This window comes from Malus sylvestris, chromosome 2 (genome assembly GCF_916048215.2).
Source record: "Malus sylvestris chromosome 2, drMalSylv7.2, whole genome shotgun sequence".
In the NCBI taxonomy this organism is placed as follows: domain Eukaryota; kingdom Viridiplantae; phylum Streptophyta; class Magnoliopsida; order Rosales; family Rosaceae; genus Malus; species Malus sylvestris.
The window spans coordinates 19,427,850-19,554,287 of NC_062261.1; the positions used below are offsets into that span (position 1 = coordinate 19,427,850).

At 36.5% G+C, this 126,438-nt stretch overlaps 9 protein-coding genes, 1 long non-coding RNA gene and 1 pseudogene across 21 annotated transcripts; 5 read left to right on the top strand and 6 right to left on the bottom strand.

The window, feature by feature from the left end:
* Nucleotides 1-8,609: 8,609 nt before the first annotated feature.
* LOC126586708 (uncharacterized) lies at nt 8,610-11,883 on the bottom strand. 6 transcript variants are annotated; one of them, XR_007610882.1, is made up of 8 exons: nt 11,684-11,876; nt 11,492-11,592; nt 11,272-11,354; nt 11,021-11,071; nt 10,699-10,776; nt 9,856-10,012; nt 9,179-9,293; nt 8,610-8,823 (listed from the first exon to the last, which is right to left on the bottom strand). XR_007610882.1 is itself a non-coding variant. In XM_050251647.1 (7 exons), exons 3-7 carry the CDS (start codon nt 11,067-11,069, stop codon nt 8,814-8,816), a joined length of 402 nt encoding a protein of 133 aa, XP_050107604.1. In that variant the 5' UTR covers nt 11,070-11,071; nt 11,272-11,354; nt 11,684-11,883; the 3' UTR covers nt 8,610-8,813. The 6 variants fall into 6 exon arrangements, 2 of the variants coding, with proteins under 2 accessions (XP_050107604.1, XP_050107612.1); XR_007610886.1 differs by lacking the exon at nt 10,699-10,776 and having other exon boundaries at nt 11,684-11,878; XM_050251647.1 differs by lacking the exon at nt 11,492-11,592 and having other exon boundaries at nt 10,699-10,769; nt 11,684-11,883.
* Nucleotides 11,884-15,579: 3,696 nt separating this feature from the next.
* On the top strand, nt 15,580-16,879 carry LOC126612023 (uncharacterized). Of its 2 annotated transcripts, none has more exons than XM_050280328.1 (4): nt 15,580-15,652; nt 16,231-16,340; nt 16,432-16,543; nt 16,629-16,879. In XM_050280328.1, the coding sequence occupies exons 2-4, from the start codon at nt 16,250-16,252 to the stop codon at nt 16,726-16,728; spliced, it is 303 nt and encodes a 100-aa protein (XP_050136285.1). In that variant the 5' UTR covers nt 15,580-15,652; nt 16,231-16,249; the 3' UTR covers nt 16,729-16,879. The 2 variants fall into 2 exon arrangements, with proteins under 2 accessions (XP_050136285.1, XP_050136277.1); XM_050280320.1 differs by having other exon boundaries at nt 15,580-15,648.
* A 2,406-nt stretch (nt 16,880-19,285) lies between these two features.
* Nucleotides 19,286-19,837, top strand: LOC126602021 (uncharacterized). The gene has a single exon (XM_050268838.1). The coding sequence runs from the start codon at nt 19,286-19,288 to the stop codon at nt 19,835-19,837; it is 552 nt and encodes a 183-aa protein (XP_050124795.1).
* A 26,042-nt stretch (nt 19,838-45,879) lies between these two features.
* Nucleotides 45,880-50,733, bottom strand: LOC126613854 (uncharacterized). Its single transcript, XR_007620204.1, has 2 exons — nt 46,612-50,733; nt 45,880-46,504 (listed from the first exon to the last, which is right to left on the bottom strand). It is a non-coding gene; the product is annotated as an uncharacterized LOC126613854 (long non-coding RNA).
* A 5,209-nt stretch (nt 50,734-55,942) lies between these two features.
* Nucleotides 55,943-67,688, bottom strand: LOC126613852 (protein cornichon homolog 4-like). 3 transcript variants are annotated; one of them, XM_050281459.1, is made up of 5 exons: nt 67,434-67,688; nt 66,434-66,615; nt 65,079-65,362; nt 64,670-64,721; nt 55,943-56,461 (listed from the first exon to the last, which is right to left on the bottom strand). In XM_050281459.1, exons 1-3 carry the CDS (start codon nt 67,503-67,505, stop codon nt 65,218-65,220), a joined length of 399 nt encoding a protein of 132 aa, XP_050137416.1. In that variant the 5' UTR covers nt 67,506-67,688; the 3' UTR covers nt 55,943-56,461; nt 64,670-64,721; nt 65,079-65,217. The 3 variants fall into 3 exon arrangements, with proteins under 3 accessions (XP_050137416.1, XP_050137418.1, XP_050137417.1); XM_050281461.1 differs by lacking the exon at nt 64,670-64,721 and adding an exon at nt 64,769-64,859; XM_050281460.1 differs by lacking the exon at nt 55,943-56,461 and adding an exon at nt 56,944-57,290 and having other exon boundaries at nt 64,551-64,721.
* LOC126613847 (uncharacterized) lies at nt 56,944-117,774 on the bottom strand. Of its 2 annotated transcripts, none has more exons than XM_050281455.1 (2): nt 117,723-117,774; nt 56,944-60,654 (listed from the first exon to the last, which is right to left on the bottom strand). In XM_050281455.1, the coding sequence occupies exon 2, from the start codon at nt 58,029-58,031 to the stop codon at nt 57,351-57,353; it is 681 nt and encodes a 226-aa protein (XP_050137412.1). In that variant the 5' UTR covers nt 58,032-60,654; nt 117,723-117,774; the 3' UTR covers nt 56,944-57,350. The 2 variants fall into 2 exon arrangements, with proteins under 2 accessions (XP_050137412.1, XP_050137413.1); XM_050281456.1 differs by lacking the exon at nt 117,723-117,774 and adding an exon at nt 117,460-117,567 and having other exon boundaries at nt 56,944-60,391.
* Nucleotides 76,046-79,167, top strand: LOC126613848 (proteasome subunit beta type-1). Its single transcript, XM_050281457.1, has 7 exons — nt 76,046-76,213; nt 76,307-76,414; nt 77,975-78,056; nt 78,241-78,370; nt 78,451-78,593; nt 78,703-78,789; nt 78,885-79,167. The coding sequence occupies exons 1-7, from the start codon at nt 76,167-76,169 to the stop codon at nt 78,957-78,959; spliced, it is 672 nt and encodes a 223-aa protein (XP_050137414.1). The 5' UTR covers nt 76,046-76,166; the 3' UTR covers nt 78,960-79,167.
* LOC126613846 (uncharacterized) lies at nt 79,048-82,313 on the bottom strand. The gene is made up of 7 exons (XM_050281454.1): nt 82,064-82,313; nt 81,902-81,958; nt 81,650-81,775; nt 79,979-80,045; nt 79,610-79,702; nt 79,356-79,469; nt 79,048-79,257 (listed from the first exon to the last, which is right to left on the bottom strand). Exons 1-7 carry the CDS (start codon nt 82,237-82,239, stop codon nt 79,204-79,206), a joined length of 687 nt encoding a protein of 228 aa, XP_050137411.1. The 5' UTR covers nt 82,240-82,313; the 3' UTR covers nt 79,048-79,203.
* On the top strand, nt 89,369-93,397 carry LOC126613845 (glutathione S-transferase zeta class-like). Of its 3 annotated transcripts, XM_050281452.1 has the most exons (10): nt 89,372-89,562; nt 89,778-89,834; nt 89,984-90,069; nt 90,184-90,255; nt 90,768-90,821; nt 90,939-91,014; nt 91,686-91,747; nt 92,047-92,106; nt 92,553-92,693; nt 93,201-93,397. In XM_050281452.1, the coding sequence occupies exons 1-9, from the start codon at nt 89,439-89,441 to the stop codon at nt 92,649-92,651; spliced, it is 690 nt and encodes a 229-aa protein (XP_050137409.1). In that variant the 5' UTR covers nt 89,372-89,438; the 3' UTR covers nt 92,652-92,693; nt 93,201-93,397. The 3 variants fall into 3 exon arrangements, 2 of the variants coding, with proteins under 2 accessions (XP_050137410.1, XP_050137409.1); XR_007620203.1 differs by lacking the exon at nt 93,201-93,397 and having other exon boundaries at nt 89,369-89,562; nt 92,047-92,326; nt 92,455-93,187; XM_050281453.1 differs by lacking the exon at nt 93,201-93,397 and having other exon boundaries at nt 89,370-89,562; nt 89,778-89,828; nt 89,978-90,069; nt 92,553-93,187.
* Nucleotides 93,332-94,321, bottom strand: LOC126613851 (zinc finger A20 and AN1 domain-containing stress-associated protein 5-like). Its single transcript, XM_050281458.1, has one exon. It carries the CDS (start codon nt 93,913-93,915, stop codon nt 93,427-93,429), a length of 489 nt encoding a protein of 162 aa, XP_050137415.1. The 5' UTR covers nt 93,916-94,321; the 3' UTR covers nt 93,332-93,426.
* On the top strand, nt 111,916-112,619 carry LOC126613850 (uncharacterized; annotated as a pseudogene).
* Nucleotides 117,775-126,438: the final 8,664 nt, after the last annotated feature.

A 126,438-nucleotide genomic window follows, 5' to 3' on the forward strand; every position in this document is an offset into this window, starting at 1 on the left:
GCTAACCCAAGAAAATAATTGGTGGGCCCAGTTAGTAAAGAATAAATACCTTAGACAGGATGAATTTCTTCATTGTGCGATAAAGCAAAATCTCTCGTTGGCTTGGAAGGGGATTTTTTGAAGTAGAGATGTGATCCAAAAAGGCATGAGATGGGTTGTGAGTAACGGTCAATACATGTTTTTGGACCCATCATTGGGGTTTTCCAGTACTTTGGATTGGAGTTTGAAGGTTAGTCATTTTATCGAAAATAATTGTTGAAAATCATTATAAACTTAATTAAATGTAAAATGTGGACATAGTTATAATAAAATTTGTAATGTGACGATCCCTTATCGCAATGTGAAGGATAGATTAGTGTGGGGAGCTTCCCTAATGGTGAGTTATCGATTAAAACAGCACTTGGTTGCAGCAAAATGAAAGAGGGCAATATTTAATCAGAAAGAGTTTGTAGAGAAAAGTTAACCTTCTCTCAGAAGGTTAAAGTGTTTTCTTGGTTACTGCTTTATGGACGTCTTCACACAAGGAAAAGAATGAGTAGATTTGTGAAGGATATTCCAACAATTTGTACCATGTGTAACAGAGTCAGTTGATGAACACCAAAATTACTTATTTCTTAAATACCAGTATGCTTCCCTTGTTTGGAATTTGTTTCCTGGTATCTCCACAAATATAACTAGTAACAATTTATCGGATATGCTTGATTGGTTGGACAATCTGCCTTATTCTGATAAAAATGAGCTAAGTGACCTTAGTATAGTTCTTACAAGAAAATATGCCCACGCTTCGCTACGGGGATTGAATGTATTAGTCGAAACATGCATGAATAGTTTATACACAAAGTAACTAAAATGATGGTACAATACTGAAGAACCAATGAAGTGATGCTTTGCTTGCTATATATGGATATGCATGCCATAAGAAAAGGATTGAATGTATTAGTCATGACATGTATGAATAATTTCCACACAAAATAAGACTATAGCACCTAAGAACCAATGAAGTGAAATTTTGCCTGCTATATATGGACATGCATGCTATAAGAAAGCATTCACTTGTAGATCGTATTGTGCCATCAGTATTATAATCATAGTTTTAGCTATATGGGGAAAAACACTGAAAAGACAAAGCAGAAAAGTAGAAGATATAATATTTGAGCATCTTGCAGGAATAGCAAGTTTCTCAAAAACTTGCTAATAGTCTTACAAATTGAATCATTTAACTTTACATTGTGTGACCCAAGATAAAGAAAAAAGTGTATAGAAAAAAGTGTAGAGTTCGTGTTGAACAAAAATTGTACATAATATGTAAACAAATAATTCACTTGACACAATTTCACCCTTGTTCATTTTTTGAAGAGGGTTTTATTAGCTTGAGTTCGACCCATTCTAGGCTACGCGTCTATTAATTACAACCTTTCTTTTGGGAAAGGAATACCCTTTGATTCTAATATGAATAAATCGTAACTTGAGGATTTGGGTGTTTATTTGATTTTGTGACTGCATCTAGGTAGAGCCCTAGATTGCCTACGTACCCTCGTTGAGGAATCAAGTCACTCCTAGTTCCTTATGTGTTTTGTTGGGGTTTGATGCCTTGTGCAATTTCAGCTCGTGCAGGCAAGGAGCAACTGATGCCTTGTGCAGTTTTTAGCTCATGCAGGTGAGGACTTTAAACCGTTGGAGCGATTGATGCCTTGTGCAGTTTTAGCTCGTGCGGGCAAGGACTTTGAGCCATTGGAGCCATTAATGCCTTGTGTAGTTTTAGCTCATGCTGGCGAGGAGCAAGGACGTGGCTTCATGCCATTTGAGTCTTGTTACGGCTTTGTGCCCTTTCATACTTGATAAAGCTTCATGCCATTTGATACTTGATACGGCTTCGTGCCATTTGAGTCTTGTCACTGCTTCATGCCCTTTGTAATTTGAACTAGCTTTATGCCATTTGAAGCGGCTTCGTGCCATTTGAGGCTTTTCTTCAGCTTCGTTGCATGAGCAACATATATTAATTGTAAATCTAGGAATTTGTGCTTCCAAACTTCTTTTTACCCATCATAGAATTTTTAATTACTTGGTCAAACTAGCAGAAGTGAATTTAGTTTATATAAACCAGGGATTCGTCTTGATTTCTTGGTTGCGTCTAAAATTTGATATCAGACTGCCTACGTATCCTTAACGGAATCAAACATGCGTAGTTCGTAAAATTTGTTTATATTTGATTTGGATTTGTGTTAAGACTTTGGCTAAATGAAAAGCCAATTGGATTTATTTTAAAACCCACATATGACCTTAATCATCGCCTAATAGGCTTTGTGAAATAGGGGTTTTATCTTTGTCTTTTCCTTAAGTAGCTTTGAGGATATAAAATGAGACTCCCAGCCCCACGTGAGATGCACCAAAACTTTTCCTTATGTGGCTGAACTTTGAATACAAAGTGGGACTTCCAAAAAGGATAAAACCACCCCCCTTTTATATTTTTCTTCCTTTGAACTTTCTACTCTTTTGACATAGGGTTTTTTTTAACCCTTTGTTTCTTTTCAATCTGACAACAAGTTTTACTATCTTCTGCCTTTTTTTATGTGACTCTTCCAAGCCTAATATCTTCTCTTCTTTTCCACATAAGCAAGTTCCCACGTGAGGTGCAGCTTTATTCATTCCCCCTCTTGCAAAATAGCTTCAGAAGTCCTCCTTTTCAAATTCCGGTTGTCCTCCTCCAAAAGCAAAAGGCAGTTCCGCAATACTCGGGCTCCTAATGATTTCTTAATGTTTTGAAATTCCTTCTTGGGTTTGTGCCGATGAATTCCAAAATGAATATGGGTAAGATTGGTGAAGTTTGAACTCTTTTGAATTGCTCCAATTTATCCTATTTTCCTCCTAAATTGCAGAGGCTTCTTATGCAAGTCACGAGTATTTTCCTTTCTGCTGCCTCGGCTCTTCACCACCTTGCTTGTGCTCTTTTTGTGGCTTGAATTCAGAGCAAAAGAGGAAAAAGATAATTAGCAGGTGACCCTGTTTTCATTTTTCTGTGTTTTGAAATTGATTCGGAGTGGGTTTGAAGCTTTGAACCGCGACTGATTGGTTTAATCAATTCATGCTGAAGTAACAGAATCTCTTCGATTGCTTGTTGGACAAACTATTTTGCAGTACTTTGAAAAACAAGTGTCGATTCATGGCTCCAAAGGTGGGCATTTGCACTTTTAAATTTGTAGTAATGCATCCCTCGTATCTGCTGCATTTTGAATGAGTTTTGATGTATTAGAGTGTAATTACTCTCTGGCATTTCTGTTTCCTCAGGGGAAATTATTTGCCTGGTCTTGACAATGGGAATTTGGACACCCCTTTTGTGTTCCCATTCATGTTTTGTTGTCTTCAATACTTGCCATTCTTTTCTCATTAACACTTGTATAAAGTGATGCTTTTCCAAAATCTTTTGTAGTCTTGATTTGTCTTCTAGTTCTTTGGGTGTTAATGTAAAGGCTGCCATGTGAGTGAGTTTCCTGATTAATTTGGAAGTTTGACAGTAAGCTTTTCCTTTTCTCTAGAACTTGAGACAGCTTGAACCCCTTTTTTTAATCCAACTTTTCCTTGGTATAGAAGCAAGTGAAATTTTTTTGACATAATGAAAATCTTTGTCCCATCTTCACGTGGCAAAGAAGGCATTGAACCTTCTTTTAGTTGTTATTTTAAAGATTGGGAAATTTTCCTTTCTTTCCTTGTCTTTATCAAAGCTGTATTGAGGACTTCTTTTGTCTTTGTTCATTTGTCAACATATGCACTTTTTCTTTGTTCCTGTGGCTGCTTTCTTTAACTTTGGCCTTTAAAATGATCCTTTATTTCTTTATCCAACATGATGACCACGTGAGTGGCTATCATTTTATCTAAAAAAAAACTTTTCTTCTTTCTCCTCTTCACGTGAATGACTTTCAGATGGCCTCTTGATTTTCCAATTCCTCATTTTCCTTGGACTCTTATCCCCAATAGGTGTTCATAGAATTTTTAGCCAAAGGCCTCCTCCATATCTTGTACCCGTGAGCCAAAAGGCTTCCTTGCTGTCTTTCATTACAGAAACTAAGCTTGGAATTTTGAAACTGCACCTTTACCAAACTGGCGGGGGGGGGGGGGGGGGGGGGGTATGGACCATTTAGATTTAGTTTGGAACTTCACATGGTCATTTAGACCACCCCGAAAAAATTCATGGGATTTTGGCAACGACGGGGAGCGGAGCTCTTGTGCTTTTTTTTGTTCTTTTCAGATTTAGGTGGAAAGACAACATGTGGCTGCTGCTATCATTTTTGGACTGCTTTGTGTTGTTGTTGCAGGTATAGAGGAACACAGGGCCACCCTTTAAGAAACCCTCCTTGTACATAAATCCTTTCTAGTGGCTTGTGGGCCATTTTCTTGTGTAAACTGAAGGTTACAGGTTCTTTTTTAACCGCATTTTTGTTTGCAACACAACATCCAAACAAGAGAAATAAGTAATTTTAAAAGGACTTGTTTCATACCTGGTGATGAATATTCTTCTTTGGATCTTGACTCGAAAGCACGAATGGTCGGACTCCTTGTTCTCTTTTATGGCAGCACTTCGTTGCTCTCTCAAAGTTTCTCTATTTTTCTGCAGAGTCTCCCCTCTCTTTTTTCTGTGTCTTCTCTTGCTGTAGCTGATGCCTATTTATAAGCATCCCAAGAAAGCTCTAGAATTTGTTACGTGGGGGAGATGGAGGCCATGACCTCCTATCACTTTCCCTTAACTTCTCCCACTAACTATGCAGTTTTTTCCATGCCTTGCAAAAAAATAGGAGACCCTATTTTGCACAGTTTCTTCCCCCTTTTGTGGGAAGAAATTCATTTTTTATTTTTTATTTTATTTATTTATGGATGTTAATTTGTATGTAAAGCCCATCCTCTTTTTTTTTTCTTTGGGGCTGGATTACATTTTTGTTTTGCCTTGTAATTTGACCCAATTTGTATAGACTCTATTTTTTTGTTATACATTTTTGTTGTTCAATAGTTCATTTACAAAACAAAGTGTCATCAAAGGAAAATGATTAAAACGTTGAAAATACAAAACTAGATTGGCAACCACATCTTTTAGGGGTAACTAAACGAATAATTTAGAATTATACAAACCCGATTCTAACTCATCTGGCTCCTCTCATCCTTAGCTCTGTATTTCAAGTGTTGAGTAGCCAAGTTTGTAGAAGTCGTCAAACAATCACCATCTAAAGATTGAGAATAACCTACATTCACATTGCACAAAATTATATAAAAAATGGGATAAATTAACATATTTAAATGAAACGAATCCAATGAAAATACAAAAGGAAAAGGATTTAAAGAAAAGTTACACTTTAAATATATCAAATTAGTTATTAATCAACCAGATAGTTAGTCTCAATGATCTCGCAATACCAAGGACATCATACAGAAATTCAAGTATACCCGGTTAACTCTCAACTCCTAAACTCCATCACTCTTCCCCCCCATTGTTTCTAATTCACCTCTCCTTCAAACTCTTCGACTACAAATTTCTATATAGCAAATTGAACTGTCCATTTCAAATCATATATCTATAGGCAAAAAAGCAAAAACTAAACTCTCGCCACATAAATTAACCGGTAACCAAACAAAGAAAAATTCTTGAAAACCAGAACAAATCCAATTGAACTTTCATGCTGAGTGATTGTAATTGGAAAAAAAATAATATATATTTAAGTGCCCAAAATTTGATCTTTACATCATATTCTGTTCTTCTAACACAAATAGTTTCTTGGCTGTTAGGTGATTTATGTGGTTTTCGATCAATAGTTGTACTTATATACCAAAAAAGTAAAATAGTTGAACACAAATGAAAGAAATTAATAAGAAATTTAAGTTAGAGTTGTTAAAATTCACTTTCATCTGTACAATTCAAACTTCCACACATTTATTCATACACTTCACCAGTTGTCAGACACTGCTAATTGCCAGGATAGCAAGATAATGAATTCCGTGAACGAAAAAAAAATGATATGCAACTTCAACTTACCATGCCAAAGAAGATCCATAAGAGTAGTAGCATCCTCCTCATTGCATGCATCAAAAGCATTACAACCGTAAATCCTGGAAATTATAAAAATTCATCCAGTCAAGAGACAATGTAATAGTTATGCGAAGGTGACTATGCAACCAATAATCTAAGATACTCCTCACAAATTTGTGATTCCATCATAATTTCACACAAAAAAAAATCAAATTTTGATTCAAACATCAAACAAAACAATCCCATCTGTTACAGATCGGACCAACCAAATAAAGAATCTATTAATATGATTTTCAACCTAACTATAAAAATGAGCTTTATAACAGCACAATCAGTATCATTTCAACCCAATTGTATGTCATAAATTCCATGGGTTATTTGATTTTGCAGATTAAAAAGAAGGGAGCTTTAATGAAAATGGTTTGGGCCAACAAATATTTAACCAAAAACCATCCCAAAATGTTATTTAACCAAAATGACTCAAAGTTTAATAAAATATCATCCAAAACTATTGTCCACGGGTCAAACTTACAAGCCCAACCCGCTACAAATCTACACTTCCGTAAATATCTCTAAATGATTCGATATTGTCTTGATTCTTCATCAATCTTAACCCAACACGAAACCACCATAATAACTCACTGTCTTCATATCAAATCAAATTCCCCCATTTTAAAAACAACCAAATCAAAGTTCAAATCAAAGTTGAAAAAGGAAGCATTCATCGAAACAAAATCGCCGAAACAAGTTCACAGAAGTTTAATGGCAGGAATCGGAAAAAAAGTGTTTGGAAAAAAAAAAACCAAAAAATAGCACTATTTTCGAAAATAAAAAATAAAAAATCAGATATAGTGTTTGTTTTGTCTGTGCACAAACAAACACTGTATCTGGAAAGAAAAGAACCAAAATCTAGAAACAGTGACTTAGATTCCAGAAACAGTAACTTAGATTTCAGAAACAGTGAATTAGATTCCAGAAACAGTTTATGTTTTAACCTTTGACTGTTTCTTTTCTTTCATGCATCAGTTGAAAAAGAAGAAGGTCTACAAAACAACAATGAACTCCATTAACGACGAAAATCTGGAACTCAACCTAAAAAAGTTAGAGGTAAAATCGACAAATCATAATTTATTATAGTTGGGCCATTTTTATTTGGATTTCTTTAATATGGGTCTTGTACTGATCATTAACAAAACTTATAACCTGGGTTTTTTTTATTAAAAACTGAAACTTTTCAATAGTTTTCCTTAAAAAAAATTGAAGAATACTGAAAATTACTAAACCCCATCACAACATACCATCAGTGAAGAATTAAATCCAAACGAAAACTGCTGTTTCTTCTAAAGCATATCGAAAAGTAAATTGCAGTTTCCTATCTCTCTGAGCATCTAAACAGAAACTGTAATTCAATATTCTGATTTCAATAACCCAAAAAAGTTTAAATTGCTTACCTTGAGTACAAAACTGTATTTTGTAGTTTTAACCGTGGTTCTTTTCTGTCAAATTTCAATCATTTAAGGAATTTCCTTAAGAAAATTACAAAACTTTCTAAGTGAACGAACAAAGAAAGAAGCAAAATTTCTATGAACGAATTGCATCCTAATCAAAATTAGCTAAATCGTTTTAAACACAAAATTAGCCAAAAGCGGTAAAGGATTACATCCTAATCAATACTTATCAATGATTGCACCTGCTTGCTTTACGTTCCAACCAAAATTTGCATTGAACAACAATAAAAAACAAAAGAAAACAGAGAGAATATCATATTGATTGATTATGCCAATATCAAAGCCAAACAATCAAGCAGTGAGAAAGTGAGAAAATATAAAGATAAAATCCAAAATTGGATTTAGAAATTTAAGTCCTCTTCTCTCTTCATGTGTTTGTAACTCTTCAGCCCTTTTTTTGTATTATTGTGCGGTGGATGAATGTGAGGAGGGGTTAAGGGTTGCAACCTTTGGAAAAAAAAAACCAATCAGTTGGAAATAAATCCAAACTGATGCAATTTTGCTTTGCAAAGGGAAAACTTTGTAGAACGTGGAGGTTACTTTTTTAACATATGAATTGCAACTTTTGCTTGCAAAGGGAAAATAAATCCGGAACAAAATTACAAAAATATCATAGAATGCTAACCTGCAGTCTTGACTTGAGTATGAAAAACCCTCTTATGTTGAATTGAGTGACAACATACAAAATATTTTAAAATAATGACGTGAAAAAGTATGATAAAAAAGACGAAAAATACAAACAAAAATACCACTCAAGCACCCAATGACATTGGGATTCTTCTCTTGAAATGAAATGGGTTGAGAGCCAATTGCTAACATGCACATCACATACTATAAAGAGTCAGATGACATATCTAGTGTTTTTAACAAATTCCAATTAAACTATTGGCACTCCAACTATAGTGTAGAAATTAAAATATGAATGAAACACACTACAAATTGTATCTTTTGTGCCTTTAAAATGCAATTCAAATCCGAAAGTAATAAAGATGGTAAACTGTAGTCATGGGCGGCTGCATCTATCGCTTGATAATCCACATTCTTCATTATAATGTTTGTAAGTATATATCAACAATAAAAAAAATAAAAAATTCAGGCCAGAACATATTCTTTACATTATATATAACAAACGTACATACGCATTCAGGACACTATTACATAGGAAGCTTAGAGAGATCCTAACCCTTCTTGGGTCACTTCCAAATATTTAAAATTGGGGAGAAGACAACTTAATATATGCACAACACAATTCACAAAGGCACGCGACGATATATGACGATATACAAAGAATCCAATCATTTTTCCCTGCATAAGAATAAAAGAGAAAGAAAACACTTGCATAAGAATGGTCCTTCAAAAATCCAATTCCAATGTAGTAGCAAAATAGTTACTCCTGATGCCAAACGCAATAAAAAGAGAAAGAGAAAACATTGACTTTCTAATTTATTCCTTTATATTTCTTGTCAATCGAAAATAAACAAAAGTTGTACATAAGTAGAAGGAAATTGAAGATTTTTCAAGCCAGGAAGACATTCACAAACCCAACTCAAACGCACCAAATCTGACATCAAGAATAAATTATATAAGTGACATATTGAAAGAAACTCAATAAAGATTAGAAAGAAACTCAATAAAGATTAGAAAGAAAAAGAGATTGCACCAGAGGAAGTGGGAAAGCGAAGAGAGACACAGGTGTAGATGTCGATGGTGAAAGCCACTGCCAAGGAAACCCAAGCTTACAGAAACCCTCTTCGATGTGACAGAACAACAACATGCTAGGCACCACGGAACACAGAAAACAAATACTTGGAGATTTGAGTACTATAAAATGGAACGAAACTTTAACCAAACAAAAGGAATAAGCAATAATTAAAATATTAGATACATTAGATGAAACAATTTAATAAAACTCCAGGAATTATTTGTTAAGACACATGAAATTCCCTATTTAAGATTCTAGATAGAATGGCAGAAAACGTAATCGTACTAAGGATTAAGAATTGAAGTTACTTTTGTGAACAAAATAATATTTATTTGCAAGGGGATTGATATCGTTTATATTTTTTTGCATCAATGTGTATAGGGCTTGTCACTTTATCATGAGGTACACTACAGTCTCCTTCGATTTTACATGTATATATTTTGTTGAGATAAATTCAAATAAGGATAACTTAGTATGAAAACACAATACGACATCTTTTAACATAAAAAATTAAAAGCAAAAACAAAAATGGCAAAGATAAAAATCAAAATCCAACTGAATAATCGAAGAAAACAAAAGATATATCCATCAAGAATTTCAAAAAAAAAAAATTAATTAAAAAGGGGGAATTATACCAAATCCTTGGACGAAGGCGCAAATATATGGCCCTGAAATCCCAGAAGTAGATGACTCCTTTGACCCAAAAAGCTCATAAGTGAAGAAAGAAGATGACGACCCAGTTAGAAGATGATATGTGCCTCTCAATTGCTTCCCACCAATCCGACTCTTCAACTTCAAATAGGGAAACAACATATCAATGTGGTTCAATCGAGTGAATCGCATTATTCTGGAAATGATAAAGTCATTCATGTAAGAAATATTCACATATTCCCTTCATACCCACAATGGACTTGTTTGCACAACGACAAATTATTTAAGCAATTGCATTGTCTCTCTTCTTAGAAAATATAAAAAGTTTCAAATTCATGCAAAGAGAGTACTTTAAATTTTTTTATATAACATGAACGTGGATAATATTATATGTACAATTTTCTCTGTTAAGTTCTTCGATTTAAAAATCTCAATTTCACAAATGATCCATATATACAAAAAAAAGTACTAGCCCAACATAGATTACACCAGAAGAAACTATAAAAAGGTATCTAGCATTACATCTTAGGTATATTTACAGAACACAGATTTGATGTGTCTCTAAGTAAATCTTTTAGGCTTGTCGATTGTCTAAAATATACTGGAAAATAATCAAAAGAAAACACTTTAGTTGGTTACTAAGGTCTGTTCAGCAATAAAGCTTAGTTCATGTGGAATTGGGGGGGGTGAAGGTTCAAAACCCTAATCATCCAAATAGAACCTATTATGTTAAAATGGTTATTGAATATGGTCAGCAGCGGTAATTGCAAAGAAACAATGATGTTAACTCTCATGTATACGTTCACCAATTAGATTCGATTGAATACCATTTTCTTGGGATGTAGAGCTCCGTGATGATTCCCTCCTCGTTTTGCATCTTGTCGATTAAGATTATAACCTAGAAACTAAAATCAAACAAATATAGAGACATTTACGAGAATATACACGAATCGGCAAGGATTTTAAAGAATCGGAATGTAATGAAGATAGGAAAACATGCTTATATGGCTAACATGATCAAGGAAATTGCAAAAAAAAAAAAAACAAATAGGGAAAATTCCAGAACATTTCCTAAAACTCCATGTTTTCAATTCAAATTCTTCTGGGCATACAAAATGAAGCTTATGGAATGAAGAGTAAGATTATTACCTTTGCCAGAACCAAAGTAGTTGCAAAAGTTTGAAAAACCACATGCCATTCCTAACAAAATCAAATCGACAAATGAAAGGAAACCCATTAAAACCACATTCTAATTCAACCAAAATTCAAACTTTACCTCAAATTAGATCAACAGAAAGAGAAATTGGGGAAAACCCAAATGCAACAGGATAGAAAAACAGGAGAGAGGGAGGGGGAGAGAGGGAGAGAGAGAGAGAGAGAGAGAGAGAGAGAGAGATTACAATGAGTGGGCGGGGAAAATTTGAAAGCTTCGGTGAACGCACAGCTCCCCTTCGACTCGTTGCATCAATAGGATTAGAAGATTCTGGAAATAAAAAAATTACTGAACGACCATAAGCTCAATTAAATAAAATTTTCAAAATTTCATAAAATATCCTGGAATGAATGCTCACAAAAGATGAATAATATATAAATATAAACATAAATAAATAAATAAAATACCTCAACAGAACAAATGGGCAATAGTTATAAGCTATTGCCCTGGAAATAGCTGACAAACCACAACCCCATGTCCATGATGTCGACACTAGCGATGTCATCACCTGAAAATCAAAATCAATACCAACATACTTAATCATGTGTTATGTTTTGTGAAAATTCAAATGAAAATGTATAAAAAAAACATAATTATACAGTAGCAACTCTTCATAGAATTTTTCCTCTATCTCCAGCACTTTTTGACCAAGATGTCTGCTTCCATATATTGAGCTCAATTCTTCAGAGCTTGATGAGAGACTAAACCTTTGATGTGGAGGCAGTCCAGCAACAGCTGCAGCAGCCTCAGCTTCCACGGGAACCTGTTCGAGAAGGTAAACAACACATGAATACATTTAGGAAGAAAATAAACGTTTTCATTCCCTACTTAACAGCGAATTAACTACGATTGCCATAAACGTTTTCATTCCCTACTTAACAGCGAATTAACTACGATTGCCAGATTAATAAGCATTGCTCTTAAAATGATACTTATTAAACTTAACCTGCTTCTTAATTAACACGAAACTGCAGATAATTACCCAAACCAAACTGTTATTCAGTATATAAAGCAAAGTACACACACTTGGAACAAACATTTCAAATTATATGATCTAATTACACAATCTCAACTCTCTTTTACTCTGAAACAATCGACTTTCACACAACTAAAAAGGCAAGGGAATCCCACTTTACTATAATTACTAATTATCAAAAGCAACTACAACCAAGAGGTACTTCTCCTCCTTTTTAAAAGTGGGTATATATATCCACTTGTCATGGGACAGGAATAAATAGTAACTAAGAAAATGTAAAGAAGAAAATGAATACATGCATACCTCAATTCTGATACTATAAGAAAATAATTGTACAAAACTTGGAAGCTTTCCAAAGAGATGCATAGGATAGTGTGTAAAAATGCTAAAATGGCAAGGTCCTGAATGCACCTTAAATTTTAAATCCTTCAATAAGATGTTATTTTTTATTTCATTCGCACTGGAAATTATAACCGATATTTCCAGGTTTCTCGACAATACACTCTGCGGAGAGAGGAACAGCTAAAGATTAGGCCAAAAGACAAATAACTTGAAAAAATTAGTCCAACCTGACACCAAATATTTGTTCACAAAACCACCCAGGAACATTTAGCTTTGCATCCATCCTTACTGCAGCAATTTCATGACGACTGGCATTGTCTTGGTACTGAAAATGAATTATTATAAACTCAAGCTTTGATAGTTAAATGTTAAGGATCAGTAATGATAATATTGACCCTTTTTAAATTTTATAATACCTTAGCTATAAACTGGGACACCTTGTGCTTAAACAGATCCGGTTCTGTAAACCAGACTTCTTGAAGAATTTAGCGGATCAGCAATAACATTAAATGAATGCATTAAAACCTTTATCCATTATCTGCCAAACCACTCGTTGAGCACCCAAGAAAAACAATGGTGATACTAATATAGAAGATAAGGATAAAAAAAAATTAGTGGGTAATGACACGCCCACTGTTCTAAAAATCGCCGCCTAGGTGGCTGACAACCATCCCGATTAATGCCTAGGCGTTTAAAAATTAAGAAATAGTACCTTAACTTGTTGAGGCGCCCGCCTAGCCCTTTCAGACCCGCCTAGGCACCTATCTAGGTTGCGACTCACTTAAACAGAAAACATATAACTTTCATTTTGCATTTTATTTTTTTCAATAAATTGTAAGAGACTTGTTGAATACTTAAATGAACACACATTATACACTTGTTCCCCATATTTTCATTATGTTCCAATACTTCATAATATATATATATATATGTCATTCTATTTTGTAATTTATGATACAATTATATATATTTTAAGTATAAATAGACATTTATTTACACAAAATATAATAGATTTACTTAAATCCACCTAATCCGCTAAGGCGGCGTCTCATTACAAGAAAAAGGCCCTTTAACGATACTTTATTTGCGACAGAACACACGACCATGGTAAATTCTCAATAATATAGCGCGCATGGTGTTTGGGATGAAACTTTTGCGACTGTAGTTTAAGTAACGTCGCAAATTATGTATTTGATACGATACCCTTCCAAAAAAATTCATTTAGCGCCTGATTTTTCATTTAGTGTGCCCCATTTTTAGAAGAAAGATATTTCACCGTTTTTAATCTTTAGGTAAAGTTAGTGGCTGCTTCTCAGATCTACAATCAAGTTGCCCCAAATCAAATCCCTCTCTCTCTCTCCGATTCGCAGTTTAGCGCCGATTTCCAGCGAAGCTATGTTCTGATCACTTGTCATATGCTCTCTCTGCGTTTGTTTCCCAAGAAAAGTTTTGATGAATGAAAAATCCGATTCCGTTTCTTGCGTTTTCTCACTAACCAAACAAAAATATCGCTCAGTGTTTTATAATTACGGAATGGTCTTTGAGTTCTCTTTGTAAATGAAGTTTTGATTTCTCTTTTTGGTGCCAATGCGTCTTATTATGATTTACTATGTGAAGGAGTTTTTAGAAGATGGGGTTTTATATACCCACTGATGTGAAGGTGAAGCAGATGAAGAGGGCGAAGTCAGACTGCATGACGGTGCAGAAGAAGTTTAGCAAGGATAGGGATCCGGTGGTGATTGCTTATGAGGTTAGGGAGAAACCCTTGGCGTTGAAGGCGGAGGATTGGGACTGGGTTGTGGTGGTGTTTGTGGTGAAGATTTCTCCGGAGAGGGATCCTCGGACCTCTACACATCTCCCCAAGGGATTGGCACTTTGGATGTGTAGTCGAGCTCTTACTTGCTGATGTGCTACAAGAAGAGGACAAAGTTAGTTCTAAAAGGTGTCTTTGTGGGGCCTTAGGTGTAGGCCTTAAGGCTCGCAATCAAAACTAACTGAGTGTTAGGCGTGCCACTGCTATCTCAATATAGCAGATGTAGAACAAGTGTGTTTAGTCGATTACCTGCGCCCCAAGTTACTCGGACTTCTTGTTATCAAAGGATTGTCGTGGATGGGTTAAGTTCACATTAAGTTCTTTTTCTTGCCTTGTAAACAAGGACTTTTAGTTCATAGTCTTGTATGTTCGAATGAAGGGAGTCCATATCCCCTTTAAGTCATTTGTTTGGTCCTAGATTGCTTTTAATGGAGACATATTCATTTAAACTAACCAGATCCATATACAAATAAGACTCTTAAAGTAGGAAAGCAGGTGGATATGACTTGAATACAGACTGGAGAATGCATTAAATAATAGATCTATTAACTTAGAAAGCAAACAAAGAGCTTCGGGCAAGATTTCACCTTGTTTGGCAAGGTTGAACTTCTTGCAGCCACTTCTCTTTGAGATTACAGGGTTTATATGCTAAAAAAAGGGATGGATGGTAAACAAGTTTACACAAAGAAATTGATACTACACCACTAAGGGAGATAGCAGAGCTTTAAACTGGACAAGAGATAGCTTGTCGCTAAAAAGATATGAGATCTGGGCTGATTATAGCTTTTGGATGCAAATCTGGCTTGAGAACAGAGTTTGTATGTTTGTTTGTTTAATTGGTTGAGTGTCCTTGTCTCTGGGGCCTCTTCTTCCTTTTATAGACCAATTAGTCCGACTGCTGTGACTTTGCTCTTGCCCGAAAGCATGTGAAAGGTAGTGAGTCATCAATATTTTACTTGGAATGCCACTAAAAAGTGTTCTTTGGCTGGAAGAAGGTTAGTCTCTATCACTTGTCACTTCAATGGTAAGTAAGTGGCTTTTATCTTGGCTGAGAAACCTCCGCTTTGCTCTTGGGCTTAATGTTGGGCTTCGGGCAAGTCTCCTTTAATTCGGCACCCTTGGGCTTTTCTTCATCTAAGTACAATGTTCAAATATTAACCCAAACAGGTGGTTTTCGTCTTGTTGAGATTTTCAATAAGAGTAAGTGGAAACTTTCAGTTCTAAGGTTTTAATTGCATTGAGAAATTGTTATCCTAGTCATTGAGATTGTAGCTTCCTGAATTTGTTTTATGTGACTTTTGAAAGCGCATTATAGCTGATATGGATTGTGTTGTTTGTGTATGTTGTCTTGTGATGCAGTTATGGCGATTCGAAGATGATAGTGTGGAGTCAGAGCAAAGATTGTGAACCCGTGGAATGTGAAGATCATCTCGGTTGGTTGGTAGAATTTATTTGATTTAATGTGTTACCAGTAAAAGTTCCACTAAGTTATGCTCGTAGGAAAAATCAAATTAATTGTCTTAATGTGATAAAATGGTTCCCTTTCATTTATGCTTGTAGGAAAATCAGAATGATTCAGCTTTCAAGGTCAATGGTTTGTTAGACCCCTGGAACCATTATGCCCACAAGTAGTTAATTAGTTACCCCTTCCTTTGTGCTTTAATTATCTTGATTTGTATCGCTACAATGAAATAAGAATGCTGTTATTTATCTGTAAGAATTTCACTGCATCGAATACGTATATTTACCAAAATAAAAAGTACATGGGAGGGGAGATTGCTCGTGAATTTCTACGATTGGTTCTGATTGTATAATGGTTTGCACAAATTGGTGACCTATGTTGTGAAGCCTACGTACCAAATAATTTTCACACACCGTATCATTATTTAAGATTTGCATAGAAAAAGGAGGACACACTTGTTCTTGCAAAGGGAAACTCGTTTTTGTTAATAGCTTGTCTTATATGGAAGTGTTCTCTCATGGTTTTGTCTCTTATCTTGTGATTCTAACTGCAGATTCCTTGTCCGCAATGATATGCCTCTCAGAGTGCTTCCCAAGTTTATTGGGGTTCAACTTGTTAACTTTCATATTCCATTGTATCTCAAGAACACTGCACCTCCCATTGGTAAGCAGAGCTGCAGTTTTTTCTTTTTGTTATTCCCAAATTATTTGCCTACCTTGTGTTTGTAATAACTTCAATTCTTGCACTGTCGCAGAGGCTTTGATGTCTGAATTTGTTGCGGAGAATAAGGGTGACGATGGAGATCTTCACACAACCTATACTGGCAAAGGGAAAGGAGACGACTCTGAATCATTAATGTGTTACCAGTAAGAGTTTGATTGAATTAGATACTTTTAATTCCCAGTCAATAGGTGGACATACCTCTATTTTATTTTGAGCCTTTATGCAAAGGACTAAGAGTAGAGCTGCTGCAAGGAGTGACATAATTACTCGCAGGGTCAAGGGGAGGAAGTTAGTTGTCGAACTAACAAGCCAATTTGGAGTGACATAATTCCTATAGGATTATAGATGGTATAAATGTTTTAGATAATGTATATATGTTTAAATACTAGAAGTGAAATACATTCTTCATTCTCAAAGAAACCAAATAAATGTTTTTGGATTTGTGAATAATGAATAGTATCAGTGAGGTTGGATTGTTATTTTAGTTTGGAACCTATAGTAAATTTCAAATGAAATAATTTTGGTGAAGCTATTAAAAATAATGTCGTTGTGGCGTCCCATTTGATGCCCTTTGTTTTTTAAACCTGAGACCACTTATTTGCAACGCGTAACCCACTGTCGCAAACCCGTAGTAAATAGTATTTGTGATGCACTCAAAGCATCACATATAATGGACCAAACATTTACGACACCACTTTGTTGTGACGCATTATTGACCATCGCAAGGCCGTCGTTAAAGGGCTATTGCAACGCGTTTTAAGTGTCCCATAAGACCCATTTTTTTGTAGTGGGCCCCACCTAGGCTCTAAGCCTCAACCCGCCGCCCGACTAGCACCTAACATCTTTTATAACCTTGGACACGCCAATTACATGCCTAGACACCTCCCGCAGTGCGAAAGCAAGTAAAAGTGAAACTATAATATAAGTTTCTTTGTGAAAAGAACTTGTATAAAGAAAGGTAATCACTTCAAAACTTGTTTCCATTGATAAACATCAACGTTAATTTTGCATGAGACATATCTATTTAGAATGACACCAAGAGATTTACTCCATACGATTTACAGCCAAACATATAGCATAAGATAAAGAAAACATCTGTGTTTCTCATTCTGACTTGGCCAAATGGCCTAAACTATGAGAAATTATCAAAGTTTTTCTTCTCTATAAAAAAAATTTAAATTTAAATTAAAAAAAAAAAAGCGCCACCCAGACCTTCTAGTTAATTAATATGATAAATGATAGATTATGACCCAAAATAAAAAGAAAGAGAAAAGATAATATAATAAATTATAAACAGTTGGATAGTTGTTTTTAAGAAATTATAAACTGTTGGGTAGTTGTTTTCTATGAATCTTCTATGAATTTTCATTCAGATGTATCTTTCTTGATTCTATGGTTCTGGTCTCCTCTCCTCTTTAAGGCCCTACATAGAATTCTTTGCGCAAATTAAGCAAGCTGCTTTCTGAAATAAAAAATTAACGGAAAAAATGCTAGTAGATCACATAATCATTCAATAAGATAAATTCATTAATTGACATAACATATATACATCATTTATCACATCAAATAATGAACGAATGTGATTAAAAAACGCAATCATCCTAGAATTACTCGTCCAAAGAAAAGACAAGAAAACATTTATCTTATAGATTTTCCGAGTAATTTTGGGTCATGGTTTTCCGCGGATTCAAATTTTATTGTTTAACCAATAAAAAGAAAATTCTAAATATACTTCTCATAGAGCTGTATGTGTTTGGCCTGCAGCAAGCCTAGCTTAATTGCATAAAAATTAAGGAACTTTAACGAAAAGCTCAAGGTACTGTTTACTTTAACGAAAAACCACATTTTTACATTAAAAAGTTAATCATTGTATTATTCACTTTACCTTTTATTTTGTCCTTATCGTTGAAAATCAAAGTTTTCAAACACTTTTTATTAGTTTTCCTTAAAATTAAATGTTATGCTGCAAGAGCTAGAGTCGCTTGATTTTGTTTACGATTCATGCTTCCAAAGCCCCACATACCCTTCAAATAACAGGAGTAAATAATAAAACTGCGACTCCCGAGAGTAAATCTTATATACCAATTAATATAAACAAAGACCTTAGCTAAACCGATTAGGTATACTCCTAAGTAATCCATAATTATTTATGAAATAAATAATGATATCTTTGCTCCAAATTTCTACTCTTTTACATTGCATGTCGTGGACGGGGGACCACTCTTGATCATCCATCTTCTTTTATATACCACCAAACACCCAACGGAGAGCATTGCTTTATCTGAATATTCTACCATCATAATTTATTTAGTTATATTATTCTTAGAATACTTTTCTTAATTTGCTTCTTGAAAAGCAAGCAAGCTGGGAAATTTCTCAGTAATATAATATATCTTAGCGTTATTGACAAATTAACGCCTAGTTTTATATTGAGAAGAAATCTTCTTCAGATCTCTTCCATCAAGATCATCGGATCAAATAATCTGGGCTTTTCAAATTTTATCCAACTGTCCACCTGTTTTGATTCCTTAAAAGCTGTAATAATTTTTTGCCATTGAATGAAATTTGAAAAACCCGGATCACTTGATCCGGTGGTCTTAGTGAAAGAGATGCGGAAAAGTTCTCTTCTCTTTTATATTTACAGAATGCCATGTGGACATGCATAACATATTCATAGACTTTCTAGACAGTAATCAATATCAGTACGTAATGCACTGTAACTTCCAGATGTAGACTTTTGGCATGGTTTCTTAGAAAACTTCTTCACCGTTATTTAACGGTATCCTCCTCAACAGGGTTATAAAAAGAACCAGAAATAATACTTTTCTACAAGAAAATTTAGAGCGAACAAAGAACACCATTAATCTTGGTTATAGAAGAGCAATATGAAGGCAGTTTCAGCACCAGCACTATTTGTTTTCTTTCTCTTGTGTCTAGCAATCCCTCTTATCCTTTTCATTTCCTTCTCGTTGTCTCTCTCGGTTTCACAACACCACAACTTTCTTCTTTCCACCTACGAATTCATCGTGGTGGCAAAATCGAATCGTGTGGCCGTGTTCTTCATGTTTAATGTCATCTTTATCACAATTGTGTTCGGGAGTTTCAGGCCATCCAAAGAAGAGTTTGAACGGTATGAAGTGAAAAATGATACAAAAGAAGAAGAAAGAAAGGTTGAAGATTATTATTGTGACTATAGTAGTGATTATGAGGAGGGCAGTGAGTATTATGGTTCCGATGGTTATGATGAAGACGAAGATGATGATGGTAGTTATGATGATGATATTGATAGTGAAGACTTTTTTGGTGAAGAAAAAGATAGTGACTTAGAGAGGAGAACCGAGGATTTCATAGCCAAAGTCACAACGAAATGGAGAGAGGAGTTGCGTTATGATATGTTCATGGCTTCAATAGAGTCACAATCATCCGTCTCTGGCTAGCTCTGGTATATATTTCTTCAGTGCTAGTTCAATGTGAAAAACTTTCATTTTGTTGTAATTGGGGTTTTTACTCTTTCAATTTTCTCCCCTTCATCAAATTTTTAGTGTTAGATGATGAAGTTGGGGTTGATTAGTCTCTTCAAAGTTCTGTTTTTTAAAGGACACTGTTGGGACTTAAATATGGTGATGTAATATGTGATATGAATGTAAACATAGTTGCTGTGTAATATTATAATGTTTTTTTATCAAGGAAAAGAATTTTATTAGATTCGAATTGAAATGTTTACATCAGAAGCTAAAGTGTTAAACAATCATTCTAGCTCAAAATAGTCCCATCCATAAGAGTCTCTCTCCCGTAAGACGAAAGCGGCCACTAGATGTGCTGCCGAATTACAAATTCGAGGAGCAAAAATGACATCCACTGCCCTCAGCCACTGCTTGACATATTTATTGAATACCAAGAAGGAGTGCTTCAATTGCAACATTTGGTTGAGCCTTGCCGTTAATCATATCCACAAGTTCTTTAGAATTTGATTCAATCTGAACCTCATCAAACCCCATATCAATACAAGCCAACAATAAATTGTTAGACCATCCAAGTTTTCTTTCTTTATTTTGGAATATAAAGATATATTGAGAAAAAAATTCTAATACAGCTGCTCATATTTTGTTCAATATATATTGGGAAATGGATTCTCTCCTAAGTATCAACTCAGGATCCTACCAACCCGCACACAAGGATCCGAATCCATTTCCTATTGAGCTGTGAACGTCACAATTGCTCCTAATTAATCAAGTCATCATGTCATCAAGGTGTCAGCAGATCATGATCTCAGCATCAATTAACTGGGAGAAAAAAGAAGACGAGTACCGTTAAATGTCCAAAGTCCTAAACCAAGGCATTTACTTTATTTATAATTATTATTTTAATAAAAATTTAATTAATAATGAATCAAATCTTTGAAGTCTTGAAATAATCAGCATTAAGGATATGATTTGGCACCTTATACATAGTTCATGTAGGAAGATACGCAGGAAATGCCATTTTCTCTCCTATTGTATGTGATTGTCATAAAATAAAATATATAAGGGAACTTTAACGAAAAGCTTCTGGTACTGTTCACTTTAACGAAAAATCACACTTTTACACTAAAAAGTCAATCCTGGTACTATTCACTTTACTCTTTATTTTGACCATATCGTTAAAACTCAAAGTTTTCAAGTCATTTTCATTAGTTTTCCTAATATATAAAGACAAAAACACCCTTAAAACAAAAAAATCTACAACCAAATGTAAATAGAAGACAAGAGTTCTTTGACCAAAAAAATAAATAAATAGAAGATAAGAGTTAGCAAGGGTTTTACAGTAAACAAATTATAAAACAGCGACTATCAAAATCAGAATAAAAATCGAACGTGAAGAACCCATTGTAGAGGAAAAGAAACCACCTGTACTCTACGTTCTGCAGGTAACTGTAAAACTACTAGCCACCCTCATCTTACATAATTGAAAAATTAGTGCATGGTTTTTCATTCCACACCATGGATACAAGTGAATCACAACAAAATCTAAACGGACGGTGAAGACGAGGCAGGGTCATGCATGGGTCTTCTGTCACCATTTTCAGAGGTATATTACTCTCTTTCGTCACCATTTTCAGAGGTATATTACTCTCCTTCTTTTCTCCCTCTCACACTTACACTTTCTGATATATTTTCCTCCTATTAAAATTGGTGCCTTTTTCACCTTTCATTGAATACTTTATGATGATGTTTCATTGGTCATTTCTTAATTGCTTCAATTAAACTAGTATTAGTTATTTTGTGCTCGCGGGGTTTGTGCTAGGGGAGGCTGGATGAGGCGGAGCAGGTTGGGCTGTTTCGTGTGACTATGAGGCGATGGAGAGACTGGCCATGAGACGGGGGTTGTATAGTGTGAAAAAGGCACGAGAGAGAGAGAGAGAGAGAGAGAGAGAGAGAGAGAGAGAGAGAGAGAGAGAGTTAATGACTGTTTGGTAGAAATTAATCTATAAAAGAGTTAATGACTGCATTGATCGCATTTGAAAGGACCTTGAAGACAATTTGAGTACCAAACAGATAACTATGACCATGGTAAGTGATTTTTGTCATCGCTTCTATGTTCCATTTAATTGTGGATTACGCATTCTTCTTAAATATCTATAGTTTTGGCTCAGCATTCTACTTTGTTCCACCTTCTTTCTAGCCTAATGAGTAGCCTATTTGATTGTATTAACTCTTACATTGACATTTTTTATTTGTCATTGCTGATAATTTATATAACATGGTTTATCTTCCTAACATTGTCTCGATTATTCAAAGAGTAAATTCCTTGCTCTCTCTTTCTTTAATCTGGCAAGTGGGTTTTTCAATTTGATTCTCGACCCAAGAGAGAGAGTGTGTGTGTGTGTAGAAAGAGAAGGCAAAGATGGTTTGGCATTTGGGTGACGACGGTTTACTTGCGTATGGCTTAAACAAAATGCCCAAATGCTGATTATCATATTCTGCTTATTTAGCTTAGCTTTTATGTAGTTGAGTTGTTGCTTGAGTATGATTAGAGTAAGAAAAGTAGTAGTGCTACAGCGGAAGAAGAGGGAAGAGAAATAGTTGAATCATCTTTTTTTTGTTTTGGGTAACATAGTTTCATCGCTTTTGGTTTATCCTTATCTCCATGATTTTGTTATTAATTTAATTATAAATGTTCAATTTTGGTTCATGGTAATTACAGTGGATAGAATGGAAGGTTAAAAAAAAACTCTCTATGCCGCATGCCATGATATAAAAAAGGTCTTTGCCCGTGCAAGGTGCGTGCAGAAATGCTAGTATATATGTGTAAGGTAAATCGTCAAAATTGTCTCTGAGATTTGCATAACTCATTTCTTTGGTCCCTGAGATTCCAAATCAATAAAAGTGGTCCTTGAGATTGTCCACCATCCATCATTTTGGTCCTTCCGTTAAAAACTCCGTTAAGTGTCCCGGAGCTCTTCACCGGAAGTTTGGGCAATTTTCAAAGCTTCATAACTCAATCGTTTCTTAACCAAATTCGACCCATAATATATCAAAATGAAGATAGGAAAGTGTAGAATACGATTATACCTATTTCGAAGCCCAATGGTTGCCAGAGATTGCCGGAAAATAGCCTCAAAGTTGACTGGTCCGAGTGAAAACTTGAAAACTCGCCAGAAACTGGGTAAATTTTAAACGTTCATAACTTCTTAAATACTCAACTAAATGAAGTGATTCAAAAACAAAAATCATACTTCTCAATGAGACAAAGAGAATGGTACCTTTTTTTATGGCTACCTCGCCATGGTTTGGCCAAAAAACGATTCGAAAGTGGCTGTCTTGGTCTCAAGTCAGCCACTTTTGAGCCGTTTTTCCGGCCAAACCATGGAGAGTTAGCTGTCTAAAAATGTCCCATTCTCTTCATCTCATCGAGAAGTATGATTTTCATTTTTTAATCACTTGATTTTGTTAAGTATTGAAAAAGTTATGAACGTTTAAAGTTTACCCAAGTTCTGGCAAGTTTTCAAGTTTTCACTCGGACCAGTCAACTTTGAGGCTATTTTCCGGCAATCTCCGGCAACCATTGGGCTTCGAAATAGGTATAATCTTATTCTACACTTTCCTATCTTCATTTTGATATATTATGGGTTGAATTTGATTAAGAAACGATTGAGTTACGAAGCTTTGAAAATTGCCCAAACTTTCGGCCAAGAGCTCCAGAACACTTAACAAAGTTTTTAACGGAATGACCAAAATGATGGATGATGGACAATCTCAGGGACCACTTTTATCGATTTGGAATCTCAGGGACCAAAGTGATGAGTTATGCAAATCTCAGGGACCATTTTGGCGATTTACCTATATATGTATGTATATAAACATGGGTACATTCGTCAAAATTAACAAATAATTAGTTTACCAAAATATGGGTATATTCTTCAAAACCACACAAAAATAATAGATATTTGGCTTAATAACACTAGTAAATTTCTTTGATTAAACTTGACACGGATACATTCTCAAATCAAGAAAAAGAATGTACCCATATAAGTTTAAAAATGGATTAGAAGAAAAAATTGAATAGATTTTATATAAAAAAAAAAAGGGGGTAAATTTTACAACAACAAATTGGTATATTTAAGAAAGGAAAACTAATGAAATAGGCTTCAAATCTTTACATTTTAATCAAAAACCACCCACTAACTTTATTTTAATAATAAGGACAAAAGACTTAAAAAAAAAAAAAAAAAACTTGACAAACCCACTCTCTCTAGGAGCTGTTGCAGAAGCACGGCCCCAGGAACTGGTCGCTGATCAGCAAGTCAATTCCGGGTCGGTCCGGGAAGTCGTGCCGGCTGCAGTGGTGTAACCAGCTGTCACCGCAGGTGGAGCACTGCGTTTTCACTCCCGAGGAGGACGACACGATTATCTGGGCCCATGCCCGGTTCTGGAACAAGTGGGCCACCATCGCCCGCCTCCTCAACGGCCGGACATTTTCTCAATTTGGATAACGGAATGGAGCTCAATGCAAAAGGTTTTGAGCTTTATGGACAGAAGAAGTAGCTAGGTACTGAAAACCCTGATCATAAAATCTATGGAGGGTCTGTGGAGGGGGACGGAAGGAAGAAGAGGGGTGGTGGCATTGTCTTTTATTTTTATTAATTTTTTCTTTTTTTCAAGTTAGGGAAAATAATAATTTTGGTCAATGTACAGAGAGAGACTGAGAGAGAGAGAGGTAGAAAGGTCAGAGTGGAATCCAGTTCAAAGAGGCCACTTGCTTCATTAAATTCAGATAAAAAGTTAGAAAATGATGGGTTATGGTACCAAATGAGGCGACTTGCTTAATTAATTTTGGTAGACATAGATGCTTGTGCCATCTTCTTCTTGAGTAGTCTAACGCCAATGTCAGCATCTAAAACTCTAACAAATTCTGCTAAAGTTGTTCTTGTGACTCTCTCAAACTCGCATCTCGGTGGGTTTACAAGGGGTGGGCTAGGTTCAATTTGGTCCGGGTTGTGGGCGACCAAAACTGATGTGGGTATTTTTGTATGCGTAAATGGAGAGAGAAGGTTGAAGAAGGTGAACAGGAAAAATGAGGGGAAGAGATGACTCAGTTTGTGTGGAAAAAACAATTAAAGGAAAGTCAAATAAATTGATTGAGAGAAATGTCAAATAACAAACATGAATGTGATAGTACTAGTTACGAAATAGTGATAATACTAGTGTTTCGTTTAAGAAATAGTCAGTGTTTAGTTTGCAAAACAGTGACAGTACTAGTGTTTCGTTTGATAAATAGTCAGTGTTTAGTTTACGAAACAGTGATAGTACTAGTGTTTAGTTTACGAAACAGTGATAGTACTAGTGTTCCGTTTAAGAAATAGTAGTTTATGAAACAGTGATAGTACTAGTGTTCCGTTTAAGAAATAGTCAATGTTTAGTTTACGAAACAGTGTTAGTACAATGTTTAGTTTACGAAATAGTGATAGTACTAGTGTTCCGTTTAAGAAATAGTCATTGTTTAGTTTACGAAATAGTGATAGTACTAGTGTTCTGTTTAAGAAATAGTCAGTGTTTAGTTTACGAAATAGTGATAGTACTAGTGTTCGTTTGATAAATAGTCAATGTTTAGTTTACGAAATAGCGATAGTACTAGTGTTCCGTTTAAGAAATAGTCAGTGTTTAGTTTACGAAACAGTGTTAGTACAGTGTTTAGTTTACGAAACAGTGTTAGTACAGTGTTTAGTTTACGAAATAGTGATAGTACTAGTGTTTAGTTTAAGAAATAGTCAGTGTTTAGTTTACAAAACAGTGATAATACTAGTGTTCCGTTTAAGAAATAGTCAGTGTTTAGTTTACGAAGAAATAGTCAGTGTTTAGTTTACGAAATAGTGATAATACTAGTGTTCGTTTGATAAATAGTCAGTGTTTAGTTTAGGAAATAGTAATAGTACTCGTGTTCAATTTAAGAAATAGTGATAGTACTAATGTTCGGTTTAAGATATAGTCAGTGTTTAATTTAACAAATAGTGTTCATTTTAAGAAGTAGTCAATGTTCAGTTAAGAAATAATAATAGTACTAGTGTTTGTAAAACTGAAAAATTACGAATTTTCTTTATTTTTGGTCTTGTAGTATTATTACTTAATTTGTTCTAAAAAAATTACAATTTTATATTATTTTTAATCTTGTAATATTATTACTTAATTTGTTTTAAAAAAATTACGAAACAATGATCAAATAAACAAAGGAAAACTAATGAAAAGGACTTGAAAACTTTGAGTTTTAATGATAAGGACAAAATAAAGGGTAAAGTGAATAGTATCAGGATTGACTTTTTAGTGTAAAAATATGGTTTTTCGTTAAAGTGAACAGTACCGGGAGCTTTTCGTTAAAGTTCCCAATAAACAAACAATAAATAAAAAATAAAAAAGTATATTGTTTATTGAGTGAGAGTAGAAGAAGAGTGGGGAGTGGTGAAATGAGAGAGGAGAAAGAAGAGAAAAAGTTGACGTGGAAGGTTGATTTGAGAGAGAAAATTATTAGAATATGTGAAAGAGGAGAGAGAGAGAGAGAGAGAAGGAGGTTAAGGACGATGGGGGTAGTGAGTTGGTGTGGGTGATGTGAAAGAGGGAGAGAAAGAAAGAGGTTGAACGGAGAGTATGTGAATGTGTGTGATGTGACGCGTGATCCTGCGCGTCAGTATGTGTTGGTTTTTTTTTTTTTTATTTAGTTATTATGTAAAACTTTTGTCCTTTTTCATTAAAATTTGAATCATTTTTATTAAAATTTAAGTCATTTTTATTAAATAAAGTTTGTAGATGGTTTTTGGTTAATTAAAAGTTTTGAGAAGTCATTTTCATTAAAGCTCCCATTTAAGAATGGGTACATTTAAATTAAAAAATTGAAAAATTACATGAATGGGTACATATAAGATTAAAAAATTGGAAACCTTTTTATACCATTTCCAATGGTTGGGCTAAAAGCCAAATATTTTAGCCCGGAAAATTTAGCTTTTAGCCCAGAAACAACTTTTCTGCTCCAATTGTTCGAGCCTAAAATTTTAGCCCGAGATTATTAAAGAATGAACTTAGGCTATTTTTTTTGTTAAATTATTTTTTTTTAAAATAAATATGTAGACTATCGTAAATTAATTTTATGAACATTTTAATCTAAAAAAATTTAAATTCCAATAAGTATTGAAAAATTTAAATTCCAATTTCTGGGCTAAATTTTGGGGGGAATCTGGCCTTGGTTTAGCATTTAGAATTTAGCCCAAATTTTCCCCTTGGGTTGGATTGGGTATGGGGGAAATTTTGGAGGGTAATTTGGCTTTTAACCCACTATTGGAGTTGGTCTTATAAAAAATTAAGGGGTACAAACTTATTCTAATTTTTTTTATTTTTTTATTTTGCAAATGTTTTGAATTAAAAATTATTTAGGAGTTTAATAAAGGTGTGAGTATTAAAATCCTAAATCAATTATTAATTTTTATTTTAAAAATTATGTAACTGACATGTAAATTCATTATTGCATTAATGCTAGGAACCTTGATCAAAATCTGAAAACTACTAAGGTTTCAATCAAAGAACATTAGTAACTAAGGACCATATACTAATTTTTCCTCTTTCAAATCCATTCAGTCTAATTAATGCTTTCTAATTTTTGCAGCTGAAGAGTTATCCAAATTGGGTTTAAAAAGAGGGAGGAGGATTATCTACCCTCCTATTCTCATCCCCTTCCCTCCCCTCCTCTCACACATTGTTTTTTGTCTTATTATCTCTATAAAAAATTCAATATAAAATGTTGACGTGGCTTAACCGTGACGGTTCAAATAGGAGGGGATGGAAGGGTAGAGAGATAAGGAGGGTAGAGAATCCTACTCCTAAAAAGAGATGGAGTTTCAAGAGTTTGCAGAGCCTCCTCCTTGTTTAGTTCAAACTCTTCCGGAAGATTGCTTGAATCGCTACAACTATATTAGTTGTTCCTTGGTGTTTTCTTTTTCTTCTTCCATGTTACCCAAAAAAAAAAACCAACCAACAACAACAACTTACTCCTTTATCTGAAATTCCCTCCTCTATATGAAGCCATGTTTTACATACTTCCAGCATTTGGTGGGTTTTGGCTATATATAACATTTTGAAGTTTGATAGCTAGGGTTGTAGTTCATACAATTCAAAAGGAACCCATCTCCACTAGCTCATAAACGTTTTGGTTTACTAGTCTATAACTTATCTTTCTTTGGGTGACTATTCATTTCAGGTCTTTTTCACAATGAGAGGTTTTCTTTTCACCAATTCATCATGTGAGTACAACGCGGACGGAACCATAGACAAATAGACTTCTCGTACCAACCAAACCACATCATCGTCGAGATATTACCTTGAGCCTGAAAAGTCAGATATAATGGTTGGATTTCCCTTCCTATCTTTGTCAAATCCATTTTTTGAGTGTATTAGGTCTTAAATGTAGCAACTTAGAAATTACTAAGAGGGTTGAAATAAACTGCTTGCCCCCAAATTCCTCCAACGAACATGTACAATACAATGTTGATGATGTAAGAAACCTAATTGGACTAAACTAAATTGTATAAGAAAAAAAAATGCAGTTGGCAATTGTACAAACTGGTGGGAGTTGTAAACGTGTAAAATTGCTTCCTATAATCAAGGAAGGGGTGTGATATCCACACACCCCATTTTACTTCTCACACACCATTCTAATTTTCGACCGTCGGATCGGATGAATTGAAGAAGATCAACGGATATAAATTAATAAGGGTGTGTGAGAAGTAATTTGGGGTGTGTGGATAGCACACCCCTCAAGGAATATGTGATGATTTGATCAGGAACAGCTTGCAATCTGAAACTGCAAATAACTATAAAGAACCAATACTCCACGGTAGATGGAAGATGGCAAATGTTATACTTCAATAAAAAAAGGACCCCCTACTCACAAATAACACATTCTGAAAACTCACCATTGGAACATACGGTCTTGAGCGAGTAGAAGAGTTCTTGTGTATGATTAACAACCACCATGGTTGCACCAGGTAAGTTTTTCTCATTACATTTTATCGTGACCTAGCAAAGCATGCTAATATGATTTGGGTTGTTCTTTCATTTGGTATCAAAGTCATGTTAGTAAGCCCTAGGTTCGATGAATTAATAAGAAATCCTAATTCTTTAAGCATGTATTAAATTCGTATGATGATTGCTGCAGTTTTTCTATAGCATGATTAATTGTTCTAATGCCATATGCTGTTGCCAAAGTTTTATTCATTGCAGGAAAATGAATATATGGTTTGGAGATTTGACCACTGTAAGCATTGCACTTTTGTCATTCTAGAATTGGTAGTCATGGTTGCTTCAGTTTCACAAACGATGATCAGTATCTAATTGAAATCTGGTATTTGATTGAAATCAGTGTCTTGATATCTATTTGATATTCATGTTGCAACCAATATGCATAAACTTGTAATAGGACCTTACAATTTTTCTCCGAAAAGAACTTTTCTTCGAATAACATACCATGATATCAAACGTATCCTCAACCTTGAGATTTATCACTACTAATATATGTAATATATGGCTGAGAACATACCTACATGTATGCTATCTGCCCCATTGTTTAAGACTTAGACAGGTACTCATTTTAAATTATGAACAAAGACTTGATTCATGCTGTAACTTGATTTATTATGCAATTAGCCTACCTGAGATTCGTAAAGAGTATTGATCAGAAGTCATTTGAATTACCCAATAAATAAACCATGGGTTTATAGTCTTCGATTTTAACAATTCATGCCGATGCCCATGGTTATCACGAATGGTTTTTGCTCCGAATCATGATTGTTGGGTGCATTCTGAAATTGTTGGGTTTCAAGAACTTGGGGATTAATTACTCTTATATATACAAGAATGGTCTAGGCTTCTAGCATCTACTGTTACATGAAATTGTGGCTTTATTTCCAAATAGTCATGCAATCTCAAGTTATGGTTGTTTAACTGCCAATATATTATTTTATATACTTGGTCAGTTTCTTGCCATACATTTAACTTTCGGTTTGGAAAGTAAAGAATATTTGTGTATTTCTTGTTCAACTAACCCAGAATATACATGATTATGGATTTACGGTTTTTGAAATGATGTCTTTTTCCAGAAAGATTGACATCTAAGTGGTTGTCATCATAATTGTGGAACGATTGCATGTGTTGCTTTGTGTCCTTGCGAATTCCAAATACAATGCAGAAAACAATGGATGATTCACTGAACAGGGATTTGATTGATTTAATATTCCTGGAGAGTCATACATTGCTGGTTGGCCTTTATACAATTGCTTGTGATTATACTTGTTTGCATTAATGCTTTTATTTGTAAGTCTTATTTAGGAATGATGCTAACGTAAAACAACTAAGGCTACAACATCTGGAACAAATAATCATGTTATTTTAACCATTGGACAAATGTTTATTAAATCTTCACCAAAGTGGGATTTTATGAAAATTTTGGTCTGTGTGATGTTCTCTGTTTGGTAGCATATTGGATGGTGGAAGAGATTATATTGCTTGCTAGTGCCGAAACCATTCAGGAAGTAAGTGATGCCTTTATTAGATTATCTTCTTGACGTGGCTTTGATTATTAACTTCAGTTTGAACTCGATGTTGTGTGTGTATGTTAAAGCAAGGTAAAAAGGTTATTGGTACAAACTTTAATATATATATATATATATATATATATATATATATATTGTGTCAAGATTATTGAAACTAAAGTTTTATGCAAGATAACAACACTAATAATCTCTATACCTGAACAAATGTTTGAATAAATCTTCACCAAAGTGGGAATTATTAGGAAATTTTGTTCAAGGGATTCTTAATTGAATTTTGTGAGTGACAGTTTACTGCATGAGACCAATCTTTCAAAGGAGAGAAATAATGAATGGCTTGAACCGTGATACAATGTATTGTATTTTATAAAAGTTTTAAGCCAACTTTGTTCCCTTGTCCAAAGACATGATTTGAGTTGTAACTTGAAATTTTGTGAAATAGCTATGCAAATAAGGATGCATGATTAAGATTGCATAACCGATATTTTATGTCTCTTGCCCAAAGGTGTTACATAAAATTGCATCTCATGGTTATTCACTGAATAACTAGTTCATTTGCATAACGTAGAATTGAGGCTTTGTTGGAAGCATTAGGCAAACTCATTGGAGTTTGATAAAGGATCGAATATGATTGTATCATATTTTGATGTTGTTTCACGTGAAAGGAACGTATGAATGGTTTGAAATGTTTTCAGGGTATAACATTTTTAAGAGAATTAAGTTGACTATTTTCTTGTCCAAATACTTGAAATCTTGGTTGTTTTCTTAATTTTTTACATGGTTGTTATATAGTAAGGTTACATATCAAATAGTGGTTATTTATGTTTCTTGCCCAAAGGTGGAACATAAACATGCATGAACGATGGACATGAAAGATTTGCCTATGAAAGAAGAAGTGAGAAAATGGTTGATAATGATTGAACACATTGATACAAAATCAATGGTTACTGATCCACTCATGAAACCATTGCCTTTAGAGTGCTCAAAGAACATGTCACAAGTATGGGGCTCGAATCCTTGGAGTCTGCTGAAATGTGGGAGTAAGAAATGCGCGTTTACATATATATGTTTGTATGCATGTCATTTTGATTAAGTTATAGTTTCTATAATCTGTCAATTTATATGGAACCTATTGGATTGTATGCATAATTTAATCTTAGTGATTAATCATATTGCAAAACTTATGTCAGTACAATTTGATGTGAGCAATTGATAGGTTGAAATCCAGTAATTGAGTCGTGGTTGTCCAAAGACAATCAATAAAGAGAACTGGATCGATATATAGGAATGAAAGGATGATAAATCCGTTAAAGTTTAACATGACATCATACAGATTAGTTTTGAATGTTTGTAATTTCAGAGTGCATATGCCAATCAGCTGCATATGATTTTCTGGAGTTCAATGTTTGAACTGATCCTGGTAGATGTGAGGATGCTGGTAGCGTAAAGACTCAATGTGATCACTAAGGAATCGGTGTTGTAATCGGCATATTATTTCAATACAATGATTAGTTTACGTCCAAGTGGGAGAATGTAGAAACCTAATTGGACTAAACTAAATTGTATAAGAAAAAAAAATGCAGTTGCCAATTGTACAAACTGGTGGGAGTTGTAAACGTGTAAAACTGCTTCCTATAATCAAGGAATATGTGGTGATTGTGATAAGGAACAACTTGCAATCTAAAACTGCAAATAACTGTAAAGAACCAACACTCCGCGATAGATGGAAGTTGGCAAAGGTTATACTTATATAAAAAAGGACTCCCTGCTCACAAAGAACACATTCTGAAAACTAGGGTTCTATCACCATTAGAACATAAGGTCTTGAGCGAGTAGAAGAGTTCTTGTGTATGATTAACAACCATCATGGCTGCACCAGGTAAGTTTTTCTCATTACATTTGATCGTTACCTAGCAAAGCATGCTAATATGATTTGGGTTGTTCTTACAGATTAAACTTCGCACCCACCAGACAATTCATTTGCCAATATTTGGCAACCATATAGAGGGATATATAATTATGACCTCAACTATGAATACCAGAAAATAGCATTTACCCGAAGAAATTTTGCGTCTGTTGGGCAACGCTGGTCAACATTTAGGTTTTGCCAAAGGGTGTGCGCGATGAAACTTTCACAGGGTAAGATTATATTTGTCCAGCAAACATTTGGTGCTAAGAAAAAAATTAGCACATAATGTGTAAAGGTTTGTCAAAAATTAAACTCATTGGCTGTAAAGGTTTGTCCGACGACACATTTCGTCGGGTCAAGGGTATACAATTTTGAGCAAAGGTCCACAATGACCTATAAAAAAACCACCAACAAACATTTTGCTCGACAGTTTATATATTTGCGCTTGACGTCCCGCAAACCTATTCATTCCCTCCCTCCCTCGCTCCCTCTCCCCTTCCATTTTCCCTCTCCCATTGGCGAATTTAATTTGTGCAATATTAGCCTTAGAAATTGTAGTGTGAAATTTTTAAAATTTTATAATTGTTTATACAAAGTTAATTATGTTTAACTTCCTATAATAAATTCGAAACAACCTTAGACCTGTTTGAGAGTCTGTTGGATGTGAGTGTAGATGCAATATACGTCTCCGCGATATAACTGATTCTTGAATTGTCCAGTTTAGACAGTTTGGGAGTGCATTAGTATGTGTTTAGGGTTTGCAGTGAACGTAGCTAGGTTTCGATCATAAAAAATTCTGTCTATTTTCGCTCTATTTACGGCCATGCCATTGCTTTAATGAGTGGGCTTTGTGGAAGGTTTGGGTTTGAGCTAGGGTTTATTTTTTTATTTTTTTTTGGGTTTGGGCGGATGGGCTTTTGCCTGTTTGGGCTGTAGCTGGGTTTGTTTTGGTTGGTTTCGGTATGGGGTGAGGTGGATGCGGTGACTCACCCACAAGGGCTCACCTGCAGCCTGCAGAATGGCAGAGAGGAGGAGAGAGGGAAGAATCGTGCGTTGCAAAAGGGATGGGAGGAAAAACGGGAGGAGAAAGGGAGGGGTAGGATGAGCGAAGCAAGGGTAGGGGTGCCCGAAAGTTTGTTTTTTTTTTTTTTTGTCGACAATGGGTGCGCAGGGAGACGGCAAGGCAGGAAGGGAGGGCTAGGGGTAGGGTTGCTTTCAGACTTTCGGTTCCATCTGGAAGCCATTTCCGCAAGCATTGATGGGGAAGGCATGGTTGTGTGCAGTTTGTGGGGCTGGCCGGTCAGGAAGGGGTTATTGAGGGAGGTATGGGAGAGTTTGATTTCTCTGTTTCCTCCCTTGATTCAACAGGTAATGCACTGTTTTCAGTTGGTGCGTCCTCTTGACTCAAATTTAAAAATGGTTTCTTGACTGTTTAGTTTGTTGAACAACACCCCTTCCTACTTTCTAAAGCTCATTTTCTTTAGTTTTCCTCAGACCGGCTCACTCCATTCTCTCTCTGTCTTTGTGATTCTGGGTTCCGTTCTGCCATTTTTGCTTCTGAAGAAACCTAATTGCAGGTTCTTTTCCATTTCCAAGCTTCTGTTATGCTTTTGTGCTGCTGTATTTTCTGTTGTTAATGAGGCTCGATTGAAATATGCATCATATTTTTGAAACTCTTTATCTCATAGGTTTTTTGAGTAATATTCTGGAAGTAAGGTTGAATACCAATTGGTGGTCTCTGTCTGAGATTTAATTCTTTTTAAACACTCCTCATAGGCCATTATGATTGATACTTTAATATGATAGGGGAAATGCAAATTAGTGCTCCTTTAGTTTATGTCTATTAAGTCACATTTGGAATTAACAATTACCATGCATCCGATTCTAGGACTTTATATTTACATGTAGGGAGTCGGGTTTTTTGATACAGAATGTAAGTGATCCCACTTCACGTACTCTGAAAATATCTAAGCTTGGTAATGACTTTGACGGGCATGTCTGATGTCTTCTCAAACATGAATAGCCTGTGGGGTTTAAGATTGATATCAATTCCAAATTGTGGAATTGATATCAAAGGCAGATTGTAAAACTGATATCAAAGCCAATGGTAAGTGTTTGGGGGCTTCTTGGTATGATAGTTATGTCTGTTCTGTGTTTGTTTTCTTTCCGTCTGTTCTTAGAGCGTACTCCTTATCCTTTGATGTGTAATTTGTGTTAGCTTAAATGAAAGGATTGTCTCTTCTAAAAAATGATGAATCCAACATGTTACTCTGTGGTCTTCTGATTGCTCTTCTATTCAATATCTTTTAAATCTCACGGTGTGTTCAAAGTTAGAACTAGTACGTTTGTTGCACATTCTTTGTCTGAAGATATTCTAAAGAGCCAGAATTCTATTATGGGGGGGGGGGTGAAGCAAAACATGTGATGAATTTGGATTTTGCAGTCTCTAGATGGTGTTTTCGTTAGGTTTTCTTGGGAGTCAACCCTCTCATCCTTCCCGAAGTGCTTCAATGAGTGTTGTTGATAATTGTGCTCTCTCAACGAACCAAAAAAATTTAGGGAAAAATCACAGCTTCCTTCTTAAATACTGCCCTTTTAACAATGCATGAATGCAGCTTACATGCTCAGAAAAATTTAGGAATGTTAACATTTAACCTGCACGAATTATTAACGCATAAAACTTTAATTTATGTATCTTCTTAGTCAGCTATCACTTTCGAATTTGATCTAGGAACACTGTCAAAATGGTTTTTGGCTGCGTTTTCTTTATTCATCTAACTTGCGCAAAATTTTATATATTTTCTTTTGTTAATTTGACTATTTACTGAAAATGTTTTCCAGCGTCTAGGGTTCAAAGTCTTTGATGAGTTAGTTAATCCTGTTAACCTTTTAGATCAATTAAAAGTGAGGTATACCTTTGTTGCCTCTCACTTCGTCTCTTTGTTCATGGTGCTATAATCTGCCTTCCCCCGCCCTTTCGTTCGTGAAATGTTTGAATGCAATCATCTTGGGAGTCTTAATATGATCGTTCTGTCACAGATTAAGCTCATGTCACAGTCTCAATAGATTTTATGGGTGGGCATGAGTGCTAGAGATTTTTGGTTTTAGCACCTTTTTATGTTCATTCGCACATCTCAATTCAATATTTTTTTTTAGATTATTTATCGCCTCAGATGGAAGAGTGGAATACAAAAAAGGTCATAATGAGAAATGAGACCTTCCCGTTATTAGCTGCTTGGATGGGAAGTGCCATGTTCTTTGTTCAAACGTAGGGGACGAAGTGAAAATTGATGTTTTGAAACTTACCCTTTGTTTGGTGCACTGGCATAGATTGAGTCTATTGGAGCATCACAGTTTTAGTTACTTTATTGAGTCCCTTTGTTTGCCCTTTGAATTCTTACTCTGAATCTCACTGATTTTTTGCAGTTTAGATCGGATTCTCATCACAGCATCGTAATCTACTCTTGCTACTGCCATTAATCTAGGGATTCTGAGGCATTTCATTTGAATCAAGACTTTGGTATGTCACCTGAACGTCAATGCGTTCTTTTCCCGTGCTTTTCGTTTGAGATAGCACGACTTTATGATTTTTTTTTATTGATTGTTTGGTTTTCTCGGCTTATATTATTCGTTTGCTTTCTGCTTTGTTTCTCATTCTTGGTTGTCTCTGTGATCCTCTGATTGTCCAGAGGTTGGATGGTTTCTTTTTTTTTTTCTTCTTTTTTTTGGGTTTTAATTTTGTCTGTATGATTCTGTTATTGTTTGAAGGTCCCTTGCTATCTCTGTGATTCTGGCTTAACCCAGTGTTCTTAATTCTTTATCGAATGTTGTTAGGCATTTTATCTCTGTGATTATGTTATTGGTTGGTTGGTGTTTTCGTTAGGTTTTTCTGATAGTGAACTGTCTCATCCTCCCCGAAGTGCTTTAACATGTGCTGTTGATAACTGCGCTCTCTCAACGAACCAGAATTTTTTTTAGAAAACTCATAACTTCCATACTTCAAGAAAATGAGTGGCCTTTTAACAATGCATGAATGTAGCTTAGATGTTTAGAAAAATTCATGGATATTTACATTCAAATCGCAAGTATCATTAACTCATAAAAAATTAAGTTATGTATTTTCTTTATCTGCTATCACATCAAAATTTGATCTAAAACACTGTCGAAATGCTTTTTGGTTGCGTTTTCTTTAATCATTATCTAACTTTCGCAAACTCTTATATATTTTCTTTTTTAATTTGAGTTTTAAAGATTTTTGACAGTGTTATTCTTCAACCTAGAAGCGAAAAGATTTTTCTACAAAACATAAATATTGACGCTATTTTTAATTTCTGATTCAGGGTAAATAAAATGGTGAAAGAGATTGATTGAAGAGAACAACAAATTCTAGGAGGAGTTTTGGTAAAAAATTTAAGGGAACTTGTTAAGGCTCAAAACGATGAACGAAATCAAGGGACAGCATTGAGATATTCAAACACTGCCTCGGGACCCGGTACAAAGAGAGCAATGAGAATAGAAAAAACAAGGATGGGTTTGCGTGTTCATTGCAGGTTCTTATTCTTTTATTTAGTTCACAATTCATGCTTTTAAAGATAAGAAGTGCAATGCTCTCTCAGATGTTAGTTTTGGGAGGCAAAGTTTTAAGCTTTCTGCATTAAACATCCTATTTTCGGGACGAAATTTGGTGTTTTAAGATGTCATGAACAAATTGTTGCTGGTTGGGTTTTGTGTTATTGTGAATTTACTTGAGATCCTCACTTGATATCCCATTTATGCTTCCTATGCTTCCTTCTGCATAAGGGCCAAACCTGGACATTCATTTTGAGTAGACTCATGCACTTCCTCTACTTTATAGCAAGCTGTGCTGCTGGATTTAAGTTAATTTCTGTAACTTTTTTGTTAATTGTTAAACTGGCTTCTAATTATATATTTTTGCCTTTTATGTTTACTAAGAAATTGATGAAATTAGAATGGAAAGCTATTTATTTGGTCAAAATAGTTGAAAATTCACATTTGCTTAATGATATTTTATTGGTGGAGGTTGAATTTGGTACTTTTTCTTGGGATGCAAAATCTGTGTTGTAATATTAACCGGATATACTCATACTGAATATGTTCATACTTTGATTCTACCTGTTTATTGGGCAATAATCTTCTCCTAAACTAACAATCTGACTATTTGCTGAGTTAGAATTAGTCAAATAGGTTCTTAATCAACTGATTGGCTTAATAGGGTTTTGGTGGCATTTTTTATGAAGGTAATTTTTTGGTGGGTTTTGTGTTTACTGTAGTGAATATTGGGTGATTATGTTAGTGGTATTTGTATTTGGGTTTGGGCTTGATGGGGTTTCTTCTTGATGATTGGTTGTTGGTTATGAACTTAGATTCTTGGGATTTTTTATATTTATTTTGTTAATTAAATGGGATTTTGTGTAATGTACTACTAAGATCGGTGCTTTGCTTTTGGGCGGTGAGAAAATGGGAGGAAAAGAAGCTGTTTTCATTGTTGGTGCTTTGTTTTTGGGCAGTGAGAAAATGGGAGGAAAAGAGGCTTTTTCATTGTTGTGTTCTTTGAAATTAGAAGAGATAAAGATGAAAGAAGAGGCAAAAGAACGTAGGAGAAGAATAAGAAAATGCAGTTGAGTTTTTTTTTTTTTTTTTTCCAACTCATTCAGTTTCCAATATTTTATTACTTCCTGTTTGGCAAAATTCATTCCAATCGTATGTTTCACCACCACTACGTTCTTTTCTTTTACTTTTCCATTGGTTCGTGTCATGTTTGTTTATTTTTTATCAATCAATCTGTTTGGTGGAATTCAAATATTCAATTATTTTTCCTTTCCCCTTTGATGCTGGAGTGTTGATTGGAGGAGTTTAGTGGGAAGAGTTCCCAAGCTCATTCTGCAGATTAAAGGATTGACAGACGCTACCTGCAGAAAAAGTTAATTGAATCGCTCACTGTTTGTTTAATCTTTTGCTCCCTTTTTCGTTTGTTTGATCTCTTGCTCCCTTTTTCGTTTTAATTTCTTTCTATTTTGGTTGTAACAATTCAGTCAATCAAATCTTTGAATTCATTTAAAATTATTCGTGTCATTTAAAATGTTCTACAAAGATGTCCATAATTGTTTTAACTTTTTTAGTTTTTATTAGGCACTTATATGGTTATGCCTATGTTCTCTACCTCCTCCGCTGACTCTTTTTTCTTTTTCTTATTCTTCTCTTTGTGTAACTTCCAAATATGGTGGAATCGGTGGAGCTTCCCACTCGCTTAGGCATCTTTCCGTTCTGAAACAAGGTCCTTCTACCCTGCGCCATCTTCGAATTCACTGCACTTCACCCTGCAGGTACCTTTGAGCCTTAAAATTTGTCTTTTGATTGATTATTTTTTTTGTTTGAATCCTGAGAAAACTTTATATGTACTTTAATCAGTAGCTGTTTTAGCTTTGCAATTACTCTGCTTGCTTGGAAATTAGGTTCCTTTTTATGCTCTTTGTTGCCCAAACTGTGTTTACTTTTAGGGTTTAGGGTTTAGGGTTTAGGGTGCCAACTTTCCTTTTCCCCTTATTTTTTAGGTAATTGATCGTTATGCGGTTTGTAAGTTGGATTTTTCTAACTGGTGGATTATCGAATTGATAAAATTGGAGAATTTGATCAATGTAGTGTCAAAGTGGTGGAGCATGAGTTATGGCAGCAGGAAGAGAAGGGGTTAATTGGTATTCTTTCCGTTCAAGATGCCGCAGAGGCAGCAACAGTGGACTCTATGTTGTCTCAATGTGATTTCTGCTTATTTCTCCATTTTTTACAGATGTGTGGATGCCTATGATTTAGTAAAAGTGAAATCTAAGAGGTTTGTTGTTGTTATTGTTGGGAATTTGCCTAATTTTAGGAATGGGAAGTGATTCTGGTGAACAAAGCTCTAGAGTTCAAGTTTGTACATCTGATTCTCACAGGCTAGATTGATGGAGAAAATCAGCAGGAACTTATTCACTGTCATACAAGGTATACTTGAATCAAAATCTATTTTGTTATGCATTGGATTGTGTTTCTGTTTTATGGCGCCCTAACTTAACTTATAGATAACATAGTGGTCCATCTAATCATGTCATGTGCTGTGACTATTTTTATTTCAATCATTTTAAGTGCCCTTTTAACCGTTGAATAAGTCATGCTTAGTTGAATGTATATAAAAGCCAAGCTGCTTATCTTATCAACCTCATTCACTTATGTGTCCCTTTATTCATTCATGATTGTGTTGAATTTATTCAGGTTAAATGCGTCTAATTCATGCAGTTACGCCTGAAATAGTTGCTTTCTGCCGCAACGCGCGGGCTTATTTTCTATATTATCTATTCTAAAGTTGAGGAGGGATTTGACTGAAACTCAGCTACAGTCAAATTGTTGACACTCGGTTTTGCTTTATTTACACCATTGCCATCATATATGTGGCTGGGTTGGAGGGTAATTATCAAAACTTAGGAGGGTAATTTTGTCTCTGATCAGATTTCGAAATATGTACGGTTTTGCCAGTCTATTCTAAAATGGCCCCTCGACTCTGCATTATTTACATATCTGTCATTGTGTGTGTGGCTGTGCTTCGGCCAAAACTGACGGATTGTGCTGAGAGAGATATGGGAAGATTTGTGGAGGGCTTTCAGGGATTTCCATACAGAGGAAGATGACACAAAGACAGGGATTTCAGCGATTTGCAAATCCTTCCCCTTCACACAGAAACTCTGCAAATCAGTCTTCCTTTCTTTTCTAACCCATCGCCGTTTCATTTCATCTTCGTTCTGGAGCCCTCCCTGTTTTCCACATCTCCTCTCGCACTACCTAAAGCCAAAACCAAACCCAGCTATGCATGAATCAAATCGCAGGTCTCCGACAACCACAAAGGTAAAAACGCTGAAAAAAATATTCCCCTCTGTCCTGTCATTCTCATTTTCAGCAGATATGCAGACGGTTCCTTGTCTAATGCCTTTGTGGGTTTTCAGTGGTGCAGATCTCGATTGACAAGGATGAACATAAATGGATATAACAACACTGAGACCAAATATGAGTGGAGAAGCTGAACCCTTTAGAATAAACGGAAAAAAAAAAAATAGCAGTGGATAAAGTCTCTGCACCAATAGTGACTTGAATTAGATGAATTTTCCAGTCTTTGCATCCGTGAATAAAGTCTCTGATCTCTGTGTGATCTCATTCACGGATCCCTAGATCTTGAATTTGTCTAATATGCTCATGGATGTGCTCTGTTTGTTTTCATGTACAAATTGGTGAATGTTGAACAGAATGCCTGCATGTTGGATCTGTGATTTGGGCTTGAACAAAAGTACCTTTGTGCTGCCTGGATCCTCCACCCCCAAACTTAGAATGAAAGGTTAGCAATAGCATTTTTTTTTACTTACTTTCAAAATTATTTTATAAGTAATTTTTTTATCTGTGAATCGCTTGATTCATTGTTGTAATTTTATATATTACATGATCGCAAGGCTCTTGATATCATTAATTGTTGGTTTTGGTACTTGGCAATGGAAACCCCATCAGATTTTGTTTGCATTGATTTGGGTATTTTTACCAATGTTTTAAAAGGCTTGCCTCAGGGTGCGCCTAGGCGCCTGTGAGGCTGGGCTTGAGGGTTGCCGTCTCTGTTTTGAGGGAGTGGGCGGAAGGCAGCAGAAGGCGTCGCCGAAGCCGCCTAGGCGCGCCTTAGGAGTTTTTTTTATTTTTTTATTTTTTTACTCCCAAACCCAAATTTTGGGTAAGGTTTTAACTGTCTCATACCTCTTCCTTGCACTATATCATCTCTCTGCCTTTTTTTCTGATTTTTATTTTTTTATATAATGGATGTGTGTTGTCTGCGTACATTGTTATTTGTTATATGTGTCTGCTCAAGGTGATTATTGATTAATAATCTTCTTCTTTTTTTAATATAATATATGTGTACGCTCAATGTATATATTAAAAAATTTAGGTCCCGTGAGGCGAATCCCTCGGACGCCTCGCCCACGCCTCACGCTTTTAATACATTGATTTTTACAGAACAAATGTTTATTTTTGGTTGTATTTAGATCAGAATTATTAATTTATTTATAACATTCAAATTTTCCGAGATTTCAATCTATATTTGGTGGTTTTGTGATTCATGGTTGTATTTCGATTTTTGGATTGTAGGTATGTAAATCCTAAGTTTAGCAATCAGTACAATATAGATTAGGCATTGAAACAAATAAAACTAGAGTCATGTTTTTTTACATACTGTTGCCTGTATTTTTTGGTTCTTTTGAGAAGTGCACAGAAAATGCAGTATTTAACGAAAAGACGTATGAATATGATACATGTATAACAAAGGTGTGCATAATGGATAGTATAGACATTGCATAGCTTTAAAATGTGTTTGCACTTTCATGGTGTAGTTAGATTTCTGTTCCGTATTAATTTCGTATTTCATATCATATTATGCTTAAAGAATGTTGTGTTAATTAAAATAGGAGAAAACATTTAGAGCTCTAGCGGTTCTGATGATGGTGTTCTGGATGTTCCAGTGGATGTTGAGGAGTTTTAAGTAAAAGAAAAGCCTTATGTGGAAGAGTTAGAATATAATTGCTATATATGGAAGAGTTGGAATATAATTACTAGGACAGAATTACAAACAATTTTGTAGTACACCTGGAAGACGAGTTTTCATTCCTTTTTGGCTGTTCGTTATTGGTAATAAATTTTAACTACTATTTTTTCCCTCACCCAATATATTATGTTCAGTTCTGGCATTCCCCTCAAAACATCGTTTATGTATCATTTTTCTCTTTTTTCTGTGTTCAGCTCACACACCCTACGTAAGTATTGGAGATTACGATACAGTCAGAGAATCACAGCCTGCATCGCTTGCTTCCTCAGGTGCGTACTTCCATTTTGAGAGTAAAATCAAAACTCTTATTTGCTTTCACAATGTAATAGTTATCACTAACTTTTATTTTTTCTGTCTTATTGTATTTCCCATGTAGAGAGCTAGAACTAGAAGGACAGTAAAATGCTTGAATAATGGAACAGAATTGAGATTATGCCCGAGATATTTGGTCATCTTTCTGCTTTACCAAAGCCAAATCACAATTTGTCTTAACACAGAAAGATGCTCTGTTAATCCAGGGATATGGCACCCCCATTGTTTTTTGGATTAGATTTCGTGCATTATTGAAAAAGTGCTTATGTATGTTGTCTGCAGATGTTACAGTAACAACTGCAAATACAAGTTGAGATGAAGATCATATTCCTTTTGTTAAGCAGCTGGAGTTCATTATCGTCTGCAGTAATCTTCAACTCAAGTTGTATGAAAATGCTTGGGTGCTTTTAAAGTGTTGACAATAGAATCCTTTCCTTCTTTTAACTTAATTAATCTAATTTTCTTTCTATTAAATGATGGAGTAGCCGATCCTAGCCCAATTGAAACTCAAGAAGAGATTGAAATTGGGGAATGCTCACTGAGGCTGGTAAGGAATTGAAATTGGAAATTAGGAAGTGACAACTTTTGTTTGATCTGAGTGCAGAGTCATTGATGGAACTTTTGTTGCAGTATATAATTATAAGATCAAGTGCTCATTGAGGCTTTATTTTTACTGTAGGTAAGTCAAAGAAAGCTAAGAAATAGCAAGGGAAGGATGGTAATTCATTTGAAACTCGAGAAGAGATTGAAATTGGTGAAATGCTCACTGAGGCTGGTAAGGAATTGAAATTGGAAATTGTGAAGCGACAGCTTTTGTTTGATCCGAGTGTTGAGTCATTGGATTGCAAGTCCTCATTGAGGCTTTCTTTTTACTGTAGGTAAGTCAAAGAATGCTAGGACAAAGAAAAAGAAGGATGGTAATTCATTAGAGTTTGTAAGAGTTACTTTTCACTAACAGATTGTCTCGCATGACCTCTTTTTATACTTATGCTACAAGATTCAGGACTCAATTTTAGATATATGTGCAAGTGCATTTCAGCCACATCACCATCGTTCTCAAATTCATATGAAAAACTCATGCAAATTGGACAATGCAAATTCAAAGACTTATTTTACCACGTGGATTCAACTGTTTTGATTGGTTTATGAATTATTTAGATATGGGTGTGCTGAACTGTGGTTACGATTTCAAAACCCGCAGCGGAGAGCGGGTATTTTTGCTAGTATATATCTATATCTAATTAAATAGGGTTGGGAATATAGTTTTAAATGGAAATGGATCCTCTCCTCCTAATCCACCAAGTCCGGGGATTCGGGCCATTAAAATTTGATCACATGGCTACAAACAAGGGTTCATTTTAAAAGTTATAATAACTTTAGCCGTTGGATCAAATTTCAATGGCCCGGATCTTCGGACTTGATGGATTAGGAAGAAAGGTTCTAGAGATGATCCCTTTCCGTTTTAAATAAGTACGTGTAAGTGTAAATAGAGTTGTCAACCCCACCCCTGAACACTTATTTTGTTTCTTATTGTAAATAGGGTTATAAATCGATTTTTATACGTAAGTAAATAATTTGGCATATCATACATATATTTAAAAAATTTGCATGTTTTATACGCTTTTAAAATCTACAACATCGTGAGCACCTTTGCTAGTATCCTTCAATTACATATTTCTCACATATTGAACAACCAATGAGAGACTTCACACAAATAAATACACCATTCCAATGGAATCAAACTTATCCGGCTCATCCGATATAAATGCATTCGTATTATCTTGCAATACTGCTAAAAAAAACAACAAAAATTAACATGGACTCCTTGCTTTATATCTTTATCTTTGCTAGGTAAGCAAATCACATTTTATAAAATCTCAAGACTTATAATACATATCTCCAAAATAACTACTACGATAGTTAAAATCATTAGTAATATCTAGAAAATTTATCAAAAGTCTTGTTTTAAACCATTCAACGGCCTCAATTGCACAGGATAATGTTACAAAATCGAGTCCAAACTAGTCTATTATAAAATAATTAATTAAAGAAAATCTTTCTTCCCTAGGGGAGATTCCAGCATACTACCAGGAACCCCCTCTTCTTATATCTCTGATATGTGACAAGGATATATTCTCTGAGACGAGAGTTTTCAGTGTATCATGAATACAATCTAATATACCAAATGTCATATTATAAGTGGGTTGAAGTTTTTAACCTACCCAAGCACTTGTACCAAAAAAACCTATGCCCATAAAACCGGTTATTAGTAGTTTTAATCAATTATAAGTAGAAAGTCGTTTAATTTTCATCAATAGCGAGTTCGAACTGAATGTATCATTGTATTAAAAAAAGACACACAAGTGCTTCTTCCCCTTTTCCCTTGAACTAATCCTATTGCTAACCTTCGGTTACATTTTTTATTTGATTTTATGTAGTGTTTGTTTTATTTTGTAACTCTGGACCCAAAGTCTTATCATCAACCGAAATTCTTCCGTGTGCTTGCGGTGTCCTGCTGCACGGGACTGATCTGGTCCTCTGCAATCCCAAAATCACAGATTTATATGAGTAATTTCAACACTCTTCAAAACATTTTAAAAAATCTACATAATGCTTTTAAAATTGGGCGTCTATCAGGTCACTAACTTTAAGTGATAACGTTACTAACATTAAGTAATGAAGCTGGTTTTCATCGACACATCATCTATTAAATTGGACGTTTCTTAGGTTAGTAACTTTAAGCGATAACATCACTAGCACCAAAGTGATGACGTGAAGCTGATTTTCATTGAAACGTCAGTGAATCCCAAATAGATACTTTTTAGCCATGTTAACCCTAACTTTGATTGGCCAAAAAGAGCTCCATTGTAAACTTCGACACCAAGTTCACACCTTCACGGATGCAAAGCAAAACCTTGTGATTTTTGTGAGTGTTTATTCGAATTTAAGCATGCGTGAGACCTTTACGCGATAAACCACATTAACCACATTAATGGTGGTGGAAAATGGGGCTGAGTGCTGCAAAACTCAACCATAAATGAATACATAAGATACTAGGCCCTTTAAGGGAAGAGATCCCCATTTTTTTTCGAAAAATAGATTAGTTACGAGACTCCTCCACATCGAACTTCAAATATTCGAACAGTCTATTTGGGGATTAGTTGTGAGACCCCTCCACATCGAACTTCAACGATCCGAACAGTCTATTTTGTAAGTCTCGATTTATAGGTCATCCTTGCAAAAATTAAATTCAATCCGAAGCTCTTTGCCTATTTAATTATCATGATAAAATTTCAATGTTTCTTAGAGAACAAAATGTTCGTCAATTTCTTAAAGCCTCCAAAGATTCTAGTTCGGCCATGATCCGAGAATACTCGTCGTCAAGTTCTTTTATTGCACTTCTAAGGTGTGTCGCCTGCACAAAATAGCAAAATAGAGCCCTTTGTGACAGAAAACTTTGTTCTCCCACCAGCAGTAAGCTATATTATACGTGTAGTGACAATACAAATGACCAACTAGAAACATTCAAGGAGAGAGAGAGAGAGAGAGAGAGAGAGAGAGAGAGAGAGGCATATGTGTATGTGTGTGTGGAAGTAAAGATAGCGGGAATTTATATAAATTTAAAATAGCTACTCAAAATTACATTGATAGCCAACACCGCCAGCAAAAAAGTATAATTCCAGAAATTAACTGTATAAGATGGTTTTGTGATACACATAATCCTTCAGTGTATGCATTCATTTCTCTGCATGTGTGCCTGTATGAATATTCTTGTACTGGTCCAAAACTCAAATGTAGAGTGTAGAAGAGACAGCGGTATCATCCACCGGAGACTGCCCTTTGGTCATTATAGCTCCCAGCTTTCCAAAACTGCCGACAAAGCGGGGCCGGACAGAAAGGTGATGTAGAAGAGACAGCGGTATCATCCACCGGAGACTGCCCTTGGTCTAATATACGAGAGCTACTATGACCGGTACTTAAAGCATTTGAGCTTCTATTTTCTTCAGATTCTCGAATTGCTTGTGGCTTTTCGATAGTTTTTGCTTCGCTATTCGAGCATTAGACTTGCCATTCTGCTGCAATTGTATTCCAATGAGACCTGGCTCCAACTTAACAGGTTTTCACATCCAGCTCCTCTCCAACTTCATTATCACTAGATAAATCCACAACATCTATAACTGGCATCATGCACGCTAACAAAAATTAAACATGCATCCACACAGTAAGAATTTTGAAGAAATAGCAAAAAATGCACCATAACATCAACAAGAAAGCAAGATATAAAAGATCAAAGACAAACCATTGACAATCAACGAACCGACTACCGACGATTATCAAATGGCGATGAACAGATCATCAAATTCGCAGTTATCGACGGCAATGTTGCTGCTCATATCAAAGAGGACAATGTTGATCGATGATGTCGAAGGAGGTGATTGAAGAGGGGGAATGAGACGCTCTGGGTTAGATTAGATTTTTTCTTAAACCCAGTGGCCAAAATGGCACTTGCAGATGAAATTTGCAGAGAGATAGAGGATGAATATTTTGAAAGAGAGAGGCAGAGGAGGATGAAGATGGGATCAAACTATGGCTAGGGTTTTGTTAATTTTAGATTTTTTTTTTTTTTTTTTTTATGCAAATTATAGATTTGTTAAATTAGATATTAGATTCAGAGATGACAGGATTTTAAGGTACGACGTGGTGTAAGGACAACATTCCTCTCCACCACTGTGGTAAGAGTAGCCGAAATTGAAGGAAAGATGAAAGAAAATCGGTTACAGTGGTTTGGGCATGTGAAACGAAGGCATACAGACGCTCTGGTTAGAAGATGCGACTACGAGACAGAGGTTCGGTGCCAAAGGGGTAGAGGAAGACCTAGGAAGACTTTATAAGAGACTCTAAAAAAAGACTTGCAGTACTTGAATCTCACAGAAAACGTGGCACAAAATCGAATGCAATGACATTCTAGGATTCATAAAGCCGACCCCAATTAGTGGGAAAAGGTTTTGTTGTTGTTATATTAAGAAGGAAATACTAATGAAAACCCTAATATGTTGTAAATAGAGGTGTGAACGCCCATTGTAATAAACAATTAAGTATGACCACACCTTTACAACATTGTCAAAGAGAATAGATTTGGTAGATTTGGTAGGTTTGTTCAACATTTTGCCTATAAAAGATTGAAGAACAAAAGAAAGAAGAGAAGTGAGAAACATACATAGAAAAGGGAAAGAGAAAGAAAGAAGAGGTATGCAAGAGAAAATAGCAGTGAGTCAAGCTAGAGAGAAGAGAGAAAATAGTGAGAGTTATTTTGTACTCCTATTTTCAGATAATGAAATAAAGTACTACTGCTGCTCCGAGAACGGAGGCAAACATGCCGAACCTCGTTGATATTGTGTCTTATTTACTTTATATTTCATTGCACACATATCCTCGATTTCATAACTTGTTATCAACCCGAGAAGCTCTCTTTTTGGTGGAAATCACAACGTTATAAATCCAGTGAAGCACTACCTACCTTTTACCTCTATCGGCAAAGTTAAAAAAAATCATTTTACTTTACCTTCATAGTTTTGTACGACTGATTTTCTTAAAGCAAATATACATCTGATTATATAACTATTATTATTATTGGTAGAAAATCTGACAGCTATGTAAACAGTCTATGAACTTCAACTTCTTGACCTCATATTGAAATACTTCATTTTTTGAATGTTATTCATCCGCCCAGTACCTATATAACATATCCAAATTTTAGAAACATCCAACAGTGAGATCGTCGCAGATGTTTGAAACACCAACCCAATTTCCAATTCCGCAGGAAACTGGACAACCATATTATGAGTGCCAAAACTCCATTTTCAGTAGCTCAGATCGAAACGGTTTCTTCACAAAAGTTGTTCGTTATCCTCTTATTCATTTCATACTAAAATTTAAGCCAGATCCAATAGTTTGATCTTTCTATAATTCTCAGACACTATCCGTCCTACATTATCACTGTTAGAAAGGAGAAAGGGAGTATAGTAAGTTAATATTTACTTCTTCCTTGGTATTATTAACTTTGTTATTAATGTGATTGGTGCAGTATAATCACCCATCATATAATCTATATATATTATAAAATGAATGGTACCAATTGACCATCCTCACTCTTCATATATTAATATATATTTATGAATGGCATGACATTGCTGCCCTTCTTATAATAACAATTATTGTCTTTTAAGTTTTAATATTTATGTGAATATGTTAATTGTGCTGAATTAAAACTCATGTCATAATCATTACTTATTTAAAACAATTTATTTATAGTGACTGAATTGCCTTACTCTTCTTTAATTTATTTATTGTACTACATTTTTGTTTATAATGAGTATATATAGGATCCGAAATTTCTTGATCAAATTATAACCTGAAGTTTCTTGATCTTCATCACATAAAAATATTGAACCTAAAGTTCCATCGTGTAAAAAGATCAGACATGAAGTTCCTGGATCCTCATCGTATAAAAAGATCAGACCCGAAGTTCCTTTATCAAAAATTAAAACCTAAAGTTTTTTAATCAATTGAGAGAACATCAGTTCCTCAACTTAATTAAAATGACAGCCATAAGCACCTCAGTTCACATACTATTAAATAAGGACCATAAGTTCTTTGATTCATGTAAATGAGGACCATAAATTCCTTAATCCATGTACATATTAAGTATGAGTATGACTTCCAAAATTATGAACCTAATGATGTTAATGATGTCGATATCGAGAATAAATTTCGAGTACATATATATAATGTTTTGACCTGAAGTTCAAAATTTAAATAATGTTAAGAAATTGAAGCTGTAACATTTTGTGTAGACATGTGTTATATATGGTATGAATTAATTATCGCAAATTTCATCATACATAAATTTCTTCATTTTGGGAATAAGAAAATGGTGAACATATAAAAACTTAATTTTGTTACCATCAAAACTTACACAAGAGATACTTTCATGAATTCAAAATGCCTAAGAATTCATGTGGAAGCATATGATATTAGAAAACATCTTTGCTTAAAAGCTCATTGAATCATATTCATGAAACCAAAAGCTTCCATCGTTTCTTCATTGATTCATATTAATGGAACTAGAAGTTTTCATAGTTTCCTATATCTAACAAACTGAACTAGAAGATTCAGGAATGTAAAAAAACCAAAAGAGATGAAACTTTTTTATACATACGTGTGCATACACATGAATTACAACTACAACAATAAAATAAAATAAAAAGAGCTTTCACAAAGACTGCTCATGTGGAGCCTCAGTACTTGACAGAACCCCAGAAAGAGGAGGCATTGGGGATTGATCAAGTGAAGCATCAATACTTGGTGGAACTACATAAGGGGGAGGCACCAGAGATTGATCATGTCAAGTCTCAGTACTTGGTAGAACTCCAGAGAGTGAAAGCAATGGATTCTTGTGAAACAAAGCCACAAACCTCTAATGGTTACTTTGCATCCGACTTTCGGATTCCTGAAGCTGATCGAGCCTTCTTTTCATGTTCGTTGACTAATTATTTGCAAGTATTTGCAACTCTCTATTTTTCATTTGAGTCCTCTAGTCTCTCACCTAAGACTTGTCACCTCAGCCATTAAGAAATCAATGTGGCAAGTTTGAACAAGTACACGTTGGTCCATGTTGGATGCAGAACTCATACTCTTAACACTGAGAGCCAAATAGTCTTGAACAATCAATTCGTCAAACATTTGAAAGTATTCTTTTATCTTTAGAAGTAAGAGGCTTCCTAACTACTACTGTAACGGTTATATCATTCTTCATTATAAAGTCTCCAGCCGTAAGAGGGCTATTAGAGAATAAGAAGGATGAAAGTCAGATATTGTCTTGAAGATGCACGTCTACATCTTCCACAACACTCAAATCAAAACAACAGTCAGATGGACAAGTATTTTTCAGAAACAATGAAAGAAAAAGAAATCAGATAAAGTGAAATTTCAGAAATACAATAGAAGCAATTTTCACAGGCGGGCAACTTTCCGAGAGGCCATTTTGGATACAATTGATGCATCTATAAAAGAAGAGGCAACAGGGTCACTTGTTTAAAAAATCAAAGAGACACCGCTCTCTGAATTTCAAAAGCCGGATTTTCCTTAATAAAATTCATTTGCACTTCTCAGACACAATTTCAATTTTCTAGATATCAAGAAAAACTCTGTCAAAATATCTCTAACAAAGTTGAAACGCATGAATTTTACTATTCCAATTGCACCAATGTTGCTGACAAGCGTGAATTAGATGGTTCTAACAGCAATACTACCTGCTATTGGGAAATCCCTATATATGTCGACATCCACCTTCCATGGTAAGGTAGAACTCCAAAAATGTCTAACTCTTCTTCCTTGCCGAGAATGCATCTTCAACCAGCCTCTCAAACTCATTTTAAATCAGCATTAAATCCTTCTACTGTTTTCCTTCAAGAGCAAAAGTACCTTATATCATCAGGGTTGAAAGCAAAAGTATCTTATATCATACTTTTTATTTGTCTTTTCCTTTGCCCTTACTCTTGCCTACAAGAAAAGGAGAAAGAAAGCAATCAGTCAGAACCTGAAAATCAAGCTTCTGGTCTGGAGTTGATAACTTGGAACATTTGCTTGATTTCTTATCTTGCATTGCTCTCAACTAGTCATCTTCAACTATTGTTGAAGTCGGATTTCAAGTCACCAATGTTGCAGACCAGTTGATAAGCTGTTGGCTCTTTACACTGAAGTTGCTAAGCATGGATGAGTTATTGAGAATTAATGTTTTGAAGGATCATTCAAAGGTAAAGGTTGCAAACCACTTATGTTATGCAAGAGGCTGAAAATGAGTGGTCGGCTAAGTGAATAGAAGATCAAAATTAAATGATGAAAATCCTATTCACATCCCCAATCAACTCTACCTGAAGTCTACAATAGCCAAGGACAAGAACGACTTCAACTATTATTATGTCTCATCAGTTTATGTCATTCAAATGATGTACAAAAAGTAATACAATCTTCACAATCACTAATAAACGATCAAATGCATTAACAAGTTACAAAGATGCCGTATGGATTGAAGTCTCAATAAGATTATCCATAGACTTGACACTACTAAATTGTTGCATGCCTGAAGCATGAGAGTCACCGTATGGATTCATGTCCCAAATGGACAATCCATGGCATGACAATTTTAATATACATCATGCTTGAAGCATGATAAACTTATAGGTTTCAATGATTCAACTCCCCAAAAGTAAAGATTAAAAATCCAAGCTCTATAACGCTCTAGAGGAGGTTATAATCCAAATTATCAAAATAATTCATCTAATAAGAGATGATTGTCCTAGAAGAGACAATGTAAAGCCCTTGAAGATGCCAAAACTATCCAAAGTAATGAAATGCTTATAAAATATGCATGCACATGTACATGAGAAATGTGGATGATGAATTGATGATAACCAATGCTAATTTTGGTTTTACAATAACTACTAAATTCATTAATGAGCTATGTTGATATTGAGCCACCTTCTTGTGTTTGTCGACGAAAAGAAAAATTATTGGCCAATCAAAGAGGCAATTCCGTTACAATTTAGTAAGAACGTGAAAAAATAGACTATAATACAAATCACCGAATGATATTGAACCCAGAAGGTTACATATAGGCATTTGTAATATAGAGAAATATATGATACATGGTTCTTAGTTGAAACCTGAAATTGTAATACACTCCTGAAAACATGATTTCTCATTGGGAAACTTATTCATTTCAATGGAGAATTATACAAGTATACATAGAACTAAATTATTTTGTATAAATTCTAAATGAGAATGCGTAATGAAGTGTAGAAAATTTCAAAATGATTCAAATTGTTTTAGGTAAGCCCTAGAAGGTAAAAACACAATTTATATACTCGATACCAATAGGTGGTGTCATTTGCCTTAGTGAGTACTTTCATTATGATATTGTTGCAATATACTAAGTTTCTTGCAAGATTTGATATTAAAATGGGACTCCTGAAGAGTCTAGAAAAATTATAAAATGTTGAAATGAATATTATCTCGAGCAGCAGATCGAACAATATACCAACACAATTCTTATTAGTGGCGAAGTTAGAAATTGTCGAAGGGAGGGGCGAACTTAAAAGAATGCAATGTTCAAAAAATTGGCAACAACCAAATCCTTTTATATAGTAATGTTTTCCATAATTTATCAATACAAACTAATTACAATTTTTGTCAGCGAGGTTTCATGTGATAAAAATATCGCATAATAGGCTCATTATCAATAAAAGTAAATACATATCTCAATGTAAACAAGCATGTTATCACTCAAATGTTGATCTCCCCTTTTATTACGCAATGGTGTTTTCACAATATTCATAGCAGAAAAAACTCTCTCCACCGAAACGGTTGCAACCGGTAACATCAATACCAATTTAAGAAGCTTATACACTAACATATGGCTTGCACAACTCCCGGTCTTCACCAACTCCTTTGCAAGATCATTCATTCCCTTTAATGATGAAAACTCACTATGCATGCATCTTCATATCATGAATGTAATTGTCAAGTTAAATTGGAAGATTCATGAGGTCCATACGACCAAAATCCTGAGGATAATGTTGGACTAAACGAACAGTTTTTGTTTTGTCAAAAAATGCAAAATTATTCACCAAACTCAAACATGTCAACAAATAAGCAACTCAGTGTTTACCTCATTAAAACGATCATTCCATTCTTTTATTTGCATATCAAGGACTTGAAAATAGAGGTCAACACAATAGTTTTGGAGTTTTACGTCTTGATTTTCTGGAAATAAATGAAAATCCTCCATGTTAAGAACAATAATATCATGCTCGCAAAACTTTTGTACATCATCAAGCAAGTTCCCAAAGTATCATCTCTCAAGGTTGTAGCCTTTGCTTGCATACTTCAACTAACGTCATCGTATTCACAATATCTTGAAGTCTCATAAAAAAAAAGGTGAAACAAAATCAAAAGATTGTATGTCATGGAATAACTTGCTTCACCAAAATTGTCTTGGTTGCCATCATTTTTAATTCATTCAAGCACCTCCATCACAACTTCAAACATAACAATAATACTAACTATAGTACCATAATGTGAGTTCCACCATGTATTACAAGGATGCATGAGACTACTATCTTGGTTTAACCCTTTACCCGTTTCAAGACCAACAATATCGAGAGCTTTCTTAATTTGTTCTTGTTGTTTCTTTCTAAATGCATCACAACACTTACAAGATGATCCAATATGATTGACCAAACTACTAGCATTGATGAAGAAAATGGCAACACCCTCACTTTCCTTTGAAACGATTACAAGAGCTAGTTGAAGTTGGGGTGCAAAATAATGAATATAAAATGCTTGAAGATACTTATTCAAAATCTTTGCTTTAAGATCATTTAGCCCTCATTTCATATTACTAGCTTTATTATAGCATTGTTCCCGTAACTTGAATATACTCAAATTTGTTGTAGCAAATAATCTCTCAATGGTCTCTTTAAGCGAGTTACTAGTTGTAGAAGAGACATGTTGGACACCTAAAAACCTTTCAATTACTTCTCTTTTATTCACATAAAGCAATACCACCACCATTTGCTCTTTACTTGAAACATCACGTTATCCATCAACCAAAAGAGAAAAAAAAATGTACCTTCCATATCTTAAGTGATTGCATCAATAGTTTCAATGGCACAAACATAGACAAAATATTTTTGAATATCAGAAGAAGTATACTTGAGATTCTTAGGAATATTCTTAAACATAACCTTCCTAACTTTATCATTATGATTGGCAAGAAATCTCATAAGCTACAAATAATTACCCCTATTGCTTGATTTCAATAACCATCTTGTGCAATCAAGTATGCCACTCAATAAAGTGTAATAATTAATATGACCTTCATCGCTTTGCTTAACCAAAAATGGTTCAATATATTGCTTTTGTGTCATCAAATCTCTAGCTTGTTGTAAAGCTCTATTATGAAGACTTCCAACACCTTCCTCATGATTCCTACAAAATTTTGAGTCATTTCTTCCAATTTGTAAACCCTATCTCAACGAAGACATCACTTTCGCCATTTCACTCTATCAAAATGGCACTTGAAAAGATAGCAATAATGGCAAAATGCGACATATTTTACCATATTGTACTCCAACCACTTAAAATTATCACACCAATGGGTGACAAAACATCGATTGTTGCTAACTTTTCTTGGCATGATGTGGTCTTGAGGTTGACAAGGATTATTTTTGGAGATAGTGTCAACGAATTGCTTCACGATAATTAGGAGCATAATCAAGCATTCGATGTCTATGTTCAAGGTCTACAGGAAGATTAGTCATTATTTCATCCAACTCAGTGACCTCACTTTATTGGGAACTACTCAGAATATTCAAAGGAGTATCCGGAATATTCAAAGGAGGAATAGCAAAAATATTTTAAGGACTAGCCAGAATATTTAAAGGAGGATTTAAGCACTATTTTTAATAGTATCATTCCATGATATAATTGTATATGGAGAAAAAAAAAATATATATATATATAATAAAATAAAAGTTGTAGGCTCTTAATCCTTCAGAAAATGTAGTATCTGTAATCCTGAATCTGCAAGTGGCAGTAAAATAACCATACTTACCCCATATTTGTCAGCCTGCATTGAAGAAGTTGAATATGTATGCTACCTTTGGAGGAAAGTTTCCAATAATGCCAAAAGTAGAATTTGGATAATAGGGTTTTTCATTGCCAAATCATGGATTGGAATTATAGTGAAATTGGCCATTCTTTTTATTCTTGCTGTAGAATGGCTTGAAGACAGATGAATTAGGATTGAAATTGCTAGTTTGAAGACTTGTTAGGCCTAAAATACAACTTTGAGCTGAGAATGGATAATCCAATTTAAAAAACCATGATTCTTGGCCTAGTAATGTTTCCTCAGGCCAATGGGCTTTTAGCCCAAAAGAGTGCACTAAGTGTTGTTGATAATTGCAAGTGTACAATATCGTCCAAGTAATATAGTGATAAGTAGAGTGTCGTTCAAACAAGGATCGGATTAACCTAAATTTACTGTTGAGATTGACTTCAAACTAAACTTAAATAAAAGATGGATTACGATGACAAATTCAAATATGCAAAGAACCCAAACGAAAGTGAAAATATCAATTGAACAAACACAAAGTAAAAGTGAATGAATTATGAAAAATTAATATATTGAAGCACTAGGACATCAGGTTCCTCGTTCTCAATCCCATCTAATCCCGTTATTCATATTAAACTCAAATTATTCCCATGTTGCTAGCAATTATCCCTTGATTCGTCAATATTTCCTTTCAGAATATACTAACTGTGTTTCTAACTATCTACCCATGCTATGTCTAGCCACAAAAGTAGATAATCGAAACCCTTTATGCTAAATGGATAATTTCACAATACTACACAAGTCATAACCAGTATGTCTACTCAATTATGTAATTCATGGTAATTGTTATGAGAAGCAATCTACTAAACTCAACCTGTCAGTCCCAATTTAGTTCTTCACACAAATAATGGCCAGTTATTTGATAACGATAAAGCACAATAACAATTACACAACATGGAAAACAACCGAGTTCAATATGAAATAATAAGAATTAGATGTTCATGATAAGAGTACACCCTAATCCTAGCAAAAGGACTTAGTTCATGATTAAACTAATGACAAACATGGATGAATTTGATGACATAAAGAAACCCAAAACCCCAATTCTGGAACCGTGTGCGATAAACCCCAAAACAGCCACCTTCTGTCAAGAGTACCCCCACTGGAAAGCTAGAGTATCGTATTATCTCCCCCCCTTGCAGCTGCTAAAAACCTTTTTCTTTCTATGCCTTTCCTTTTGGTTGCCTAATCCACATGCCGTTTGGACTCTCAAACCCAATTCTTTTTGGGAAAACACATCACCGCATGCTTGCACCGCCTAATTTTATTGGGCTTCCTTTAATGATCCAATTTCCTATATGATGTATTGTTCCATTCTTTGCTCCAGCCCATCAGTCACATCCCATTCGATAATTCTTTTGAGTTTCTCTAATTTAAGCTTCCAATTCCCTGCTTTATTCACGAATTATGTTCTCTACAAAAATTACACAAAAACACATCAAACTCACCAATTTACTATAAAATCATGACTAAGTTATAGGTAAAAGAGTTATCAAATATATATAAAATATCACCCTAACACTAAGCCCACCGAGTCCTTGTAGGAGTAGGACATATAAGGATCGAGCTCTAAGCCCACCGAGTCCTAGGAGCAGGACATATAAGGATCAAGCTTAGGCATGGCTCGATCGAGTCCTAAGTTAAAAGGATCAAGATGGATTCTGATAAGATGCGAATCATTCTAAGGTCATGCTTGATCAAATGAGAATGAGTCAAGTGTATATAGGGACTAGGTTTAGAATCCTGGTTCAAATCAAAGAATCTGAGGTTAGATAGAGATTGGGTTTCGGCTAAGGAATGGATAATGAGGGAATATCCAGGTAAATGCTTAGTAGGCACATTCCTATCAAGACTGTACCCAGCATGACTATTTATCACGATGTCAATCCCTACAAATAGAAGAGGATTAACAAATAGTTTTTTCAATATTTAATTTCGAATTAATGATTAGTTTTGTTGTGGCGCAATGACGGTACAATTAGATATGAATTGATGAAAAAGTATAAGGCAATTAATTAAAGAACAAGACTTCGCTGCTGAAAGATCAGTAGCAGCAGCAGCTGCTGATAGCCAATCACACGCGAACACGTGTTCAAGTTTTGATTTTTTTAATTAAAACTTGGACATGGGTCCACACATGATAGGTCATTGGCAGTAGCGATGTTGTATCCTTAATTAAATGCCTTAAACATGTAATTGCAATATTGCATGGGCTCTGCCAGAGCCTATGCAACCACTTCTAACTTATGCTACTTCACATTGTACAACAACAACAACAACAACAACAACAAAGCCTTTTCCCACTAAGTGGGGTCGGCTATATGAATCCTAGAACACCATTGCGCTCGATTTTGTGTCATGTCCTCCGTTAGATCCAAGTACTCTAAGTCTTTTCTTAGGGTCTCTTCCAAAGTTTTCTTAGGTCTTCCTCTACCCCTTCGGCCCCGAACCTTTGTTCCGTAGTCACATCTTCGAACCGGAGCGTCAGTAGGCCTTCTTTGCACATGTCCAAACCACCGTAACCGATTTTCTCTCATCTTTCCTTCAACTTCGACTACTCCTACTTTACCTCGGATATCCTCATTCACAATCTTATCATTTCTCGTGTGCCCACACATCCCACGAAGCATCCTTATCTCCGCTACACCCATTTTGTGTACGTGTTGATGCTTCACCGCCCAACATTCTGTGTCATACAACATCGCTGGCCTTATTGCCGTCCTATAAAATTTTCCCTTGAGCTTCAGTGACCTACGACGGTCACACAACACGCCGGATGCGCTCTTACACTTCATCCATCCAGCTTGTATTCTATGGTTGAGATCTCCATCTAATTCTTCGTTCTCTTGCAAGATAGATCCTAGGTAGCGAAAACGGTCGCTTTTTGTAATCGTCGCTAGATTGCTCCGGTCATTAGTGTGGATAAGTATATAAATGGATATAGAGATAGGAAAGCAAACACCAGATGTACGTGGTTCACCCATATTGGCTACGTCCACGAAATAGAGGAGTTCTCATTAATTGTGAAGGGTTTACACAAGTACATAGGTTCAAGCTCTCTTTTAGTGAGTACTAGTGAATGATTTAGTACAAATGACATTAGGAAATATTGTGGGAGAATGATCTCGTAATTACGAAACTTCTAAGTTCCGGAGTGTGGTATCGTCTTGACTTGCCTTATCTGTCTCGTAGGTAGATGTGGCATCTTCTCTGGAAGTACTCTTCCTCCATCCAGGGGTGGTATCTTTAACTGGTGGAAATGCACAAGGTAATGTATCAATTTCACTTGAAGCTTATTTGTAGTTTCAGGCTTGGTCAAGCGCGATACAAACCATATAGTAGGAGTCCTCCAAGTCGCCGAGCTAGGGGATCTGCTGAAAGAGGTGACAGACAAGGTAAGCAATCAGAGCTCCAAGCAATCAGTCCCAGATCAGAACTTTGATTTCGAGTTCCGGCTGATTGTTCACATTCTCCCTATCTTGCAGGCAGCATGAAGGATAAAGAGAAGAAAAAAGAGAAGAGATGATATGGGATACTTTTGCTTTTGAAGAAGTAACTTTCCACAGGCTTATTCTTGAACTGGGCTGGAGGGTTTTCTGGTTTCCTCCAGAGTATAAGGCCGACTGAAGAATTTGAGGGTCAAAACAAGTCCATCAAATCTATAGTACGTTCGACCCTGCTGATATGGGATACTTTTGCTTTTGACAGAGTAGTGGATGTATCTGCACGTGTGCTGTTACGCTTGTCTCCACATGCTTCCTTGTATCCGTCTCACTTGCCCTATATGTTCCTCAGGCAGATGCGGTATCTTCCCTGGAAGCATAAGATGTTGAAGATGAGTACTCGAGAGCAATGCCAGGTAAGTAATCAAGTAAGGGGTTCCAGGCAGTCAGTTCCTGACTGGAAGCTTGATTCCAAGTGCTGACTGATTGCTCTCTTTCTCCTTGTCTTGCAGGTAAGAACAAGGCCAAAGGAAAAGACAGGGAAAAAACATGATATGGGATACTCTTGCTTTTAACCCTGATGATATGAGATATTCTTGCTCTAGTATAGCTTGTTTGCAGAGGTATTATCGGGAGGAAAGAAATCTGAATATTTTGAAAGGTTTCTTTGGGAGTGCCCTATCAGATATGAGGAAGGGTTGAGCATTTTTGCAGGTCTGCCTGTCTGTTGGGGATGGAGGTCAACATATATAGGAGTCCCTAACAACAAGTAGTAATGCTATTCCTTTACCCTGCTTGGTCATAACACGGTAGTGGGAGCTGCCAGGTTCACATGTTTTAACTCTGTCAGAGCACTTTGAAAAAGTGGTCTGTGGTATCTGGAAAGCTGATGTTGCGTGTAAAGATTACAGACAAGCTTTATCCAAGGAGATCCGGCTCTTGAAGTTGGGAAAGTGGTGCCTCTTCGGTTTTCGAGCAAGCAATCCTGTCAGAGATCTGGCTCTCGAGATTCGGAGAACGATGCCTTTTCGACTTTTGAGAAAGCAATCCTGCTAGGGGTCTGGCTCTCGAGATTCGGAGAGCGGTGTCTCTTCGATTTTTGAGAAAGTAATCATGTTGGGAGTCTGGCTCTCGAGATTCGGAGGGCGGTGCCTCTTCGACACGAAGCACAGAGGTTGACACACAGGGACTTTCCAATTATCCAGCAGTGGTACTGTTCCTTTACCCTTATGGGTAATAATATGGTAGCTAGACCTTCAAAATTTATGTGTCTAAACTTTGTTAGTGCTGTTTCTTTGCTATTCTTTTACCCTTCTTGGTCAGAGCGGTGTAGTAGGAGCTGCAAGCTTCACGTGTCTCAACTTTGTCAAAGAACTTTGGCAAAGTTATCTGTGGTACCCATGAGCTAATGTTGCGTGTGGGAAGTGAGTGATTGAACACTAAGATTCATGTGCTTTCTACTTCACCAGAAATCTTCGACATAATGCCCATAATTTCCGCAAAGCTGACAGGTGCTGACAAGGCTGGAAAAGTAGGTGCCTCTTCGATTTCTGAGATCGGCCCTCGTGGTCTCTGAGCAGCCCAGCTTTTGAGAAAGCAAGCGCCTCTTCGATTTCTGAGATCGGTCTTCGTGGTTTTTGAGCAGCCCAACTTTTGAGAAAGCAAACGTCTCGTGGTCTCTGAGCAGCCCAGCTTTTGAGAAAGCAAACGCCTCTTCGATTTCTGAAGCTCCGTCGAGTGTAGATTTTTATAGAGGCTGGCATTAAGTTCCAAATCACACTTGAATCTCCACCAGTAGAAGCTTCATTCTTGCACTTCTAAGATCTTGATTTGTCCGACCTCTTCTCTCTTCAACACCTTTGAAAATGTCTGGCCCCTCCGACCGTCGTTTTGACTTGAACCTTGTTGAAGAGGCAGTCACGCTTTCTCCAGACAACATATGGCGTCCATCATTCGTCTCCCCTACTGGTCCTCTTACCGTTGGGGATTCCGTGATGAAGAATGATATGACCGCTGCGGTAGTGGCCAGGAACCTTCTCACTCCCAAAGATAACATACTACTTTCCAAACGGTCTGATGAGTTGGCTGTCAAGGATTCTATGGCTCTCAGTGTTCAGTGTGCAGGTTCTGTGTCTAACATGGCCCAACGCCTATTTGCTCGAACCTGCCAAGTTGAATCTTTGGCGGCTGAAGTGATGAGTCTCAAACAGGATATTAGAGGGCTCAAGCATGAGAATAAACAGTTGCACCGGCTCGCACATGACTATGCTACAAACATGAAGAGGAAGCTTGACCAGATGAAGGAATCTGATGGTCAGGTTTTACTTGATCATCAGAGATTTGTGGGTTTGTTCCAAATGCATTTATTGCCTTCGTCTTCTGGGGCTGTATCGCGTAATGAAGCTTCAAATGATCAACCTCTGCTGCCTCCTCCTTCTAGGGTTCTGTCCAGTACTGAGGCTCCAAATGATCCCCCTCCAGTGCCTGCTCTTTCTGGGGCTCTACCGACTGCTGAGACTTCTCCTAAGCAACCTTTGTGAAGGCTCCCTCTTGTTTGTTTATTTTGACTCATGTATATGTACATATTTGTGACTTATCGGGGATATCAATAAATAGCTTTCCTTCATTTCAACGTATTGTGTTAAATACACCAAAGCCTTCTTCGCTAAGTTCTCTGAATTTTCTTTTGTTGAAGCTTGTATGTTGAAGCTTTGTGAGTGGAGCATGTAGGTTGAGGTAGTATTCCCTTAATTTCCCGAGTGAGGAAAACTTCTCGGTTGGAGACTTGGAAAATCCAAGTCACTGAGTGGGATCAGCTATATGAATCTTTGAACGCCATTGTGCTCGGTCCTGTGTCATGTCTTCCGTTAGATCCAAGTACTCTAAGTCTTTTCTTATAGTCTCTTCCAAAGTTTTCCTAAGTCTTCCTCTACCCCTTCGGCCCTGAACCTCTGTCCCATAGTTGCATCTTCTAATCGGAGCGTCAGTAGGCCTTCTTTGCACATGTCCAAACCACCGTAACCGATTTTCTCTCATCTTTCCTTCAATTTCGGCTACTCCTACTTTACCCCGGATATCCTCATTCCTAATCTTATCCTTTCTTGTGTGCCCACACATCCAACGAAGTATCCTCATCTCCGCTACACCCATTTTGTGTACGTGTTGATGCTTCACCGCCCAACATTTTGTGCCATACAGCATCGCCGGCCTTATTGCCGTCCTATAAAATTTTTCCTTGAGCTTCAGTGGCATACGGCGGTCACACAACACGCCGGATGCACTCTTCCACTTCATCCATCCAGCTTGTATTCTATGGTTGAGATCTCCATCTAATTCTCCGTTCTTTTGCAAGATAGATCCTAGGTAACGAAAACGATCGCTCTTTGGTATTTCTTGATCTCCGATCCTCATCCCTAACTCGTTTTGGCCTCCATTTGCACTGAACTTGCACTCCATATATTCTGTCTTTGATCGGCTTAGGCGAAGACCTTTAAATTCCAACACTTCTCTCCAAAGGTTAAGCTTTGCATTTACCCTTTCCTGAGTTTCATCTATCAACACTATATCGTCTGCGAAAAGCATACACCAAGGAATATCATCTTGAATATGTCCTGTTAACTCATCCATTACCAACGCAAAAAGGTAAGGACTTAAGGATGAGCCTTGATGTAATCCTACAGTTATGGGAAAGCTTTCGGTTTATCCTTCATGAGTTCTTACAGCAGTCTTTGCTCCTTCATACATATCCTTTATAGCTTGGATATATATTACTCGTACTCCTTTCTTCTCTAAAATCCTCCAAAGAATGTCTCTTGGGACCCTATCATACGCTTTTTCCAAATCTATAAAGACCATGTGTAAATCCTTTTTCCCATCTCTATATCTTTCCATCAATCTTCGTAAGAGATAGATTGCCTCCATGGTTGAGCGCCCTGGCATGAACCCGAATTGGTTGTCCGAAACCCGTGTCTCTTGCCTCAATCTATGCTCAATGACTCTCTCCCAGAGCTTCATTGTATGACTCATTAGCTTAATACCCCTATAGTTCATGCAATTTTGTACGTCGCCCTTATTCTTGTAGATAGGCACCAAAGTGCTCGTTCGCCACTCATTTGGCATCTTCTTTGTTTTCAAAATCCTATTGAAAAGGTCAGTGAGCCATGTTATACCTGTCTCTCCCAAAACTTTCCACACTTCGATTGGTATATCGTCTGGGCCTACTGCTTTTCTATGCTTCATCTTCTTCAAAGCTACAACCACTTCTTCCTTCCGGATTCGACGATAAAATAGTAGTTTCTACAATCTTCTGAGTTACTCAACTCCCCTAAAGAAGCACTCCTTTCATGTCCTTCATTGAAAAGATTATGAAAATAACCTCTCCATCTATCTTTAACCACGTTCTCTGTAGCAAAAACCTTTCCATCCTCATCCTTGATGCACCTCACTTGGTTTAGGTCCCTTGTCTTCTTTTCCCTTGCTCTAGCTAGTTTATAGATATCCAACTCTCCTTCTTTGGTATCTAGTCGCTTATACATATCGTCATAAGCCGCTAACTTAGCTTCTCTCACAGCTTTCTTCGCCTCTTGCTTCGCTTTTCTATACCTTTCACCATTTTCATCGGTCATATCCTTGTATAAGGCTTTACAACATTCCTTCTTAGCCTTCACCTTTGTTTGTACCTCCTCATTCCACCACCAAGATTCCTTTTGGTGTGGGGCAAAGCCCTTGGACTCTCCTAATACCTCTTTTGCTACTTTTCGGATACAACTAGCCATGGAATCCCACATTTGGCTAGCTTCCCCCTCTCTATCCCACACACACTGGGTGATTACTTTCTCTTTGAAAATGACTTATTTTTCTTCTTTTAGATTCCACCATCTAGTCTTTGGGCACTTCCAAGTCTTGTTCTTTTTTCTCACTCTTTTGATATGTACATCCATCACCAAGCGATGTTGATTAGCCACGCTCTCTCCTGGTATAACTTTGCAATCCTTACAAGTTATACGATCCCCTTTCCTCATTAGAAGAAAATCTATTTGTGTTTTTGACGACCCACTCTTGTAGGTGATCACATGTTCTTTTCTCTTCTTAAAGAAGGTGTTGGCTAAGAAGAGATCATATGCCATTGCAAAATCCAAGATAGCTTCCCCATCCTCGTTTCTCTCCCCAAAACCATGGCCACCATGAAAACCTCCATAGTTGCCTGTCTCCCTGCTCACGTGTCCATTTAATCTCCTCCTATAAATAACTTCTCCGTCTGAGCAATTCCTTGCACCAAGTCTCGAAGGTCTTCCCAAAATTTCTCCTTCGAACTCATATCCAACCCTACTTGAGGTGCGTACGCACTAATCACATTGATAAGTTCTTGTCCTATTACAATCTTGATTGCCATGATTCTATCTCCTACCCTCTTGACATCTACCACATCTTGTGTCAAGGTCTTGTCCACGATGATGCCAACACCGTTTCTCGTTCTATTTGTGCCCGAGTACCAAAGTTTAAACCCTGAGTTTTCTAGATCCTTTGCCTTAAGACCAACCCACTTAGTTTCTTGTAGGCACATAATATTTATCCTTCTCCTCACCATAACTTCCACTACTTCCATAGATTTTCCCGTTAAGGTTCCTATATTCCACGTTCCTAAACGCATTCTACTCTCCTGAACTCTACCCTTCTGTCCTAGCTTCTTCACCCTCCCCCGTCCAATGGAATCAAAGTACTTCTTTTGTGTGTCCCGTGTAAAGTTGATAGGTGCATATGCTCCCAAACAACTTTGAGTGGAGTCGTTCGAAAAGAAGTTTCTATGGCCCCCTTGCTCATTTAACACTGCATCCGGGTGCCTATGGAGATACAGCGACCCTTGCTCACTTATCACTGTGCTCGGGCCACACAGCGCGCCACTTACGGGTGACGCCCTAGCTTTAGCGCGATTTCGTTCTGAATTCATTTTCATAAGGATTCGACGTAACTGTGGAGTGCCGGTTGTCGACTACCTGACGCCCTCCCCCTCCTCCTTTACCTGGGCTTGGGACCGGCAATGTAAGGTAAACTTACATAGACGGAGTTCTACTTCACATTGTAAATGAGATAAAATTTACGGGGTACAAGGGATGAGTGAAAGCATATACACAAGAACTTGAATTACAAATCAGGTGCCAAAACCAGGCTGAATTACGCACAAGTCATGATTTTATATCCACGAGTGTCCGTCTCCGACTCCATCATAAAAACCTGAAATTAGACACAGTAATTTGTATCACTCATGAAAAACGCCATACCTGATACCATGACCACATCAACCAGAGCTCAAAACATGACATGCAATTCAGCAATTGATTACAATTCTGATAAGAGATTACGAAGGTCAACCTAAATACAAAATAATGCCAACTTGTGAATTTAGATTCATTTTGGTGAAAGACACACATTACACCAACAAGTCGATGATGCAATAGTCACTTCTTATTCCCTAAAGAATCTGAGTTAAGTAATTAACTTGCTTTTACCCAACAATAAAAGCACAATCGCATGAACTATGTGGTTCTTAGCCACAATAGACAACAGAAATCAAAGAGTAATGTAACTTACGATGGGCAAAGCTTGGTGGGAGCAATGATGTCTGGTTAATCGTATTCATCTCCAATGCTCCATAGCAACCTAAATCACATTTACAGGAAAGGAAAATGTAATTTCACGCCAGTGCTTCGAAAGAGCCAATAACAATTTATTAAGGGAGTTGAAAACAATGCCAGAATAAAGAAAGAATAAATAGGGCCAAAAGATAGCCAATCTTAAAAAAGCGTTGCTTTTTCTCCCAGCTCAGTTGGTTATAGATCTCAGTCACATCTACCAAGTGCCGTCTCGTCATGTACCTGACAAAGAGTCACGGATCATATCAGATATGATGATAAGCTCTAATGTGGTATCTAAAGAGGTTTTGTGAATAAAATAATTCATCTTCTAATCATATGAAATAATGTAATAATATGATTGTTTTCTTGATCAATCATTACCTAGCTTTAAAGAACAAAAATAACTTGTGTTCTTGACAACTTGGAAATTATGAAAGTTCCGTGTCGAGTTTTATTGATATAATCTCCTAATGCATTCAATATAATTTGCAACCCAAAGTATGTTATAACATGATGCCATCCAGACACCATTGTGCACTTAGTTTACGTACCAGGATCCATATAGGTAGGCTATGAACGGCAAAAGGCTCTGTTCAACACGCACACATAGAGAGAGGGAGGGAGGGAGCACAGAGAAAGGGTGGGCAATAGGTGGAGGGATGTTATGAAAAAGTACAATTTCATTATCTGGGGTGGTGAAATGTGATTTCATTTGTAAAAGCATATTACAAAATTCCCAAACCGCCTCTCAGCCAATTGACAGTTCATGGTAAGGATCCAGATTTCACCAAAAAGTATTGAGCACAGAGTCTTAATAGAACAAGAAATTCTAAAGATCCAGTTTTCACCAAAAAGTATTTCCAGATCATAACTTGACCATATGTCCATACCAATAAAACCAAATTGTAATCAAGTCTAAATTTCTTATCCCAACTTGTTAATAACATGCAAATGGTGTAGTGTTTGGGTTGTAATAACCATTCTCTTACAATGTTCAGTTGATTACCTAGCTGACTTATATACCATGTAAGCATGCTTCACTTGGAACAACGTTACAGTATAATCATATTCAACTTTCGCACTTTTTACTGAAGTACGTGCCAAAATGATGAATTCATAATCCACCATGAGCAAGTTTTTTCTTTCAAGGTTAACGAGATTATATGGAAAGGCATATGACAAAAAGAAACACATAACCATGCTGTGGACACTACGTAACTTAAGCTGTACCCTATGGATTACACAGAGGTCGTCATTTATATAATTCTGGACACTAACAACATAAGAGTAATGGGTGAGAAAGAAACTTACAAATTGACATTATAATAAAGGTGCGGCAGAGCCATGAAAAGCATGAACCAATGTTGCGCTATAAGAAGAATGAAGCACAAAACTCCTTGAACAATAAATTCTGGCAAAATGACACTGTTTATCCGAGATGATGAATCATATGGGTTAATGTAGTCGTACTCGAGGTCCACCAAGCACACAAGCTGCATTCAACATTCACAGGGGTCAGGGTCATATATCTAAAAATCTCAAGAACCGTGTATAAATGCCAAGATTAACCACACAATGCAAGACCATATCTAAATATGACTTGTTGGACAGCCCTACTAGGTAAAAATATGTGTTATCGACACTTTAGGACAACAAATTGTATTGAGTATACTAAACAAAGGATCCCCTTCATTTAACTAGAATTTCCGCAGAACGTCAAGGAGTATTGTTTTCATCATAATTAAGCTTATGCCTGATCAAGTTTTTATATGTCTTACAAAACTCAGGTTATTCGGCACAAGAATGTAACTTAGACTGTGTTTAAATATACAACGCGCACACACGCACAGGTCCAAGTCCTACAGATTAACATTTTCTACAAATTTTGCAAAAGAACCAGTCTTGGGCACATTGAGTATCAATTTCTAGAGCTAGTATTTCTTTTTATTTACAAGTTTTGCAAAAGCTCTTCCTGCACATTTTTAAGAAAAAAAAAAAGGAAAACCAGCCTGCTTCTGCAACATGCTTTCTATGTCAACTAACATTTGATTTGAAGGGAAACAGCGTGAAATTTTTCAAAAGAACAAATAAAATGATAATCCCTTTTCTAGTTCCATGAACATCCAAAACAACATATGCGAATAGATACTTGATTTCAAAATTTAAAAATAAAAAACAAGAAAAACCAGTTACACTAGAGGTAAAATCTAAATACCCAGATGATCCGAGTCTGTGATCCAATGAACATCTTCTGAATAAATAAAATTAATTAATGAATTAAAAAAGTGGGATGAAATCGTGGAAGAATTACCTGATAACCCAGAATGCATAACAAAGTTAGAATGAAGAAGAAACTCAGCAGCCATGTCCACAGTATCTCCATACCCAATCACCCCTCTCTCTCTCTCTCTCCACTTTGTGTCTTCGTCTGCGTCTTCCTGTTTCCGCGTTTCGATCTTCTCTCTCAGTTTCTGTCTTCTTCTTTTTTCACAGAGAAACAATTTCAGGAATCAAGTTTTCTGCTGTTTTGTTTCTGCAAGCAGAAATCCAGTTCTTGTTTACGACAGATAAGTATATATCGTTCTACTTTTTAGAAACAAAATTAAAAAAATTTTGAGTTTTAAGGATAAGTATAAAATACATGGTAAAATGAATAGTAATATGATTGATTTTTTAAAGTAAAAATATGGTTTTTTGTTAAATTGAACACATTTTTCGTTAAAACTCTCATAAAATATTATGAAATAAAAAAATACTTGAATATCTACCCCTCTTTATGTTCTTTTTTCGAAGACAAATTTTTTTTTTTCCAATGCAATAAATCGCTGCATTTGAATTTATTTTTTTTCTTTGTCAAACCATAGATTTGTTAAATTAGGAAGTCGACGATCGCTCGAATCCACGTTGTGATACAAGGATAACACACTCTTCTTCACTATTGTAATAGAAGGTCACTTGCATTAGTTTTTAAATCCAAAACAAATTAGTCAAAAGGTTGAATGTTTCGTAGCTGACTGGTGGCGGGCTTCCAGTTCCAATCATCATATTAAGGGCTGGTTTAGTATTGGGCTTCCAGTTCCAACCATCATATTAAGGGCTATTTAGTATTGATGTGCTTTGAAGAAAAAAAAAACTGCTTCTGCTGTGCTATGAGAATAAGCTCATTTTTGCTGCTTCAAGTTTTCAGCTTTTTTTCACCCAAAATTGTGAAAATAAGCTATTTTTAAGTGTTTACCAAACATTTTTTTGAGTTCAGCTTTTTTTATACCTACTTTTTATAAAACCACATTAGTACCAAATCAGTACTAAGATGGAATATTAGAAATATGTCAAATGGAATTAACGGAAGAACATAAATAAACAATTTTCGCAAAAAGAAAACATAAATAAACAATAGTTATTGTATGTCACAATAATTCGTTGGAATTTTGTTGAATGGCAAAACCTGGATCAAAATATTTTATAGACTTTAGGGTATAATTTTTAAGCCCAATGAGTGACCATTATTATTAAAAATTGTGCTCATTGAGTCATGTCTAAATGGAAAAACGGTTAACTAAATAATTAATGAACAAAAGTACTCATTATGTAAAAATTTGTGAATTAAGGTAGTGATTACTTAGTATTACAATTTGGGATATTTCTCTTTATTTAAAAATAAAATGTTTTAGGTTTGAATCTTATAAATGATATATTCGATACCAAATTAAGCTGTCTATTATGCGGTTTAGCCGAACCCTCTTGGTCTAAAATATGGATGCAACTAAAATAAAAAAAGAGAGGTAGTGAAGTTAATTTAGGGTGTCTTTGTTTGCATCGTTAGCTTTCAGTGCATTAGATTGAATTAAATGTTAGTGTAGTCTCGTGTTCGTCACAAGGGAGTAGCTTTCGCTAGACGGTCTTAGGGAGACCGCTCGAAATCGGGTGGACTGCTAATCCCAATTCTGCAATATTTTGTCCCTCCTCGCTTTGCGCCTTCCAGCTGCTCCTTCGCGTCCCACAACCATTTGAAAACCCAGATCCTGCACAACAGTCATTCCAGATCCAGAAAAGCAAAAACGCACAGTGCGAAATTCGAAACAAAAAAATAGCGCAAACATGCACACCTGTTCTAGACCCAGTCCCCAATTCGAAACAAAATTGATGTGCGTCTAAAACCAAAAACCCACACGTCCTAGATTCGAGGACTTTGAAGTTATACGAAGCTCATCGACCAGCTGTTGGCCAATCTAAATGTCACCTTCAAATTTCAATGAACAAGATTGCTCGAATGGCACCTGCAACAAGTCGCTCGAATTTCGGCGAACAAGTTCACTAATTTTTCTTTGGGAGGAGATTGTCAAGTGAATTTAAGAGAGAGAGAGAGAGGAAAGACACAGATTGCAGAGTTCGACGGAAACAAGGGTGAGAGGAGAGAGACAAAAAATTGTGGATTTAATAAATACTAGCATTTGTCTACACATTTTATGTATTTGAACACATTTTTTTAGAAAATGAGAATGAGGGGGGGAGAGAGAAAGCGTGGGGAGAGTGTAAGGTTTTTTTCTTTTTTAATATTGGAGTTATTTTAACAGTTGAGGCTTCAATTAAAAAGGGTGAAATTTGGACCAATAAAATTACATTATTGCCCATTATTTTTTTTGTGATAGAAGACTAAGTATTTTTTTCATCATCTTTTGGTTGACAAAGAGGGTTTCATTAATAATATTGTCACTTAGTACTATAGTTTAGTGATATTTCTCTTTACTTGTAAGTGAGAGATCTTATATTCGATTCTCGCTAAAAGTGAATTTGAACCACCTTATTGCTAGCCCATTATGAGGCTTAGTTGACTCCCACACCCCTCTTAGTATAGATAATATCGTTTGTTAATAAATAAATAAATAAAATATTAGAAATATGAATTAGAAAATAATAATAAAATATTGGGTCTCAAAAATAATTTAATACGTGACTTAGTTCGATATTACACTAAACGCCTCATTATTCTTATATTACTTAGTCCATGTCAAGCCAATCCCAATTAGTCCTTGAAGCTAGTCTAGTCTGAGATAATTCAGTGCAACCTTTAGGGGACTGACTATAACTGTTAGATTCCACATCGCCCAGGGGTGAGGATCCTCTATGTCTTATATGTACATGCTTACTTCCTTTAGCACAATGCCTTTTGGGAGCTCACTGACTTCAGATTCTGTAGGAACTCCGAAGTTAAACGAGAAAATAGTCAGAGCATTCCCAAGATGGGTGATCTACTAGGAAGTTCTGCTCGCATAAGTTCCCAGAAACAATCGTGAGGGCGTAATCGAGGCCCAAATCAGATAATATCGTGCTACAGCGGAGTCGAGCCCGGGATGTGGTGGAGCCCGGGTTGGGATGTGACAATTTGGTATCATAGCCACTCACTGGCGGGAAGTGTGCTGATGAGGCGATGTGGGATCTAATAATCCACCCCCATTAAGGTTCCGACGTCCACGTCAGCACACTTCCGACCAGGGAGTGGCTCTGATACCAAATTGTTACATCCCAACCCGGGCTCCACTATATCCCGGGCTCGACTCTATCGTAGCGCGCGGTCTCGACTCGTCGGAAAAATCCAACTATTTCCAAAAATTCTCAAACTTCACAGAAATGAAGATCTCAGTGAGTAGAGCAAGTTTCATACCTGCGGCCAAGTCCAATTTGGCAGGGAAACACCTTACATTGGCCACGAACTGCTGGAAACCCTTGAATTTGGGTGTGTTCAATTCGACCTCAAACGAACTCCGATGCCCTAAACTTGTTTGGGCTTTGTTCCAGACCTCAAGGGAAGTCTAAAGGTGGTGGAGATGGATGTGGTTAGTTTCAGATTTAGGTGATTCGAATCCAAAACCGCCGCACCCCACCTTGCGGGTTCTCTCATTTTCAAGGCCAAATCTCACCAAATTTGGGGTGGAATGGATAGAAGGAAGGTTGCGGAGTTGATTCTAGGTGGTTAGGTGGTGTAATTTGACAGAAAAATGGGTGAAAAGTCGTCGGAAACCATGGAAATAGTAGGTCGGGTCGCGAGTCTTCAAAAGTACCTGATTCCCTCATTTTCTCCTTCCTACTTTCCCCTCATTGCTCTCCTCTCCCATTAGCCAGTTCCATCCCTTTTTCTCTCCCTCATTCTCCTTTTCTTTTCATCCCAGCCACACATGTGGCTCCTAATCAAAGCTCCAACAAATCTGGAGCCTTCCAGATTAACAACCAATTTACCATTTTGTCCCTAACTTTAAACGTTAATAACTCTTTTATTATAACTTTGGTTCACGAACGGTTTTTGCCTACGTTCTTGTGAGATCGAGCTTTATCCAAATATGACAAGAAACTTGATAAATTATATGAGGTAAAATGCGTCCACATAAAATACGTTTAGCCACCTAAGGGCATTTTCGTAAATTCACTTATTAAAATTATAAGAATCGTAAATTGAGAATGAGTCGTTACAATAACACTACTTGTAAGTATTTAGTACAGGTAGTAGATTTTGATAAAGTGATATGAAAAGTCATCCATAATAATTTACATTCATGAGTAGACTTGACAATTTTTTACATGACCCACTAACATGACAAGTAAACCACACGAAAATAACAGGTCTCGGGTCAACATGATAACTAATCGGGTCCTTATTGGGTCATACGATAAAAATCCATTAATAACAGGTCATTAACAGGTTTACACAAGGATGACATATGGGTAACACGTTTCAACACATTAAGAAAAAAGATTATTTTGATGATTATATTTTTTTAAACTACTAAAAAAATTTACCATAAATTACAATAGTCATAGTATATATGTATATTTTGTATATTAAATATGTGTTATTATATTATTATTCTACATAAATTTTAAAAATATAAGTTTTATTTATGCATTTATTTTTATAGTATACTTGTGACAACCTGTCCCAAATTTTACATTTTTTATTAATTTAAAAAGCATGAATTTACGAAAATGCCCTTAGAGGCGAGGGTATTGACTTTTGTTGATCAGCGTATAGTGAGGACTATGAATTAATTCGTTAGTGTTTTCCTGAAGTACTCGACATTACAGACTCGTAGGCGCAAGCAGAAGAGAATTTGGGGTTACGGTTAAAGTTTTACGGAACTGTAAACTGGAGAGGTACTTTTGTTTTAGTCACTATATATATATATATATATATATATATATTTTTTTTTTTAATGTTTATTTTTTATTTATCATTTAGTTATTTTTAAAGATGAAGAAAAGAGAAAGAAGAAGTGGGGAAAGGGAGAAGAGAAGAAAGAAAGGCTACTGCCTAATCAGAAAGAAGAGAGAGAAGGTGGACGAATGGGGAGAGGAGAGAGGAGAAGGTGACCAACTAGAGAAGGGGGAAAGGAGGGAAAGGAGGGAGAAGAAAATGAAGGGGAAAACCGGGTTTCCCCTTGACCCACTCGACCCCTACAAGCACCACAGCCAAATTCAGTCATTTTTCTGGCAAATCAAAGCAAACCACCACCTAGAAACAACTTCCTAGCCTTCCCTCTTCCATTTTCATCCAAAATTAGAAGGAATTTGGTCGTAATTTTAGGAAAAATGCATCGGTAGTGTGTGTAGGTGTACGACGACAATCCACAAAACGTGAAGATAACTCAGCCAATTACCACCACTAGAGCACTTCCCTAGAACTTAGGAACAAAGCCCAGGCAGTGGTGGAGGCGTCGAAGCAAGTTTGGAGGTCGAATCGAGCACACCTAAGTATGGGGTTTTTGACAAGTTTTAATGAAATTGAAGCTCTTCCCGGCCTATTTGGTCTTGGTCATAGGTATGAAAGTTACTTTACTCATTGAGATCTTCATTCTTATAAATTTTGGTAATTTTTGGAAATAGTTGGATTTTCCAGCAAGCCGGGGCGGCCAACCACCACCAACGGCGGCGTGTGGCCAAGGGACCATCGATGTTATCCTTAGGCTAAATTAGATGTCTTGAGTTCAGTTTTGGCAATTTTATATCGTAGGTTGATCGTTTGGACCTAAACTCATTAGGATACGTTACTTGGTAAAGATATGATTCGACGATCCGACCGTTGGATCGTCCCCAAACTTTAATATGTTATAGTACGTAATATTTGAGGACCATAGAAACTTACGGATTAGGAATCCGTCATACGGATCTTCCCGAATTGGATTTGTAATTTCATAAAATAAAATGTTGACTGCCACTTGGTTTTGGCAATTGGCGGAGATCTGACTGTTGGATCATAATGAAACCTTAGGAAGTTGTTGTAGAAACATAATGTAGATCCTTGGAAGTAACGGATTGGAAATCCGTGATGCAGATCTTCCGAATTGAATTACGTAAGGATGTGTTTTATGTAAATTATATATTTTATCGGTAAGAACTCTGAGATGTGATTTGATAATTGTTCTAGGCGACGATGGTTCGTGATGTCTCGATATGCGTGCTAGGGAGTCGTAGCGCAGACCTCAGGTGAGTGGGTCTTTTCCTTTCTATCGTGTGTGTATATATATATATTTATATGATTGATAATTCCACAAACGGTTATAAATTGATTATTGCATATAATTATTGTGAATGCTTTGAACTACTAATGCGAACTACGAATTGCTTGATCCCTGTTTAGGGTACGTAGGCAGTCTAACAAGACCTCAGATGCAACCATACTATAAATGAGACTAAATAATTGAGGCAACAGCCTTGTTCGGGAAATTGTGCAATGTGAGGGACATTGGTGGAAAATGTGAGATTTAACCTTATGATTTAGTGATGGGATGTTGGTCATAAATCATTGTGTGAAAGATCGAGAAATTGAAGTAAAGAATCGTAAGTATTGATAGTTAGTTAAATTAGTGTTTAGTTGAGCTTGTCACCGATAATTATTTCCGTAAATAAATAGTTCGTGAGTAAGGCATTACAGCTTATGCATTTTATGCCATATTATATATATATATATATATATATAATTGTAAATGCTATGACATGGTTGAGTATTAGATTGCATCATGGTATATCCATATGTATATTACCTGCTTGTAATTATTATGAACGCTTTGAAGTGCAAAGGTGAACACAGGACACCCAGGTAAGTTCAGGTGAGTTTATGGTATTTATGGTATTAGTTGAAATGATGGAGTTATGGCATGACTACATGTACGTTTTAGGCAAATTCGACCTTGTCGTACAAGTTGCAATGATAGGCAACTCCGACACTATCGTATAGGTTGCCCATGAGACGTACATGTTATAATAGATGCAATTAAAGCTCATAAACTTGCACACCGGTGTTAGTGCTCCTGCCCGTGGCCAGGGCCTAGCCTTCACGTGATCGTTCACCTCCCGCACCACAAGCTCACCTTGGATTCAAGGTAGATGCCAGCCTGTCGTACATACCACATTAGGTGGTTCCAACTCGTAGATGACTTGCGATACTTCACACAGCCTTCACGTGATCGTAGCACTTGAGCGTAATTATTTACGCCTAGCATGTCTTGTAGACCACTAAAGGTGGTTCCGACTCGTGTGCAGGGATATGTGATGAGCTATGGGTTAAGTCGTATAGGTCATTATAGGTAACTTTGACTTATGAGCTAGCATTGATTGATGAGATATGGATAAGTCGTACATATCATTATAGGTGACTTTGACTTATGAGCTAGCATTGATTGATGAGATATGGATAAGTCGTATATGTCACTATAAATGACTTCGACTTACATGCTGACGTTGATTGATGAGATATGGGTGCAGTTGTACAGGTCACATTAGATGACTCCGACTTGCTTGCTAATATAGATTATTAACCACATGATTATTTATACTACTGATGAGTTGCTGGGTCGTGGTATATTTATGGAATTACTGTTGATATATTTTTTATTTCACATTGATACGTGATATGATTTTCTAGAAACTATACAAGTGATGCATCGAGGGGTTATAACATTTTAGAATGCTTCTATTAAAATTTTTATTTCTAGGGCCACTCACCCTTGTTAAGTTTTCACCCTTTTGGTTTTATTAACTGAGCTTTCTTATCGTCGATGATTCGTGGCAAATCTTAGTATTGGAGATTTCTTGCGAGGGTATGATTCTTAATCCACTATATTGCACTTACTTATGCTCTAATGTCACATGTGAAGTGGGTTCATTCCCGCTCACCAGCTCACTCTGATTTTTAGGCACTCTTAGGTTTAAATTTATTCACAATTTTCCACATCATCATACTCGGGGTGTGTCAATACTATAGGCAAAGAGTGAGATTAAAAAAATTATAAAACACATTAAAAAAACGTGCATGGTTCTTCAACCTTGAAACACAACTATCTTCATTTTGCATATCCTTGAACATATGGTATTTTGTAGTAATGTACTGATATTTTTTCATTAAACTATATAATACTTGAAAGACAATTTTTTTTTTAATTTTTTTTTGTTTTGAAGTAATATTTATATGGCATTATGGTATGCATATACTAATTCAGTATTATATTTTCATTTTTATTTGGTCAAATTATGTTTATCATTTTTATTATTTATTGATTTAAAATATATTTTTTCTAAAGGGTAACGGGTCGGGTCATATTATCTGATAATATTAGTAGGTTGATTTCGGGTTAGGTCATACTACCCGTTTACTTTAACGAGTGTTCATGAAAATGACACGAACACAAAAAATACGGCAAGAATGCTAGATATATTCATGAGAGCTGAACCTGAAACTTCTCATTATAAGTAGGGCAGAATAACAATTTACATTAAGTGGTGGGTGCAAAGCGTAATTGTTGCCAAATAGAACTACATTTTGGGCTGGTCGAGTGTATTGAGGCCTTATTCTCTAACCAATCTGTGCGACGTGGGCCTCGGTCTTTAGTTCTAGTCCCCCCACACCAAAACGACACCGTAAGCCCGATTTATTTCTTGAAGCAAACGACACCGTGGGATCTGAACGAAGAAAAGCAAGGTGTTTGAACCCAGAGACCTCACTCTCCACTTCCAATCCCTAATTTTGCTTCTCTCTCTCAACCCAGACCGATCCGCCATGACCAAGCAGCACGCTAACTGGTCCCCCTATGACAACAATGGCGGGTATGTATTCTCTCCTTCCCTGCAACAATATCGTCGTTTCCTCTTTTTATTTTTTATTTTTTGGGGATTTTAATATTTTCGTGCCTATTGCAGGTCCTGTGTGGCGATCGCCGGAGCCAACTACTGTGTGATTGCCGCCGATACTCGGATGTCGACCGGTTACAGTATTCTCACCCGCGACTACTCCAAAATCTGCAAATTGTATGCTTTTATACCAATTTCTCTCGTATTTATATAAATTTTTTTCATGAATTTTTATATTTATGCACTCGATTTCGGAGATTCGAATGTCTCTGCTGTGTTTAATTTTATCTGATTTTACTGCTGTTAGGAATTTTTTGTTGGCGTTTTTAGGGTTTTATCTGATTTTATTTTGCTCGTGGTTAGGTTTGATTTTTAATTACCACTTGGGTTTGTGTTTTTTACTTCTGTATTAGAGATTTAGCCTAGTGGGTTTTGGGGAAGGTACATTGCATTTAGTTAGCGGGATTTTTGCTCACTACCCCCTGGCGATGCTGACCATTACTATCCATTACTATCGTATTGACTACTGTTGGATGAGTATGAGTTTCGAGATTTGTGTAGTACTTAGAGTAAATCACACTTGTCCAACGGTGGTTAATACGGTGGTAATGGTCACCATTTAAGAGTGGTGAGCAAAAATGCTTTCTTTAGATGGCTTATAGGAAGTGTGGTGATTATAACAGTGTGCTTCTTGGACATTTGTAATGCTTGCAGGTTTACTGCTAATCATTTTTGGGATAGCTATTGTGTTTGCTATCATTTTTATGGTTGATTCCACTGACTGAAATATGTACAAAAAAGTAGCAGATGATAAATATCAGGGGGAATATGCACCAAAAACGTTTTATTGCTGTATAAAAAAGCATGAAATTATGCTGAAGAGAAATTGAGTTAGGAATTGAAGCTTCTGTATTCATAAGCTAAATCAAAGATTCTCATTTGAAGTATTAAAAAGCATGAAAGTATCAAGGTGCAAAACAAAATAGATATGAATCGACGCTGCTAGGATTGAGTACCTGAGCTAGTGTCACTGTGTCAGACCAGATTGTTAAAGCACCTTAGTCTAAATTTCGATGCTGAGGAACCAATAGGTTTCCGAAACCCTGACCAAACGATATACTGTACTAATTTTAGAAATAGGCTTATATCCAGGTGAGGTCCTGAGCACAGCTTAAGAAATTACTAGGAAGATAGAATTAAAAGATAAGAGCCGATGAAGAGAAAAAAAATGAATATGAAGGTACTGCAGCAAAAAAAAAAAAAAAAGAAAACGAAAAAGAAAAACAGTGAGGCAGAGAATTAAAGGTAGGTAGGCATATGAAAAGTGTATAACATTGCAGTTGGGGTATGTATGGAGTGATCTGTATGCCCCAGATTGCAAAGGTGATAAATTAGTTGGGGAAGAGAGAAGTTTAGTATAACAGACAAAAACATGATGCAAAATTGGTTCAACTTTGGCATGGGTTTTTCCTTTTTTCCTCATTGTTATGTGAAAACTTCCAGATATACCAAAAAAATTGTTAGTGATAAGTTATGGTTGCTAACTGAGGGAAGCAAAGGTGCAAATAGAAGAGAAGGAGAGGGGTTGATAATTTAAGATAGAAGAGTACATCAGCCCTTAGTAGTCTTTTGAGGTACTATTTTATGTCGATGGAGTGTTGATTTTTTGTTCATCACATTTACAGATTTACTTGATGATATTGTTTGGTCTTACTGTTTTGTCTTTTGAACTTGCAGAGCGGACAAAGCTGTATTGGCATCTTCTGGTTTTCAAGCTGATGTGAAAGCTTTGCAAAAGCATTTGGCAGCTAAGCACTTGGTGAGGCTTCAAAATCCTGTTACAATACTTTGTATTTTTTTTTGGACGCTATTCGTTTGCAATGCAACAGATGGCGTCAGATGTTTTTTACTATGTATAGGCAAGATTTATTTACGCTGGCATGTAATAAATATTGAGTTATGCCAAGAACTGATGATACATCCTTTTTGTCATTGTTTCCCAGACTTATCAGCATCAACATAACAAACAAATGAGCTGCCCTGCGATGGCTCAACTGCTTTCCAACACCCTTTACTACAAGCGGTTCTTCCCCTACTACGCATTTAATGTTTTGGGTGGCTTAGATAGTGAAGGTAAATTTTAGAGTTTAAAACCTTTGGCTGCCAGTTGAGACTATTCCTGCTAACAAATAATTTTAATTACTAATCTGCAGGTAAGGGTTGCGTCTTCACATATGATGCTGTTGGTTCCTATGAGAGGGTTGGGTATAGCTCCCAAGGTTCTGGTTCTACACTTATCATTCCTTTTCTGGACAACCAATTGAAGTCTCCTAGCCCACTCCTATTGCCTGCCCAGGTTTGTTCTCGATTTTGATTACTAGTTTGCGTCATACTATTGGTTGTTTGTATGTGATTAATCTGCCCCACAATTTAGGACTGCATATTTGTTTGTTATTAATGTGCAGGATGCTGTCACACCGCTGTCGGAAGCAGAAGCGATCGACTTGGTCAAAACTTGTTTTGCATCTGCAACTGAAAGAGATATTTACACTGTAAGTTTCCAGTCCTTTTAATATGTGTCCATTTTGTATCAAGCTCATATGAACCTCGTTCTTTAATGTGTCATTGACTCATGGATGTCTTACAGGGCGACAGGCTGGAGATTGTTGTCCTCAATGCGGATGGCACCAGATATGAGTATATGGAGCTGAGGAAGGACTGATGTGTGCCCAAAAGAAATTGGAAATTCATATGCTCCACTGTTTGTTGTGTTTAGACAGTAAGACTAGAATTTCTCTTTTTTGGGTGTCTTGAGTAAAAGAACATATCTGATATCTTTGGTATGAATACAAAAATCATGACATGACTGGTTGCCAAAATCTGAAATTCTGAGATTCAATGTTGATCTATCTGCATGATCGTTGATCGAATTGCATATGATCTTATTGTGAAACGGTAACAGGATCTCAAAAGCTGTCTTTCGACGCCCAACCTTTCTTCTCCAACTCCTGCCGCAATGCCTGTCGTAAAAGACGGGAATGAGTTCAAATGAAGGTTGTTTTTATGAATGCAGTTGTTAGGTATGGGTGACAATATTGAGATTGTTTGCAGTGCTCACCTTGATTCTTTTTCTGTTGATGTTGAAATCGGATATCCCCAACCGGGATGCCGATCGATACTCGACTATTGAGTCGGTGCCTGGTGGAAACCAAAACTCTACATCATCCACAAGCTGCACGAACACAAGAACAATCCATGTGTTATTGTTATAGATCCTACGTTGATTGACGACTAACAGTCATTCACGTACACGTACACTAATGTCAGAAACTCATTTTATGTTCTAAAATCCGGGTTACGGGTTACACCTACCCCTAAAATAGCGCTTTGGTACTCCACACGAACATAGTCGTCTCTCTTCTCCATGATCTGTGGTGTGAACTTGTCTGGCTTTGTCGATTTAATCTGCAAAATGAGTTATGAGATATGAGTTTTGCTGATTTTTTTTTTTAATTTTTAAACAAACAATATTTATCTACACTAAGGGGTAAGCAAGTGGGATAAGCCTCGTAATTAGCTAGCAATAATGTGGTTCAAATTTGTCTTTGGGAAGAATCAAACCTAAGATTTCTACTTACAAATAAAGAGGAATACTACTATTCCGTAGTACTAAGTGGCATGAGTTTTGCTGATTTAAGTGGACATAAATGACAAATGGAAACATGTTTGAAGTGCTTTTACCACTTGGAGAAGTTCTTCTATCGCAACTTCTCTGCTGACCGGCTTTTTCCTACTTCCATTGTAGTTCCTGTAATTTAATAGCAAAGAGAGCACATTTTACTTGACGGTCGGTGGAAGGATGAGGAGACATTTGGTCTATTGACTCCATACGTTCCCCACATGGGCGTCTTGCTTTAGAAAGTTTAGTGGATTGCAGCCTTCCAGGTTTGACCCTTCATTTGGTCAAAGTTCCACCATCTCATTTTCTCATTGCATCGATTTAGGGTTTGAGACACCCAAAACCCATCTAAACAAATTTAAGTTAAAAAAATACTAAAAGGACGAATTTCATATGACACGGAATTGGATCTGCTCCGACTTTAATGTCCAAAGCTTAAGGATTAAAAAATCTAGTTCTTTGATTTGTGTAGAAAAGAAATTAAAGTCGTTGGTTTATGTAAGGTGTGCCATCATAATGAGATTTTTCAGTGTGACCAGCACACGAGGTGGTATACCACGTGTCATTAAACAAATGATGGGATATGTGTGCTAAAAAGTTAATACCTTAAAAAATAAAATTTCCCACAATTCCTATTAAAACACGTGGTGTACCACTTGTGTTCCCGTCACAACTAAAAATTTCTCGTTAATGAGAATCATCATATTTAATTTGTGTCGTCCAAATTTTTTAATTTTTAGGCTCTAGATACTAAGGTCTGGAGTGAATCCAATTTCATATGAAGGTGTTTCATTTGATCATATCTCAACTTATTTTGATCATTATGTTTCTTTAATTAGTTCTTGGTTTAGTTTATCTACTTTTGTAATGTTTCGAATTGATCTTTTTAATTTGGTTCTTGTTAGGGCTTTCACAAAAAGTTTAGCAAGTATAGTGGATTAGTTTGTGTATGACACCTTCGAATGATAAATAAAGAAGAGAGAATGTATGGAAGTATGAGTCATTAATTTATACCTATCAATATGTTTTGTATAGTTCATTCACAAAAAGCATTCATGTTTTTTATATGTTTTTTTAGTATAGTTCAAGTTTTTTTACTTGTAAATAAGAGGGTCTTAGGTTTGATTCACGTGAACTCTGAGCTCAACACAAAGGCTAAAGGCTCGTTTGAAAAATTGCTTTCAAATGACTGAAAGGACTTTTAAAGAATTTTTTTTTTGTGTTTCAAAAGCGTATTTTTTCTAGAATTAACTTGCATTTTTATTAAAGATTGGTTCTAAAAATATTTTCCCTAAAAGCAACCAGTCATTTAACACTTTCCAAATGAACCCTAACCCAAATCTCTTATCCCTCAACATATTTTAATTTGTATATCAAAATGTATAATATATTGTGATTGCCAAAGCTTTTGATTAAAATTCTTGATTTGAAAAAAAACACCACAACAATACAAAATATAAAGTTCTTGGTTAACATTCTTTTTTTTTTGGACAACTTGATTAACATTCTTAATTAAAGCATTTGGGAAAATTCTCAATAAAATAGCATGAGCACTAAACTAAAACAATAGAAAAGCAAGACATGAGAATTAGCAACATCATGAGGTTTAGGAAGTTGGTAAACCTTCTGGAAACCTGAATTCATCTCATCGCCAAACTCTATTAAACCTCTAAAAAAAAGAAGAAAAATGGATAAAGATTAAAGAAGAAGAAGAAGAAGAAGAAGAAACATACCAGGGAGGGGCATAATGGGTAAGGTCACTGACATTTTCAGAGGTTGATATGCAATTCTTAGTAGCTGGGCAGAGAGCCAAAGCTTGCTGATTTTTCTGTACCCCAAGATACTCGGGCTTTTTACCACTGCAGCCCATCAAACCCAATTAACTTACACAAAACTGTTCTGGAAAAACATGATTTTTAAATTAAATTATAAATTGAATGATCCAAAAATTCAGCTGGGGTAATAGATAAGATTGAACTATGTACCTCAAGTTGAAGATGGCTCCTACCACTGCCAATTCGCTGCTCCTCAGGATTATTTCCCTTCAACATTATAATGTTTTTATCAGAAATTATATATATATATATATATATGTATGTATGTATATGTAGAGAGAGAGAGAGAGAGAGAGAGAGAGAGAGGAGCACCTTCGACCAATTGGGTCGGTGGGTTTATGGTCGTTTTGCTGCTGCTGCTGCTGCTTATGAGAAACTATGATACGATGGGGAATGGAGAAACTGGTACGCCGTTTCAGTTTGCTGTAATTCTTGTAGTGGTTGTAGGAGGAGGAGGAGGAGCTTGCTGGGTACGCCATGGAAGCCATCTTTTTACTCTTTGTTTCTTTCTTCTATTTTTCTTTGTGCTGGGTGTGTGTGCAGGGTTCAATGTAAGTTTATGCGTATTTATCTGCATATTTCTGTCGCCTTTTTCTTATTCTGTTACTAAATTGGACAAGCTCTTGGTCTTCGGTCCTACTTCTTGGGTTGGACCGTGTGCAATGATAGGCTTTCGCGTTTTTAAAGTGCGGACCGCATTTTGCGAACGTTGTATGCTGACGGAATGTGGGCCGGTAGATCAAATTTGAACGGTTAAAAACTAATCTATCAAAAAAGGTCTAGGGTAAATCCGGATCATAAATGATCATTCATTAATTGAAAATGGCACCCGGTATCAATTCAAATTTTTTGGGATTTATACTCTCTTCCCCCCACCCCGGGACATTAGCAGTTACGATCTTAAATTTGTCTTCTTCACCCAATACTCTTCATCTCCTGCCAACCCTCAAACATCATTCCCGTCGAAAACTTGCTTACTGTTCGAAAATTTCCTTGCATTCAAAACCCAGTCATAGTTTTGTTATGCTTGTCGTCTCCAACCTAACTGCACTTCCATACAGAAGTTTAGAAATTTAGGTGACTTTGGTTTGAGGGTGAGTAGTCGGGTCCACAAAAAAGACGTGGTGCTTGCTTGATTGGGGTTGGGTTCAGAGTTCTTGATTCCCCAATAGTCGACGTCATACTTCATTCCCCAAAGTAAATTTGAAATTTGGTGAGTTTGGAAATTTGGAACACTAGAAATAAATTTTGTTGTTTATGTAAATTTGATTAATTAATTTAGTGTTTATGGTTAGTTATGCAAGTTGGTTGATGAAATTAGTTGAAATTTGTGGATATTTGTGGAATTCTTGGGAAATTTTGGTGGGATGTGGGTTTATGGAATATTGTTGACAGGTTGTGTAAAAGGGATAGGTCGTTCAGTTTTGTTTTGTTGAAGTTAATATTGTTGAGTGGGGAATGATTTGTATTGATAAAATCTTTGTTAATTTTCTTAATTAACTTGATATTGCTTAAGTCATGAAGGTTTGTTTATTGTAGATATATTGTTATGAAAACTTGTTGACATGTTGTGTTAATGTTATACATTATTGAATTTGGTTGTTATCATGGTATATATTGTTCAATTTGTTTGTGTTGAATGCTTATATCATTATGTGTACAGAAGATGACAACTCATGGGGTTCAACTAGCAACAGAAGAGGAAGAATCCTATAAAAAAAGGGTTAGCAACATTTCTCAAGCAAGTCATGTGCTAGGAATGATGCATATCAAAAGTTTAATGGCACACAACTTGTTGGTTTTTGGGCATCATTATTCGGACACTTGGATAGTGACGGTAGACTAGCCTTTAATGGCCAATTGGTGCATGAATTATCGCTCCATAAAGTTCATAATTATGAGACTTTGCATTTGTGGTGGGTACACGAAAAATAAGCAATCTCCTCTGATATTCAGTACTAATGTTTTAACCGTCGGATTCACTAATCCCTAAGTAAGTCTTTCTGTATTCGACAGCCAGATAATTCTGTCAAATGACGCCTATATATCATCGGACCATTTCCTTCCGTTTTACCAGATCACTAGTCGTTAAAAAAAAGGCTTCAACTTTCTTCTCGTACCAATTCAAAAACTCTCCTTGTTTTCTCGAAGCCTCACCCATGTCCTCTTCAAGCAAAGGTACCAAATCACTTAAAAATTTGCCTTATAGCCTTCCACTAACGAGGGTTCGTACTCGGGAGGAAGGTCAAACCTTCATTGAAAATCACCAAGATCTCTTGGGCCAATCTAAAGTCTGGTGTGAGCCGGGTCAAGATATTCACGCTGCACTCACAGTATTGTTTGATCCTCAGCATCCCTACACTAGGATTTATCCTTGGTTTTTGGACTTGGATCTTCATTTTCCTCTTTCTGATTTCTTGAAAAGTATCTTGTTGTGCTACAACATGGCCATTTGTAATCTTTCCCCAGCAACCTTCAGATTTATCACCTTCTTCGAATTACTAAATCAATGGTATGGAGCCTACCTTGGCATTCAAGAATTCAGGATACTGCACATCCTCATGATGAGTTTTGACGACCATTACTACTTCTCAACTAGACCTAGCCTTGTCTGAGAGTTATACATTCAAGATGTCCCTTGTCAAGACAAGGACTAGTTTAGGGACATGTTTAGGGACATCTTTGTTGTTGATGGAAATTGGGAGGTATGGTATTGTAATGTTTACAAACATGAGTTATGAGATTGTGGTTTGACCCACAGTTAAAGTAATTTTGTGTAATTTATCTTTTTTTTTATTTTTTATCAACAAAGCTTAGATTTTTGTTGAAGCCGTTGACTATTCTTTTTTATTTTGGTTTAAATTGGACCGATTTAAAAGGATCATATTAGGAAAGGGGTTGGTTATGCTTCTGCATATAGGATCTCCTTTTTGGTTAATATCTAAGAGATATTTATTTATTTATTGGTCAAAATAGCTAAGAGATTTCTGAATACCCTTTTCTTCTTCGGCATGTCCTGTTTATTTTTGTTCCTTAATTCTCTTTTAATTTATTGAATTCAAAATTTCATGGACTATGCTACTCAGTACTACGGTCTGGAGGTATTTCTTTGCACTTATTGTAAGCAAGAGGTTTTAGGTTCAAATATCGTAGTTGACAAATTTGATACCAAATTAGATTGTCTATTGTATGGTTTAGCTGACTCTTCCCTTCTCTTAGTGTAAAATATATTGTTGTACTAAAAAAAAATTCATAGACTATCAATAATCAGGGTGGTAAATCGTTTACCTTCCCTAATCTATAAACCAGCCCCATGTGGATTCATAACTCATAAATCAAATCTTTCCTCTTTCTTTAACGAAAGGAAAATCGGAAATTAATGATTTTCCTAAGTTTTGTAGGAAAGTTTGAGTTTTTGTTTCCCTCACGGTCATGGAGAAAACCCTAGAGGCTAGAGAATCACATCTTTCACCTATATATACAAGAACAATTAATCTTAACCTATCCTCTACCCATTCTTTCTCTCATTCCATAATTTTTTAGTGTTTTGATCGAATGCATGGCTTTCGTAAAAGTTTCCGCGATCTTCTTCTTCTTGATGGCATTGACTCTTTGTGAAGGATGGATTGACACTGGTAAGTATTTTTTTTTTCCCCTCAATCTCTGTTAATGTACACAAGCTCGAATCTCTTTTTTCACAGTTTAGATTAATTGAGTGTAAACTATATCTGTTATATCAAAAAATTATCGTTCGTAAGTTAATGAACATTAAATCTTTCCGACGAATTAATTAGAGTTTATTAATTAACTTATTTATTCATAATTATTACATGCAGAACATGCATGCAATCGTAAAATCGTTCACGTAAAGCACGTAGTCCAAGATTCAGAACCTCCACGCATTGCTGCTACTGATGATCGAATCTCCGGTTCGGACGAGATTAAGGCCATCAGAACGTCAACAAATCTGAGTTCGACCAGAGGCGGTTCTCATGATCTGCTTGATTACCAAATTGCTACTTCTGATGGCTCTGCCGTAGGACCTGAACTAATAACCACTCTTTTCCTTGCCATCATCTTTGCTGGCCTCCTCTACTCGGCTCCAATTTCATTCCTCGTTGTGGTTATTGTTAGTATTTTATATGTTGTCTTGTGTAATTTCATAAGTCCAATATCTAGTAGATAGAATGTTATGTTTCTACTCATGGGTTCCGGGTTCAAAATTCCCACATCTCCTAAATAATTGTAATAATTTCGAATTTTCTCCCATCCCTTTAATGGTAGTAATTTTTTATTTTCAAAAAATAAGCATTGTATCCATACCACACTTTATCAATATATTTTATATGAAAAATGTTAGGGGCATTTTTGTATTATCATTGTGTACAACATAATGTCGCAAGTAATGTGTCCATACTGCTCGTGTTAATTGATGAACTTAATTATCTTATTGAATGTTGCTTTTGAATATCACTTGCCACAATTAATAACTAATATAATAATACAAGTCTATGATCTCTCTCACATTACTTTGTTTTATATAATCAACATAAACTGCTTTAATTATTGCATGACCCCTTATTAATTATTATAGGACTATACTTGGTCACGGAAGAGGATCATTTCCGGATCCACTTTGTAGGGATCCTAGGAATTCCCATATCTTAGCCGTTCATCGTATATCGTGTTGCCAGTTTTTGTCAGATACTATTTGTGTTTAATTTTAAATAAAAAAAGTCAAATAATTTATGATCGCACGATACACGATGAATGACTAAGATGTGAGGATCCTTGGGATCGCCACAAAGTGGATCCGGAACCATATTACAACATCAGTTACCAAAATTGAAATTTTATTCAAACCCATATAACTTTTCTCTACTCCCATCTTACTCTCTACACCTATATCATTTTTAATTAAACTATTAATATCTCTTTAAACCCAAATTTACTACCTAAACTACCTTTGCAAACTGAATTCAATATGAAAATTTATCTTTACACCCATTGTTTTTCACATTAAAAGCTACCCAGATCAGTCTCATGAAGATCCATGTTAATTAAATCTATTAATCTAATTAAACATAATGCCATGACACTATGAGAGTCAAACTAAATTAACTAAACCCTAGCTAGTTTAACAAATGCACGCATATTTTGCAGCCGACTTGTAATGGGAATAATAGCTAGCAAGGCATTCAAGGAGTTAGAAACTGAGAAATGGAAACTCTTTCAGAATATCATCAATTATAAACACTCAACAGTGTGCAAACAAAATCTTACAAACAAAATAAAATGAAGTGCAATAATTATGATGCTCTCACATGTTTGCAGTGCGTCTACACAACAAGACTACTAATTAGATGTTAATTGAAGAAAAGAACTTTAATTACTTAATTAAAGGGGATAATTAAAAGTGAAGAAAAACACTTGATTCAGAACTACTAGTAGCAAAAAATTCAGAACAAGCTAGGTATGTGTGGATTTACTAGGGTTGATGTAGCTAAATTATCGGACCCAAACGCTTGATTCCCCTTGAGCCATGGAGTTGGATAAACCTTTTGTCAGAGAAACCCTACTCTTGCAATAAGTAGGGTTTTGATCTCATATATAAGAGGTAGCAGTACTAGGGAAAGCATATGCCAACCCTCTCACTCCTCCTCCTCCTCCAACTTTTCTTGCCGTTGATCTTGATTAGCTGTTGCTTGTTGTTTTGGGATCAATAGTAGCAGCAGAAGCAGAACTAGGTTTCCTACAGGTGATGAGTAGTGTTGGAGATATGGTGGTGGTAGGGTTGGTGGATGATGGTGGTGGTAGTCATGATGACGATAATAAAGTTGGAGGATTTAAAACTTCAAATTCACTAGTCATCCATAAAAAAGGGCCTTTTTTTTCCCTATGAATGTGTACTATGATTTTTACCACGATAGAACGTCAAAGAAAGATTACGTGATGGTTAGTGTTTGATTATTGAGTGTGAGTTTTGTTTGTACCATATTTAGGGCTTCCGTATTTAGATCTCGTATAAATACTCAGAGGATTAAATGTAATTATGTAATAAATGAAGGGGCAAATATGTAATAAGTGAGGAGCCCTTATTCTATAAAAGGACTCCTCACCCTCTTCATTAGAGGAGGCCAATTCTTAGCCATGGGAAGAGCTATCTCACTCTCAGAAGCTCTCACCTCTCATCCTCAATCATTTCAGAGAAATACAATATCAGTGTGGACGTAACTCAAACATTGGGGTGAACTACGATACATCTTGTGTTATTTACTTTCTTGCAGATTCACGGTCAGATTTACATTGTTCCAAGACCCCTCCGGTTTTGTGCATCAACAGGTTTATTGATAAATTTTACTTTTATTATCAACTTTATCGTGTACTTGATGATAATAATGCAATAGGATAATAAAGACATTTCATATTTAAAATTTAAGTTGGGTGTAGAAAGAGGTTAAATGGGTTCAAATAAAAATTTCGTTACAAAAAATGCTGATCTTGCATGTGAATTCCTGCATCAAATTACTTGTTTTGAAGTCACATCACACGCGAGAGAAAGAGGGTAGACAATATTACCATGCCAATAAAAACTTAAGATCAATTCCTACCCAAAATGCAACTCATGTTTCATCTCAAACTATCAAGTGAAGGTTGCCTCATGCTCCTAAACTCAAAATTAATTTTGATGGCTCTGCTGTGGGTTCTCAAGCTGCTACTAGTTTTGTCGTAAGTAGTGGTTCTATGGTTCACCTATTGTGGCTGGTGCTCGCAATCTTGGAGAAACTATCATTTTTGTTGTTGAAGCTCTTGCTCTTCATGATATTTTGAGATTTGCAAAGGTCAAGGGTTTCACACATTGGCGATTGAGGACAATCATTGACGACATCAGATCTTTGACCAGTTCTTTTATTTTATTTCTTAGGCTCATGTCTTTTGTAAGGCGAATTTCTTGTCGATGTTGTTACTAATGTTGGTCACTTGATATAGTAGACATATATTTGAGATCAGTTTTTACCAACTATTAATTACTAGAATTTTTTTGTTTGATTGTATTGAAAATGGTTGTATTAGACCATCTCCAACCCTTGGGCTAAAAGCCAAATTTTTTAGCCCGGAAAATTTGGCTTTTAGCCCAGAAACATTTTTTCTGCTCCAACCCTTCTGCCCTAAAATTTTAGCCCGGAATTATTAAAGAATAAACTTAGGCTAATTTTTTTTAAAAAAAATAAATATGTAGATTATTGTAAATTAATTTTATGAACATTTTTATCTAAAAAAATTTAAATTCCGATAAACATTTGGGATTTAGCCCGGGGGGAAAGCTGGGGGGGGGGGTATTTGGCACAGAAATAATATTTGGCATTTAGCCTAAAATTTTAACATGGGTTGGAGAGTGTTTGGGGGGATAATTTGGGTTTTAGCTCAGGTTTGGAGATGGTCTTAGAGAGTTTTATTTATTTATTTATTTATTTTTATAATTAAAATTACTTTTATAAAAAAAATAATTTCGATACATATATTAAAAGTTATTTAGAATAACATTGGGTAAGAAAATAATATTTTAATTTCCAACCTATGAAAGTTTTGAGTGCCATTTCGACAGCGACAACTCAGCAGAAAACAAAAACAGTCACTCCATTAGAAGTTGACTTCTTACCAGAAAAGTGTTGAACAACGGAGAGCCATGGAATCCAGCAGCAGCAGCAGCAGCAGCAGCAATCAGCTACCTGCTGCTTCAAAGCTCCTCCTCTATTCCTACTGGCAAAGCTCCTGCTCTTGGCGCGTCCGCTTCGCTCTCAATCTTAAAGGTTTTTGAAAACGATTACTTTTAGTGTAAATTTTGCATATTTTGTGCTCCTGAATGTTTTATGATTCATTGGAATTTAAATGTCACTCGATTTCAATAATATTTGTGGTTGATGGTTATTTTGATTGATGAATCAATTACCAAATGTGTGGTGCAAATTATTAGGGTTGGATTTTACTTGGTCTTGATTTGTAGTCAGTTCAATTGAATGTGTAGGACTTCCGTACGAGTACAAACCGGTGAACCTACCAGCTGGTGAGCAGTTCAGTCCAGGTGAGTGTGAGTTTGAAGAGATATTATGCTCATTACCAGTCGCATTCTCTTGCCAAACAATCCGTTGTCAAATTGTTAGTTTTACTATAAAACTATCAATGCTTACGTTGGTGGATACTGGATACTTATCGAATGTGCTTGAGTTGCAGCGTTTAACCGGTTGAATCCTCTTCATTTTGTTCCGGTGTTGGTCGATGGGGATACGGTGGTTTCAGACTCCTTTGCGATATTGCTGGTTAGTGTAATTTGTTGGGAAATGGATCGTCTGTTTACAGTTTTTGAAGGTTTTGCTTGTGCCTCTAAGTGTTCTGTTATTTGGGTACAACGTGTTCTTGTGATGCTCGATTAGTATTTAGAGGACAAGTATCCTCAGAGACCGTTATTGCCAGCTGATCCTCGGCTAAGAGCTCTTAATCTCCAGGTATGTTTGTACTAAATGTGAAGTCCATATCAAATTTAAATAATTTGGTTTAAGAATACTCTGCACCTGAGGTTGACTAGCCTAGTTTATAATGATAGTTGTTCTTTACACCGTGCACAAATCTAAGCTGTTGATCCAGGATTTGAAGAAATAACAACATATGTTGCAGCCACATAAAGGAGTTTATCATGTTATGTCCTAGGCTGAAGAATTTTCTAATTTTAGATGCCCTTGAAGGCTTTCAGTAACGCTAATCAAGTAGCTATGAGTGGGCTCAGAAAAAAAGTATTTCAAAGTGTTAAAAGACCTTATCTTTTTGTTTTTTGTTTGCAAATTATTCTCTGCTTGTCCCTTTTATATTCTTCAATTAAACCATGTCGTGACGTGAACTGATGTAAGTCGCGTATCTTGTTCAAATAATGAGAGAGGTGAAGTCTTTGTTGAAGTTAAGAATGACTTCGTCATGGACTTATTGTTTTTTCTAATTTGCCAATTAGTGAATATTGTCACAGGCTGCAAGCATTATTAGCTCAAGTATTCAGCCACTTCACATGCTATCAGTGCTGGTACATTTGGTTTCTTTATACCTTATCCAAAGAACGAAATTTGGCTTTACATTCATAGCTATGTAGACATTGATTTTGTTTTAATATGTATTTATCATGTACCATTTGCTTCTGTAGAAGTATCTTATGGAGAAGTCTGGTCCTGAAGAGTCCCTGTCTTGGGCTCAATCGAATATAGATAAAGGTTTCTTTGGTGAGTGAATTTCTGAATGTTCATGTTCAGTTTTTAAGCATAAACTCTCTGCATTGGGGATGCTTATTAGGTGAACCTGTTACTACTATGTGGGGTGTGGTCGTTACGTTGTAGCCTTGTTATTGTAATGTATTCCATATATACTTTTCTGTGGTCTATGCATGAGAAGGCTTATACTTGTAAGTTCCTGTGATTTGTAAGAGTGATATATGATAGCAACTGCTATGAATGGCCGCTTGCAGATTGGCAGTTCATCTGTTATTATGTTTTCCATTCGCAAATAGCAAACTGCAAATTATGGACTAAAGAGAGATCAAAAGAATTGACATGAAAAATTGCTTATGATCATGTCGGTCAAGTATAAAATGGATCACTAGATTTGGGTTCTGCTTGACTTTCTTAGTTACAGTACTTATATGGTAGACCTTGCCAGGCTGATTTATGTCTGGAAGTGTTCAGTCATAAACTATGTACTAAAGCTTTACATATATATATGTAAATGTATCACTCCACATCGGGGAATTAAGGTTGCATGTGCTTATAAGGAGTTGTGCTACTGTCCATATTTCTAATTGGTTTTAGTGGGACTTCAACTTCCTTCATTAATATCTCGTTACGTGCAACTACCAAAGATTTCTATTCATTGATGTTATTTCTTTTCTCATATGCAGCTCTCGAGACTTTGCTGAAGGATTTTGATAGCAGATACGCCACAGGAGATGATGTGTATATGGTCTCTTTTCTGAACGCTGTGATTCTTATTTACATTTCTTTAACTGCAATCTTATTAATTTGAACAAATCTGAACCAGCGAACTGCTTCTAACCCAATACATTGTTCGACGACATCAATAGTGTCAATTTGATATCTCCACGATGCTTGGATGTCTATGTACATGGAGTTGAAGAGACTTTAGCCTTTGCTTTCTTTTCCTCTTTTTATACAGAATCGTTATCGCTCAATTGAACTCGTTTTATTACCCATTTGACCTCTTTAGAGTATAACTAACCAATTAAAGGGGTTTATTTGCAGGCGGACGTGTTCTTAGCCCCACAGATTGCTGTAGTTACCACAAGGTTTAATATTAACATGGTAAACTCTTTCCACTTTTTATTTGCCAACTTTATTTTGTAGGTTTGAGTACCAGTAGTTTCACTCCGCACTTTGTACGTTGAGAGTTGTATGTGTGTGTGTGTGTATGTCTCTGCTGTGTGTAAACTTTTGGGGGCAACTCTTAACTGTTTCTGTAGTTATTCCCTCCTCTAAAAGAATCGTCCAGTAATACGTGGATGTCTTAGTTATTTGGAAAAAGGTTACATATTGGTTTTCTTTCGCATCACTTTCTTTCTTTTGGGGCAACTCTTAACTGTTTCTATAGTTATTCCCTCGTCTGAAAGAATAGTTCAGTAATGCGTGGATGTCTTAGTTATTTAGAAAAAGGTTATATATTGGTTTTCTTTCGCATCACTTTCTTTACTATCAACCAACATTTTACTTATTTGGGTCCTTAATGTTTGTTACATTCTTTTTTGGTGTAGTCCAAGTTCCCTACTTTAAGTAGGCTGTATGAATCATACAAGATTTTACCAGAATTCGAAGCTTCATTACCAGAAAGGCAACCCGATGCTGTGCATTAAGTCTGCAATTTTGCCGCCATATTACTCGAAACAGTTTGGTATTTTCTTGCTTGAGTAAACTGTCGATTTGCCCCCTGAACTATCACCCAACTTTCGATTTGCCCCCTGAACTTTTTAATTGGAAAATTAAGGACTTAAACTAATTTTTTTGGCCGATTTGCCCCCTGCTGTTAATTTTTCATTCATTCCATCCAAATTTCTGTTAAATGGAAGCATATGCACAACGTGTGTGGGTAGTTCGGTCACTTCATTCTTTAAAATAATTGAAAACCTTAGATTTCTAAAATATAAACCTATGCAAATATGTGTGATTCTATAGCTTTTCTGTCTGAAGGTCTAGTGAAATGACGCTTTTGTCCACAAATGAGAGTTACGTGGTTTGCACATGATAAGAGTTAACGTTAATTTGGATGAAATTTATGAAAAACTAACGGTAGGGGGGAAATCGGCCAAAAAAATTAGTTTAAGTCCTTAATTTTCCAATTAAAAAGTTCAGGGGGCAAATCGAAAGTTGGGTGATAGTTCAGGGGGCAAATCGACAGTTTACTCTTTCTTGCTTTATGTATACTGGCATTTGTGTTATCGTATCTATATAAGGTCAAATTTGAAACATCGGTTGCTTCTTTGTAAGAGAACAGCACTCAAATTCTTGGTATGATCAGATGTATTGGTATCGAACAGAAAGAACGTAAATATCTATTTCCGAAATCAAACAAAATATCTAAAAGTACAAACAAATTCAGCCATGCCAATCTTTACTACAACTTCATTCTCTCTAAATCCTGCATTCTAGCTTGTCACCCTTGCAAAGTGGGTTTTGCTTGGCCAAAACGTCTCGTCCAGCCATCTTGAAATCTACATGGCAACAGTGTTTTTCTGGGTAGCGATGCGTCCCACAGAACACACCACCACACCGGCAGCTAAAGCCAAGCACTCCAACCTTTCTGTTGCAGCTTTCGCACCTATTTTTCACAGAGGTTGATCCACTACTACTCTTGGAGCAACCAGCAACAGCGACAGAGGGAGAAACCGAGTTTGATGCTTTCAAAGAAGGCAAGGGATTTATTCGCCCAGCGACGGAACCCCTATCAAGGTTATTCATTAAAGCCACCATGGCGGACTCTGCCCTCATATTCTCTCGGGACTCTTGTTTCAGGTAATCTGTGTAGCATCGCGAGCACAGGTTCTTGGTCTCCACAGAGCCATAGAAGTCGCAACCGTTTGCACAGCAGGGACGCTCTGTCATCTTCTTTTGCGACTCCATATCGATTCCTTATTGCTCCTTCTCCTTGTTTTCTTGTTTTTCAAGTAACCGTGATTCTTCTTCTCTTCTTCTTCCGGCGATCGAACTCAAAAACCAAGCTTCTTCCTGGGTAAATTTAGCAGCACAGTTTCTTGAGTTTGTAATACAAAAGGCTTCCTCCTGGGTAAATTTAGCAGCACACTTTGTTGAGTTTGTAATACAAAAGCTTGTATGGCCTGTGCGATTTATATAATACAAGGGCGATGGTTCGCGTAGGATTTGTAGTGGGAATCCGTTTCCAAAATTGAGTAGGATTACTTCGTAAGACTTTTTCTGCCTTTATTTATTTATGGTTTTAGAAACTTTTGGATTTTAGTCATGATGTATTTCATTTCCCAACAGTGGAAGGAGTCCAAGAATTTCGAATTAATTCCTCTTCCGACAATCTTGTGGATAAGTATTGATCAATGGATATTTTTCTTTACTTCCGAAGGAGAATTCCAACAAAAAGAATCAAAGTATTAACTTTATAAAATTAAGATGCTATAGGTTGGCTGTAGAGAATAGATAAGCAAAAATAAATAAGAATTGTAAGAAGTAGATTATCTTTGTGCAAGTGGCCCTCTATCATAACGGTAGTTAGGAGTGTTGTATTTGCACTACGACATGAGTTCGAACCTCGTTAGTTCTCTAATCTAGCATCTAATCTAACAAGTTTATCGTTTGACAAAAAAAAAAAAAGATTTAACTTTGTGGATAGGCTTTATTATTCATTGAACTTTTTATTTATTTATTTATTTTTATCATGAAGACAACTTTCATTACAATAAAAAGTACTACAAGGCCAAAAAAGAACTGGGTAAACAACTACAGAGAAAGTATAAGGCCCAAGCAAAATGAGAGCAACAACCCAAGATACAATAGAAGACCCACACAAGCTTAGGCTCAAAGGCCACAGAAAACAAACAATAAAAAACCCTAATCTCTAGCAGCAAAGACCGCATCGCCGCCACTATCACATCGTCGAAGGAGGCTGATGAGTAGATTTTATATTATATATTTTACCCTAATCTTAGTATATTTTGGAAGAATTTTGATACTTTGAATTGTATTTTCAATATAGGATTTTTGACTTCCTCTGGAGCAAAACATGATCAAATGGACGAATTTTGGAGTAATTCTAGTTGAAGGACGTTTGTGAGTCACTTAGCTTGATCGTATCAAACTTTGGGATTTTTCCACCAAGTGGTTATTTTCTGACGATAAAATAAAGGAGCGATGTGCAGTGCTAGAAAATGACGTTTCTGGGCTTAAATTGCATTTTTGGAGCCCAAGATGACCTCGGATGGATTCGTGGCCTTCTGGAGAAGTGTTCAGAATATTCCAAACATTAAATCCAGCTATATTGGGCCAGTTTTGGAGCAGCTTATGGGTCCAAAACATGGCTGTTCAGATTTTAGGCGAATTTTACCATTTAATTTAGGGTTATATTTCCTATTTTATTTGATTATTATTTTTAGTTTCTTAGTGGGAATAAAGGACCTGTTTTTAGGGTTTGTGTGGGGGGGGGGGGGGGCTTAGCAGATTTATTGCTTGGCCGTCTACAGTTTTTTACTACGTTTTATTTTATGCAATTTTGGAGACAGAGAGAATTGCTAGGGTTTTGGAGATTTTCTACTTGAAGGTGCTTTCAATCATTTTCTTAATAATATTTTTCTATGATTTTAATTATGAATATGCGTAACTAATTTCTTTTGCTAGGGCGAGGCTTTGAGCTTTAGCATGAATATGTGATTTTTATTTAATTGCTTATGATTGATTGCATGCATACTTTGAATTGTTAATTACCGGGATAAAAACTATCTAATTGTCTTAATGCCTGATCACCATTAGGATCTTTAGAAAAGTAATTTGATGAAATTTTGGTCGGAAGGTTCCCTGAAATTGATGCTGGCTTCTTGTGATTAATAATTGTAATTTCACTTAGGATGAACACGACGTCTTAAGGGTTGCATGGTTTTTCAAAGGATTTTCATAAAGCATAATGAGTCTTTCATGTTCAAATTTGATCCAAACGTCCGGACGGGTTGCAAGTTAGATATATGTTCTATGTTGGAGGTTCCAAGTACAATATAAATTAGGAAAACCTAACCTTCAAAGTGGCATGTGTAGATCATAAGTAATTGGTAAAAGTTCATAGGATTGCTAGGTGATGATGGAACCCTAGTGCTTTCTTAATTTGATTTCTTCCAAAACTGTTTTCTTTTCCCTCTAGTTTTAATATTGTAGAGTGTCTTATTTTTATTAATTAAATTCGTTTTTAATTTAAGTTGGTTATAAAATCAATCATCTCAATTTCTACTTTATAATAATTAATTGGAATTTGGTTTGCTTTGAATTATTTAATAATCCCTGTGGAGAACGACCTTGCGATATTTGTTTATACTAGAACAACCTTGTGATTCTTGCAAGTATAATAGAAGTTTTTAGCCCGTTCACATGTGTAGTAAAATCCCTATCAGAGGCCAAACTCAGAACCAAGAAAGTAGACACCAGATCCAAATCCCTTTCACGAACCCCTGCAAATATATACAAAGTAACATATGGGAAGAAGGTGCGGCCAAAGAGGTATGTAAAATACCCACACTTGGCCTCATTGGGGATTCGATATGCTGGTTGGGGGGAAGTGAGGGAGGGAAGCAGATCTAATATCCAATTTCTGATTTCGATCACATGGTGGGATGGGGATGAAGTAACACAGCTAGGGAGGAGGGAGGAAGGGAAATTAAAGAGAAAGCAGTAAAAGCTGGCAAAAAACGCCAGATAAGGGGCATGAAGCCCATGATAGTTGAGACTCGGCTCAAGGAAAACTGAGATTAAACTCAAGGAAGAATCGAGAATTAAAAAGGAAGGGACAAAACTAGAAAAGGTGAAGGAAGAGGAGGAGGGAAGTAGGGAGAGGGGATGAGCAGAGGAGATGAGAGGGGAGGAAAAGAAGGAGAGGGCAAAGGAAAGAGAAAACTCAGGAGGAAACAGAGAAGAGAGAGGAAACAGAGAAGAGAGAGGAAAATAAGTAAGGAAGGAAGGAAGGAAATGAGGAATGGTGGATGCCTCCGGCACCTAAGCCAAACGCTAGGGCCGGCGGCAAAAATTCCTGGGATTGTCTTTCACAGAGAGAATTTTAGAAAGAGAAAAAGGGAGACTTTTTCATATTCATTACAAAATAAAGGTAAAATAAGTCTGCCACTTAGCCATCATCCACTCCCTATCTCCAAAGTCTAGCAGTAGTGGGACAGTCTTTTTAGGTGCCTGGATTGGCATTAAGAAGAGAAATGATAATAAGAATCTTAAAATAGGACTTTTCATGGATTGTTTGCCACTTAGTTAACATTAATTTTCGTGTCAATATTATAAAACATTGTGAAAAAAACATGAGGTGTTAAAAAGTTCATGGAAAGTCTTACTTTTGAGAGTCTCCTTAACATTTCTCTTGGCAACAATGTTTTTAGCATTAATTTTGACATTGCTGCTTCTACCTTCAATTGCAATTTAGGTCCAACATCCTAGAATATAAAGTTCCAAAAATAATTTTGATGTTTATTTTAGATCAAAGTGAATCCTATATGATAACAACAATAAGGGAAATTGACAAAAATGACTCATTTGTTAATCTTGGGACCAAAATAGGTTTTCTGAATATGTACATAAAATGCACAACAATGACATAAATATGATTTTCCTATAACTTAAAATTACCAAATTATCCTCCCATATAAATGAATTATTGCGAAAACCCACTCAGCATTTTCTATTTTCTCCATCCAACATGTTAGGGTTCGACAAACCCACCTATCTTCTTCATCCACCCCACCTCACCTCCCAAAATCACCACCATAGTCGCCTTCTCCCCCACCAAGCGCTCCCTCCTCTCCTCCCACCTAGCCGCCTCCTCTTCTCCCAAACTCACTAAACTTCCCAAACTCTCTCCCCACATGCACAACCCCATACCCACCACACTCAATCCCTCCTTCCACCAAAAATTCCTCCAGAAGCTTCTAAAATCCGCCTTCGACATTAGAACCTCCCCTTCCTCCAACCTACTGATAGGAGCATTTTTATGCGACTTTGTTATCTTATTTCTTTGCATTTACTTAGTTAATTTCCATTTATTTTGGTAATTTAAGTTATTTTCGTATTATTGTAGGTCCAGTTGGTAAAGATGACAATAAATAGCCAAATGGAGCAATTTGGAGTAATTTTGGACTTGGATTGGATAACATGCGTGGATAGCAAATGGGCTGGACGTTTTTGGTGTTTAAATGGTGTTAGATATGTGCTAAAATCTGGAGAAATTAAAGTTGAAGCTTGGAAGGCAAGGAATTACACAAGAAAGAGGAATCCTAGTTGGGGAGGAACATTATCTTATCCAACCTTATCTTATTTTATCTCCAGCTGCAAGGATGAATCCTAATCACATTCCAACACTCTCCACCTGATATTTAGATTCCTAAAATAATTCAAAATGCCAAAACCTTTTCCTACTTGGATTCAGCCGTTTCCTCCTATATATATATGAAATTCCTGCAGCGATTTAGAAAGTGCCGCGCCTACCATTCATCAATTGAAGTTGCTGGAATTTTCAGAGTTTTTTCTCTCTTTGTTTTAAGTTTCAATTTTTATTTTACATTGCTTTTCAGTTATGATGAACATGTGTAACTAAGTTTCTTTTTAGCTAGAGGTGAATTCGAAGCCATGATCATATGTTTTATATAAATTGATTACATCCAGTTATTGTTTCATAAAACATGAAGGCGATTTACTTATCTGCTTTATAGAGAACTTATTATTGTATGTTTATTAAGGGTGCACACTTAGTTTGCAAGCAGGGATTTGATGCTAGAATATAAGGGAATTTCACCTAATCGTTATGAACTTATTTTTGCAAGTAGTAAAAGTCACTAGTCATGATTGAGTTAAGTAAATTCTTGGCAGGAGTATCATGCTTTTCATAGTTACGAATGCTTTATCAATGCTTATGATTTTCACAGAACTTAATGGTCTTTGAGATGTATCTCTATCATGCTTTTCATAGTTAGGGAACTTGAGAAGAATAATTTGGTTGTATCGCTGAGTCCAATTCAATGAACTTAGGAAAATCTAAGAGTTAATTAGTGCTATTCACAGTTAATTTGGGGCATTGTCATTCATGGTTTATAGGAAAAATAACTGGAAATCGATTTGTATGCATATGTTTCATGTGTGGAGAAGAATCCTTTAGCTATCATTTCATCCATATTTCATTCAGAGCTTAATTTACTTGCTACCATTTACATTTGTTTTCATTAAATTCGTCCAAAATCTCCCCCCTTATTGTTTTGATGTTAGTTTAACTTAGTTTTCTGTTTTACAAGTTTAATTTGTGTTGATTAGCATCCCTTCTAATCCCAGGAATAGAATGATCACTACTTACTCATACTACGATTTCATAATATATAGGGTTTAATCTATGTGTTAGTTTCTACCACATCAAATTTTGGCGCTGTTGTCGGGGATTAGCAAAAGTACTAGTCTTCCCCTTTGTTTATGTTCGTGTCTTTTCTTTTGTGTCTTATTTTGTTTTGTTTTCTTTTGGTTTAGGTACTCGTTTACGACTCGAAGTTCTTAACCTATTCGTGAGAATATATTAGAATTTGACGACGATTTTGAATGAACTTTGAGAAGGAAGAGGAAGCAGCCAGAATTCAATTCACCTAGTTCTAGTTCCAAATCCGAATTTGAAGCTGAAACTGAAATGGAATCGGAAGAGGAACAAGATATGGCTGTTGACAATCGAACAATCAAGGAACTTTCAGCCTCAGGATTAGACAATGCTGTTCCGATTTGCATCCAATACCCTAGGGCAGTTCAAGGCAAAGCCGATGAGTTTGAATTGAAGTCTAGTTTGCTGGATCACATTCCCAAATACCATAGGCTGTCCTTGGAAAATCTGAATAAGCATCTTAAGGAATTTGAAGTCGTGTGCTCGAGCATGACACCAATTAATGTGGATGGAAATATTCTGAAGATGAAAGCTTTTCCATTCTCTCTTTTGGAAAAGGCTAACGATTGGCTTTTTGAATTAGCACCTGGAAGCGTCACCTCTTGGGAAAGTATGAAGAAAGCGTTCTTAGAGAAATTCTTTCCAACTTCAAGAGTAATTCTTTTGAGGAAGAGAATTAGTGGAATTCAACAAGGCTAAGGAGAATCATTTCTGGCGTATTATGAGCATTTCAAGACTTTAGTTTCATCTTGTCCACAACATCAAATGAAGGAGGAGCTTTTAATTCAATTCTATAAAGGACTACCACTTGAGAGACAATGCTTGATGCTTCAGTTGGAGGTGCTTTAGTTGACAAAAGTCCAGTTGCTATGAAGATTTTAATAGCGAATCGTGCCTTGAATGCACAACAATATGAAGGAGTTGGAGAAAGAGAACATGCATGCCCAATCCAAGTCAATGAGGTAAGTGCTATTTCAGAACTTCAATCTCAAATGGCTAATCTCTCTATTCTTATATCACAGGTTGTTGAAGGATCCAAAATGCAAAGTATAGCTACATGTGGCGTGTGCTCTATGCAAGGACATCCTACTGATCAATGTCCTTAATTAATAGAGAGAGGGGATGGGAAAGTGCCAATGCCATAGGTTATCAAGGCCAAAATCAACCAAGGAATGACCTATTCTCCAACACTTACAATCCGGGCTAGAGAGATCATCTAAATATAAAGTGGAGGGAACCTCAACAAACTCAACAACAAGGCGGATATAGGCAGCCACCTCTAAGGCTCTATCAAAGGCTATTTGCACCACCACAGCCACCCCCACAACCTTCCCAACCAAATTTAGGTTTGTCAATGGATTATGATAAAATTCTTCAAACACTAATTTCTTTGACTCAGGGTTTACAAAACCAAGCTAAAGAGATGGGCGACGTGAAGAATCAAATTGGACAGATAGTAGAATTCATGGGACGATTTAGAGAACAAGGCAAACTTCCTAGTTCAACCATTGTCAATCCAAAGGGAGGTTTTGAAACTGCTAAAGCTATCACTTTGAGAAGCGGTAAAGACATTGGAACATTCCAAAAATGCCTAAACAAAGCCAAATAGAGGACGAACAACTTTTGCTCGAAGAAGAGGAGCAAGACAAGGCCACGACAAGGAATGAACAAACCTTGCTGTAACCTTTTAAAGCCCATATGCCACCCAATTCAGGTAAGGTTGGTCCAAACTTAATTCTTTCTAACCCCATTGCACCAAATGTACCTTTTTCCTCCCAGGTTTATGCAATTTAAGAAAGAAGAAAGTGAAAAAGACATCTTAGAAACCTTTAGAAAGGTACAAGTTAATATTCTGCTTCTTGATGCAATAAAGCAAGTTCCAAAGTATGCTAAATTTTTGAAAGAGCTTTGTACAACAAGAAAACAGATCTCGAAAAAGGAAGTGGTACAGGGAAGTGAAAATGTCTCTGCAGTTTTGCAAAGAAAGTTGCCACCTAAATGCAAAGATCCAGGTAGACGATCCCTTGTGTTATTGGTAATACCAAGTTTGAACGTGCTATATTAGATTTAGGTTCTTCAATTAATGTCATGCCGTACTCCATTTATGCATCTATGAATCTGGGAGAACTTAAAAATGATCGTATTATTATTCAATCAACTGATCGATCTATGCATACCCAAAATGAGTTTTGGAAGATGTTTTGGTGCAAGTTAACCACGTGATCTTTCCAGTAGATTTTTATGTGCTTGAGATAGAGGATTCAGCCCACTTTACACCATTTCCAATATTACTTGGAAGACCTTTCATGAAAACAGCCCGAACCAAGATAGATGTGTTCAAGGGGACGTTAACAATGGAATTTGATGGCGATGTCATTGACTTTAATATTTCTGAAGCTATGAGGTATCCTATTGATAATCATTCTTGTTTTTCTATTGATGTAGTTGATTATTTGGCACAGGAATATCTTGAATTCTTAAATAGCGATGCACTTGAGACAACCATTGCCAAGGGAATTGGACTCAAAACCAATATGGTCGAGCCTAATCTTGCAGAAATTTTTGATATTGTGGCTGCCCTTGAGTCTTTGTCACAACATATTCATAAGCCTCCTCATCCAATTCGAATTTCTGTTTCTACTAACAAGTTGTTACCCTCAGTGATTCAGGCACCCTCTTTTGAGCTTAAACCATTACCGAATCATTTGAAGTATGTTTTCCTGGGAGACAAAGAGACTTTGCTAGTCATAGTTTCTTCAACACTCATGGCATTAGAGGAGGATAAACCGGTTAGGGTGTTGAAAGAGTACAAAACAGCCAATGGATAGACTTTGGCTGACATTAGGGGAATAAGTCCTACAACCTGCATGCATCGCATTCTTCTAGAGGAAAGGGTTAAACCAACTCGAGAGGCTCAACGCCGATTCAACACTCCAATGATGGAAGTTGTGAAAAAGAAGATCATCAAGCTTCTTGATTGTGGAGTCATTTATCCAATTTCGGATAGTCATTGGGTTTCACCGATTCAAGTAGTACCAAAGAAATCTGGAGTCATCGTGGTAAAGAATGTAGAGAATGAACTTATGCCCACTCGTATCCAAGCAGGTTGGAGAGTTTGTATTGACTATAGGAAGCTCAATGCCACCACAAGGAAAGAACATTTTGCTCTACCATTCATTGATCAAATGCTTGAAAGTTTAGCTGGTCATTCTTTTTATTGCTTTCTTGATGGTTATTCAGGATATAATTAGATTGTTATAGCTCCAGATGATCAAGAAAAGACTACTTTTACTTGTCCATTTGGTACTTTTGCTTATCATCGAATACCATTTGGCTTATGTAATGCACCAGCCACCTTTCAAAGATTCATGGTAAGTATCATTTCAGATTTTGTTGAGAAGATTATTGAAGTTTTCATGGATAATTTTAGTGCCTTTGGTGATTCTTTTGATGATTGTCTAACTAATCTCACTTTGATATTGAACCGTTGCATTGAAACTAACCTTGTTTTAAATTGGGAAAAGTGTCACTTCATGGTAAAACAAGGCATCGTTTTAGGTCATATAGTTTCAGAAAAGGGAATCGAAGTTGATAAATCTAAAATAGATCTCGTACACTACTTACCCTCTCCTCTTTCTGTGAGAGAGGTTCATTATTTTCTTGGACATGCAGGATTCTATAGACGGTTTATCAAAGATTTTTCAAAGATTTAAACACTGTTGTGTAGACTTCTACAAAAGGATGTGCCGTTTGTGATTGATGAGGAATGTGAGAAGGCATTCAATCATCTCAAAGATATGTTAACTTTAGCCCATATCATTGTCCCACCAGATTGGAGTCTTCCATTCGAACTTATGTGAGATGCTTCAGATTATGCTTTAGGAGCTATTTTGGGACAAAGAAAGGACAAGAAGCCGCATGTCATCTACTACGCTTCTCGGACATTGAATTATGCTCAATTGAATTACTCCACTACTGAAAAAGAACTCCTTGTTGTTGTCTTTGCTTTAGATAAGTTTTGTTCTTATTTACTTGGAACTAAAGTTATAATTTACTTTGACCACGCAGCTTTGAAGTACGTACTTACAAAGAAAGAAGCCAAGCCAAGGCTTATTCGCTGGATGCTTCTTCTCCAAGAGTTTGACGTGGAAATGTGAGACAAAAAAGGAAGCGAGAATGTAGTAGCTGACCATTTAAGTCGTTTGGTACATGACAAAGACCCATTACCTATCTCAGAGGCATTCCTAGATGAACAACTGCTGACCATCAAGGTAAGTGAGCCATGGTATGTTGATATTGTGTCTAAACAAGTTCCAAACACCATAAATAGGCACCAATGTGATAAACTTAAAAACAAATAAGCACGTTTTTATGTGTGGGATGACTCTTATTTGTGGAAATATTGGATCAAATTATTCGTAGCTGTGTGCATGATTCTGAATTCAATTCAATTTTAACTTTTTGTCACACTTATGCTTGTGAAGGTCATTTTGGTACTCAAAGAATGGCACTTAAAGTTCTAGAATGTGGATTTTATTGGCCTACTATATTTAAGGATGCTAGAATTTTTTGCATGACCTGTGATCGTTGTCAAAGAACAAGCAATATAGGTTCAAGAGACCAAATGCCGTAGACGCCTATATTTTATGTTGAGATTTTTGATGTTTGGGGCATTGATTTCATGGGTCCTTTTCCTTCCTCTCATGGTTTCATTTATATTTTACTTGCTGTAGATTATGTTTCGAAATGGGTGGAAGCAAAAGCCACCCGTACTAATGATTCCAAAGTGGTTGTAGATTTTGTCAAAACTAACATATTTGTAAGGTTTGGAATGCCGCGAGTAATTATAAGTGATGGGGGTTCTCACTTTTCTAATTGGACCATAGAGGCGTTACTCAAAAAGTACAATGTCACACATAAGGTTTCGACACCTTATCATCCTCAAACAAGTGGACAAGTCGAAGTTTCTAACCGGGAAATCAAGCAAATCTTTGAAAAGACAGTTGAACCAACTCGAAAGGATTGGAGCTCGCGTTTGAATGATGCATTGTGGGCATATCGTACAGCCTACAAAACACCAATTGGAATGTTTTATTTTCTGCTCATTTATGGGAAACCATGTCATCTTCCAATTGAGTTGGAGCATCATGCACATTGGGCAGTCAAGACTTTCAACATGGACATTGATGTTGCTGGCGTTCATAGAAAGTTACAATTGAATGAGCTTGAAGAAATTCAGAATGAGGCTTCTGAGAATGCTCGGATTTACAAGGAGAAAACAAAGGCTTTCCATGATAAGATGATCCGTAGTAAGATATTTTTTGTAGGGCAGAAAGTGTTACTCTTCAACTCCCGCCTTCGATTGTTTCCAGGTAAGTTGCGTTCTAAATGGATTGGTCCTTTTGTTGTTACTAATATTTTTCCTCATGGTGCAGTCCAAATTCAAAGTTTAAAGATTGGAAACGAATTCAAAGTGAATGGACATCGATTGAAGCCTTATTATGAGTGTTTTAAGGAGCATGTCGTGGAGGATGTACCCTTCCATGTTGCAGGCCATAGTGAAGCTTAAATGGAGGTATCATCCAACTGGAAGACGTTAAAGCAAGCGCTTCTTGGGAGGTAACCCATGTATTCAAATAAAGAGACATTGGAATTTCCGGCTCTTACAACTAGATTTGCTCTCTTTTACCCTTCTCTTTATTGTTTTTACTTTGCCATGATTGTCTTGTTTGCTAGTTTTCTTTTATTGATTTCTTGTTTAAGTTTATTTTTTTTTTAACATTGAGGACAATGTTTGGTTTAAGTGTGTGTGTGTGGGGGGGGGGGGGTAAACATATTGCTTTTCATGACTTACCTTTGAATTTCACCACCTATCACTACTAATGTTGTTATTCACTGTTTTATAGTGTTTTATTGTGTCTTTGAAAAAAAAATTGAAAAAGTTTGAGAAAAAAACCAAAAAAGAGTTGTTTTTGTTGCATGTTTGTGTCTTAGGGTACGTTCCAACACAATGATGAGGATTTGGTTTTTAATTGCATGACTGTTGCATGATTGTTAAAGAAAGTTGAAAACATGTGTGGAAGTTTTAAATGCTCTTGGGTTAATACTTAGTTGTAGTTGTCATTTACGTATTCACATGTAATCACAAAAGGAAAAAAAAAAATCAGTTTTTGTAACATGCTTGAAGGAAGAAACTCAAACTAACGCTACAACTCTGTGAGACTTGAGCCTATTCTTTTTCTGGAGAGTTATTAATCTGTGATATTCTTGTTTTCTAATGTCGTTGCATGATCTCATTATTTCTTTGCTTGGTTGCTACTTAGAATGCTTTTTCATTATTTTAGTTCCAAATACTAGAACTCATGCCTGTTTCATTCAAAGCATAAAATTGATTGCATAACAAATAACAAGATGAAGTTGTTTAGTTACCACCAGAGCCAAAATGCCTTATCCCTTGCATATGTTTTGTAGGCTTAACCCCCTTGAGCCTTATTTAGCTTATTTTCTTTGTTAGCATGCATTATCCCTACCTAGCCTAGTATAGGAATATCCATAACCTTGTTCTTAAAGAATAGTGGAGCATGAATTGTTGGGAATTCCTTTTGATCTACGATTTGCAGAAAACAAGTGTGGGTGGAAGGATTTGTTCTTTTGAATCTGGTGAGGTAGTGTGTATGTTTTATGTTCCAAAGAAAAAAAAAACGAAAAAAAAAAAAAAGAAAAGGAAGAAAAAATGTGTTCAAAAAGAAGAAAAAAAAGGTTGAAAAGAAGTGAGAATGAGTTCATAGGTGTTGGTTGTTGAAGAAGGGTCCAAAAATGTGAATTTGACTGTAATGTTGTACGAATCTCCCCTTTGTGTTTATAGTTGGGTGATGTAATCAAAAGTTGAATTCTAAGTGTTGATTTCATTACTTTGCTTACTATTACTTTAAGAACCTTTGTTTATCCTTAACCTTTCTTTGTTAGCCAATACCCTAACGCCATTACAACCCTTAGACATTTATCTTGATTGTTATATTCAATATGTGGAGTTTGAAATTGGTACGAGCATATGGAATCCCTGGTTTTTGCTTCTAAGTAGTGACATTCCGTTCATGAGATCACATACATGTGTGTATCAATCTTCTCACACATACTTAGTATAGGGAGTGTAGTAAGAAAATCTGTGTGAAAATAGAGAGTATATCCGGTGAGGAATTGAGTGAATTCTCTAAGGCATGTTACTACTTTCAAATGTTGTTGTAATTGATTAAATGCGAGCTAGTGAGTGGTTACAATGGTTAAGTATAAGCTGAAGAGTAAGGATTGCTAAAATCTATGTAAGTAATGATTTTTAACATGTCATGTTTCATTGGAAATCTCTGAGGCAATTGTTGGAAGGTTTAGGTTTTGTTTTGTTTTCTTTGTTTTGCTCGGGGACTAGCAAAAGTTAAGTGTGGGCGAATTTGATAGGAGCATATTTATATGACTTTGTTATCTTATTTCTTTGCATTTATTTAGTTAATTTAAGTTATTTTTGTATTATTGTAGGTCTAGTTAGTAAAGATGACAATAAATAGCCAAATGGAGCAATTTGGAGCAGTTTTGGACTTGGATTGGATAACATGTGTGGATAGCATATGGGCTGGACACTTTTGGTGTTTAAATGATGCTAGATATGTGCTAAAATCTAGAGAAATTAAAGTTGAAGCTCAAAAGGCAAGGAATTACACAAGAAAGAGGAATCCTAGTTGGAGAGGAACATTATCTTATCCTATCTTATCTTATCTTAACCAACCTTATCTTATCTTATCTCCAGCTACAAGGAGGAATCTTAATCACATTCCAACACTCTCTACCTGATTTTTAGAGTCCTAAAATGTAACAACCCGAAATTTCTAATTCAAAAGCTAATTACTAAGATAGGCCCCAAATTCAATTTCTTAGCAAATTTCACTAAAAGATTAATCTTAGGTATTTTATTATGGCTGCATCTAACCTCCTTATTAGACTGCCTACGTGCCCTACTAAGGGATCAAGCCATTCGTAGTTTACATTACGCTTCTAGAACGACATACTAAAATTTCATTTTGATCTAACGGTCGAATCTCCGTCAATCACGACATTCGAGTGGTAGTCGACGTTTTAATTTACTAACTTGCAAATCCAATTTGGGAAGAACCTTACGTCAGATTCTCGATCCGTAAGTTCCTAAGGTCCTCAAATATTATGAGTAAGAACCTATTAAAGTTTGCTGATGCTCCAACTGTCGGATCGTCGATTCATATAATGACCTAGTAAGGTATCGTATAGAATTTAGGTTCAAACGATCAACCTACATCATACGAATATCAAAATTGAAATTAAGGAATCTAATTTAGCCTAAAAATAGCATTGACGGCCCTTTGGCCACACACGTCGCCGCGCTTGGTGGTTTCCGGCGACTGGAAACCCACTTTTTCGTCTAACTCCAAATTCTACCTAAATTTACAAAAAGATAGAGCTTAACAAGAGGAACAAGTTTTATATCTGCCACGAACTTCAAAAGTGGACGAAAAAGGGTCAATTCGCTGATAAATCTAGCGGGTGCCTAAAGCTTCCTGATATCGATTCATCGCCCACGATGATCCAACAGAATCAAAGCTGGTTGGAATTTACTTCTATGATGATGGGCTACAAAACTCAAGTGGTGTCATCGACCATCACTGTGCTGATTCACCGGAAAAATGAAAAGGGTGGCCAGAGCACCATTGGTTTTCATCGATTTTTATGGCCTCACACCACCATATATGGTGGTTAATCAAGGTGGTTCTTGGTTGGATTTTGTAGAGGGGACTGAGAGCTTCAAGATGGTGGTGGTGGTGTCGAAAAATTCCACCGAAGTTGGCCCGAATCGACCTTGGAAAATGGGAGGTCGCAGGAGGTCAAATGGGGGTTTTTCTGGGCTCATTGGGCCTCTGAAACTTGCTAATTTTTGGCATATAGACTTTGGAAACTTACTACTGATAGTAAGTCCACATATCTAAAAGGTCTCACTACTTTCGAGACTCGTAACTTCTCCATTCTAACTCGGAATTAAGAACGGTTTTCACCTACACGTTTGTGGAATCGTCCTCTATCCAAAAGTTATAAGTAATAGGATAAAATATACGAGGATAAAATGCGTCCTTATAAAATTATGTTTAGTCAACGAGAGACATTTTTGTCTTTTCACTTCCTGATAAATTTTTTTTTCCACATAATCATATATTTTAGAAATTTTCAGGGTATTATATAAAATAATTCAAAATGCCAAAACCTTTTCCTACTTGGATTCATTCGTTTCCCACCATATACATATTAAATTCCTACAGCGATTTAGAGAGTGCCTCGCCTACCATTCATCCATTGAAGTTGTTGGAATTTTCAGAGTTCTTTCTCTCTTTATTTTAAGTTTCAATGTTTATTTTAGATTGCTTTTCCGTTATGATGAACATGCGTAACTAAGTTTCTTTTTAGCTAGAGGTGAATTCGAAGCCATGATCATATATTTTATATAAATTGATTACATCCAATTATTGTTTCATAAAACATGAATGCGATTTACTTATCTGCTTTATAGAGAACTTATTCTTGTATGTTTATTAAGGGTGCACACCTAGCAGGGATTTGATGCTAGAATATAAGGGAATTTCACCTAATTGTTGTGAACTTATATTTGCAAGTAGTAAAAGTCACTAGTCATGATTGAGTTAAGTAAATTCTTGGCATGAGTATCATGCTTTTCATAGTTACGAATGCTTTGTAAATGCTTATGATTTTCACATAGCTTAATGATCTTTGAGATGTATCTCTATCATCCTTTTCATAGTTAGGGAACTTGAGAAGAATAATTTGGTTGCGTCGCTGAGTCCAATTCAATGAACTTAAGAAAATCTGAGAGTTAATTAGTGCTATTCACAGTTAACTTGGGGCATTGTCATTCATGGTTTATAGGAAGAATAACTGGAAATCGATTTGTATGCATATGTTTAATGTGTGGAGAAGAATCCTTTAGCTATCATTTCATCCATATTTCATTCACAACTTAATTTACTTGCTACCATTTACTTTTGTTTTCATTAAATTCGTCCAAAATCTCCCCCTTCATTGTTTTGATGTTAGTTTAACTTAGTTTTCTGTTTTACAAGTTTAGTTTGTGTTGATTAGCATCCCTTCTAATTCCCGGAATAAAATGATCCCTACTTAATCGTACTACAATTTCATAATATATAGGGTTTAATTTGTGTGTTACCCACCCACCAAGTTTACGCCTTTGGAGCAACATGTGGTGGAATTGAAGAAGCGCCACTCAGATGTTCTTCTGATGGTGGAAGATGAAATTGATTTCATTATTTTAGTTCGAAAAACATGGGTTCTCATGCTTCCAGGGCCCTTTTTTTGTTTGGTGGTGGAATCTGGGCAGGGAATAGGGATTCAAACAATTTGGAGTGGGTTCAGGATTTGCTCTATGTTCACAATTGGGATTCAAACAATTTGGGCAAGGACAATTGTGTGATTCCCTACCTTGTTTGAATGTCGTGATGGTGTTTACTAAAAAATGGTAAAAATTGGTGTTTTGTTTGATGAATTTTCAGGATATGCTTATTGTATGTACATGATATGCTCACAGGATCTGAGCTCAACCCATAAACCTATAGCACATCTCTCTCTTTGAAATCAGAGAAATGACGCAGTGAGCTGTGAGTATTTACAATTTATATGTGAATATTTTCATCATTTTGTTTTGTGCATGATGTGCATGAAGTGTGCATGACTAGTTTGTCCTAATTTGATTCCAAGATTAACAAAATGGGTCATTTCTGTCAATTTTCCAAAAAATAAAAACTAACATACTAATTGGAATATAAAATGAAACTTGACAATATGCTTCGAAATGCCATGTCAGCATTAATTAAGAAAAAAAATTAAACATACCGATTAGATATGCTCTAAGAATTCAATTTAAATGTGGCTCAATCAAGATAAGGGTTTGGTATACCCTTATCTGTGAAAGGTGGAACGCTTACGAAGGTCGAGTTCAGGTGGGGTGGGGGAGAATACACTATTTGTAGACTACTTTTAAAAATCAGAATTGGACCTTGATTAGCCACTCCTTTGGAGGCTCAATAGTCTTCATCACTCTTGCGATTCCCCACTCGAGTTTCAAACAACGAGTTTGTATAGGGTGAATAGATTTTGGGTTTTACAATCAGCTAAAAGGTAAGCTCAATTTTGAAATTTTGAGGAAATTTTGAATTTATTCTAAATCCCTAAATAAAATGTAGAGTTTTGCAGTGACAGGAGGAGAACATGAAAGTCGACATCATGTTCTACACTCTTTCTAGAATAGGATAAATCGCCAAAATGGTCCCTGAAATTTGCATAACTCATCACTTTGGTCTCTGAGATTCCAAATCGATAAAAGTGGTCCATGATATTGTCCACCATTCATCATTTTGGTCATTCTGTTAAAAACTATGTTAAGTGTCTTGGAGCTCTTAGCCGGAAGTTTGGACAATTTTCAAAGCTTCGTAACTCAATCGTTTCTTAACCAAATTCGACCCATAATATATCAAAATGAAGATAGGAAAGTTTAGAATAAGAGTATACCTATTTCTAAGCCCAATGGTTGCCAGAGATTTCCGGAAAATAGCCTCAAAGTTGACTGGTCCGAGTGAAAACTTGAAAACTCGCCGGAAACTAGGTAAACTTTAAACGTTAATAACTTCTTCAATACTAAACGAAATCAAGTGATTCAAAAAAAAAAATTCATACTTCTTGATGAGACAAAGAGAATGGTATCTTTTTTATGGCTAAATCATCGTGGTTTGGCCGGAAAACGGCTCGAAAGTGGCTATCTTGGTCTCGAGTTAGCCACTTTCAAGCTGTTTCCGACTAAACCATGGCGATTTAGCCGTAAAAAAAGTATAATTCTCTTCGTCTCATTGAGAAGTATGATTATTGTTTTTGAATCATTTGATTTCGTTGAGTATTGAAGAAGTTATGAACGTTTAAAGTTTTCCCAGTTTCCGGCGAGTTTTCAAGTTTTCACTCTGACCGGTCAATTTTGTGGCTATTTTCCGGCAATCTCTGGCAACCATTGGGGTTAGAAATAGGTATACTCTTATTCTACACTTTCCTATCTTCATTTTGATATATTATGGGTCGAATTTGGTTAAGAAACGATTGAGTTACGAAGCTTTGAAAATTGCCCAAACTTCCGACCAAGAGCTCCGGGACACTTAACGGAGTTTTTAACGGAAGGACCAAAATGATGGATGGTGGACAATCTTAGGGACCACTTTTATCGATTTGGAATCTCAGGGACCAAAGTGATGATTTATGCAAATCTCAAGGACCATTTTTGCAATTTACCCTTCTAGAATACACTTTTTATAACCAACTGTTAGGAGTTCGTAGAAATATAGTATTTAGACAAACTTTTTCTGATTGTGACTTGTATGAGAGATGCAACTAAAAAGATGATAAGTGTAGATGAAGACCATGTCTGGAAAGAGTATGTGAAGATATGATAAATTCGTTGTTTTTCTTTTATGTGTGTGATATTCTTTTAATTCTTCTTATACTTCTGGTTTCCTTACTGGTTTTTTATATTTTGATTGGTTGTCACATGGTGGTGCTAAAAGCTTTCGTTGGAAGGCCATTCTAAATTGGGATGATATAGTGGATTTCTATGGGAATGATAGAGCCACAGCCGAGGGTGCTAAAATAGATGTAGAAGTCGTTGAGATTATGATTGCTCCACATAATGAACCTAATGATATTGATTTGGTTGGTGATCCACAAAGTTTAGAAGATATTGAAATTATTAATGAGATTTCATCTAATTCAGCCAATGGTCAAAAGACTTAAAGCAAGAGAAAACTACCAAGTTTTGTTGATGTGCCACATATAAAGAGAAAACCAACCACCCCTAAAGATGTGATTGCAGATTCCCTTGCCAAGATGGCTTCATCCTTTCAAGGCTCTATTGTGCAGACACAATGAAGCTTGATCCAACGTGGTATATGATAAAGTAAATGTAATACCAAATCTCAATGAAGAAGAACAAATCAAAGCATGTGCTTGGTTGATTGAAAATGACAAGAAATTTTTCATATTGAAGACACTCCCAATTTAGAAGAAAAAAGATATGGTATTATTGCTTACTTCACGAGGTGCATAAGATTGTTTTCATTATATTTCTCACTTTTGTGTTGTTTAGTAATATATTAGTTAGAATAAAAGTCTTTCATGTCATGAAAGTTTGTTGACATTTGCAAGTGTGCTTTACTGGAACTTTCCTACTTCAATCAACTCTATCATACTATTGCTGACATACTTTTTGTAAAGTGTTGCTTCGAGAAGTAGTTAATTGTTGGAAGATTTAGTATGTTCCTCTATGTACTAAGCATTGGTAGCCCCAATTTTTGGTTTGATGACTTTATCACTGATGCACTCATTGAGGATTGCACTAATCTGTATTTGGACATTTAAGTTTGCAACGTTGTAGAAAAGGTAAACTGGATATTGCATATAACTAGTTTAAGTTTTTCTTTTTTAAATTTGTAGTCTTCTATAGAATACAAATTATAGTGAATATCCAAACAATGAAATTTGTAATTCTTGTTATTTTGTAATTTCTATGTATCCAACATCAAAACAAGGAAATTTCAATTAATGAATTTTAATTACTGTAAATTGTAATTCCCGTCATTTAGATTTATGTGGAAATTTAGAAATTCTCTATCCAAACAGTGTAAGTGTAGAACTTTCATAATTTATTATTTCTTTGACCTTTACTTATTTAATGTGGTTTTAATCTACTACATTTGATTTTTTTTTTCTATTTCAAGCCAACTTTGAGATCAACATGGTGGATTCGGGGATTGCCGAGTACATAAACCTTGTGTGGAGGGAGCATCATAAGGAGTGGAAGTACGAGTTGCACTGCTACTAAAAGACTTGTGAGTCTCCTGATGTAGCTCCTACCGATCCACTTATGAAGATTTGAGAGAGCATAGGCGAGTGGTTGTGGTTGTCCATTCATTTTTTTTATTCAAGTTTAATTAATTAATTTTTTTTAATTTACAACATAAATTGGCGGCAAATAAAGGCAACCGGGAGAAGAAGCGGTATGTTCATCACTTTGGTTCCTAAACCCTATCTTATTGGGTCAAGGAATGGCGGGTGAGTGGTTCACATCTCTTGGAAGTGGATGTTTGGATGGATACACATGCAATTATGGCAACCAAGTCGCGGACGACATTTATGTAAGTATTTTATTCCACGTTTTAAATTTAAATTTCATTACAATAAAAAAAAAGTTTGAATGAATGGGCTAATGGAGAAGCTGACTTGATTCAGAGGTGTCTCTACAATTGCTGGTGGACGAGGTTGGACGATGGAAAGGCAAAGAAGTCCGCGTCCTAGGAGTGGGTCGGGTTCGGGACGTCATGGGATCATTTTCTTCACCTAGCTCTCATCCTTCAACCAATACATCTTCCAGACTGCAATAGGTGGAGATTGGAGCTAGCACGTCAAATAGGAGAAGTTGAGCGCCAACAAGAAGAAGCGGTGCACCTGCAAGAAGAAGTTGCTTGCGCGCGAGAAGCTCTACTCGAGCTCAACAAATATGTTTGACAGTACCTTACTGTGCTAGCACATCAAAGAGAAGACTCTGAGGGAGCTTCATGAGCCATTCGCCCAGCAACCTTAGCAGCAGGCACTCGAATAGTTTAGGTTAATTTGTTTAGTGTTTTTTTTTTATATAATTGTATGACGAATTTATTTTAAATATACAACAACAACAACAACAACAACAAAGCCTTTTCCCACTAAGTGGGATCGGCTATATGAATCCTAGAACGCCATTGCGCTCGGTTTTGCACATGTCCAAACCCATTTTATGTACGTGTTGATGCTTCACCGCCCAACATTCTATGCCATACATCATCGCCGGCCTTATTGCCGTCCTATAAAATTTTACCTTGAGCTTCAGTGGCCTACGACGGTCATACAACACGCCGGATGCACTCTTCCACTTCATCCATCCAGCTTGTATTCTATGGTTGAGATCTCCATCTAATTCTCCGTTCTTTTGCAAGATAGATCCTAGGTAGCGAAAACGGTCGCTCTTTGGTATTACCTGATCTCCGATCCTCGCCCCTAACTCATTTTGGCCTCCATTTGCACTGAGCTTGCACTCTATATATTCTGTCTTTGATCGGCTTAAGCGAAGACCTTTAGATTCCAACACTTCTCTCCAAAGGTTAAGCTTCGCATTTACCCCTCATGAGTTTCATCTATCAACACTATATCATTTGCGAGAATCATACACCAAGGAATATCATCTTGAATATGTCCTGTTAACTCATCCATTACCAACGCAAAAGGGTAAGGACTTAAGGATTGTTGATGCACAAAATCAGTGAGGACTTTGGGACAACAGAAAGTATTAAGTTATTGATCTGGTCATTAGTGTGGATAAGTATGTAAAAGGATAGAGACAGTAAAGCAAACATAAGATGTACGTGGTTCACCCAGATTGGCTACGTCCACGGAGTAGATGAGTTCTCATTAATTGTGAAGGGTTTACACAAGTACATAGGTTCAAGCTCTCCTTTAGTGAGTACAAATGAATGATTTAGTACAAATGACATTAGGAAATATTGTGGGAGAATGATCTCGTAATCACGAAACTTCTAAGTACCGAAGTGTGGTATCGTCTTCACTTGCCTTATCTGTCTTATAGGTAGATGTGGCATCTTCTCTGGAAGTACTCTTCCTCCATCCAGGGGTGGTATCTTTAACTAGTGGAGATGCACAAGGTAATGTATCAATTTCACTTGAAGCTTACTTGTAGTTTCAGGCTTGGTCAAGCGCGATACAAACCATGTAGTAGGAGTCCCCCAAGTCGCCGAGCTAGGGGATCTGCTAAAAGAGGTGACAGACAAGGTAAGCAATCAGAGCTCCAAGCAATCAGTCCTAAATCAGAAGTTTGATTTCGAGTTCCGGCTGATTGTTCTTATTCTCCCTATCTTGCAGGCAGCATGAAGGATAAAGAGAAGAAAAGGAGAATAGATGATATGAGATACTTTTGCTTTTGAAGAAGTAACTTTCCACAGGCTTATTCTTGAACTGGGCTGAAGGGTTTTCTGGTTTCCTCTAGAGTATAAGGCCAACTGAAGAATTTGAGGGTCAAAACAAGTCCATCAAATCTAGAGTACGTTCGACCCTGCTGATATGGGATACTTTTACTGTTGACAAAGTAGTGGATGTATCGGCACGCGTTCTATTACGCTTGTCTCCACATGCTTCCTTGTATCCTTCTCACTTTCCCTATCGGTTCCTCAGGCAGATGTGGTATCTTTTCTGGAAGCATAAGATGTTGAAGATGAGTACTCGAGAGCAATGCCAGGTAAGTAATCAGGTAAGGGGTTCCAGGCAGTCAGTTCCTGACTGGAAGCTTGATTCCAAGTGCTGACTGATTGCTCTCTTTCTCCTTGTCTTGCAGGTAAGAGCAAGGCCAAAGGAAAAGACAGGGAAAAAGCATGATATGGGATACTCTTGCTTTTAACCCTGATGATATGAGATATTCTTGCTCTGGTGTAGCTTGTTTGCATAGGTATTATCGGGGGGAAAGAAAGCTGAGTATTTCGAGAGGCTTCGTTGGGAGTGCCCTCTCAGATATGAGGAAGGGTTGAGCATTTTTGCAGGTCTGCCTGTCCGTTAAGAATGGAGGTCGACATATATAGGAGTCTCCCTAACAACAAGTAGTAATGCTATTCCTTTACCCTGCTTGGTCATAGCACGGTAGTGGGAGCTGCCAGCTTCACGTGTGTCAGAGCACTTTGAAAAAGTGGTTTGTGGTATTTGGAAAGCTGATGTTGCGTGCGAAGATTACAGACAAGCTTTATCCAAGAAGATCTGGCTTTCGAAGTTGAGAAAGCGGTGCCTCTTTGATTTTCGAACAAGCAATCCTGTCGGGGATCTGGCTCTCGAGATTCGGAGAACGGTGCCTCTTCGATTTTTGAGAGAGCAATCCTGTTGGGAGTCTGGCTTTCGAGATTCAGAGAGCGGTGTCTCTTCGATTTTTGAGAAATTAATCATGTTGGGAGTCTGGCTCTCGAGATTCGGAGAACGGTGCTTCTTTGATTTTGGAGCAAGCAATCTTGTTGGGAGTGTTTTCTCGAAAGTGAGTAAAGGTAGGGCATGTTTGCTAGTCTACCTTGCCACGGAGCACAGAGGTTGACACACAGGGACTTTCCAATTATCCAGCAGTGGTGCTGTTCCTTTATCCTTGTGGGTAATAATATGATAGCTAGACCTTCAAAATTTATGTGTCTAAACTTTGTTAATGCTGTTTCTTTGCTTTCTTTTACCCTTCTTGGTCATAGCGATGTAGTGGGAGCTGCAAGCTTCACGTGTCTAAACTTTGTCAGAGATCTTTGGCAAAGTTATCTGTGGTACCCCTGAGCTGATAGTGCGTGTGAAAAGTGGATGATTGAACAGTAAGATTCACGTGCTTTCTACTTCACCAAAAATCTTCAACAGAATGCCCGTAATTTCAGCAAAGCTGAGTGTGCATGTGACAAGTGCTGACAAGGCTGAAAAGTGCCTCTTCGATTTCTGAGATCGGCCCTCGTGGTCTCTGAGCAGCCCAGCTTTTGAGAAAGCAAGCCTCTTCGATTTCTGAGATCGATCTTCGTGGTCTTTGAGCAGCTCAGCTTTTGAGAAAGCAAACGCCTCTTTGATTTCTGAGATCGGCCCTCGTGGTCTTTGAGCAGCCCAACTTTTGAGAAAGCAAACGCCTCTTCGATTTCTGAGCAGACGCCTCTTCGATTTCTGAAGCTCCGTCGAGTGCAGATTTTTATAGAGGCTGGCATTAAGTTTCAAAGCACACTTGAATATTCACCAGTAGAAGCTCCCTTCTTGCACTTCTAAGATCTTGATTTGTCCGACCTCTTCTCTCTTCAACACCTTTGAAAATGTCTGGCCCCTCCGACCATCATTTTGACTTGAACCTTGTTGAAGAGGCAGCCACGCCTTCTCCAGACAACATATGGCGCCCATCCTTCTTATCCCCTACTGGTCCTCTTACCGTTGGGGATTCCGTGATGAAGAATGATATGACCACTGCAGTGGTGGCCAGGAACCTTCTCACTCCCAAAGATAACAGACTACTTTCCAAACGGTCTGATAAATTGGCTGTTAAGGATTCTCTGGCTCTGAGTATTCAGTGTGCAGGTTCTGTGTCTAATATGGCCCAACGCCTATTTGCTCGAACCCGCCAAGTTGAATCATTGGCGACTGAAGTGATGAGTCTCAAACAGGAAATTAGAGGGCTCAAGCATGAGAATAAACAGTTGCACCGGCTCGCACATAACTATGCTACAAACATGAAGAGGAAGCTTGACCAGATGAAGGACTCTGATGGTCAGGTTTTACTTGATCATCAGCGGTTTGTGGGTTTGTTCCAAAGGTATTTATTGCCTTCGTCTTCTAGGGTTGTACCGCATAATGAAGCTCCAAATGATCAACCTCCGATGCCTTTTCCTTCTAGGGTTCTGTCCAGTACTGAGGCTCTGAATGATCCCCCTCCGATGCCTTCTCTTTCTGGGGCTCTACCGACTGCTGGGACTTCTCCTAAGCAACCTTTGTGAAGGCTCCCTCTTGTTTGTTTATTTTGACTCATGTATATGTACATATTTGTAACTTATCGGAGATATCAATAAATAAGCTTTGCTTCATTTCCAACGTATTATGTTAAATACACCAAAGCTTTCTTCACTGAGTGGGGTCGGCTATATGAATCTTATAACGCCATTGTGCTCGGTCCTGTGTCATGTCCTTCGTTAGATCCAAATACTTTAAGTCTTTTCTTAGAGTCTCTTCCAAAGTTTTCCTAGGTCTTCCTCTACCCCTTCGGCCCTGAACCTCTGTCCCATAGTCGCATCTTCTAACCGGAGCGTCAGTAGGCCTTCTTTGCACATGTCCAAACCACCGTAACCGATTTTCTCTCAACTTTCCTACAATTTCGGCTACTCCTACTTTACCTTGGATATCCTCATTCCTACTCTTATCCTTTCTCGTGTGCCCACACATCCAACGAAGCATCCTCATCTCCGCTACACCCATTTTGTGTACGTGTTGATGCTTCACCGCCCAACATTCTGTGCCATACAGCATCGCCGGCCTTATTGCCGTCCTATAAAATTTTCCCTTGAGCTTCAGTGGCATACGGCGGTCACACAACACGCTGGATGCACTCTTCCACTTCATCCATCTAGCTTGTATTCTATGGTTGAGATCTCTATCTAATTCTCCGTTCTTTTGCAAGATAGATCCTAAGTAGCGAAAACGATCGCTCTTTGGTATTTCCTGATCTCCGATCCTCACCCCTAACTCATTTTGGCCTCCATTTGCACTAAACTTGCACTCCATATATTCTGTCTTTGATCAGCTTAGGCGAAGACCTTTAGATTCCAACACTTCTCTCCAAAGGTTAAACTTCGCATTTACCCCTTCCTGAGTTTCATCTATCAACACTATATCGTCTGCGAAAAGCATACACCAAGGAATATCATCTTGAATATGTCCTGTTAACTCATCCATTACCAACTCAAAAAGGTAAGGACTTAAAGATAAGCCTTGATGTAATCCTACAGTTATGGGGAAGCTTTCGGTTTGTCCTTCATAAGTTCTTACGACAATCTTTGCTCCTTCATACATATCCTTTATAGCTTGGATATATGCTACTTGTACTCTTTTCTTCTCTAAAATCCTCCAAAGAATGTCTTTTGGGACCCTATCATACGCTTTTTCCAAATCTATAAAGACCATGTGTAAATCCTTTTCCCCATCTCTATATCTTTCCATCAATCTTCATAAAAGATAGATTGCCTCCATGGTTGAGCGCCCTGGCATGAACCCGAATTGGTTGTCCGAAACCCGTGTCTCTTGCCTCAATCTATGCTCAATGACTTTCTCCCAGAGCTTCATTGTATGACTCATTAGCTTAATACCCCTATAGTTCATGCAATTTTGTACGTCACCCTTATTCTTGTAGATAGGCACCAAAGTGCTCTTTCGCCACTCATTTGGCATCTTCTTCGTTTTCAAAATCCTATTGAAAAGGTCAGTGAGCCATGCTATACCTGTCTCTCCCAAGACTTTCCACACTTAGATTGGTATATCGTCTGGGCCCACTGCTTTTCTATGCTTCATCTTTTTCAAAGCTACAACCACTTCTTCCTTCCTGATTCGACGATAAAATGAGTAGTTTCTACACTCTTCTGAGTTACTCAACTCCCCTAAAGAAGTACTCCTTTCATGTCCTTCATTGAAAAGATTATGAAAATAACCTCTCCATCTGTCTTTGACCGCGTTCTCTGTAGCAAGAACATTTCCATCCTCATCCTTGATGCACCTCACTTGGTTTAGGTCCCTTGTCTTCTTTTCCCTTGCTCTAGCTAGTTTATAGATATCCAACTCTCTTTCTTTGGTATCTAGTCGCTTATACATATCGTCATAAGCCGCTAACTTAGCTTATCTCACAGCTTTCTTCGCCTCTTGCTTCGTTCTTCTATACCTTTCACCATTTTCATCGATCCTGTCCTTCTATAAGGCTTTACAACATTCCTTCTTAGCCTTCACCTTTGTTTGTACCTCCTCATTCCACCACCAAGATTCCTTTTGGTGTGGAGCAAAGCCCTTGGACTCTCCTAATACTTCTTTTGCTACTTTTCGGATACAACTAGCCATGGAATCCCACCTTTGGCTAGCTTCCCCCTCTCTATCCCACCCACACTGGGTGATTACTTTCTCTTTGAAAATGGCTTGTTTTTCTCCTTTTAGATTCCACCATCTAGTCCTTGGGCACTTCCAAGTCTTGTTTTTTTTTCTCACTCTTTTGATATGTACATCCATCACCAACAAGCGATGTTGATTAGCCAAGCTCTCTCCCGGTATAACTTTGCAATCCTTACAAGTTATACGATCCCCTTTCCTCATTAGAAGAAAATCTATTTGTGTTTTTGACGACCCACTCTTGTAGGTGATCACATGTTCTTCTCTCTTCTTAAAGAAAGTGTTGGCTAAGAAGAGATCATATGCCATTGCAAAATCCAAGATAGCTTCCCCATCCTCGTTTCTCTCCCCAAAACCATGGCCACCATGAAAATCTCCATAGTTGCCTGTCTCCCTGCCCACGTGTCCATTTAAATCTCCTCCTATAAATAATTTCTCCGTCTGGGCAATTCCTTGCACCAAGTCTCCAAGGTCTTCCCAAAATTTCTCCTTCGAACTCGTATCCAACCCTACTTGAGGTGCGTACGCACTAATCACATTGATGAGTTCTTGTCCTATTACAATCTTGATTGCCATGATTCTATCTCCTACCCTCTTGACATCTGCAACATCTTGTGTCAAGGTCTTGTCCACGATAATGCCAACACCGTTTCTCGTTTTATTTGTGCCCGAATACCAAAGTTTAAACCCTGAGTTTTCTAGATCCTTTGCCTTAAGACCAACCCACTTAGTTTCTTGTAGGCACATAATATTTATCCTTCTCCTCACCATAACTTCCACTACTTCCATAGATTTTCCTGTTAAGGTTCCTATATTCCACGTTCCTAAACGCATTCTGCTCTCTTGAACTCTACCCTTCTGTCCTAGCTTCTTCACCCTCCCCCGTCCAATAGAATCAAAGTACTTCTTTTGTGTGTCGTGTGTAAAGTTGATAGGAGCATATGCTCCCAAACAACTTTGAGTGGAGTCGTTCGAAAAGAAGTTTCTATGGCCCCCTTGCTCATTTAACACTGCATCCGGGTGCCGATGGAGATACAGCGACCCTTGGTCACTTATCACTATGCTCGGGCAACACAGCGCGCCACTTACGGGTGACGCTCTAGCTTTAGCGCGATTTCGTTCTGGATTCATTTTCATAAGGATTCGACGTAACTGTGGAGTGCCGGCTGTCGACTACCTGACGCCCTCCCCCTCCTCCTTTACCCGGACTTGGGACCGGCAATGTAAGATAAACTTACACAGGCGGAGTTTTATTTTAAATATAATTAAATAATTTTGTACATTAAAGTTGTCATTAATTTTAGATTTTTAAGTTAATGTAATTAGAACTAAATAGATTATTTTAATACCAGATATTTAAAAAAAAAAAAAAGTTTAGCCCAATGAATTTATTCGTCGAGCAATTTTTTGTTTTATATTATTTTTTTGGTTTTAAATTGTTACCTTACGAAAATTTCGTTGGATCAAGTTTTTAATAGTATTTAAGTTGGTGTGGGGCGAGAAAAATGCATCATTGTAAGATATTTTCGTCAAATCAAGATGGTCAATGCATCTTTACCTAGCGATTTATTTCGTCGGACAAAACTGAATTTGCCCGACAATTAACTTCTTTTCATCAGGTAAGCCTTCGAGCTAGGGCTTTACTTCTTTTTTCCTTTTGAAGTTACGCTGACTTTCCTCTTTTCACTACATCTTCACAAGTTGTCAGCCAATACATGTCCAAAACAAGATCACGCAAATCCATTTTCAAATGATACAGAATTTGTTTAAATTGAGATAAAGAGAGAGAGGCATGAAGACTAGCAAAAGTTCGACACTTCAGGTAATTGCATATGGTTAAATTTCACAGATAGAGAAAAACAGTGTGTTTTCGGGGTTGGTGCCGAAAGGGGAGGGTGTTGTACGGTTTGTGGTTATAGTTTTGTTTGGGTTAATATTTGAACATTGGGCTTAAATGAAGGATAACCCAAGGATACCAATTAAAAGGGGATTTGCCCGAAACCCAACATCAAACCCAGAAGCAAATTGAGGCTTTCTCAGCCAAGAGACACAAGCCACGTGTCTATAATGGAAGTGACAAGTGATGAAGTACTAGTTTGGTACTGATGTGCTTTTGTAAAAAGTGGGTATAAAAAAAAACTAAGCTAAAAAAGGTGTTTGGTAAACATTTCAAAACAGCTTATTTTCACAGTTTTGGGTGAAAAAAGCTGAAAACGTGAAGCAGCAAAAATGACCTTATTCTCACAGCACAGCAGAAACAGTTTTTTTTCAAAGCACAAAAATACCAAACCAGCCCGAGACTAACCTACTACCAGCCAAAAAACACTTTCTAGTGGCAGTTCTAGTAAAAAGTTGATGACTCACTACCCTCCAAGTACTTTCGGGTAAGAGCAAAAGCTACAGCAATCGGACCAAACTGCCTATAAAAGGAAGTAGAGGCCCTAGAGACAAGGACACTTAACCAATCAAACAAACAAATTTAATATACAAACTCTGCTCTCAAGCCAGATTTGCATCCAAAAGCTGAAATCAATCTAGATTCAATCATTTTTAAGCGATAGTTCTCTGAGAAGCTATCTCTTGTCTAGTATAAAAGCTCTGCTACTTCCCTCAGTGGTGTAGTATCGATTCCCTTGTGTAAACTTATTTACCATCCATCCCTTTTAGCATATAGACCCTGTAAATACAAAGAGAAGTGACTGCAAGAAGTTCAACCTTGCCAGACAAGGTGAAATCTTGCCCGAAACTCTTTGTTTGTTTTCTAAATTAGTAGATCTATCGCTTAATGTATTCTCTAGTATGTATTCAAGTCATTTCCACTTGTTTTTCTATTTTAAGAGTATCGTTTGCATCTGGATCTGGTTAGCTTGATCAATATATTTTCATTAAAAGCAATCTAGGATCAAACAAATGACTTAATAGGCTCTGGACTCCCTCCATTTGAACATACAAGATTATGAATTAAATGTCCTTGTTTACAAGGCAAGAAAAAGAACTTAATGTGGACTTAACCCATCCACACAATCCTTTGATAACAAGAAGTTTGAAGTAACTTGGGGTGCAAGTAACAAACTTAAAACACACTTGTTCTACATCTGCTATACTGAGATAGCAGTGGCATGCCTAGCACTTAGTTAGTTTTGATTGCGAGCCTCAAGGCCTATAGCTAATGCCCCACAAAGGCGCCTTTTAGAACTAACTTTGTTCTGTTCTTGTAGCATATCAACAAGCAAGAGCCTGACTACACACCAAAGTGCCAATCCCTTGAGGAGCTGTGTTAAGGTCCGAGGAGCATCCTCCGGAGAAATCTTTGCCCGAACATAGTTTTGTCTAGGGTTTCTTTCCTTTTATTTGCTGGTTTTTGTTAGTGTATTAGATTTGTATGAGCTTATGAGGGTAAATTTTGTTGGATGCATGAATTCAAACGTGTTTGAGGTGTAAACAGAAAAGCTCATGACATTTTATCAAGAACAATCCGTAACGTATATAGGACATATATGTCAAAAGTGACCAAGAAATCAACACATAAACAAAATACTGCAACTTCACAATTACAAATTCGTCAAGATTATGATGCAACTACATACTTAGCCACGAAAGACCCACATTCAAAGGCATGAAAGTTATCAATCATGCGTACGCCTGATAATTTCTTGCACGACCAATTAACCTGATACGAAAAAGCAAAAAAAAAAAAAAAAAAAAAATTCGGCTTCAACCTATTAACAAGTCATGTCGTTATCAGGTCATCCATTAAGAACTCGTTAACGAGTCGAATCGTTATTGCATCAATCGTTGAAAACCCGTTAAAATAACGTGTATGACTTATAAACAACACGAAAATGACCAGTTTGACAGGTTTTAGACATTAGGCTTGGCAATTTTTTGCAAGACTCATTAACGCGACATGAAACAACACGAATACAAAAAGTTTCAGGTCAACCTGTTAACGAGTCGTGTCGTTATCGATTAGCTGTCAGGAACCTTTGCAATAATGGATTTGACACGATTTGTTAAGATAACGGGTATGACACAAAAACGATATGTTTGATAGGTTTAGACATTAGGCATGACAATTTTTTGCATGACCAGTTAACTCGACAAGAAACAACACAAAAAAGAAAAAAAAAAGTTTTGGGCCAACCCGTTAATGAGTCAGGCATTATCCCGGTCACCTATTAAAAAACCGTTAAGATAATGAGTTTAACATGACACAATCTGATAAAATAACGGGTATGACACAAGAACAACACGAACTGAACACCACGACACATTTTTCAGGTCTACTCACGAGGACTAACATTGCAAGTTGTAGAGTTATCGTAAAGGAACTGCAAGGAAAAGATCGCACCCCTTGTGATGATCTTGCAATTGTAGATAAATAAACACTTCTATGAATCCCGTCCAACAAATGTGAAATTTCCTCCTCACACACATTTGCTATGCACACAACCAAAATGAAACTAAAACCCCATCACCTCAACTTTTGACAACAGTTGTTGCTCAAGGATCACCTCAACTTTTGACAACAGTTGTTGCTCAAGGATCTAAGTTTGAGTAGTAAGTCATAGTCGTTACAAAGTCTCTACTAGATAGAGGAAGAGAGTGACCACAACCACGGATACTCTCATCACCTATGAAAAAAGTGATAACTAAAACCAACGGCTCGTAGATAGTAGATAGGCTATATTGGTAATGTGAAGCAAAAAATAATTCCAAAATTCTAAACGTGACACGTGGATTTTATCCCAAAGAAGATAAGATTGCCCTCATTAAATGGGCAGGGCACACAAATATTCTCATATGCAGCTCAACATCACTGGAAGTTCAAGCAGCGAACTACGACTACTCAAAGCTTCCCAACTCTTGGCATGGTAAAGTCAAAGCTATTAAAAAATAGGATTAATTACTAAATCTTATTTTTAATACATTCTCAATTGAAGATCAACTCAATCAAGCAATGGATCCTTATCATTATCCAATCAAGGATATTTTCACCATCATCCCAATATATATCTCCTAATTAATATTTTGAGAATATTATTCCCACATTCATCCTATGAGTGACATAACCTTGCCAAATAGGAAGTCGCCACGTGTAGGGCAAAACCCTACACCTAAGCTAGCCACCTCTTATAAATACCTTACCTCAACTATACATTGGTAAGCTTTTGCTACGCACACAAGCCTTAAACACTCACTCTTTTTAGAGATACTCACTTATGCATCATAGATTCATTGACCAAACTCTCCCGACACCACCTTCCCCCACCTCCCCCCACCCTCGTGGGGCATGGGCCTTGGTCTTTGATCAAACGTGTTAATAATGTTGTAGTAAAAAATTCGTCAAGATTGAAAACGGCGGATATACCTCTCTCAATTTCTTGCTATTGACCAGAATGAATTGAAAATTATCAAGGGACATAAATTACTACAGAGAATAAAAGATAAAAAGGAATATGCGGATAACGTCACCCATATTAGTATTTGTTTATTTCTACAATAAAATAGATCCCCGTGCCCAGCTCGAACAAAAAAAATAAAAAATAAAGAATACACATTGACATAATTAAAATAAAGGTTGAACAAAAACTAGTATTGAAACCTAAGAGTATCCTGGATCTAACCAAGCCAATTTCTACTCATTATCTTTAAATCCTCCATTCTAACTTGTCACCCTTGCAGAGCGGGTTTTTCTTGGCTAAAACATCTCTCCCAGCCTGCTTGAGATCCACATCACATGAATGTTCTTCTGGGTACCTATGCGTTCCACAAAACACACCACCACAGCGGCACTGAAATCCCAACACTCCAACCTTTCTGCTGCAGCTTTGGCACCTATTTTTTTTTATCACACCGACACTTGATGTTCCCATATTATTATTCCCAAAGTTATGATCTTCAGAGACCAGTGAAGTATCTGATGAAGTTCGAAAATAAGACGAGGAAGAAGTTCCACTAATGAAGGAACCCAGATTGAGTTTTTCCTTTGAAGTCACGTCGGCTGAGGCTGCATTCATAGTTTCGTGTTTTAGATGATCTTTATAGCATTTCGAGCACATGTTCTTGTTTTCCACAGTGCCGTAGAACCCACATCCGCTTGCACACATCGGAGGCTCCATTCCTGATACGTCGTTTTGTGTTGAGCGTTGATATTAGCAGTATAAATATGAAGGGCTCAAAACAAATTCTTC

Bases quoted from the DNA above. Each gene is read 5' to 3' on its own strand.
- LOC126586708 (XM_050251647.1), bottom strand. From the start codon at position 11,069: ATGGCATGTGGTTTTTCAAACTTTTGCAACTACTTTGGTTCTGGCAAA. The intron at 10,013-10,698 runs GTATTCAATCGA...CCCTATTTGAAG, and splicing joins CTCTACATCCCAAGAAAATG to TTGAAGAGTCGGATTGGTGG. The intron at 9,294-9,855 runs GTATAATTCCCC...CGTGGTGCCTAG, and splicing joins CGCCTTCGTCCAAGGATTTG to CATGTTGTTGTTCTGTCACA.
- LOC126612023 (XM_050280328.1), top strand. From the start codon at position 16,250: ATGCCTCTCAGAGTGCTTCCCAAGTTTATTGGGGTTCAACTTGTTAAC. The intron at 16,341-16,431 runs GTAAGCAGAGCT...GCACTGTCGCAG, and splicing joins GAACACTGCACCTCCCATTG to AGGCTTTGATGTCTGAATTT. The intron at 16,544-16,628 runs GTAAGAGTTTGA...CTTTATGCAAAG, and splicing joins GAATCATTAATGTGTTACCA to GACTAAGAGTAGAGCTGCTG.
- LOC126602021 (XM_050268838.1), top strand. From the start codon at position 19,286: ATGAAGGCAGTTTCAGCACCAGCACTATTTGTTTTCTTTCTCTTGTGT.
- LOC126613847 (XM_050281455.1), bottom strand. From the start codon at position 58,031: ATGGGTGAACCACGTACATCTGGTGTTTGCTTTCCTATCTCTATATCC.
- LOC126613852 (XM_050281459.1), bottom strand. From the start codon at position 67,505: ATGGAGATACTGTGGACATGGCTGCTGAGTTTCTTCTTCATTCTAACT. The intron at 66,616-67,433 runs GTAATTCTTCCA...TGTTGAATGCAG, and splicing joins TATGCATTCTGGGTTATCAG to CTTGTGTGCTTGGTGGACCT. The intron at 65,363-66,433 runs GTAAGTTTCTTT...ACTCTTTGTCAG, and splicing joins CTTTATTATAATGTCAATTT to GTACATGACGAGACGGCACT.
- LOC126613848 (XM_050281457.1), top strand. From the start codon at position 76,167: ATGACCAAGCAGCACGCTAACTGGTCCCCCTATGACAACAATGGCGG. The intron at 76,214-76,306 runs GTATGTATTCTC...TGCCTATTGCAG, and splicing joins CCCTATGACAACAATGGCGG to GTCCTGTGTGGCGATCGCCG. The intron at 78,594-78,702 runs GTTTGTTCTCGA...ATTAATGTGCAG, and splicing joins CACTCCTATTGCCTGCCCAG to GATGCTGTCACACCGCTGTC.
- LOC126613846 (XM_050281454.1), bottom strand. From the start codon at position 82,239: ATGGCTTCCATGGCGTACCCAGCAAGCTCCTCCTCCTCCTCCTACAAC. The intron at 80,046-81,649 runs GTATGTTTCTTC...ATTAAATTACAG, and splicing joins ACCCATTATGCCCCTCCCTG to GAACTACAATGGAAGTAGGA. The intron at 79,703-79,978 runs GTAAAAGCACTT...CTCATTTTGCAG, and splicing joins TAGAAGAACTTCTCCAAGTG to ATTAAATCGACAAAGCCAGA.
- LOC126613845 (XM_050281453.1), top strand. From the start codon at position 89,439: ATGGAATCCAGCAGCAGCAGCAGCAGCAGCAGCAATCAGCTACCTGCT. The intron at 90,256-90,767 runs GTATGTTTGTAC...ATATTGTCACAG, and splicing joins TAAGAGCTCTTAATCTCCAG to GCTGCAAGCATTATTAGCTC. The intron at 91,015-91,685 runs GTGAGTGAATTT...TCTCATATGCAG, and splicing joins TATAGATAAAGGTTTCTTTG to CTCTCGAGACTTTGCTGAAG.
- LOC126613851 (XM_050281458.1), bottom strand. From the start codon at position 93,915: ATGGAGTCGCAAAAGAAGATGACAGAGCGTCCCTGCTGTGCAAACGGT.